The following is a 107,163-nucleotide window of genomic DNA, read 5'->3' as shown; positions in this document are numbered from 1 at the left end:
ATCTTGTAGTGAAATCTTAATTCGAGTCGAATCTCAAATTGATAGATTACTGAGTTAACCTATTGAGTTAAAAAAATAATAAAAAAGCATTGGTTTTATTAGAATGTTGTATTGCAAGGAATACTAGTGATCTCTTTCAAAAAAATAAATCTTGAATCATAATTGTAGACATGTAATTTTCTTAGAGAGAAAATTTCTTTATACAAAGAACTACATAAAAAGACAAGCCACACTCGGATTTTTGGCACTCTGATAAACCTGTTTATGATTTATTCAGATGTCTAGATGGTATTCTGAAATGGACTAACAATTAAAAATTAAGTAGCATTAGCGTAGTTCTTTGATAAATGTATAGGTTTTTTCTCTCATCTCCTTATTTTCTATACTGTTTTATCAGTTTCGTTTACTTAAAGGTTTATTGGATTCATCAATAAAGCTTTAACTATTATATATATATATATATATATATATATATATATATATATATATATATATATAGAATGTACCTATATAGGAAATATTATAGGCATACTCTTATGTTGTAATCTCCACCATTACTATTGTATATTTCCCTACACATATAAATAGAAAAGGTTGGTTAACCAATAGGTTAAGTCTCCTAATTATTTTCAACTTGGTATCAGAGCCTTTTGTTGTCAGAACTCTTCTCTCCCTCTCCCTCTTGCAGTCGACCTTCTCTCTGCTTTTCTTAAATGGATTCTATTGCTAATGTCGCCAACTTCTCCCTCACCACTGGTGGTGCAGCCCAGCTGGCCAATCATATACAAGCTACTGTCGGTGGTGTTTTTCCTCCACAACAGTTGTATCCACTTGCAAAGCACGTGTTTGACTCCTTCTCACAAGCTTCAGTCACTTCTCAGAATATTATAGAAACACAAACTCCAACTATTATTGCTCTATTAAACACCCACCAAGTTATGTCGTTAAAACATACGAACATTAATTATCTCTATTGGCTAATGCAAATGAAGCCTTATCTCCTTGGTCAAGGTTTTTTTCACTTTATTGACGGCACAATGTCGTGTCCTCCATCTCATGTTTCTAACATTCTACTGGTTCTTCCTCTACAATCAACACTTCTTTTCTTTGTTAGAAGCAACATGATTAATTCATTTTAAGTGCATTACTCTCCTCTCTCTTCGTGGTGTATGCTTTTATTGCATTAGAATTTTTTAACAACAAGCATGGCTTGATTTGCATAATTCCTCGAAAGATTAGGGAACATATTGTTAGAATTTATTATCAGCTGAGAGTTAATGAAATTTAGAGTTCATAAGAGTTATAATATTTTAAAAGGGCTTGTAAGACTATATAAAAACACCTTAAATATTCAAAAAATATATAAGAAAAATAATAAGAGGAGTTGTTGTGTTTAGCAAGACCTACTTGAATTTTGAGCTTCATCCAATTACTATCTTCAATAAACTTTTGAGCTTTATTATAGCAACAGTTAAATGGTGTGAAAAAATCATAGTAGATTAAGAAATGTTTTACTGTGGATTGTAATAATAATTTTACTTTTAATTTCTCATCTTTTCATGAGCGGATAAATATTTCTTTGACTTTCCTTTTCTTTCGCGACAAATAGGCAGTGCCAGCACCATTAAAGAGACATTTATGACACTTTTCGATGGCCAAATCTGGTCATCTGCTATCTAATTGGATGCGCAACCATGCTCTCTTTCACATGGTGTGGCACATGTACAATGATAATAATTAGATTGCCACTAGTGATCCATTGTTTATGTTTTTTCTTTATTTTCTCTCTCTTGACAGCTAAAATGCACAATTATCCTCTTTGTTTGTTGTTTGTTAAATCAAGCATGTTTGTCATACCCAAGCACCTTGGGTCTGGCATGGTTACCAGACTCAAACGGCTTGGGCCTGTCAACCCTATGCAAGTGTACTATGAATTAAGACACAATCCACTGTAGACTTGCACAATGAATTCTCCAAGCTCTAAAGGCTTGGGAAGAGGTTAATGTTGTCTTTTAGCAGAAAGTTAAATTATCATTTTGCTCTTTAGTTGAAAAAATTGAAGCCCTAGTTATAATAAGGTATTTTAGTATTTTTCATGGGCTCGTTGGTCATTAAACATTTGAGCGGGGGTATGGTAGTGTTTTCATGTTTATTTGCATGGTAAAAATATTATTTTATCTCCAAGGTTAATAAAATTAAGACTTGTTACCCATAGTTTTTTTTTACCTCTTACAAATGGTTAAATAGTTAAAATATGTTTTTAACCTCGAAAAATACAAAAAATAAGCTTTGCATATCGAGTATTTTTATTTTTCACACTGTTTTTTGTGTAATTTTCTATAATTACAGAGGCAATTTGGTATTTTGGTATTGTTTTATTATTTTTAAAGTCGAAAAGTTGTGTTTAACCCACATTTACTTGAGTTTGGCAAACATACCAAACCTAAGATGCATGGGTCTGACAACCTTGTGCAAGTATACTGTGGTAGACCAAGACACATTCCATTGTAGACTTGCGCCGTTAAATTTCCAAGCTCTAAAAGCATGAGATGGGGCTAATGTTGTCTTTTCACATAAAGTTAAATTATCATTTTGCTTTTTAGTTGAAAAACTTGAAGCCTTAGTTATGGGGTTGTTTCAGTATTTTTGTTCTTTTACCCTATTTTTTGTATAATTTTCTGTAATTATTGAGGATATTTTGGTATTGTTTTATTATTCAGATCCAAGGCGCTTGGATTTGCGCTTGGATCTGACATAGTTGTTAAACCCATGTTATTTAAGTATGACAAAAAATTGAGTGAATTTTTTAAAAATAATTTATTTTATAAAATTTAATAAAAGTATTAAAATATTTTTTATACGCTTAATTTTTTTTTTTTTATATTTGAAAAAAAGATTATATTAATCCGTCGCGGAACTCAGCACAATTAACTATTATCTCATTAGTGTCAATCGTTTTCAGTCTCATTGTATCCATATATGAAATGTACTTGTGCACAGAGTTGGAAAGACTATCTAAAGTCAAATGATTTTTTTCCCGGAAACCACCATCATAAAATGATATAATATAGCTGTAAGTAAAGTGCCCTCGCCATTATCTCATGCTGCATGATATTCAAAGCCTAGTTTGAACTCCATGATAAAACTTCAATTCCAAAGGAATTGAAATTGGATATATGCATTATATATTCACATTTTGTTAATTGTTTGATTGAGAAGGAATTTCTGCAGACCTTTTTTCAAATGTAATTAAAACCGATCTGAAAAGTGGAATAGTGTGGTTGAATCATTTGATCAATAACATGTAATAAATGTACCAAATTTGAAACCTTGTAAAATGTGTTTTTGTTTTTTGTTTTTTTATGTAATTTGATCAATGTCGAACTCAATTATCCAACCAATAATAAATTTTTAGATTTTAACGAATTTGCTAATTTTGATCGAGCATGATCTAAACTTATATTCATGCTCCATTACATCAAGCTAGATCAGTACTTAGATGACTAAATCATTAGATTTTTAATCCTACGAAGTTAATACAAACTAGGTTTAATAACATTAAGCATCCGCTACCACTACCCACAAGGATAGGTTTTTGGGATGTTTCTCATTTCACACCACGGGAAGATTGAGGATGTTTGAAAGTGTAATGGTAATTTTATTTCACTATTTTTTATTGTTTTGTTTGTTAATTTTTTTTTAAAAAAAAATCCATCTTTTCTATGTGTGTTCTATTGCACAAATGATTAGAAGTAAACGTGTTGGCTTAATATATTTTTTCCACTAATTAATCCTAGGTCCTCTTATCAAGTTTCACCAGATTTTACCCATATAATATCAAAATACATGCATAAGCGCCCTTTCCATGCCAGTATAAATTTCCTCCACCTTTTTATGCCCCCCTTTTCTAGCCCTTTTCCCGTAAACCAAGCACCATCCATACATAGTATTAACTTTAGGTAACATCATATAGTAGCTTAACCCAATCATATATATATATATATATATATATATATTCCTTTTGGCATTTAGATGGCTGCTGCGCAGTAAATGCCAAAATGAAGGGATTAATCCAATAATTCAAGTCTTAGATTTTAACCAAATTTTGACCTTAAAATAAATAGAAAATAGCACAAATATCTTTACAAACCCATAAAATGGCTTTAAAAAAAAAAAACCACCCAAAACACTAAAATCAGTCCGAAATCAAAATTCTTCTTGAACCTAGATTTGATTTTTAGACCTTTCAAAGTTAAAAAAAAAATAAATTAAACTCTCCTCACAAAATAAAATGTTTAGACACCAAAATCGATCATTTAGTGGTCGAAATCAATGAAATCATCAAGTTTCTTTTTTTATTGCCAGATTCTGACGACCTCTTTCTCTTCTCTCTCAAACAAAAATTAAAAATTAACAAAAATAAACTTTTTTGTTTTATCAAAGTTGAATTGAAACCAATATTGAAAAACCAAATATATATATATATATATATATGCTGTAAATTTTGAGGATCAAAATAAATATTTTTGTATGAATTTTGAAACCATCATTTATTTGTAAATCCTTTTCTATTTGGTTCCTTTTCTTTTAATTTTGTTTTTTTATCAGTAAATTTGATTTCAAAAAAGATATAAGTTATAGATCACATGGAATGACCTTGTTAGGCTCAAATTCTAGGGCCCAAAACCATGATCTTCATTTTAAATGAGAATCGTACGTTTAAAAACACCCAGGCCAGTTTTGAGGTGGGCTTCATGACCATCATAACTTGGAACCCAAAGTTTTTATAATATTAATTTCAAGCAGTGGGCATACGAAGAGCATCAACCCGGGCCGCCATGATGGATACACAAGAAGAAGTAAAACAAATTAACACACAATATATTTTCTAGAAAAGGGAAAGAAGAACAGAAGAAATTCCTCTAGGAGAACAAAACACAAGATATCCTATAGAAAAATGCTTCATTCTGACCACTTGAAGATCCCTCGTGCAGTTAGACACATGAAGATCCCTCGTGCAGTTATTCTTTATGCTTTCAAGCCCACACACTTGTATAGTCTGTAAGTTACACCACAACCTGCAATGATCAAACACAGAAGACAAACTATGAATTAATATTTTTCTAATTAACTGAACATCTACTCAAAATCAAGAAAAAACTATATATATATATATATATATATATATAGCAAAATCCTGAAGATTGACGAAGCTAGGCAGTACCTAATTGATTAGGTAGGACACTTGAACCCTTCCGGTGGGGTCTTGCCACAGTCAACAAGGAGCTCAAGAGCAATGGGTATAATAAGGTTGATGTTGAGAAGTTTAGCCTTGATAGCGGTGCAAAGGCATAAAGCAGCGTCCAAGTCTACAAGACCTTCCAGCAGCGGGCAGCATTCGTCCTTGGCACTACTGCCAATACCAATGTGGATTAGTCCACCTAGGACATCCACACATGCGCCTAACTTGAGAGTGTCAATGGGGCAAGTCTCTTGCTTCGGTGGTGTTGGTGGTGGCTTCACGATTGGTGGTGTTGGTTTTACTGGAGGAGGAGGGCATGGCGTTTCAGGCTTTGGTGGCTTCACGGCTGGTGGTTTTGGTGGAGGCTTGACTTTGGGAGGTTTTACTGGTGGCTTAGGTTTGGGTGGGGAAGGGCAAGAGGGACAGGCAAGTGAAGTAAGCAAAGCACCCAAGTTCAAAAGAAGGATCAAGAGATTAGCCAAAGCAAACTTAGCCATCGTTTCTCCTTACTTTACCGAGTTCTCAAGTGAATATGAAGCTTAAGTCATGCATCCTATCCTTCTTATAGACATGGTAGATCTAAGATTCATGCTCATATTATTTTCAGTCCAATATTTTATTGTGACTTTTGTCATTATTGATTGACTTAACAGACACCACTGCTTTGCGCTAGTAATCGTGATCGTTCATATAGTTTCATTATCAATAATCAAATTCGATTTTGGGGCGAATAAAATGGCATTTCAATTATTTCGTCGCCAATTATCAAATTGGATTTCGGGACAAGGAAATCAAAAAACACGGTTTTCGGATAGAGGACATTTTAACCTTTAGTGCCTTGCTGTGCTCGTTATTGGCCAAGGCTGCTAGAAACCACTCGTGGAAATGAAACGATTGATGGTAAGAATTAACGTATCAATTTTCAAGTATTGAGATTAAAAATATCTTTTATCTAGTTTGAAACAAAGTTATTAAAACAGTACCTGTCCATCACCCGGTTAAGATTTTAATTACGAGTTATACAGTTAACTCCAATCAATTCAAAATAATATTATTCTAATAAAAATAATAGTTGTTATTTTAAAAAAATTTACAAATTAAATCAAACTTTAATTGAATTAATAAAATTACAAGTCAATCTCTTCCAATTTAATTTGAAATATGATCCTTGCAAAGTTGTGATTCCACTGGTTATCAAATTGATTAGTTGGGTTTCGGTAAGTTTAATAACATTGTTTTAATTACATAGTTCATTAAGGTTAGAATGTTGTATTATAAGGAACACTTTACTATCTATCTCTTTCAAAACTTTAATCTTAAATCATTATTGTAAACTTCTGTTAAATGAAATATGTAATTTTCTTAGAGAGAATAAATCCTTATGTGAAGAACAACATATATAAGAGGACAAGCAACGCTCGGGTTTTTGGCACTCTATATCATAGACTTGTAAAATCTGTCTGTCTAGTGAATCCATTTGTGTCGGCCACATGCTCGCAAACAATTAAAATAGAGAAAAACACTGGTTTGATGCATGCTTTTCTTGCATTAGAATTTCCAAACAACTAACGTGGCTTGATTTGCATAATTGCTCGAGAGATTCTTAGAGTATGTGGTTGATATCATTTAGAGATTTCATCAATCTTATTATTTTTATTTATTTAATAAAAAGTTAAGTATATATAATATAAATTTTATATTAATTTTAAACCTAAAAGAGTTTTTACTTGAGAGAGTATATATGTTAAAGAATAATATAAATAATCATATCTTAAAATTTAATTTAACAACTTAAACTATTAAATTAAAATGGTTCTTTAATATTAAAATATGTATTCTTAGAATATATAATCGATAAGAATTAGAGTTTTCAAGAGTTGTAATATTGATAGAAATTTGCAATATCAAGATAATTTTATTTATGTTATAGGATAATTTAAGTTAAAAAAATAAATATATCTTTAATCATTATAATTTATTTAAAAAATTAAAAGAATGCTTTGATTTCAAAATTCATTCTAATAATATATTTATATTTTATTTTGTTTTATTTCAGGGGTTATATCGCGGTGGGATTGATTTTTTTTTATGGAGAAATCTCTTCAGTGAACTCTTTAGCAATGCTATTAAAATGATCAAACTATATATTGAATTACTATGTGATGGTTTAAGTAGTGGAATTACATTGGTCAAACAACTGGATCAAAAGCATTATAATGTAACTTCTTTTTTCCAAAATTAAAATTATAGAACAAGAAATGATAAAGTGGTATTTGCATAATTTGTGAAGGTGAGGTACCAAATTCGGAACCCTGAAGAAAGGAATCTTTTTTTTTTTTTAAAAGATAAAAAACCAGATCAATGTCAAATTCGACTATCCAACCAATCATAATTCTTCATATTTAGAATGTTTTGATCGAGATTTATCTCAACCTTACGTGCATGCTCCATTAATGCATCAACTGAGATACGTTGGATGGCTACATCATTGGATTTTCGATCCCACCAAACTTATTGACATTAATAGTTACAAAGTAAGCGAACTGGGCACAGCTACCAATTGAGCCGCCGACATGGCTACTTGCTGCCGAGGATAGGCGGCGATTGGGAAGCTTCTTTCTCACTTCACACCGTAGCTAGACTGGGTATATATATGTCCAAAAAAGACAACTTGCAATGCCAGCTCTTATCGATGGCACATCCTTGTGGATTCTTAATTCTTTTATCAAATTGATGTTCGTCTTTTTCGGCATCATTCTTCTTCTTTAGTCATCCAAAAAGGAAAGACCGATTGAATATATATATATATATATATATATATATATATATATATATATCTCATCTAAATGAACTCTCTATCACCACCAGTGAGATTGACTAGCGATGACAGTGTAGTTGCCCTCTGAATTCAGTCCAGTTAAGAAACTATACAATGCATGCATGTGACTTCAAGCTTCGAATGAATTACATTTCATGGAGAGAGAGTGAAATTTGTTCTTGCCTTCGACCGACATCACCCTGTGTCTCACTCATTTCATCGAGGGTTCAACAAGCCACGGTGTTGGCCTGCTGATCAGATTATGAATCTCTTACGCGTGTTTAAAAATATAATTGTGATTATTTTTAAAATATTTTTTATTTAAAAATATATTAAAATAATATTTTTTATAAATTTTAAAAATTATTTTTGACATCAACAAATCAAAATTGTTTTAAAATAAAAAAAATATAATAATTTAAAATAAAAAATATTTTTTAACCACAATATCGAACACTACCTCGCCATTACTTAAAAGTTTGCTAGGATCAAGGTAACACATTATAAAATATACCCATCGTGAATCAAGTTAATTTTTTTTTTAACATAAAAAACATATTCAAATGGTGTTAATATTTTTTTTCTAATAAAAAAAATTATATTGTGTAAGAATTTACTTGGTGTAACTCGATTGACTTTTATTGGTCCGAAAAATATATTAACATACACTCTGTTGCAAGGTGTAATTTTCCTTTTAAAAAAAAAAAAAAAACTTGGGTATGCACTATTTTGATATTTTTTTATATTAAAAAACTAAAAGTTTCAATCCAAAAAATTATCTAGATATTTAATTAAATAAATAAATAATCATTTATGTAAATAAAATAAAAAATGTTCTTAACAATAACTAAAAGAGAAACCAAAAAAAATTGAAAGATTGATGTAGATCAAAATATTTAATCTCACATAATAAGAAATTTATATGTTTATATCTACTAATTTGTTTTATTAAAATCAATAAAAGGTAATAGAAATATAAACATTTATGAAACTTAGTGAATAATAAAAAAAAATATATTATGCAAGGCCTGACAAATCAAAAAATATTATTTTAAAATAAATATTTTCTTACAAAATAAAGCTTATTTGTATAAAATAAAAAAAAATCTTCAAATATTAAATACAAAACATTTTTTTTAAAAAAAACCTCTATTCATAAAGGACTGCAAAACTCGTGGCTTAGGTCATGAGACTAGAATAATTTGATATATAAAAAAAATTTGAAGATAACCACAAAACCAATATTTAAAAAAATACAAAATGAGAAAATAAAATGAGAAAAAAAAAATCCCTAATTGTATATGTTGCTACCCAATTTTTGACCCATGTTTCGATTTTTTAAAAAAATATATATTAAAAAAAAAAAAAAAAGGTTTACATGTGGCGATAACCTAGAATATCATGGCTCATATTAAGGAAGCAATATATTAAGGAGATAATTACTGAATCATATATAATTATTGGAATATAAAATACCATAGATATATGATTTGATTCGTGCTGGTTATGAAAAATAATCAATGCAGTATAAAATACCATAGATATATGATTTGATTTGTGCTGGTTATAGAAGACAATATCTGCAATAATTATTTTAATATTTCCTTAAATAGCATGCGTAGAGATTTTTTTTTATATAAATGAACATCCAGCCATATACAAAGGGGAGGAGAAAAATTGACTTTGGGAGAAAATTGATTGACGGGGGAGATGAAAAGAAAACCCTAAAAAACTTAACCTTCTCCACGCCGCAGCCGCCACCCTTCTCCTCCAAAAACAAAACTGGCCACCATCTCCCTCTTCCGGTCATCAACACACAGCCCCCCCATTTCGATCTTCTTTGAAAACCAAAGTAGTCAGCCGCGCACTTCCCTGCTGCTAAAAAAAAAAAACAAGCCACCTCCCTTCCTCTCTCTTGGGACCAAAACTAGAGAGAAGGAACCAAAGTCGCCACTCAAAGGAGCCTCTCCCTCTAAACCACAGTCTCCCCCCATTTCCTCTCATCTTCACCAGACCTCCCCTTTGATCTTCATCTTCCCATTAGCCACTCCCAGCTGCCAGCCAAGACCCACCATCCCTCTTAGTTGCAGGAGCAATACACGACCGAAGCCTCCCTCCACAAACCCGCCGATTGTATTAACGACCCCTCCCTCTACCGTTTTCAGTCGTCTCCCCACTTCTCCCAAAGCCAATCCTCTCACTCTCCTTTCTTCTCCACTACTAACAGCTGCGCATCATAAAGAAGACGAAGAAATAAGGAGGGAGACCGAAGGACAGAAGAGCAGAAGACTGAGACTTGAAAGGCGCGCTGATCTCCCAACTGTGGCAACAGTGGACGACACCGCCGGTGTAGAAATGTGTGACAATTCAACAGGATTAAGAACAACTGAATTTTATTCCAAGTGAATACTGTCACTTTTACAGAAGATTTAGGTACTAAAAAGAGTAATACAAGGTATAGTTGGTGATCAACTAGTATCAATGACTAAAAATGAATTGAAAATTAGACTTGACTAGGATGGGAGCAAATTCACCTGAATTTCTCTCTTTTCACAAACACAAAGTGTATTGTTCTTCTTCTCTAGTTTTTCATTCAGTTACAGTGCATTATGTGCATGCAAGGTTGCTCGTCCGTAATAATAGGCTTTACAAGTTTCTTACACGTGTCTATTGACACATTACTAATTAGAAAATGAAACAAGGCGTTTGTGAATTCAACTATTTCCCCACTATGGCTCTATTCAAATCTATTCCTCTGTTTCTTCAAGATTCATCATTAAGAGAGTTAATGTTGGCAGCATGTAACAAATCTTCCCCCATCAAACCCACCTTGTCCTCAAGGTGGAATTCAGGAAAGCGTACAGTGATGTCCTCTACACTTTCTTATGTAGCATCTGCAGGTGAGAACCCCTTCCAATGAATTAATAATTGGGTGATTGCGTGATTTCTCTTACGGGCTATTCTTCGTTCCATTACAGCTTATGGTTGTAATTCTGGCGTGTGTGGCATTGGTGGTAGATTACTTTGTACTGACTGGCGTTCGATACTCTGATTGAGCTGGGAGACATGAAACACAAGGTGAATGGTAAATGACGGTGGCAACTCCAGCTTATAGGCGACCTCACCTATTCTGGCAAGCATCAGGTAAGGGCCGAAAAACTTGGATGCTAATTTATGTGATGTCCTGCGTACCACTGAATGTTGCTTGTAATGTTGTAGTTTGAGATACACATAATCCCCAATTGAAAATGTTCTATCACTCCTTTTTTTGTTGGCGAATTGAACCATTTGGTGTTGTGCTAGTCGAAGGTTATCTTTAACTTGCTTAATGATTTCTTCTCTACGAATCAGTAGGTCATCCACCGATGCAACAATAGAGTCTCTAGGGATATAAGGAATATGTATAGACGGAGTGAACCCATAGAGTACCTCGTAGGGGGTTAATTTTGTGGACGAATGGAAATTTGTATTGTACCACCATTTGGCTAATGACAGCCATCGTGCCCATTGGTTTGGGTTGTCCCCAGTCATACACCGAAGGTAATTTTCCACACACTTATTCACAATTTTAGTCTGGCCATCGGTTTGGGGATGGTATGCTGAAGAGTAGAGCAAATTGACACCTTGCATATTAAACATTTCTTTCCAGAATTTGCTCAAAAATATAGGATCCCTGTCGCTGACTATTGATGTTGGTAGGCCATGTAGCTTGTATATATTACCCATGAATACCTTAGCCACGACTAGAGCTGTGTATGGATGGTTGAGGCTCATGAAATAAGCATATTTACTGAAACAATCGACTACTACCATGATGACATCTTTCCCTTCCGATTTAGGTAACCCTTCGACAAAATCCATACTGATGTCGATGAATGGGGCATTGGGAATTGGCAGAGGTTGTAGAAGTCCTGGGGTGGCTATATTTTCATGTTTGTTGCGCTGACAGGTAAAGCATTCTCTGATAAAGTGGCGGATGTGCTTTTGCTACCCTTTCCAGTAGAACAGGCTTCCCACTCGCTTTGCAGTGGCAGTTACTCCTGAATGTCCTCCCAATGCTAAGTTGTGGTATAGGGAAATAATCCTGGACTATAGTTCCCAGTTGCGGCCTACCACAATCTTACCCTTCCTATTTAAGTGTCCATTGACCAAGCTGTAGTGAAGATGTGAGCCTGATGTAGTTTGTAAGTCGTGGATGATAGTTAGTAAATAGGGATCCCCTTGCCAAGAATTGGTAACTGCCTCCATGATGTTAGAAGAAACGGAAGAGACAATCATAGCATAAATAGCGTGACTGTCAGGGTTGGAAAGTGCATCTGCAGCCACATTCTCCTTCCCTCTTCTATATTCTATCTCATAATCATACCCCTATCAACTTGACTAGCCACTAATGCTGCATCAGAGTGATTATTTTTTGGTCCAGGAGGTATTTGAGACTTGCGTGGTCCGTGTGAATCTTGAAATGCTTGCCCCATAGGTAGTGCCTCCACTTGTGAACTGCATGCATGATAGCCAGCATTTCTTTTTCGTAGATCAACATGGCTTGCTGTTTAAATCCAAGAGCCTTGCTGATGTAGGTAATAAGGTGGCCTTCCTGCATCAGAATCGCCCCCACACCAACCATAAAAGCATCCGTTTCTACCACAAATATTTTATCCAAGTCTGGTAGGGATAGTACTGGAGGGGTTGTCATCAACACCTTAAGTAATGTAAACGCAGTGGTAGCCTCAGAATTTCATCCGAACGTGTCCTTTTTAAGAAGTTGTGTGAATGGTTTGCAAATGGTTTCGTATCCCTTTACGAACCTTTGATAGTAGCCTGTAAGCCCCAAAAACCCTCGTAGTTGCCTCAGGTTCCTAGGTAAAGGCCAATCGAGTATTGCTATGATTTTGTTAGGGTCAGTATCAACTCCTGATTTAGAAATAATATGGCCCAAGTACTCGACCTGCTCTTTGCTGAAACTGCATTTACTTGCTTTTGCAACCAAGTGGTGTATTCTCAACAATTTGAAAACAGTTCGTAGATGTTCATAGTGAGCTGTAGGAGACATACTGTATATGAGAATGTCATCAAAAAATACCAGAATGAATTTCCTGAGGTGTGCTCTAAAAACTTCATTTATCAAACTCTGAAAAGTAGCGGGTGCATTGGTTAGGCCAAAAGGCATAACTAAAAATTCATAGTGGCCATTATGAGTTCTGAAAGCCATCTTGAATTCCTCCCCCGAACCCATTCTGATATGGTGATACCCCGAACAAAGGTCAATTTTTGAAAAAATGGTTGCTCCTGCTAGTTCCTCTAGTAACTCTTCCACCACTGGAATGAGGTACTTATCCTTGATCGTAAGTCTGTTCAGAGCTCTATAATCCACACATAACCTCCAGGTGGAATCCTTTATCTTAACCAAGACAACTGATGACGCAAATGAATTGTTGCTAGGCCTTATAATACCTGTTCCCAGCATTTCCTCTACCATCTTTTCCAACACATCTCTCTGCAGTCCTGAGTACCTATAGCATCGCAGATTAATTGGTTGGCTTCCTTCCTTCAAAGGAACGGTGTGATCGTGGCTCCTAGGTGGTGGCAGTCCTTCAGGTTCCTTAAATAAGTCTTGGTAGTCTCCTAGTAGCTTTGTGATCCTATGATCCCTGTGGAGGTGAGGAGGTGGTGCATATGTCACTAAACTAAGTGTGAAATTGTCCTCGTCTAGAATGCGTAGACTGCACAAATGGACTTCTTCCAACTATTTCTGATTGCTCAATAATCCCTTAAGATACTCCAGTTTAATAGCTTGGAATTTGATAGGATTTTCCCTTTAAGCAACACCCTCTGCCCCTGCCAGTCGAAAGACATCCACAGGTGTTTATAGTTGCATAAAATGTCCCCTAACATGGATAGCCATTGAATGCCCAACACCATGTCGTAATTGTTTAAATCCATCATAAACACATCAGCTTCAAAACTCACTCCCTGTATCTTCCATTGGCAACCTTTGCAGACTAAGTCATATGACATTTTTTCCCCATTGGCTGCTTATACCGTGATAGGTGTGATGGTGGTTAATTCACTTTGCAGTTTTAATGCTACAGAGGAGTTGAGAAAGTTGTGGGTACTCCTAGAGTCCACTAAGATGTAAAGAGTTTGTTTCCCTGTTCTCCCTGTCACCTTCATAGTATGAAAGCCCTCGGTTCCTTCTAAGGCATTCAAGGAGATGTGGGGTATGACTTCCTCTTCCTGGACCTCCTCCCCGCTAGTTTCTTCCTCCTCCTCTAGAATGCTTAGGGAATATAACTGTTTATTCTTGCACCTATGGCCCGACACAAATTTATCATCACACCAAAAACATAGTCCTTTCAACCTTCGTTCTTCAAACTCCTGGTTCTTTATAGATTTGGTGGGTTTATTTGAGGTCCTGTTAAATGAGTTTTGGGAGCTGTTTGGCCAGGAAGGGGTTCTAACGGCAGGTATGTTGCTTGCTATGGAAAGAGGGATTGTAGTCAGATTTGGCTGGTGTATGGGCTTTGATGGAGGACTATGGGACACTGTGGACACTGAGTGTTTTGGTATATATCCCGGATGTTGTCTATGAAGTAGACTGTTTGCCTGTAATCTAGCAAGGTTGAAGGCTTGCCTAAGGTCTTTTGGCTCGAACATTTTTACAGTGTTCTTAATTTCCAGTTCCAACCCCCCTAAAAATATAACTAAGGCTTGCTTCTCCCCAATGCCAGCTTTATTCCATAGCACATCGAAATCATGAATATAAGTCTCTAGGGTTCCCACTTGTTTAAGATCTATCAAGTCTTTCATTGGATCTTTCTGCCCCCCGAACCTATAACAAAGAGCTTCTACATACTCTTCCCTGCTCACTCTATGATTGTTTAGGTTCCTCATAAAGTTCTGGTGCCAGTAAAGGGCTATGCAGTCTAGGTAATAGGAAGCTAATTTCAATTTATCTGATTCATCAATTTCTTCAATATCAAAGTACTGGTTGCATTTGTATAACCATCTATGCACATCTTCACCCTCAAACACTGGAAAGAGATGTTTAGGTCTTTGTACCTTGTAATTTGATGGCCTCCCATCAGTAGTGTAGTTAGGCCTGAATGTGGGTTCATTTTGATAAGCAACATGTTTATCCTTGCTTTGACTGGATTCACCTGAGGGGGAAAGAAACCTTTGCATAACCGATTCCAGTTGCTGTGTCAAACCGTGGAGCAGATCTTTAACTCCCTCTATTTGAGCTTCATAAGTATTGGTAGTGTGCTCCCATTGTTGACCTTGGTCCTTCATAATGTTAAATAGCTGATCATACTTGGTGTTAGCCTTCTTTTTTTTTTGCTGATTCGATAGAATCTTCTAGTCGTTTGATCTCTGCGGTTCTTGTGTCAGGTGCCATGTTCCCAATCCAAGGAAGGAGAGCTCTAATACCACTTGTGACGATTCAACAGGATTAAGAACAACTGAATTTTATTCTAAGTGAATACTGTCACTTTTACTGAAGATTTAGGTACTAAAAAGAGTAATACAAGGTATAGTTGGTGATAAACTAGTATCAATGATTGAAAATGAATTGAAAATTAGACTTGACTAGGATGGGAGCAAATTCACCCGAATTTCTATCTTTTCACACACATACACAGTGTATTGTTCTTCTTCTCTAGTTTTTCATTCGGTTACAGTGCATTATATGCATGCAAGGTTGCTTGTCCGTAATAATAGGCTTTACAGGTTTCTTACACGTGTTTATTGACATGTTACTAATTGGAAAATGAAATGGTGCGTTTATGAATTCAACTCTTTTCCCGCCATAGCTATGTTCAAATCTATTCCCCTGTTTCTTCAAGATTCATCGTGAGGAGAGTTAATGTTGGTAGTATGTAACAAAATAAAAGAGGAAGAGGGAATTTACCGATCTTGCCATCCACACGCCTGGCCTGTCGGCGACGCGTGTAATGCCTAGCTCCAGATTCGGTAGATTTGAAAAAAGAGAGGAGAAAAGCAAATCTGAAAACAAAGAAAAACAACTAAAATCAACTAGCTTTTGTGATTTGATTTTGCTTTGCAGGTCACCACCAGTGGAAAAGGGAGAAAAGGTCCAAGGTCCGGCTGTTTTGGGCATTGACAACGGCGGCACGTTAACCCACGCGCCGCTAGTGATGGCAGCGCGTGAACAGACGCGCCGCCACTATTCCTTCATTCCCAGAAGTTTTCCTCTGCAATTCCTGAATATTTAGGGGTTTATTTTAAAATTTTTGAATTGTATATTATGTGTTTAGATTTGTTTTTGAATTTATTTTATTTGTAATTACGTATGGGTGTATGAGAAAAATATAATAAAAAACGGGATGTGTGTGTTTTTGTTAGTTTTTTATATTATTGAATTATAAAATCAAAAAGATAAAAAAAAATGAATTTAATGTTTTAATTTGGTATATGGTCAAGTATCTGAAGGACAAATAAAATCATGTTGTATTTCTCGTGAAAATATAAGAACCTGTTTCTACATATATTATGGGATTTAATAGCTGATTTATTAAAGCCTTAAGAATTTGATTAATACGTGGTTTGTTGATTTTAATTTGATTAACTGTGATGTGTGTGTATTTTGCAAAGAAAATATAAAAAAATGTTTTTTTTTGTGTTGCATACGGTCAATACCCTAACATGTTTTGAATGTTCTTTTTATATAAAAAATATTGGAAGTTTTGAAAATGTGTTTTTGCATGGATTTCTTAAACACAAATTATTTTCTTGCATTTCTAGATTTTACAACATGTTTGTAAAACTCTAAAGGGTGTTGGCCAATATTTCAAAAAAAAAATACAAAAATCTTATTTTGGGGGAGGGATTCATCTATTATTCACCGTTAATGTTTGGATAAAGAAATCTCAAAGGGATTAATATCTAAAATATTATTGGAAATAACTTGTTATTATTCACCATTAATATTTGGATAAAGAAACCTTAAGTGGTAAGTATCCAAAATAATTTTCTAGGAATAACAAGTCATCACGCATCCTTGAAAGAAGCCTTGATTATAATTGAGGACACTTCAATTTTTGACTCCACGGTTTACGAGCTGTGAGAGTATGAAACACTAAGGTAAAAAAAAGCTTTTAAAGCACCCTGAATTTCCTTAGATTTCTAATTTGTGTCCCTTTTCCTTGTGATTTATAAGTCGCAAACTTTTGAAATACTAAGGGAAAAATGAGCTTTTAAAGCACATGAAGTCTCCTTGGATTTCTATCTTAATAAATTTAGTTTGAATCAAACCTAGAAAAACTAATGGGATTAGAAAACACCAACACCATAGCAATTATAAGGCAAACCAAACACCAAGCAGCTTACAATAGGTATGGCGTACTAGGGGTGCTAATACCTTCCCTTTACGCAACCAGTCATTTGCCTTAGAATCTCTAAAAGACCAGTTAGGGTTTTTAGTAACCAAAATACTAGGTGGCGACTCTAAAGAACCAAATCATCAAAACAAACAAAAAAATCACTATCGAACGGCCGCACGGGGGACGTGCAACAGTATATATAAACTTGTAACTCGTATTATTAGATTAGACCAATAGAAAAATCACGAAACCCCATTTCTAACAAATCAAACTTTGAAGAATAAAACTTGAGAAAAATCAATCACACAAAAAATTGTAATTAAAAGAATAAGGGTGAAAATAAAAATAAATTAGAGGGTTAAGTTGAAAAGAAAAAAACTTTAAAAAGGAATAAAAAAAATCAAAAGCATAAGGGTTAAATTAACAAAAAAAAATAAAACAACATAAACTTTGATTGAAAGATGAAATTGAAAACAACAAAACTTTAACAAAAAAGCATGGAAAAAATCAGAAATAAAAAAATAAAGACCAAATTGAAAAAAATAACATATGAGAAATTGTAATTTATGGACTAAATTAAAAACATTAAAATTGTTTCTGAAAAGGCCACGAATGAAAATAAGCAATAAAAATATAAAGGATAAAATTGAAAAATAAAAATAAAAAAGGACAAGCATGCAGTTTCTTTTGAAGAGAGACAAAAAAAGGAAAAATAAATAAATGATTAATTAAAATATTTAAAAATGCTTCAGCAAAAATTCTTCAGCAACTTTTTAATTAAAAAATAATTATTAAGAGTAAAGAGTTCAAAATACTTCATGATTTTGGAATCACCAAAAAGATTAATGTAAGAAGATGAGATCGTCCATGTAATTATATTTTTTTATTCTAAGGGCAAAAAAGTTATTTGTCTGTTCTAAATAAAAGAAAAGATAAAAATTCCCTCTGTAAATAGATCTTTTTTTGTTCTTTAGAAATAAATAAGTCATTATATTATTCTAAAAAAGTGAAGAAGATGACAAAATAGCCCCTGGCAAGCCATTAAAAAAAACCGAATTACTCTCCAAACAAAAGCATCTATTTTTCTCGAAGGACAAAAGCGTGATTTAACTTTCACAGCAAATAGACTTTTGTGTCTCCGTGTGCACAATGATTTCCATAGGCATCACCATTTATTATTTCTGTAAATGATAGTACTATATATAGGCTTATAGAAGAAAGAAAAAAACAAAGAAAAAAAGTACTACGTACAGTCTTATAGAAAGTGAAATGTTGAAAATTTAGGGTCCCGTTATCAAGTTTCACCACATTTAGGTCCTATCATATCAAAATACATGCAAAAGAGCACATTCCATGCCGGTATTAATTTCCTCCCCCCCCCCCCATCTTATGTATAGCATTAAATGTAGGTCACATCATCACATTTTAGCTCATCGTAGGTCGTTTCTTCTTAGTAGCCTATACATCCTCGGTCATGTTATGGGTCTACAATATTTTGAGCACAGAAAATATTTCCTTTTCTTTTTCTATCTCTAGCTTTTCAGGGGAACCCATTACTGCCCATTTATAGTACTTTAGGTCACATCACAAGAATCTTCTGGAGAAGGAGAGATGGTCTTGGTCACCAATCAAGTAAACTTTTCAATTCAAGCATGGATTCCAGGGGCCTAAAAACCATCACCTTTGTTTTAGAGGAGAAAATTAGGACCCTCAGGCCGAATGGAATACGAATTTATTTGGATACTGAGAGGGAGTGATTTTTTTAAAAAAACATTTATTGAAAATATATTAAAATTATATATTTTTTATTTATTTTTTTTTTTTGATATCAGTATATTAAAATTAAAAAAAATTAATTTAAAACCAAAACATAAAATATTTTTAAATTTTTTAAAATACTTTTTAAACAAAAAATAAAATAAACATACCCTAAATTATAAGCGGTAATGTATAAAGAGCGAGCATAAACCCCGGTCCCCGACAGAGCATAACACACAATAAGCAAAGCAAATTAAGACAGTATATTATATTGTAAAGGGAAAAAAGGAACATAAGAAAATCCAATAGGAGAACAAAACACAGGATATCGTATTGAAGTATGCTTCATTCTAGCCACTTGAAGATCTCTCGCGCAGTTAGACACATGAAGATCCCTCGTGCAGTTATTCTTTATGCTTTCAAGCCCACACACTTGTATAGCCCGTAAGTTACCACAACCTGAAACGATCAAACACAGAAGACAAACTATGAATTAATACTTTTCTAATTAACTGAACATCTACTCAAAATCAAGAAAAAACTATATATATAGCAAAATCCTGAATATTGACGAAGCTAGGCAGTACCTAGTTAATTAGGTAGGACACTTGAACCCTTCAGGTGGGGTCTTGCCACAGTCAACAAGGAGCTCAAGAGCAATGGGTAAAATGAGATTGATGTTGAGAAGTTTAGCCTTGATAGCGGTGCAAAGGCATAAAGCAGCGTCCAAGTCTACAAGACCTTCCAGCAGTGGGCAGCATTCGTCCTTGGCACTACTGCCAATACCAACGTGGACGAGTCCACCTAGGACATCCACACATGCGCCTAACTTGAGAGTGTCAATGGGGCAAGTCTCTTGCTTCGGTGGTGTTGGTGGTGGCTTCTCGATTGGTGGTGTTGGTATTACTGGAGGCTCTACCGGTGGAGGAAGAATTGGTGGTGTTGGTATTACTGGAGGAGTCACTGGAGGCTTTGGTGGAGGAAGAGTTGGTGGTATTGGTATTACTGGAGGAGTCACTGGAGGCTCTGGTGGCTTTATAGGAGGAGTCACAGGAGGCTTTGGTGGAGGAAGAGTTGGTGGTATTGGTATTACTGGAGGAGTCACTGGAGGCTTTGGTGGCTTTATTGGAGGAGTCACAGGAGGCTTTGGTGGCTTTATAGGAGGCTTTGGTGGCTTTATAGGAGGAGTCACAGGAGGCTTTGGCGGCTTTATAGGAGGCTTTGGTGGCTTTATTGGAGGGGTCACAGGAGGCTTTGGTGGCTTTATTGGAGGACGCTTTGGTGGTTTAGGGTGAGGTGTGTAAGGGCAAGTGGGACAGGCAAGTGAAGTAAGCAAAGCACCCAAGTTCAAAAGAAGGATCAAGAGATTAGCCACAGCAAACTTAGCCATCGTCTCTCCTTAGTTTCCTGAGTTCTCAAGTGAATATGAAGCTTAAGTCATGCATGCTAGCATTCTTATAGACGTTATTAATGAGAAGGGTAGTAGATTTACTGTAGCCATTTTCACTTATGCTCTAGACTCATTGTCAATAAAAAGATGATTTTGCCCTTGACAACAGCACACAAATAGTCTCTGCTGCAGGGTATAATAGTATTTTTTCTTTACTGAACAATAAAATTATTAATGTGCCCTCAGAAGGTAAAAAAATTACCAGCAAACAAGGTCAGTTTTAACTTTTTAATTTTATTTGTAAAAGTAAATTTATTTTTTTTTTTTTTTTTTCATCTAGTTATTTTTGTTATTATAAAGTTTAATCAAGGGTATTTGAGTATTTTATTATAAAAAATATTATTTAATTTTAAAAAAAAACAGGCTAAGCATGATATCATACGGGAACATGTATGAGTTCTTTCATGGTTTTTAAAAGACGCATACATTGTTGTTTGGTGGCTAAACTTTAGCTTTCCACGACAGTTTTTAATCCTCATAACGTTGCTTTTATTTTTATATGGCGGGTGTGATAAAAATATATTGGGTTTTTAGTCGATGACCATTTATTTATTTTCTTTTCTTCTTCTCATTCCTTTACTCAGTTTCAGAACTAACCCTTGCATATTTAAAAAAAAAAAAAACCTTCCATTTATTTTACTTTTAGATTTAATTCCTATTATTTTTATTTGTTTTATTTGAGATTTTCCATACAAACCAAATTTTCTTTCAATTGAATCCTCATTTAGTTTTTTACTGGTTTTAGGTTTGGTCTTCATTTTTTTATTTTGATTTTTAAATTATTCTCTTAATTGAATTATCTTCTCAATTGCATTCCTCAATATTTTATATTATTCTCTTAACTGGATAAATTTTTTTAAATTGCATCCTTCAATATTTTATATTATTTTTTTAATTGAATTATTTTTTCAATTACATCCCTCGGTATTGTAGTTCATTTTATTTTATGTTAGATTTGATTTTTATTTTTTTTATTACTATATGTTTTGTTTTTAATTCTTTTTTATTAGATTTTTTTTATTTTCATCCTTTAATATTTTATTGATCAAGATTTTGTTAATTTTTTGGGTCACAAGTTTAAAAGATTTAACCAGGTTAATTTATATCTTTTTTTTCCAAGTGTTTTTTTAATTGATTTTTTATGGTATCATTTTTCCATAGTGTTATCCCGATCTCATGTGCCGAATCATGAGTTTCAAGTGTTAACCCAACTTTATTTATAGCAATATTTTCTTTAAATTTATTTGTTGTTGTTATTGCTTCATTTTTTTTATTATATTATTAAATTAATAAATATTTAATCTAATTATCAAATTTCTTTCAATTCTTTAAGAATATAATAATCTTCTGAACTTTTTTTTTTGGTTAAATGTTTTTTTAGTTCTGCCTGCGACATCATGCGTCCACCAATCTAGTGGTAGATCTGAAATTCATGCACACATTATTTTCAGTCCAATATTTTATTGTATCTTTTGTCATCATTGATTGACTTATTCAATTAGTTTTATTGCCACATGTGAAATGGGATTTTGGGGCAAATATATTGGCATTGGTGTCTTGTACACTTCAACTTTTAAGGACTATATATGGAATCAAATATGTTGTGCTCGTTCTTGGCTATAGCTGCTGCAAACCATCATTCAATTAAATAAAAAGATATCGTTTTAAGTTTTTTAAAATTAAATAAAATTCTAATAAAATTGATGAAGTTATAAATTAATCAGATTAACTTTCTTCTAATTTAATTTAAAACATTATTTCTATCAAATCCCGAGTTAATGAATTACCGGATTAATCTATTAGTCCATATTATATTTAATAACATTGATTTAAAGAAATAAAATCTATTCGTATTAGAATATTATACTACAAGGGACAATTTACTATTGATATCTTTCAAGACTTAAATAATAAGTGTAGACACCTATCAAATGAAATATGCAATTTCCCTGGAGAGAGAAAAAATGTTCATACGAAGAAATACATAAGAGGCAGGAGAAGCCACTCTCTGGGATTTTTCTTGGCAGTACTCTACGATAGACTTGTAGATCATAGAGTACTGTCTAATGAATCCTATGGTGTCGGCCATATGCTTACAACAATTACAACAGTGAAAGTCGTCGGTTTGGTATGTGCTTCTCTTGCATTAGAATTTCCAAGCAACAAACATAGCTTCATTAGCATAATTGCTATAAAGATTAGGTTACGTATAATCCATTATAGTTATGCTTTGGCGTTCTTTTCTTACATCTTTTTATCCTTTTTTTCTTTTTTTATATTATTCATTTCCCTCCTATGGTCCCTTTAGGATATTTAACAAAAACACTAAAACTCATGGGAGTCTATAACAAAATTACTATATTGCCCTTGAATGGAAGAAAAAAACTAAGCCTTGAGAGTGAGAGTATTTTGGTCTTCTTCGTTGGCCCATTGATCATTAAAGATTTGTTTTTTAAAATTTTTCAGCAGAGTAAAAATACTTTTTTATCAAAAAAATCAATAAAAATTAGAATTATTAACCAAGAGCTTTCTTGACTTTTCACAAGTTTCTTAACAATAAAAATACTTATTTGCTCTAAGGGTCAAAAAATTGTTAGGTTGCTGGATGAGGGTTTTTTGGGGTTTTCAAATATCCATATACAATGAAAGTACATCTTTAACATTGAAAAATATAAAAAATAAGCTTTGTATTTAGAGATATTTTTGTACTTTCACACATGTATTTTGAGTAATTACCAGGATCACGGGGGAAATTTTTGGTATTTTTATATTATTTAAAAAAAAATTTAATTAAAAAAGCTGCTAGTGCATGTTCAAGACGCATCAGTGAGTGAATTGCTTCTACGCCATTTAAATAGCGTGTGTGAAGCCATACTATAGTTGAAATTAGCCTTTCGCCATCTTTCTAGTGCACCACCATGTCCTTTTCCATGTGAAGTGGCGTGTGGTAACTTACAATGGTTGGATTGTCAGTGATGATTGTTTGATTTCCCTACCTTTATTTTCTCTCTCATGATAGGTAATGTACAACATTGTTCTCTCTCTCTCTCTCTCTTTTCTTACTTTTTAATTTAAGTCATTATTCTCTTAATTTATTATTTCATTCTTTTTCAATTTATAGAATTTTTTTTCTTTTCAATTTAGTCCTTCAATTACAATTTCTCATATGGTTTTTTTTTTCAATTTCAGTCTCCATTCTTTTAATTTATTATTCAATTCTCATTCCATTTATAGAATTTTTAGTCTTTCAATTGCAATTTCTCATATTTTTTTTTATTACGATCCTTTTTTTATTTATTTTTCCTTGGCACTTTTGTAGAAGTTATTTTTGAATTTCAATTTCATCCTTCAATTAAAGTTTTTGTTTTTTTTTGTTTTTTTTTTTTCAGTTTGACCCTTATTCTTTTGATTTTTTTTTTCCTTTTATTAAAGCTATTTTTAAACTCAATTTAACCCTCTAATTGAAGAGAAGGAACTTTTGGTTGTATGCAAGATATACTCACAATTTATTTGGTTTTTTTTGGGCTGTATTTCATTTAAGTAATAATGAGATTGATTTTTTTTTATTTGATTGAGAAGGAACTTTTAAAAAAAATTTTAAAATTGATTTGAATAGTGTGATCCAATCAAACAATTAAATTATTGTGTTACTAGTTTAAGTAGTGGAACATTGATCGAACCATTTGATCAATAGCATTATTATATGAATATGTTTTCTAACATTAGAATTATAAAAAAAGAAACGGTAGGGTGGTGTTTGTATAATTTGTTTAGGTGAGAGTATCAAATTCAAAACCCTACCAATGATAACTTCTTCTTCTAAAAAAAATTCAAGTCAATGTCAAATTCTATTGTCCAACAAATAAAAAACATTTCAAATTTTATCAAGTTTAGTTAACTAGTTTTCACTAGATTATTAACATGCGCTATGTTACGGATCAAATCAAATTATTTTTTAACGTAAAAAAAGGTCTAGATGTTACTAATTTTTTTTATAGTAGAAATTTGCTTTAAATCATATGAGGATAAATATGACATGACTTGGTCTCTTTTGTGATTCCAAATGCAACCTAGATGACCAATGAAAACATAGTTTGACTCAACATAAATATTTAAGAATGATATTTATTTATATGAACATTGAGACGACAATATATTTGATTAATTGGGTCAACCCAAGGCATATTGAGTGATGAGAATATGATAATCCAATATAAATAAAATCAAATTAAATTATGAAGCTCAATTTTCAATAAACCTAATATTGAATGATGAAATTTTTAAAAATAAATTAAAAAAAAGGACCTACAAAAATAATTCGAGTCAACTTACTAAACCCATGACCTGGATCATGAGATCAAGATAATCCAATAGAAAGTAAATTAAAACAAATTATGAAGCCCAATTATCATTCAACCTAGTTTTGAATAATGAAATTGAAAAAAAAATAATAATTAAAAAAAAAACATAAAAAATGATTCAAGTTAGAAGAAAAAAAAACACTATTCTAATGAATAGTGTTTTGAGAAGAATGGCACGATAAATCCCCCCCCCCACTCTTTTAGTTTTTTTTTTATTAATATTAATGAAATTATAATTATTGGTTTGTAAATTAAAATTGTCTAGTACCCTTATTTGTAAAGATATTTTATTAGGTAAGCCTACTCACAATTATTTAGGATGACACAAGTGATTTAATGAGGTAAATAATTTTATACAGGATCCATTTAAAATTATTATTATTATTATTCTTTTTTATTTCATAAAGATTCTTTTGTTTTTTATTTTTAATTGTCTCAAAATAATTGTTTATTCAAAATATTAAGTTACTATATCATTAGCACACACTACGTTGCAGGTCAGATTAATTTTTTTAACATAAACAAATGTCTAGGTGTTGCTAATGTATTTTTAGTAGAAACAAATTTAATCTATGTAATGATTGGTATGACATGACTCAATCTCTTTAGCGGGTATAAAGGTAACTTGGATGATCGATGAAAACATAGTTACAAGTCAGATTAATTTTTTTTAATATAATAAAAATATCTAGATGTTGCTGATTTTTTTTTTAGTAGAAACAAATTTAAACCATGTGAGGATTGATATGACGTGACTCAATCTCTTTAGCAGGTCTAAAGGTAACTTGGATGACCGATGAAAACATAGTTTGACTCAAAATAAATATTTAAGATAATATTTTTATATAAAAAAAAATTAAAATGACAACATATTGGCTCCATTCAAGTCATCCCAAGTTAAATTTTCATTCAACATATCGAGTCATAAGACCATGATATCACCATAGAAAAAAAAATTTATGAAGCTCAATTTAAAAAAGAAACTCAATGTTGAATGATGAAATTAAAAAAAATAATAATTAAAAACAAGATCCATAAAAATAACTCAAGTCAATATGTCAAATTCATGACTTTAGTCATGAGACATGGATAATCCAATAAGAAGAAAATTAAAATAAAATATGAAACTCAATTATTAATCAATTTAGTGTTGGAAGATGAAATAGCAAAAAAAAAAAAAATCAATTTAAAAAAAATAGAAAAAAATAAATTGAGTCAACTAGGGTTAACCGACCAAACTCATAACCCAAGTCATGAAACGAGGATAAAAAAAAAAATCAAGAAAAATTATAAAGTTTAATTTCTAATTAATTTAATATTAAAAAATAAAATTTAAAAATTATTTTAAAAAAAATTTGAATCAATTTCAGTAAATAATGTTTTTCAACAATTACTTTCCTTCTCTCTCTCTGTTTCTATTGGTTAACGTAGCTTGATTTAAACCTTACGTACATGCTTCATTATATCAACCTAGATTAGATGAATGACTAAAATCATCGATCAGACCAGACTGATATAACCTAGGAGTCCTCAGATTAAACAGGGTAATCTCATATTAGTTATAAAGCAAGCTTAGCAAAACTACCTGTTAAGCCTAATTACTAATGGCCGACGAGGTTAAACGATTGGGAAATTTCTTGCTTCACACCTTGACAGGACATGGTATACATGTCAAGAAAGACACATTCTATGTGACTGCCCGAAAATAGTATGTATTATATTTTGAAATTTTATTCAATAACTTAATATTTTAGTTGATATAACTTTTTTTATATAATATAAAAGCTTTTATAATCAAATAATTAATAGTTCAATCTTATATTTTTCATTTTAATTAATAAAATTAAACATATGTTATTTTGATTTTTTTTTAAATTAAAATTAAAAAACTTCATTCAAGAATATATATAAAAACTTATTTATTATTTTAAATTTTGAAATTGAAATAATTATTGTAGGATGATTACTTTATCATATTGGTGTTCATATTCTTCTTTAGTCATTCCAAAAAATATATATTCAACCAGTCTTTCATGTAAATGAGAGCTCTATCACCAAAAGTGACACTGACTAGTGATGGTACAGTGATTGCTCTCTGAATTCAGTCTAATCAAAGACGTTAAGATCCATGTGAACGTTCTCTATATGTTCCTTTCATTTTCATTTTTCCCCACTAAATCCCAATACAAATTAATGTCACATTTCAAGTTTTACAATATCCTCCTGTACTCATATAGTAAGATTTTTCTTGTCTTCATTCATTTATCAACATATAGTAAGATTTTTCTTGTCTTCGTTCATTTGTCAATATATATATGATGGCCCCCCAGAGCTCTAGAAGACGAGAACCTAACAGCAAAGTAATACCCCACCATGACAGCTTGTGCATGGAATTCAAGCTAGACTCCATGCAACAACTAGCTGGCAAGACTTACGGATGTTATCTCATACACATCTAATTAAGTGGATATGGAGATTATCTCAAACTCCATGGCAGTGCTTTGTCTTGTTGGTTAAAGGCCATTCAGGAAGCCATGAAAGTCATGAGTTCCTTTTGCATTGCCATGTGGTGTTGCCAGATTGCTGTTTTGATTCTAAGATCAGTAAACAATTGTGGGCTCTAGTTTTTGTTGCCAAGGTGGTGATTTGAATGTTGTTAACTTAGTTAACCATGGCATTTTGCTACCCTACTGCATGCCGACAGTCATCACAATATTTAAACAATTAATAATTCATGCACCAAGGTCGCGCTCTCTCTTGCCAGAACTCTGGTTTGTCCATATATATGTGAGATGAAGTCGTCGACTGCAGAAATTAATTATCGTGTCCCTGCAATTCATCTTTTTTTTAATGATTTCAAAAGAATGTAAAAGGGGAAGGTAATTTTTTATTTTTTTATTCAATCACAGGATTAGCTAGTGAATACTGAGTAATGCTTAAAAGGGTACGGCTAGTTATTGGTATTTTTTATGGAATCACATCTCTAGTGTTTATATATAAAGCTCGATTAATATTAAGAAAAAATGAATCTGATAGTACACACATTTTGTCCTAATTCCTTACAATAGAACAAAAGCTTTTCAGAACAGTACAAGTGTAACATTTTCCCTCTGCACGGCATGCCATTCTCTTGCAACTTACTCTAATGTTTTATTGCAATTAATGTGGGTCATCATGTAATACATGTATATCTGTTACATGATGACCACAAAGATTGCCTTGACGATATGCCAAGCTTATATATCTTCTTTGTTTTGTTAATTGATATTTTGTAGGTGGATCTCAGCATTACTGTTTCACACCACAAGTTTCTCTAGCAATTATCAAGAGCATGTGGCATGACCTGATCAGGCACTGTGTGCACACTCTAGTGGTTCGAGGCTATCTAGCTAGACTTTGTGGAAAGAGGGGCTAGAGTGTCTGGTCGTGGTTTTGATGGACCACTATTTGTCATTTAGAAATTTAATTATATGATGGTTGTGGATACAAATTTAACTTTAGTGGGCTAGGGCCACCCTACTCACCACTACTCTTTTTCCAACCTTCTTTTTAAAATAGCAACAGTAAAAACTACATCAATATCAAGTTGTAATCTATAGGAAAAATACTATATTGATATTGTGTATATAAAGTTTTTATATTATGGATCATATTATAGATATTTAGAGGATCATGAACGTATTATTATTTTTTTATTTTAAAAATTACAGATATATATTAGGTTAAGGTATACTCGCCAAACTTAAAATACTTAAAATATTTTTTATATTTTTAATATTTTTTATATTAAAAAAATTATTATTTAGTGGAAAAATATGCCAGTACACGTTAAATCAAGATCCAATTTCTCAGTAGAAATCAGGGTGTTTTTGTCAATAATTGATACTATAGGACCAAGTGTTAAAAAAAATATCTTTAAGGGCTATGCCCTCTCTAGAAAGGAACTCTCAGTTAATATCAGATGTTGTCTTTGCCTTCCGACATCATTGCTGGCAATGCTTCTGCTGATAACAGGCCTCTGTTTTTGTTTTTGTTTTTGTTTTCCAAGTTTTGACTCGTTTAACTTGCTGTCACCATTGAACAATCTGAAAACAGCCTTATTCACACTGCAATAATACTGAGAGTTTCTGCTTGGGATTCTCAGGCTTTTGCAAACTCTTATTTGTCACCGATGCCTGGACGACTTGAGTTGGATGCAATTTGATATCAGGAAGTCATTTAGTGTAAGGATTCCAGTTAAGTTTACATAATTTGAGAAGCTATACATATGATCAGATGTTAGTAGCTTAAAATAGACATTTGGCTAACCAGACTGATGACAAATGTAATTGATCAAGATTGCACCATTGAAGGGAACACAATTTCAATCCAAGCCTGATTGAACCTGAAGCAAGCAAGGAAGAACACACCTTATCAGGACTACACTAGTTTCATAATTCCGGTCCATACTTATTATTTCAGGCGAGGAGCACGTCAGAGGTATCATAAAGGCTCTCATCTGAGCAAAAGAAAGGAAGGAGAAACAGGAAGTCAATATAAGCCCATGAATTGTAAACACTTGGTGAATTCTGCTTCACAGTGCTAGGAACTGTTAGGAAAAGCCGAATTCAAAAGATCAAAAACAAATATCACTATAAATGCTTGGTTGCCACAAGTTAGTTATCTCTCTAGTAACTTTTCTAACACCTCTAGCTTCGAATTTCAAATTGTTAAAATATAACCTTTTCTGTTCTCATCGGTCGATATAAGCCCATGAATTGTTAAGAAAATCAAGTCAATCTTCCCTGGTTAGCTGATAACATGCATAAACAGTCTCCAACAAATTCTAACTCAAAAATCAATTTTCCCTGAACAGCCGATGAATGTTGTAATTCTCTGAAAAAGGGACCAGCCATTGTCACCCTCTTCTTTTCAATTACTGGAAGAAGCAGTTTTCTACAGTTGATCAATAGAAATTCAGACAGCATTCACAATCATTGAAATAAATGTTGGTAAAAAATGTAGAGTAGGGGTGTCTCAAACATTTTGTGGTGAATATGAGCAGCAGCAGCAGCACTTGGTGACTCACAAGCAAGCATCCTTTCATACATGAAATGACAGAAATCCTAGTCACTCAAATAATCAGGACAGGTTATGATAATACGATGTAAAGATAGATTGTTTCAAATAATTGAGGTTACACAAAATCGGAGCCAAAAAAGAAGAGACTTTTCCGATTAAATAAAGCCTGATAGCAGCAAAATTCGAGGACATTCCTTATATAACTGACAAGTTGCTGATCATCAAGCTCAGGCTCAGGCAGCTTTAAGTAAAAAACAAAATGTAGCTCGATGTCATAGCTGAAATGGTAAGAATTCATGTGCTTTTATTAGATAAATTCTATGTTATTCAAAATGATCATGTATTATATAAATAAAAACAAAGAAACAAAATAAAATGTTCTTCCATCTTCCACCAAACACCAAGAGAACGAGATCCTCTTGTCTTTGAATGTTGCAAGGAAAGTAGCATGTGCCATTTGTTTTGGTCAAATACAAATGCAACAACTGCAAACAAATTCTTATGAAGCAAATGATGCGGAGAACAAAGTTTCACAACAATAGCCTCAGTCATCAACCTCAGCCTTAATCTAGTTTCGAAGCTCCTCTTTGTGCTCTTCTAATGTTCCAGGGAAAGTATCCAGAGTTCCATCTTCCACCACCCCAGTTTCACTCTTCTCTTCACCATGACAGACACGCGGTATCAACCTAGAGTCATGACTGACCAGGACAACTCCACCGGTGAATTCATCCAGTGCATCGGACAATGCGTCAATACTCTGCATATCCAGATGATTGGTCGGTTCATCCAGTAACAGAACGTGAAGCCTCGGTATGTATATTGATGTGAGAACAATCCTGGCTTTCTGCCGCCCTGATAAGTTTGCTCTAGGTGTAAGATGATTTTGCTCAAGTCCAAATTTACCAAGCTTCTCTCGAACAGCCTCCACTTTGCTGAGGCCTTCTTGGTCAGGATGGAGATGGAGAAGGCACTGAATTGGTGTTTCATGAGAAGATCCACAAAGTGTTGCGAGTACCTTTTACTGTTCCTCCTCTAATAATTTGGTACAAAGCATAAAAAGACATATAAATCAACATATAAAAAAAGTTTGTTAACAGAATATTAACTTTTAAATTTTAAATTGAAACAAGAATCATTCTTATGATCTTGAAATATTTTATTGTTCGAACCAACAAGACTCTTAGTTACTCTCCTTAGAAAGAAGAGTAAGATTTTGGCAAGAGAAAACGTAAGAACATGAGTTCTAGAAAGACGAGAATTGTTCTTGATCTATAAAACGTTGTCAGAATTGTCTTTATAGACAATCCTGATATTACTTCTTCAAAACAAACAAACACATCCTTTTAACGACACATCTTTATTTAAATTCATTCACTCTAACACCTTCCAATCGTCAACTTCTGACTCTGCCGCACTTTCAACCTCAGTTGGTAGCAAATCACCTTCAAGAAGATTGAGCCGAGTAGATTTTCCAGCCCCGTTGGGTCTAACAATACCCACACCAACGCTGGACAACTTGAAATCCGATCGGTCTGGATGACTAAAGCTTACTTCATTGAGCTGCCAAAGTGGTGGTGATAGCTTTGGATGTTCAGGAAAGTGTTTCTCAGCACTGTAATCTCTCCACCTCTTTGGATGTTCAGGAAAGTGATAGTTTGTAGTGAATATTCCTTTTATTTTGGTTATATTCAAATTATTACTGAGCACAAAGTGGTGGGTAGAGTTACGACTCCATTATAGCACCAAAAAAAAAAAAAAAATGTTATTGTGTGAATTGTATATGATCATTAGAGGGAACAGACTCATTAGCTACCTAACCAAACCTGTAGAGTTAAATTAGATTGATGAAGTGAGAATTATATTTACTCTTATGTGCCGTTTGGTCGATAAATGTAAGAAGTCAAAGGATGCTTGGATGATTTTAGGTATAATCTTAAAAATCATGGATGGTTTACTGTAGCCCCAAGTTATTAAGTCCAACGTTGTTTTTCCTGAGGCAAATGAAAATGCTGTCCATAAATCTGAATGCATAGATGCAAAAGATATATAAGTTTCATATACAAAATGTGAAACAAGAAGAAAATATCACAGCAATGCGTTTTAACTCATTGGCTAAAACCCTATAAATTCAACAAGAATATTAATTTTCTAACAAAAAGTATTGTCTTCAACTAAATTCCCGACACCACAGTGCACTGAGCTCAGTGAACTGGCTGGTCTATGAGAGTGTCTGTATCCTTGGTGCTCAATTATTGGTAAAGTTGCAGTCATCATAACCTGCAGCAATCATGAAGAGATTAATTAGTAATTATCAACATTGTTAGGTAAAAAGGGAAATTATTATTAGCATTTCTTCTCCTCCTTGAAATTGTAATCATACTTACTTGGATCAATTGTGACAAGCATGGCACTCCCACCAAAATCACAAGTGCCCCCGCGAACCTTTGTTTTCTGCCAGTAACTGTTGAAAGCATATGAAGCATGAGCAACCAGTGTATTGGGCTGAAAGCAATGCCCATTGGGCTGAATTTGTTTGCATTCGGCACCCGACCCGCAAGCATAGTCCAAGGCCTCTTGGATTATTGAATCTGGCACTGTTGGTTTTGCCACACACCAAACAGCATATTGTGGGTTCCTATGTGGCGGTGACGGCACGGCGGGTGGCGGGTAAACCATCGGTGGTTGATAGCCCGATGGGCTTGGAACACGTTTTGGTGGGCTAGGCTCATAATGAGGGGATTTCGGAGTCGGTGTGTGAGTGGGCGGGCAAGCGAAGTTATAAGATGGGCTTGGAGGTGGGTTTTGGAGAGGTAAGATTGGTGCAAAGGGCGGTGGAGAGGCTGCCGGTGTGTGGCCTATTGGAGATGGCAAAGTTGTAGAAGGTGATGGTGGACCAAATGGTGGGTTTATACAATAGGGAGGAGCACTATCAGGTAAAGAAAGTGGTGCAAATGATTCTAATGGTGGGAGGGACAACGGAGAACTAGCGCCATATTCTAAATCAGCTCCCGGCTCTGATAGCTGATCAATCTTCACTTGATTTGACACCTCAGGTTTCTCCAACATTTGCATTGGAAGTCTTGCATCTGCAACAAAACAGATTAGAGGCATGAAGGGGATGTGAAAATGCAGGTGCATAGACACAAACTAGACATGCCAAGTATATTCATAGCAGAGACTAAAAAGCTCTAAAAACAAGAATGAACAAGTTACCACTAAGAGTGAAGAAGATAGGCGCTATGACGAGAACGTAAAACACTAGAATCTCCATAAGGTCTGCTAATCTTGGCTTGAAATGTAGCTGTCTTCAAAGCTCCAGAAGTGAAACTTCTGATAGAAAATTATCTGACATCCCCCTTGCAAGCTCATGGGGATATATAAGTTATCCATAAAGAGAGGACTAACTACAAAGTGGAGGAAAGCGAGGAGGGTAGGAAAAAAGCAGGTGGACACAAGGTGGGCCTGTCGACATAGAGAAACTAAAGATTATTCCCTTGCATTGCCACAATTACGTTAGAAGCTATCTTAGTAACAACAACACAAAACTCAAAGATGTGTGATTGAAAGAGTAATCAGAAGGTTGTTTAACTAGGAATATATGCTTGCTTGGCAAGAGAGAAAAATTAAAGAAATGGAGTTTAACTCACTTTTATATTGCTTGCTTTCTACTCAAAGATAACAAATGTTTGTTTTCTTGCTTTTCGTCCTATGTAATATTCTTTCACTTGAGATTCCAGAATCATAGGCACTGTCCGTTCTTGGGAAATAGTAACCATTGATTCTATGCTTAATATTAACCCCTAACATAATACATTACAAAAGTTCGAGTAAAGTGTTTGGTATTGCGTTTATACTGTATTTGAATTAAAAATATATATTAAATTGTTATTTTTTGAATGATTTTGATATTATGATACTCAAAACATATATAAAAAAAAACATAAAAAGAAGAAGAGAAAAGATATGGAATTACCAAACACATACTAAGTTACTATTAACATATTTAATAAATGGCATTTTGTTGACACGACACTTCACATCTAATGCTATAGAAACCAATGGTGTTCAGATCAGCACTAAACTGGTAGCTCATTTCTTTACCGGGTTAAATTTTTTCTCAACATAAAATGGAAAAATCTCAGGCGACACTAGTGCTTTATAAAAGTAAGGTAATGCAAGTTTGGTTAATTTAATAATATAATTAAAAAATAATAATAACTAGGGGTGGAGCTAGAAGATTTAGTTAGGGGATAAATTAGGAAAAATAATCTTAGGGGCAATTTTTTTTTTTTAAAAAAGTTTTAGGACTAAAACTACAAATTGTTGGGGGCTAGAAAAAAATATTCCTTACAGGTTCGGAACCTATCAACCCTCTATTTTCGCCACTGATGATAGCAAATAAACCAAACTAAATATAAATTTTTTTGACAATGATTGAATGAAAAAAAATAAACACTTGTCAATATTTATGAAAAAATATTAAATTTTCAAATATTCTTAAAATTTCTTTATGATTTTATTTGATAACAAAGTAAAAATTAAATAAAAATATAATAAACTCATAAAAAACAAAATGAAAAGCAATTTTGAAGCTCAATTTCCAATAAATAAAATGTTGAGAATGAAATTAAAAAATAAATCAGTTTAAAAAGAAAGCAAAAAGATAATTGACTTGAGTTTACTTGAGTTAGCATATTAAATCTACAATTTGTGATACCATGATAACCCCATATGATACAAATTGAATAAAATTACAAAACTTAATTATCAAAATAATTAAATATTAATTGAAAGGTGAAATTGAAAAAAAAATCAATTTAAAAAAAAACAATGAAAATAAAACCCCGAGTAAACCTAGATTAACACGCCAAGCATACGACCTAAAACGTGAGATTGGGATAACATTATAGAAATAAAGTGAAAAACCACAAATTTCATTCCCTAACCAACCCAATATTATAGAATATAATTGGGAAAAAAATAATTTTAAAACATTTCCTGAAAAAGACCGAAGTCAGGTTAAACTAATTTTCCAAATCCGTAACCCGGTTCATAAAATTGGGATTACTCCATATAAGGCAAATATAAAAAAATTATAAAGTTAAATTCTTAATTAATTAAATGCTCTATGATGAAATAAAAAAAATCATTTTAAACAAAATAAATAGTAATTAATAAAATAAAAATTAAATTTGACATGAAAATATAATAAAATTAAATATTATATAATGAAATTAAAAATAAATTCAATCAAAATACTAAATTAATGTTTGAACGTGCACAACATGCATCATCTACCAATCTAGTCAGTCTTCCACACAAGTTGTCAATATATATAGCTGTCATAAATATACTTGAAGGGTGCATTAAAAAGATAACCTTAACTAAGAAAGTCCTCCCTGTTTTCTTTGATAATTATCACAAAGGACTTTTGACTTCGTGACCTAAATTCACGGTTGGGATACTTGTGGCAAACTTGTTTGGTAGGTGTATCTGCCCAAGAAAACAATTTGACCTTTCCTTTAGTTATATTGATTTGGTCTCATCTTTCCCAATAATATTGATATAAAACTATATATATTAACAATAAAATAATTACACAGTTAAATTTTTTAAAAAAAAAAACTCTCAACAGCAACGGAGATTAATTAATTTATTGTTAGTCTGTTTTAGTGATATTATTTTGGTGTAGGTAATTAGAAGATGAGGGGTACCATGGATGAATTTGGTGATTCATTTACTCAGTTGGATTGGATTTTATTTTAAATTAAATTGAAAATTAATCCAATCATATTTAATTGATAAAAATAATATCTTATAAATATAAATATACATTTAAAATATTGTTATTAAGTGTTTTTTTTTTATTTATTCTTGAAACATGACGGATTAGTTCGATGATTAATTTCTGTACTGAGAATTTAGTTTGAGTTGGACTTTGTGTTTAAATAAGTTAAAAATTGATCCAAACAAATTTAATTGACATCATCCTAAGAATATAAATATATATTTCAAATATTTATTCCTCATTAGGTAGAGTACTCCCAATTCTCCTGTAATCTTCAAAATTCCGATCAATTAAAAAAAGAAAGAAGGAGGAGACATCAAAGCTAATAATAACTGGTATGTATTAATTTGACATTTTAGCAATTCAAATTTTATAAAACCTCTATTACATGATAAATCATAAAATTTCAAAAAAGAAAATAAATAATCTATAAATGTAAAATGAAGATATATCAAATATTAAATAACAAAAAAATAACTCAAATATTTGTTGTGGCTAAACACGAGTCAATTCTTGGTGTTGGTAGTGTATTTGTTTCCACAACAAGGGCTTGGACCCTCCTTAATTCCTCCAAGTATCCTACTTTTAGTAAACTCATGTCCTACACCAGGATTTGGACCCTTTTTAATTCCTCCGAGTGTTCCACTGTTGGTGAACTCATGTCCTACACCAGGACTTGAACCCTCCTTGATTCCTCCTAGTGTGTAACTGTTGGTGAACCCATGTCCTACACCAGGGCTAGAACCCTCCTTAATTCCTCCAAGTGTTCCACTGTTGGTAAATCCATGTCCTGCACCAGGGCTTGGACCCTTCTTGATCCCTCCAAGTGTCGCACTGTTGGTGAACCCATGTCCTGCACCAGGACTAGGACCCTCCTTAATCCTTCCGAGGGTTCCACTGTTGGTGAACCCATATCCTGCACCAGGACTAGGACCCTCCTTGATCCCTCCGAGTGTTCCACTGTTGGTGAACCCATGTCCTGCACCAGGGCTTGGACCCTCCTTGATCCCTCCGAGTGTCGCACCGTTGGTGAACCCATGTCCTGCACCAGGGCTTGGACCCTCCTTGATCCCTCCGAGTGTAGCACTGTTGGTGAACCCATGTCCTGCACCAGGGCTTGGACCCTCCTTGATCCCTCCGAGTGTCGCACTGTTGGTGAACCCATGTCCTGCACCAGGGCTAGGACCATCCTTGATCCCTCCGAGTGTCGCACTGTTGGTGAACCCATGTCCTGCACCAGGGCTTGGACCCTCCTTGATCCCTCCTAGTGTGTCACTGTTGGTAAACCCATGTCCTGCACCAGGGCTTGAACCCTCCTTGATCCCTCCAAGTGTCGCACTGTTGGTGAACCCATGTCCTGCACCAGGGCTTGGACCCTCTTTAATTCCTTCAAGTGATAACCCATCAAAGAAACTCTCAGTACCTCTGCTAGCAGCAGAGTTTCCTGACTTCATGATGTTGAAGGGACGGGCTTCAGTAGTCCCAATGAAGAAGAGGGAGTTCACCATCAAAAGAATGACAAAGAAGCTGAGAGATTTGAGCGTGGTTGCCATGTTAATTAACGTCAAAAACAAATTAATAAATACTTTATATCTAGCTAGAGATCAAACTGGTGCTTTGTTGGTGCAAGGAAGTGAATGAGATCGATAATGGAGTCCATGTGGGTATTTATAGCGTTAATTGGCTTGTAAGACGAGGCTTCTTTGACTGGAAATTCGGGCATGCAAACCATTCAAACAAACGTGAGGCTAATGGCAGAGAATGAGACCAGTGCCTAGCCAGCTAGCTAGGAAGCAACGAGGGATGTTCATAATTTGATGAGCTAGCTTGATAGTCCAAGTTGGGAGGTGTAGAATAGAAGACGTTAATGGTAGAATGTTGAAGCTGATAATTTCTACATGGTTTCCTTCTTCCATGAGATCGGAGCCCGACTCATGGGAAATTTCTCTCAATCAAAGAGCAAGAATGGAGACCAAAGACCACGCAATCTTTGAATTCTATGGGTGGCACGGTCAGTCAACTGTCAAAGGTTACATGCTTCAACAGATCAAAAGAGGAATAGAGCGATTGATTTGGATTTGGTGCATTTATTCAAGTTCGTTTTCCCTTCGACAAGGTAACAAGAAAAGTCCAACACCAGTATTGACAATGGCACTCGTTATATTGAGACTCGTCTTTTTAGCTGACCATCTTGCACTCTACATATTATTATTATTATTATTTACAAAACTTGATTTAGTCTATGAGCTGATATAAAACTTAAATTATTGATTTGATTGATCACTCGGTTTAATCCAAAACAATATCGTTTGTTTTAAGATTTTATAAATTTTGAAAATTCAAAACATCTGGTCCTTCCTTTGTCACTGTGTTTGCATTTGTAAATCATACAAATTTAAATGCTTGGTAGGCATTAAAACAACTGGCTTCAAAGATATATCCACATTGTGATTCAAGTCCTCCGGTATTTGTTTTGGGCCTGGATCTGACCCATTCTAAAGCCCACCCATTTCCCATTTCAAATGGGCTTTACCCAAAAACAAAAAAACCACTGATTTTGGAGGTTGATTAGGAGCCGAATCAGGGGATAATCAAACCATGTATTAATTAATGGTACTAGCGATGAAGTCGTCAAAACCCACTGCTCTGTATTTTCCCTGTTTTCTCATTTATATTTTCTAATTTTGTGAAGAGTCAAAACCCACTGCTCTGTATTTTCCCTGTTCTCTTTTACATTTTCTAATATTGTGAAGAGTCAAACCCACTGCTCTGTATTTTTTCCTGTTTTTGATAGTTATAACTCCGAGTATCGTGATTTTTTTAAAACCAAATTGTCTGTTCACATCGCTCTGCTTTAACACCATCTTAAATAAAATTCTAATTGATTATTGCCTTATTTTTTATAAGTGTTTTTAGTATCAGTTTAGGATAACATTTTAACAGGAGTTTTTATAAATTTTGAAAAGAAATTTTGCTTTTTGATATCATAAATAAATTTTAAAAAATAAAATAAAAATATTTTAATATATTTTTAAACAAAAAACAACCATTACCACTTTCTCAAATACCATTCTTAACTTAAAAAAACATTAAATTAATGTTTTTTAGTGCTTTTAATAATTTTAATATGCTAATATCAAAAAAAAATATATATATATATCTTTTAAAAGCATTATCCATCATAATCTCAAACCTTACAATAACAGTAGAGGTAAAGCTCCAATAATCCCCAAGATAATGAGAAAACATATCAAAATATATATAGATATAGAAAAGTTTTACTTTGATCCCTACACTTCTTTATTTTCACAATGTCAACCTTAAGGCTTGCACGAAGGTGCAAAATTCACTTTTGGTTATCCTCCATTCTACTATTCTAGTTTGAAATGAAACACAGCTCGGGTTACCGTGGATCCAAGGGCAGGAAAGGACAAAAAGTGTCCTAAAATTTAATTAATGTACCTCTTTTCTTTTGCAACGGTCACTTTTTGTGTCTTGTTCAACATTTGTCACCTCTTTTGGTCCCTAAACAGTTGGGTCTTTATTTCAAAAACTGCAAAAAATAACGGTCACAAAACAAAGAAAAAGATCCAACTCCAAAAATGAAAAGGAAACAAGTAGAAGAGGAGGAGCAGGAGGAGGAGGAGGAGACAGCACGGCTTATTTCCTGTAAAGTGGTAGAATATTTAGAGCCAGTGATGTCTAAAGAGCTTCTCTTCAAGTTCCCAGATAACTCTGCCTTTGATTTCGACTACGCTCAGAGCTCAATATGGTCTCCTTTAGTGCCAAGAAATTACAGCCCCATGGATTTGGACTTGGTTACTCCAACAAAAATCGCATTTGGGTTTGGCTCAGAATTGGACAGCAAGAACAGCAGTAGAAGTGGTTCCAAGAAACTGAGCTCCAGCATCAAGAAGAAGAAGAAAATGATGAAGAAGAAGATGGCTATCAGTACAACTGCCTTCAATGTTCATCTTAGTAAGTTGAAGATAAGGAAGCATAAGGTTAAGGTCTCTGAGTTCTCTCCAACTTCAATTAAGACTTCTTGTGTTCCCTTTGCTACCAAGGTAAATTTTAAGTCCTTATAAGTATCCTTATAGTCTTTGACGATTTGAGTAAAATGTTTTGATTAAAAGAAAAAAATGTGAAGGAAATTTATACAAGATCCATAGAAGGGCAAGGATTTAGAGTTCTTTGTCCTTCATAATGTTTGTAAAATGGATACCCCTTTTAGATCCTTTAATGTGCATCCTTTTCTTCTTTATTGTTGTTAACTTTAGCCCTTTGATTATTTATTGTTTAGTGTTGTAATGACCATGTTAATTATCATAAATGGTTGCTACATATATTCAGGGATGGAATAAAGTGCTGAAAGCTGCCACAAAACATTTCAAGAAAAGGAAGAAGAGAGATCCCACAGCCCATGTGAAGCTTTCCAATTATTTGAGAGATGCATAGCAATTGAATTATTGAATTCATTGCTCAGCTGATTTCAATTCCTTTGCGTTCTAAACTAGAATAATTAATTGGATGGTATCTAGATTGAAAAAAGACTGAAATCTTGGGATTTCATCTTTACTGTATTTGTGAAATCTGCTGGAAATAATAGCAGAAAATATTGATTTCTTGTACTATATATTTATATTTATATTTATATATAGTACTGCTGTAATCTTGGAAAGAAATACGAAAAACAATCTTCATTCTATCATTTTGAATAAATAATGACCATTTTTTTTTCCATTCCTTGCTCCATTAATTTTACAAGCTAAGAGCTTATGTTCCAAACTAATCTAATCCTTCATGGTTACAACTTGCTGCTAGTATTAAACCTTTTCTTTTGCAGATCGTCCCATGGCAGACTCTGCAAGTTGATCAATCTTCAATGGCAAAAGAGCTACAAAACCATAACCATCATCAGAGAAGATTTTTTGAAAACACATTATCTAGTCAAGATCTTTCCTTAACAATCATTCTCTATCCCTGCAATTTTAGTTGAAAATACTGTATCTTTTTATAGTTGCAGGTGGCCTGATACTCCTGCAATTTTAGGTCATGAAACCAAAACCTATTAGTAAATGGGAGTGACGAAAGCAACAATTGGGGTAATAATGTTAACTCCAGCTAACTTGATTTATTTTTTTTAATTAATTTTTTTATTTTATTTTTAAAAATTAAATTAATTGAAAATATAATTTATTTTATTTATTTTTTATAAAATTATTATGACTTCATAACCCGAGTTCTGAGTTTTGTAGGTTAATTTATATTAATTTGAGTAGGTTTTTTTTCTAAGTTTTTTATTTAATATTGAATTAATTAAAAATTAATTTTTATAATTTTATTTTGATTATTTTTCTATAAAGTTATCATAATATTGTAATTGGATGGGTAAAATATATTGTGTTCTTAATTTTTGAAAAAAATATATGTTAATATCGCTTTACATTGTTTTTTTTAAAAAAAAAATTGATGGAACACCAGAAAATGATCTAGATATTTGCTATTACCACTTCTTTCTTTCTTTATACGCAGCACATTCACACCATCGTGCAACCATCAGCCATCATTTTTTTTTATGAGATTGCCACGTGGACACATAGCACAGACCTCAATGTGCTCTTTTTGGGTCGAGCTTCATTTAGTCACGAAGAGATCTTTTTCTTTCTTTCTACAATATTATTTATTTTATTAACAGATCAAATTTATTTCAATATCATGCGATGTAATGGACAGGTGAAGAGCTTTAAATATGATTAAATTAACCTTATTTGCTTTTTCATCTCCTAGCTAACAATGTTACCTAAATTGTTGCTACATCTTTGTCACTTCCATTGACTAATAGGTTTTGTTTGATTTCATAAAATTGTAGGAGTAAAAAGGAAAGTACCAACTGCAACCGTAAAAATAATCATAACCTTTAGGTACCTGAATTTAATTAGTTAAGTTTTAAATTTATTTTTTAAAAATTATTAGTTTGAATCTTATAAATTTTAAGGTTATTGAAGATTTATATGATTATTAATTTTAAAATCTTTAAAATTAATCAAAGTATATATAAGCTGCAGCCCGAATACTAATATTAATCTTAAAAAAAAAAAAAAAAGGAATCATATTTCCAAGTTTTTTACTGGCAATAAAAAGATAGAAGCAATTGCTGCGGCTTTGTATTTCAAGGCCTCAGATTTATTGCTTTCTTTTTCTTCCACTGCATCACATGTGCATTCTCCTAGGACAAGAGTAGGGAGAGTAGTACTGGAAGAAAGCAAAAGAAGGTTAGATAACATTTGTTGAAATTCTGCATCATGATTGGATCAAGACAAAATTTGTTAGCAAAGTGGAGGAAAAGGAAGTGAAGGAGAGGTAGGCACTAGGCAGGTTGTGTTGTCATATATAGATCTAGGAGTTCTCTCGAGGCAGATTCTGTTTGAAAATATTGTTACTGTACTTTGATTTTTAGGAGCCTCTTAAAGTCCCAAGACAATAAGACACGGCGGCGACAAGACACTCTTAACACTCAGAAGGTTAGGCAAATTTGGTTAATTTCTTTCACGTTCAATAATTATTTACCGTGTTTGGTAATGTGATAGCGGTTATTTTTTAAATAATTTTTTGTACTGAAATACATGTTAATGATATTTTTTTTATTTTTTAAAAATCATTTTTGACATTAGCACATCAAAACGATCTAAAAAGTACAAACCAAACTCAATTTTAACAAAAAAAAAAAAATCAAATTTAAACAAAACACATGTACAATCTCACTGCCAAACGGTGCCTAAGATATCCATCGCATTTAAGCATCGTTCTAGAAGGTTGGGCAAAACTGCAGTGCCTTCACATGCAAAAAGAAAAGAGAAATCAAGTGTTTCACTACTGCTCATAGGTAGTCTCGAGCCATTCTGATTTTATGAAACCTAATTCCTTGTCGGGCGTCATGAAATGGCTTGGGATTAGCTGGTGAATGGCTAAGACAGTGGACTAGGTTGTTTTGCAATGGAGTCAATGGTTAATCAATGGCAGGTTTCAAAGGAAAGCTTTAACCAATATGCTATCCTATGGAATCTTGTGGGGTATTCGGACTGGACAAAACAAGATGCTTTTTGAGGATAAGGTATGCTTTTTTAGGGCAAGTTGCTCAGTTGGAACACAGTGTTTGATCTTAGCATGTTATCTCTCAATTATGAAAAGAAATTTCATATGATTTATTGAAAAGATCTGAAGGTATCTTAGCATGGACAAACAAATGAAGTTCCAGTAGTCTAGTCTCAGACTCTTCTTTCTGCTGTTGTTTGTTGTATAGAACTCTATCTAATATCCTATTTAATGGTTTTCTGAATTCATCAAAGATTATTGTAAGAAACAACGAGGTGGGCACTTGGGCTGCAATATCCCTAATTTTATAGTCTTGTGGCGGCCTGAACCCAGCATCCTTGACTGCAGCCGGAGGACACAATGGATATGCACCTGGTTTGCCCATCGAATAAGTGATGCGGCGAAACACTGCATGTAGCAAAGCCAAAATAAGCCATAGAAGCTTAGCACAGAGAAAAGGATTACAGAAAAAAAGGATAAATGTTGCCAACCTAAAAATTTAAGCAGCGATGACTCTTTGAATGCATTTTCCATTGCTCTCCAAACAATAGTTCCTGCCCTTTTTAGCCTACAGTTATGGTCAGTAACATAGTCATCCTCTCAGCCATCTCATCACATTTGCAAATACAAAATTAATAATTAAGCAACCCATTACTTTAACTAAGAGGTTGAAACTTACTTGGTTTAACTCAAATTAAGGAACCTATCTTTAAATTGTTGGCCAGCTAGCTAACCTCTACCGGAGATACAGGTGTCGTCGTTGTTTGCCGTGACATGTTGATGAATTGCCATTGACCAGAACCGTGTTGTCATGGACAAAAACCATGCTGCCATGGACGAACATCAACACCTACAGCATGTTTCCTTTCATTAGCGATTGTGAGAACTTTCAATTTTCATCCATCAAAATAAGTGTGAAAATATCAAAGTTTAAACTATCGATCAACCAAGAAGGACATTCATACTCCACCAATATGCTGCCCTTTTCTCATAATTACAAAACTAAACCACAAACAAGAGCAAACGCTTTGAATAAATGGACTCGGATATCTTTCCCAGTAGAACTCAATTTTCGTGGATATAATTCTTGTTTATGCCTCACTGATAAAGCAATCGAAGCATTTTTCATGAGGGCAGTTTGGCTTGGTTAAAAGTACATAAAAAATTGTCTCAAACCACAAAACTAATGATAAGACATTGATAGATACCTTTGTAATTCATTTGCCGAACCCATCCATGCCAATAATGGAAGTGATGAGGCAAACACTGTGTGTAGCAAAACCAAGATAAGTTAGAGGAGCTCAACACATAGAGAGAATCAATATCAAACCTAATGAATAAAATTTAAGGTATTCTGTGAGTTTTTGCTCAAAACCAACATAATACACAGATCAAAACGTAAACCAAGGAACTGAAAATTTAGGAATATAGGATCAAATATAAGAGAATAACTTACAATACCTTACTAAGAAGTAATAATAATAAAAAAGGTACCTAGCTAACAATTTAAGCGACAATGACTCTGCAAATATAAGCTTGAATGCTTTTGCCATTGTTTCATAGAGGGATAAAAACCATAGAATCAGCAGTGACTGGTAAGGGAGAGAAGAGAAGATGTTGCAGGTAATATAAATCTTTGACGGGAGTTGCATATATACACGTGTGTGTGTTATTTTTTTGTGTTTTTTTAGATATTTTTGATGTATGAATATTAAAAATAAATTTTAAAAATAAAAAATCTATTTTTAATATATTTTTAAATAAAAATATATAATACATGCACTTCTAATCAAGTACATGTTAAGGTATCTTCAAGATCAAAGAGAAAAGGTGGAGAATCTTTGGGTGTGTTGCAATATCTTACTCTAGAGATACTTTTAAATCAAATCCCATCTTTAAATCTAAAGAAAATTAGTGCATAAACTTAAATACTCTGCAATTTAATCGAGTTTGATTTAGAGGTGTGTTAAGAGGTTAAAAATTCAAGGTATAAAGATTTTTTAAATCAAATGCTTTCATTTTTCTTAATTTTTTAATGAGTAAAATTTACCGAGTATAATATAGTGTCCAACCATCTTAATTCCTAAACCTTATCTTTATCAAGTATTAAATATTTTTTTAATTGAGTATAATTAATATTCTAACAATAAAATTATTATATCCAAATAATTAATACTCTTAACTACTTAAAGAAGTCAAATCTCAAGTTTAGAGACTTAAAGAAAAACATATTAAAAAAAATAAAAAACATAAAAAAATTAAGACACTTTCCATTATATTATAAGTACTTGAAAATCTCATAATTAAATAATTATATAAGATTCTATTAATTCGATAATTAAAGGATTCGTTGTTTTTAAACCATCAAGATTTAAATCTTAAATAAGATGGCGTAAATTCTATGATTTTTTTTCTAATTCTTATAACATGGATAGTTTGTCTTTGATTAGATTAGATTGGAACATTAGCACTAAATTAACAATAAAAAGTGTAAGTGTATTAGTAGTTTAACTAACAATAGTGAAGTTGTAATTAGTTAATTAGAGGGAGAGGACATCCCTAATTTGAATCATACAACTTGTACTTCACAACTTGCATTTAAATATGTGATTGTTAGAGACCTCAAGTTAGTGAGCTCTCTCTCATCATTTGGCTTTTAGAAAAAATCATTCACCTGTTGCCCGTGTTTAAAAATGTGTCTATAATATAAAAAAATAAAAAGTGGTGACTTTGATGATTTTAGAGCTTGAGAGCTAACTTATTTTAATCTATCAAAAATATTGGGGGTTGAATTAACAAAATACTAAAAGATATGGTTAAATCATTATAATCACATCTATAAAACACTATTCATTAGAATTGTGTTTTTATTTTTTTATTTCTTTTTAAGGTTTTTTATTAGTTGGAAGTGAGGGTTTATAATTTATTTTGATTTATTTTTTATGAATTTATTTCGATCTTATGATCTAGATCACATATTTAACAATTTGACCTGAGTAGACTAGGGCTGTTTTTTCTAATTGATTTTATTTTTAATTTTATCTTTCAATAATAGGTTAGTTGATAACTGAGTTTCATAAATTTTTCGATTTTGTTTTTTATGGTTTTTATCTTGGCTTCTTGATTCAAGTCGCGGGTTTGACAATTTGACCCGAATTGATTCTATTTATTTTGGGTCCTTTTTAATTGAATATTTTTCATTGGGCATCGCAATTTTTTTTTATTTTCTTTTCATCGGGCTATCTCCGATCAGGTTGACCTGAGTCACAAGTTTGACAAGTAGACTTGAGTTAACTCTGTTTAATTTTTTGTCCTTTTTAAAATTATATATATATATATATATATATATATATATATATATATATTCAATTTTACCCCCAACAACTCAATCTTTGTTTTTTTTTTAATCTAGTTTTTATCGTCAATTCTATCTTTTAATATTAGGTTATTTGAAAATTAAGCTTCTTAATATTTTTTCAATTTGTATTTTATGGAGTTATCCTGATTGTTTGGATTTTTTTTCTTGATTTTAATTTTGCAAGGATTAGACAATCAAATTTGAATTTAACATAATATGTTATAATATGTAGTTTTATCTAATAAACATAACTTTCAATTAAGGTGTTACGCGTGGCTGAAATTTTACCACAAGTTTCTAAAATATTGTCGCGGTATTAAAGTTAGGTTCCACGCTCTTGAATGTTTTGACTGCACACCTAACACACTTTGTCCATCCACTCCTCCTTAAGTGTATCACGTGTTCATCTGATTCGAGATCAATTTATGGTCCCCTTGATGACCTAAAACACATGCGTGCCTAATCGCACACAGCTTGCAAGAAGTGGAATGGTCGATGTTTGGAGTCAAGGGAGATGTATCAGGAAATATTAGCTTAATAAAACTTTTCAATATCTCTACTTTTATCTTTGTATTCACCTAAATTTTCAATATTTTTTTTTTTATAATTGATCAGATGTTTTCCCCCGCCTTGTGCTGAAATGATTGTTAGATTAAGATGTGATAGGATGGTATGTTGATCAAATATATACGAATTTTTTAATTTATATTCAATTAAGTGTTTGTATTTCTAGTTTTTTTTATTTAAGTGTTTAATTGAGGATGTCCTTTGGTGGAAACGTTAACTATTAATTAAATAATTAAAAAACATTTGATTAGTAAATTACTGGAAATTGAGATACTTAAATAAAAACAATAAAATATGCAGATACTTAAATAAGAAAATACAAGTACTCAATTAGAAATAAACCAAAAAAGTTGTGCACGTTTGACAAATATGCCATACGTTAACTTAACAATTATAGCAGAACAAAATAGGGACAAAACACCCGGTTATAAAATATTTGAAAGATAAGCATTCAAATAACAAAAATAAAATAGGCATATAACGAATATAAAAAATTGAAAAGTTGATGAATGGAGAATTTTTATTAAGTTTTTGATGATATTTGATTATGGGTTGATGAGATATAATAAGAGAGATCTGTAAAGTTGAATGAAAAAAAATTCAATTTATACAAAATTTTTTAAAAAAAACCTCTTTCAAATATTACAAATAAGTTTTCATTACATCAATGATTCTGTTGTGAAAATAATAAATAGTAAAAAAGTTATTAATTATCATTATATTAAGAGGAGAATAGTTCTAATAATCTCTAGAATACACCGGATATATTTTATTAGTATATCTTTATGTAATTAACACCGTAAATATTGTTTAGATAAAACGTGTAGGTTAGGTGGGGTTTCTCTATAATGGGTGATACAATTCATACTAAATCGATGGTGGAGAGTAATTGATTGAAGGTATCTATGTCAAGAGCATACAGTGCTGTGATTCAACCAAGCAAAATCAATGGAAGAGAGACCTATTTCTCAAATATATGAAAGTCGGTCTAAAGATAAAACCAAAAATTGTGATACGTAAGGAATTATGCCAATTTTCTTTGTTTCTGTGAAATTGTATATGTGAGCAAAGATGTCAACAAACTATTGAGCATAGCCGAACTGATCAGAAGAAGTTAGAGACGAAAGTGCAAAATCCTTTTTCAACAATGAATTTAAACTTTTAACCTTTTATGAAAAGTAGTTAATGAGATGTTTTTATTAAAAGGGAAATGTTTTTATGTATTTTTTATTTTAAAAATACAGAATTTAATTCAAAACTATTTTATAAATAAATTTATTTTATGTCTCTTTAATCAAATATGTTTTTTTTTCCTTGTGTATTTGCTTGACTTCTTTTATTCTAAAAAACTAATAACACATAACACAAATGATGATTAGAAGAAACTAAATAGGTGGTTTGTGATATGTCACATACCTAGTTCAATTCTTTTCCATTGTAAAAAAAAATGTTGAAGTGACACAAATATTTTTAAGAAAAAAAATTAAAGACTCAGATCATTGTCTTAACTAGGTTTAATAAACTCAACTAATTTAATAATATGATTAAATAAAAGGTGTTAATAGCAAATAAAGTGAACAAAAAAATTTGACAATAATTAATTATAAAAAATGAGTTGTCAATATCATATTTGAGGGAGAAGAAATAAAAGTTAGTTAAAAGCTTTCAATCACTTTGCTATGAACATCGCCTCACCACTAGAAAAACTCATCAAGATAAATTTTAACACCGCTATGAAAAGGCTGCACTACAACACCCAAAAAGGTTGCATGCAACATTAGAGCAACAACCTAGATAGCAAATATATATATATATAAAAGTAAAATTAATTAATTGAATTCAAAAACAAAATTTCTTAATAAAGAAAGAAAAAAACTAAATTTCATAAAGAATAACAAATAAAAAGACCAAAAACAATTTTAAAAGCTAATTTAATAATTAGTAAGAAATCCTATAAAAAAAAACATAATGGAACTCAATCTCGATTAAATAAATGTTGAAAAATAATATTAAAAAAAACATGAGATAAAGGAAAGAATTAAAAACAAGTGAGTTCCCAAGCTTTTCTAAACTTGGGGTAATCTCCCAAACCCACAACTCATCAAATTCTATACTAGGACTTAAATAAAAAAACTTATTTTTTTAACAAATTTAATGTTGAATGATGAAATTAAAAAGAAAATATCAATTTAAAAAATTTGTCAAAGTAAAAAAAATTACAGTCAAAAGAATAAAGATTAAAGCTAATAAAAAAAAAAACTAAAGGAGGATGAAATCGTAAAAACAAATTATCTCAAATAAAATAAATATTAATAAAAATAATAGGGACCAACTTGACAAATTAAAGAAAATTAAAGAATGATGAAATTAAAAAAATCTAATTTTAAAAAATTGTTTAAATAAAATAACAATGATAAAATTTGAAGTAAAAACAAATTAAATAGCTCTTTAAAAATTTAGAAGGTTAGAGGTGAAAATCATGGAAGAGAGCATATAAAGACAAACAAAAGGTTGTTGGCATCGGATTTCTGTTGGCTATACGCATTGTTCATGGATAAAGAGGCTGCCAAGATTATTCAACATCCCGTTCAGTTTTTCTTTTTAAGAAATTTTAATTAGAGGTCACGTGAAGGGACCTCTTGGGCATAATTTATGCGGGACATTGCGGGAACATCCTTGTGACCTAGAGCTGAGCTATATAAACTCTAACAGGGCCTGACCAGGCTTTGTTTTTCTTTTTTCTTTTTATGCTGGACTGGCCCAGCCCACCAATTCACTATTCCAGGCTCAGAAAAACCCAAACTAGGCTGCTTAAGCTTCCCATTCCATGATAAAATGGAATAATGGTTACTTTATAAATACACCCTTGATTTATTGGGAGGTTTTCAGTATTACTCTTTTTCAATCATGTTCTAGGTACTGTCAAAAAACAAATATTTTAAGTGAAATTGAGAAAATACATAAACATAAGGGGCAAATTGAAATTTACCCTGAAAGGAAAGAGCTTCAACTACCAACCAGAAAACTAACAACATCACAACCAGACACAAACAATCCATGGCCATGGCCTCTACTTCTTCATCATCACTTCCAATCCCTCTCTCCACACCTTCCCATGACCCTTCTAATAAAACCCAGAAAACTTCTCTCTTTAGAATCTCACCGCCACCAAGCCCTTCTCTTAAAACCCCATCAATTCGCTCTCGATTAAGCAAACTTTGCCAAGAAGGCCAGCCCCATACTGCACGCCAACTGTTTGACACATTTCCCCGCCCAACCACTGTCATTTGTAACACCATCATAATTGGCTTCATTTGCAATAGGTTGCCTCTTGAAGCCATTTTGTTCTATTCCAAGTTAAAAAGTTCAAGTCTTGGCACCAAATTTGATTCCTATACTTACTCTTCTACACTCAAAGCTTGCGCTGAAACACGCAGTTTAAAGATTGGTAAAGCCATTCATTGTCATCTTATTCGGTGTTTATCAAATCCGAGTAGAATTGTCTATAATTCCCTTTTGAATATGTACTCTAGTTGTTTGAGTTATTTAGATTGCTCCAAGTATGATTTAGTGCATAAAGTTTTTGATACAATGAGAAAGAGAGATGTTGTTGCTTGGAATACTATGGTTTCTTGGTATGTGAAGACAGAAAGATATGTAGAAGCAATTAGGCTATTTAGGGTGGTTATGAAAATGGGGATTAAACCGAGTCCGGTTAGTTTTGTCAACGTTTTTCCTGCTTTTTCGAGTGTTGGAGATTTTAAGAATGCTGATGTTCTTTATGGGATGCTTGTTAAAATGGGTAGTGAATATGTGAATGACTTGTTTGTTGTGAGCTCGGTGATATTCATGTTTGCAGAGCTTGGACATATTGATTTTGCTAGGAAGGTTTTTGACCATTGTTTGGAGAAGAATACGGAGATTTGGAACACTATGATTGGTGGATATGTACAGAATAATTTTTTGATTGAAGGCATTGATCTTTTCCTTAAAGCTGTGGAAACAGAACAGACGGTTCTTGATGATGTAACCTTTCTCTCGGTTTTAACGGCTGTTTCACAGCTGCAGTGTTTGGACTTGGCTCAACAACTGCATGCCTTTGTGATTAAGAATCTAGCAGTATTTCCCGTGATGATAACGAATGCAATCATTGTGATGTACTCAAGGTGCAATTCTGTCCACACTTCTTTTGAAGTTTTCGAGAAGATGGTGGAGAGAGATGTTGTATCTTGGAACACCATGATTTCTGCTTTTGTACAGAATGGAATGGATGATGAGGGGTTGATGCTTGTATATGAGATGCAGAAGCAAGGGTTTGCAATTGATTCTGTGACAGTGACTGCTCTACTTTCTGCAGCATCTAACCTTAGAAGCCAGGAAATTGGAAAGCAGACCTATGCTTATCTTCTTAGGCATGGGATACAATTTGAAGGAATGGATGGTTATCTTATAGACATGTATGCAAAATGTGGCCTGGTTAGGCTTTCACAACGGATTTTTGAGAGAAGCAATGTGAACAATAGAGATCAAGCCACGTGGAATGCTATGATCGCTGGGTACACACAGCATGGGCTAGTAGAAGAAGCTTTTATTACCTTTAGACAAATGCTTGAGAAAAATGTAATGCCTAATGCTGTAACTTTAGCAACCATTCTCCCAGCCTGTAATCCTGTGGGAAATATAGATTTGGGAAAGCAACTCCATGGAGTCTCCATTCGGCTATTGTTGGACAAAAATATATTTGTCAGCACTTCCCTTGTCGACATGTACTCAAAATCAGGCTCAATCAATTATGCTGAAAGTGTGTTTACCAAATTACCAGACAAAAACTCTGTCACCTATACAACAATGATATTGGCCTATGGTCAACATGGGATGGGCGAGAGAGCTCTCTCCTTGTTTCACTCAATGAAGAAATCCGGGATTGAACCCGATGCCATAACTTTTATTGCTGTCTTGTCAGCTTGCAGTCACTCGGGTTTGGTTGATGAAGGTCTTCAAATATTTGAGTCAATGGAGAAGGATTTTAAGATTCAACCCTCAACTCCGCACTATTGCTGTGTGACAGACATGTTAGGGAGAGTTGGTAGGTTGGTTGAAGCATACGAGTTTGTTAAACAATTGGGTGAAGCTGGCAATGTGTTGGAAATCTGGGGATCACTTCTCGGGGCTTGCAGAATCCATGAATACGTTGAATTGGGGGAAGTTGTTGCCAAGAAGTTGCTTGAAATGGAGAAAACAGGCAACATTACAGGCTATCATGTTTTGCTCTCCAATATATATGCCGAGGAAGGAAACTGGGTAAATGTTGATAAAGTAAGGAGAGAGATGAGGGAAAAGGGTTTGCAAAAGGAAGTTGGCTCCAGTTGGATTGATATCGGAGGTTCTGTGACCTGTTTTAGATCGAAAGATCAAGACCACCGTCACTCTGATAAAATATATGAAATGTTGGCAGGATTGGCTATTGAGATGAAAAAAAGTGATCGTAGTCCTCAAATCAATCCATGAATGAATTGGAATAAGTTCTAGACGTTTTTGGTGTTATATGGGGAATATTGTCTAACAAATTACATTTTGGCAAACTCGGTGTAGTTAGCTACTGGCAGCTGCTTGCTGCTTTTAATTGTGGCTGCATTTGTACTGTTCAGTATATGATATAATACTACTATGGTCGGTTATTTGTGGAATGTTTGTCCAGTACAACAATTTGGAAACTATGCTGGATTGCAGGCTTGGATTTCTGGAACCAGTCAATAAATCTGTTTGATAAAAACAGGTTCTTTCTGGCTGCTGCCCATGTCTACATGTCTATGGTGTCATAGTCAGCTCCTCGGAACCAGCCAAATGGGGTTAGATAAGCTCTCTGAAATTCTGAAGCAGCCTTTAAAAAGCCTCCTTACCTATCTATTCAGGTCAGTCTCTTATGCACACGGTCAATGGTGTCATATTCAGATTGTTACTGGAAGAAGTTTCTTGCAGTTATGGGTGTCTAAACTGAAGAGAAATGGAAACTGTATGCAATTTCCTGAATACTGGATCGTTCTGCTTATATAGAGTTCAAACCATTTATGTTTCCCTGGAATACTTGTTAACAAACCTTGTTGACCCTTTTACATGCAGATAACTTAGACCTGCTTTTTTTCTTTTTCTTCCCAAACAATCTGGGATGCATGATTAGAGCAAATATTTAAATCAGTTTGGCATATAAATGGAAGAACAAATGAAGATGGATGATGGGGAAAAATTGTTACAGTAAGAAAGGAGAATAATACATTATGCTTTCTGTTTCTGTTTTTTTATGAACAAGGAGGATGTTGATTAGCTTTTATATGTCATCTGGATTTGCAGAATATGAAGAAATCGTGTACAGCTCATGGCCTAGCACTTCCAGTCTAGCAACCAGTCCGCATTGTTCATCTGGATTTGGACATATGACAGAGAAGACTGTCATGGCCTACTTCCATTTTTTTCCACGACACGTCCACTTTGTTCGTCACTAAGAGCAGAAAAGGATACGGATCTTAATCCTGAATAGGTACTTACCATTCTTCTTATGCCTTCACACATCCCAATAGCCACGTTTTGCCTCTTTTTTACTTTGTCTATTTCAAGATGGGCCATAGTCCAGAAAAAAAAAAAAAGTGAGATGCATTTTACCCCGGAAGTCTTACCTCCATTTTCTTCATACCACAGCTCACACACTCTGATCATCCATAAACTCTTTTAGAGATGATACAAACTAAAATTACAGAATTGCTGTCTCCTGTTGCTGATGTGCGGAGGAGACATTATTGAAGAAATCAAAGCTTGTTTTTGTCTCTTTACCAGGTGTTGGCCTCCTTGTACCCGCAGTAGAGATTGCAAAACGAATGGTTGACCGTGATGACACACTCTCCATAACTGTTTTTGTCATGAAATGCCCACCATTAGACAGCAAGATAAAGGAGTATATTGAATCAGTCTCTGCCCATCTCTGCTCATCCAATTCGTTGACCTCCCTAGTGATTAGCAAACTAGTCCTGGCATCAACTTCCTTAGTTCATTCATTGAGAGCCGAAAACCCCATCTTAAAAATGTTTGTCTCCTAGCTTGTTAGTCTGAACCAAGCTCCGAGTCACCTCAACTTGCTGGATTTGTTGTTGACATGTTGTATACAACAATGATAGACATGGCTAACGAATTTGGTGTTCCTTCATATGTTTTCTAAGCATCAAGTGCAGCTGCTTTCAGTCTTATGCTCTTAGTGTATTTGTGATTGCGGTTTTGATTGTTTTTAAATTTTTTTTTTAAAAAAATATATATCAAAATAATATTTATTATTATTATTATATAAAATTTAATTTTGATAATAACATATTAAAATATTAAAATGATCCAAAAACATAAAAAAAAAAAATTTAAAAACAAAAAAATCAAAATTTTTTAAAAGTATAATTGAACGGCCAAAACAAACACTAATTTATATGCATCTCTTAATGACAAGAAGAGTGTGGACACTACCAAGTTGAAGGATTCAGATGCTGAGTTCAAGTTGCCAGGCATTATTAACACGATTCCTTCAAATGTTTTGCCTTCTGTTGTGTTTAACAAATACTGGCATCCTATTTACTTCGGCAATGCAAGAAGGTATAAAGAAGCAAGAGGTATTGTGGTAAAGACATTAATGGAGCTTGAAGCCTTTCCGGATGGTAAAACCCCTCCTTTGTATCATGGAATGGCTTGATGATCAACCTCCTTAGCCAGTGGTTTTCCTATGCTTTGTGAAACCCCGCCTTTCTCTCTGTTTCAACCATTTACATTTCAATGAACATGTCCGAATCTCAGCACTCAACGTCTTGCCCAAAAAGCATCATGATTCATGATGTTTGAGGGAAAGTTGGAAAATTAATGGCGCAGGTCACCATCTAAGCTAACTAACCATCTCAACGTGTTTGATTCTAAACCATACCTTCCTCTTGTACTATCTGTGGTCTGGGCGAGGGAAAGCCATGGGAGAGTTGGGTCAGGTATGCAGTTGTTGAGCCAAGTTTAATTTTAAAATTACAAAAATGTATTTAATTATAACTATAAACCACATACTTTTTTTATTTACACTTCTAATATAGATTTATAGATTTAAATTACAAAAAAAAAAAAAATGTTAACAAAGGAAAAAAGAGACAAAAAAATTATAAAACTTAATCATATCCTCCTCCACACCTCGAATAGGAGTTGGAAGGTTTATAAAAATCCTTCCTATTCTCTCAATTAGTGTTATCCTTTTAAAAATCCAATCCTTAAATTTGGTTGGTAGAATCCCCACGCGTATAAACAGGGATCCAACTCTAAACACCACAAATTCATTACCTTCTACGCGCATCACAAAAATCTCCTGTGGCCGAATTTTTAGCAAAATGAAGAAAGCGGAGCTGGTGCTTGTACCTTCCCCAGGTATTGGCCACCTTGCTTCAATGATGGAGCTAGCAAAACTCCTTGTTGATCGTGATGACAGAGTTTCCATCACTGTTATCATCATTAGGCTAGCTTTAGACTCCAAAATCAGCAGGTACACTGAGTCACTCACTGCTTCTTCCAAATCCACTCATATCCAATTCATTGACCTATCTAGTGATGAAACCAACACATCAAATGATCATCCATCCAAGTTTGTCACCTTTTTGATTGAAAGCCAGAAACCCCATGTCAAAGAATTTGTTTCCAAGCTCATAACTCAGTCAGAGTTAAACCCCAAGCCCCCTCGACTTGCATGCTTTGTTCTCGACATGTTTTGTACAGGAATGATTGATGTGGCCAATGAATTTGGTGTCCCATCTTACATTTACTTCACATCAAGTGCTGCTTTTCTTGGTTTCCAGTTTCATATGCAGGATCTTCATGATAGGCAGGAAGTGGACCTTACTGAGTTAAAGGACGTGGATGCTGAGTTTGAAATACCGACTTTGGTGAACCCACTTCCTGTTAAGGTTTTCCCTTCGGTCATGCTTAGCAAAGACACACTTCCTGTTGTTCTTTACCATGTAAGAAGGTTTAGAGAAGCTAAGGGTATTATTCTCAATACATTTGAAGAGGTGGAATCTCATGCTGTTAAGTGTCTTTCTAATGGTGAAAACCCTGCCGTTTATCCAGTAGGACCGATTTTGAATCTCAAGGGTGATGCCCATGATGTGGGTTCAGATGGAAGCAACAGCTATAGGGACATCATGCTATGGCTTGATGATCAGCCTCCGTCCTCGGTGGTGTTCCTCTGTTTCGGGAGCATGGGAAGTTTCAACGTGGATCAAGTGAAAGAGATCGCGTGGGCACTAGAGCATAGTGGACATCGATTCTTGTGGTCCTTGCGCAAACCTCCATCAGAGGGAAAGATCGATTTCTTAGTTGATCATGCATATCAACAAGAAGTCTTTCCAGATGGATTCTTGGATCGAACAGCGAGGATTGGAAAGGTTATTGCATGGGCACCACAAGTGGATGTCTTGGCCCATCCTTCCATCAAAGAATTTAGATCACATTGTGGATGGAATTCTATACTAGAGAGTGTATGGTTTGGGGTTCCCCTTGCTACATGGCCGATGTATGCAGAACAACAATTTAATGCTTTTGAAGTAGTGGTCGAGTTGGGATTGGCAGTGGAAATCAAAATGGATTATAGAAGAGAGTTTTTGATTGGCAATGAAATAATTTTGGGTGCTAAGGAAATTGAGAGAGGAATAAAAGGTGGTATGGAGCATGACGGCCATAAATTGAAAAGGCTGAAAGAATTGAGTGAAAAGAGTAGAAAAGCTATGATGGAAGGTGGATCTTCATTCTCCTCATTGAATCATTTGATTGAAGATATGATCATTGCGGGAGACGATGTAAATGTGCCATGAAACAATTAAAAACCAATACTTTATCATTTAGTGATTTCGTAGAGATTTTGTGATAGGGAGATTGTTGTGAGTGCTGATAAGAGCATTAACATTACCAGAAAATCTAAAACTTGTGATTATTTATTATAGCAATTCATTTTTATTCTTTTAAAAAATAATTAAAACTAATGATCTTAAAATAAGATTCAATTATTTTTAAATAAAAAAAATATTAAACTTAACATTTTTTTATTTTCAAAGCACAGTAACAATTATTTTTATAAAAATAACATTTTTTTAACTAGCATCCAAAATGTTTTCAGATTTTCATCATGATTTTTTTTGTTACAATCAAATTAATTGAGGGTCAATTTAATAATTTTATATATATAAATATTATTTAAAAAGGTAGTTGTCACGTGCATTAAACGCGTCATTACGTGGATTGTTTTATGTGCTATTCAGAACACGAGTAAAGAGGCGTTAGTTGCGACCAAACAATGTTTTTAGGATGGTATTTGAATCAAATCCTCGGCAACTCCTTTATCCCTAAATAACGTGTATGTATAGTGATCTCTAATTTGGTGTTGATGATTTTTTTTTTCTTCTTTCTTCTTTCTTTTCACTCTTTTCTCCTTAATTACTGCATGTAACCCTCTAAATTTTTAAAATAATTTTCAATTTATTTTTTCTTTATATTCGCTCACTATTTTTTTTTATTTAAAATCATTTATAAAATTATATTTTTTTCATTAATTTCATCCTAGTTCATTTTTTTATCTGTTAAATTTGATCTATATTTTTTGATTACAATTTATTTTATTTAAATAATTTTTAAAATTAATTTTTTTTATATAATTTCATCATTTTGAAGTTTTTTCCTAAGATTTTATCATTATTTTATTATTTTTATTTTTAGTTTATATTTTGGTAAATTTTTAAAATTAATATATATTTTTTTCTAGTTTTATTTTTTAATATTAAATTGATTTGAAATTAAAATGTTTTTTATTAAGCCTACATAGATTGCAAATTTAGTAAATTAATCAAAGCGTTAGAAGATTGGAGGAAACTTGTTTTTAAAGAAACCAATCTTAGATGCTAGAGTTCAGACTTAGAATATGTTTAAGTATTGTGTTATGGCTTTTGGGTTTGTAATTTGAAAATATATGTTTAAAAAACCTTATTTTTATAAATCAATGTGTTTTTTTTAAAAAAAAAACATTAGTGAGATCATATAATTAATTAAACATGTTTAAATATATAATTCTAGCAATATATAAACCGAACCTTCTCCTTTTAATATTGGAACACCTGTAATTGGAATCATTGACTTCTTCTTCTTTTTTCCCATGGAATATGACGATCCGATGAAAATTTATCTTTTGGAACTTCAATAATTATTAATTTATATTCCAGTCTTTTTCTATAAATTAATTTCTCAGCTAGGTAAGCAATGACATCACTCTAATTTATCTTTGGATCTATATATCTATCTATTTAGAGCGCACCCTGTCCCTCCCTCAAAATTTATATTTTTCAAGAAAAAAAATGAAGAAAGCAGAGGTGGTGTTAATCCCCGTACCTGCTATGGGTCATGTTGTGGCCCTGGTAGAGGTAGCTAAGCTTCTTGTTCAACGTGATGACAGGCTTTCCACCACTGTCATCATAATGCATCCAGCTCTTGATCCCAGCACCACCAAATACACCGAGTCACTTGCTGCATCAACTCTGCCTGATCGTATGCGAGTCGTTAACTTGCCGAATCTTGAGTCCAAAACAGAAGATACTAAAGACCTTAACTGGCTCACTTCCATGATTGAAAGCCAAAAACCCCATGTCGAAGAATATGTTTCGAAGATGAGAACTCAGTCCCAGTTGAGTCCGGACTCACCTCAACTTGCTGGGTTTATTTTTGATACGTTTGCTACTGGCATGAAAGATGTGGCTAATGGATTTGGGGTTCCATGGTATGCTTTCTCTACTTCAGGTGCAGCTTTTATGGGTTCCATGTTTTATCTTCAGGCTCTTCATGATGATGAGGGAGTGAACCTTATTGAGTTCGAGGACTCGGATGCTCTGTTAGAAATTCCGAGTTTGGCAAGCCCACTTCCTGCTAAACTCTTGCCTTCGATAGTGTTCAAGCAAGAATCCCTCACTATTTTTCTTGAACATGCAAGAATAATGAGGGAAGCAAGGAGTATCTTGGTGAATACATTTTTAGAGTTCGAATCTTATGCGCTTCACTCTCTTTCTAACGGCAAAAACCCTCCTGTGTATCCAGTCGGACCCATTGTGAAACATGTAGGAGATGCTCGTGATTTGCCGTCGGACGGGAGCAAGGACATTATGGAATGGCTTGATGATCAACCTCCATCATCAGTTATGTTCTTATGCTTCGGCAGTTGGGGAAGTTTTTGTGGAAAACAGGTGAAAGAGATTGCTTGTGCACTAGAACATTGTGGACATCGGTTTTTGTGGTCCTTGCGTAAACCTTCATCACAGAAAGGTAAAGCGGAATCACCAAGTGATTATCTAAATTTTCAAGAGATTTTGCCTGAAGGTTTTTTGGATCGTACAATCAAGATCGGAAAGGTGATTGGATGGGCTCCTCAAGTGGAAATTTTAGCTCATCCAGCCGTGGGAGGATTGGCATCGCATTGCGGATGGAATTCTACACTAGAGAGTGTAAGATTTGGTGTTCCGGTGGCTACCTGGCCGTTGTACGCAGAGCAACAATTTAATGCGTTCCAAATGGTGATTGATTTGGGATTAGCTGTGGAAATTAAAATGGATTACAGGAGGGATTTTCTTGGTGATAATGAGATAATTGTGAGCAGTGAAGATATAGTGAAAGCAATAAAACATGTCATGGAGGAGGATGGCGAGGTGAGGAAGAAGGTAAAAGAGATGAGCAGAATTAGTGAGAAAAGCTTGAAGGATGGTGGATCTTCATTCTCTTCGTTGGGTCGTCTAATCGAAGAAATGATAGACAACATCTCTTGAATCAATTGCTCCAAAATCTAAGCAATTTCTCATTAAAAAGAAAAAAAAAAAAAAGAATTGTTCGCCATATTTTAGTAAGAATAAGATCATATCGGTATGAGATTAATTTGTAACAATTTATTTATTAAGTTAATTTTCAGCATTGTCTTCTGCTTTTCAATTTTTATTTGTTTAAAAAGATATTAATTCTTTTTTCTTTTTTATAATTGTTAATAATTTTCTCAAAAAAACACGAATGAACAATTTTTTTCATAATTTTTTTCTTAGATCTTCTATCACTACCGTTCTTTCATTGATTCATTATAAGCTGTACGTTCGTGAGATACAACAACAATCTAATTTTTTAGACACTGTTGACAGATAAGTTGGTTCTGCTTCTTTCTTTCTTTTTTTTTCTTTTTTTTTTTTTTATCTTGTGAAAATATAAAAGTTTTTTATTATTTATTTTTATATTTAATCTTATTCCTGTTATTTTGATTCTTATTAATTTAATTTTTTAATCTTATTTATTAATTTTTTTCTTTAATTTTGTTCATTGTTATTTGATTTTCTTTAATTTTTATACCAAAGTTATTTTTTCCCTCCTCTTTCTATTTAATTTATTTTTTTTAACATTTTATTTTAACCATTTTAAGTAAATTTTAGTTTTCATTCTTTTTGTTGCTATTTTTTTTAATTTTTTTTAATGTATTTTTCTCAATTTTATATCATTTAATGTTTTGTTGATTGAGAGCTTTACTTTGTTATTTTTTAAAGTTTGTCTTTTATAGAATTGGTCTCAAGTTAATAAAGCATTACATGTTTAGAAAGTTAACATATATTTATTTTGATTTTTTTATCCTTTTTTAAATATAATTTTTTAAAAAATTCATCATTTAATATTTGATTTATTAAAATTTGATCTTTATGTATTTTTTTCACTTTTCTTTTTATGGATTATCTCAATCCTATGCTCATGGTTGCAAAATTAGTAAGTTAACCCGGATTGACTTGGATCTTTTTTTTTTTTTTTGATTTTTTTTTTTTTACAATTTTATTTTTTAATATTAAGTTGTTTGATAATTCAACTTTATAATTTTATTTAATTTTTTATTGACTAAGTTACCTCGTATCATGACTAGGTGATAGATTTGTTATGCTCTTCTAGGTGGGATGAGGTTAGGTTTTTTAACTTTTTTTTAATTTTATTTTTTCTTCAATTTCATCACTCAACATCTTATTTGCTAGAAATTGAGTTTTTTTTTTTTTTTTCATTTATCTTTCTATGAGATTATCACATTTTCATTAATTTTTTCTTCATTATCAAATAAGATCCTTCAATTGATTTTTTTTTTTATTTTCTTCTTTAGCATTTGATTGATTGAGAATTGATATATATATATATATATATATATATATATATATATATATATATATTACATTTCTTTTAATGAGTTATCCCAATCTTATGTTCATGATCGTAGGGTTAACGGGTTAACTTGATTTTACTAAGGTCTTCTTTTTTTTTCAAATAATTTTTTTTATTTTGCAGTTTCGCTTTTGAATATTGAGTTGTTTAATAATTAAGTTTGATTATCTTATTCAGTTTGATTTTGATAAGGTTATCTTGGTATTATGATCAGGTCATAGATTTAATATGCTTAACTTAGATGGGCTCGATTTAGTTTTTTTTTTTTACTTTTTTTTATTGTTGTTTTTTTACTTTATTTGTCACTGTATTTTTTATTTTTATTATTTAAATTAACCGAGCTTATTAAAATAAATTAAGTCAATAATCTAAGTTTTAGATTATTTTAAAAAAAAAAAAAAATACTTACATCGTTTGAACCTTTTTTTATTTTATATTGAAAACAATTTAAGCAAACTCACGATATAACACAAGCCACATATTTAATTTGTATTATTAATTGAACAATGCCAAACCATTTTCAATAAGCAATGACACCACTCTTAATTCTAGGTCTTCAAGATGTGCATGCGTGTGTTATATATTTCAGACAAGATAGATCGTGCAAGGTAACCACACAAAAGACATCCTAAGCTAAACCACACACAAGACATCCTACTGGTAACCAACCACACCCTCCCTGCTAAAAAAAAATATTTTTCAAGAAAAAAAATGAAGAAAGCAGAGGTGGTGTTAATCCCCATACCTGCTATGGGTCATATTGTAGCTCTGGTAGAGGTAGCTAAGCTTCTTGTTGAACGTGATGACAGGCTTTCCACCACTATCTTCATAATGCATCCAGTTCTTGATCCTAGCACCACCAAATACACAGAGTCACTTGCTGCATCAACTCTGCCTGATCGTATGCGAGTCGTTAACCTGCCAAATCTTGAGTCCAAAACAGAAGATACTAAAGACCGTAACTGGCTCACTTCTATGATTGAAAGCCAAAAACCCCATGTCGAAGAATATGTTTCGAAGATGAGAACTCAGTCCCAGTTGAGTCCCGACTCTCCTCAACTTGCTGGGTTTATTTTTGATACGTTTGTTACTGGCATGAAAGATGTGGCTAATGGATTCGGAGTTCCCTGGTATGTTTTCTCTGCTTCAGGTGCAGCTTTTATTTGTTCCATGTTTTATCTTCAGGCTCTTCAAGATGATGAGGGAGTGAACCTCACAGAGTTCAAGAACTCCGATGCTCTGTTAGAAGTTCCGGGTCTGGCGAACCCACTTCCTGCTAAACTTTTGCCTTCGATGGTGTTCAGGGAAGACATGCTCACTATTTTTCTTGAACATGCAAGAACATTGAAGGAAACTAGGAGTATCTTGGTAAATACATTTTTAGAGTTCGAATCTTATGCGGTTCACTCTCTTTCCAATGGTAAAAACGCTCCCGTGTATCCCGTTGGACCCATGGTGAAACATGTAGGAGATGCTCGTGATTTGAGGTCGGATGAGAGCAACAAATATAGGGACATTATGGAATGGCTTGATGATCAACCTCCATTGTCAGTTATGTTCTTATGCTTCGGAAGTTGGGGAAGTTTTTGTGGAAAACAGGTGAAAGAGATTGCTTGTGCACTAGAACATTGTGGACATCGGTTTTTGTGGTCCTTACGTAAACCTTCATCACAGAAAGGTAAAATAGAATCACCAAGTGATTATCTAAATTTTCAAGAAATTTTACCTGAAGGATTTTTAGATCGTACACTTGAGATCGGAAAGGTGATTGGATGGGCTCCCCAAGTGGATATTTTAGCTCATCCAGCTGTAGGAGGATTTGCATCGCATTGTGGATGGAATTCTATACTAGAAAGTGTAAGATTTGGTGTTCCAGTTGCTACATGGCCATTATACGCAGAGCAACAATTTAATGCTTTCCAAATGGTGATTGACTTGGGATTAGCTGTGGAAATTAAAATGGATTACAGGAGGGATTTTCTTGGTGATAATGAGATAATTGTGAGCAGTGATGATATAGTGAAAGCAATAAAACATGTCATGGAGGAGGATGGCGAGGTGAGAAAGAAGGTAAAAGAGATGAGCAGAATAAGTGAGAAAAGCTTGAAGGATGGTGGATCCTCATTCTCTTCGTTGGGTCGTCTAATTGAAGATATGATAGACAACATCTCTTAAATCAATTGTTCCAAAATCTAAGCAGTTTCTCATTAAAAAGAAAAAAAGAGGAATGGATCGCCATATTTTTAGGAAAGAATAAGATTATATCGGTTTTGAGATTAATTTGTAACAATTTATGTAGTAAGAATGATATTGATGGTGGATTACAGTTTTCTTTAATTGTGACTCTCGATATCTCGTCCTTTCTAAAAAAAAAAACACTAGCCGTCCCTAGTGATTTTCTCAACCAATCACTGAAGTACTGTTTGTTTGTTTTTTTTTTTTTTTTTTAGTATTTTTCTCTAATATATGTTTGCAAGCATGTGTTATTTTTGCCTGACACAATGTTTAAAATAGTTAATAACATGGTGATAACTGATATTTTTAGATTTAGTTATGCATTGAGTTTTGATATATGTAAGTTTAGCGAACTATCAGAATCAAAATTCTAGACTTGGTTGCTTAGACTCAATTACTTGTGGAGTCTAATTACACGTGAATTTGAGAAAATATCAGATCCAATGTTTTTAAGCTTACTTATAGGTTGAGCCCACGTACATGTGAGTCTAGTAAGCTTTCATATCCAACATCTTTTGGTTCAGTTACGCATTGAGCTTAAGAACATGTAGGTCTGACGGGCCACCAGACCTAATATATTTGAGTTTAGTTACACGCTAAGTCCAAAAATACATGGGTTTGGCAAGCTGTCAAACCTAATATCTCTATATTCGGTATCATTCCAAGCCTAAATGGATATAGAGCTAACAATCTTTCTAGTCTTTGGGCTTAGGTACTTCATTTGTTTTTTCTTGTAATTATTATATAAAATACTATGGTCAATGATACCTATATCTCAACACTCCTAGGTGTATAAAATTTTTCTAATGACCTACTGTTATTCCATCAATATTAATGATGTGTAAGATATATATATCCATCATTAATACCATTGCACGTGTATGGTGTTGCGACAATCATCCTTCTGGATCGGGATAGTCAAGAATGATGTGGGTGGTATGAATAAAGAATTCTTGTCCTTTATCAGTAGAAAAAAAAAAAAAAAGAGGAAATGAGAGTTGTCACCTAGTATTTTGGTTATTAGAAACCTCAATTGGTCTTAGAGTCTAGTAAATTGGACTGATTACGTAAAGGGAAGATATTAACACCTCTAATACGTCTTATCTGAAGTAAGTTGCATTGTTTATTTATCTCATATAAACGAAGAAAAAATTATGTTTTCTAACCATTAGTTTGTCTAAGATTTAAGAAAAATCCTCCTAAGTGAGGAGATCCTTATTTTATAAGATTAATAACTTAACCATTCTAATGCCAACAAAAAATATTATCTTTTTATTTAATATCAAAATATATCTTACATATAAGTTTATAATCCTGTTTATTAAAAAAAAATTAAAAAAATGATATTTTTGAAATGCAGGCCAAAGTTCTTGGTAAATTTACAAACTTCTTATAAAATCCATATAATATTTTTAAAGAAAAACATGTCAACGTGTTTTAGACTTTTCTAAAAAAAAAAATATGCTTAAATAACTTTAGGATTTTTAGCCACATGCAATAAAAGTTTTTTATTTTTTTTTTATTTTTGAGGCTTTGTTTGACAAAAATTTATTTTGTTTTTCATAATAAAATTACCAAAAAAATAGGCTTAAAGATGTTTGTCAAACACACTCTTAAACTAAAAAAATCCTTTAACAAAAATTATGGCAAGTCAAATAGGGGCATTAAACCCTTTGACCCATTTTTTTTATCGGGTAGACCTGAAATTTTTTATTCAATAATAAACCAAATCAAAATTCTGGTTTGACTTGAAAAACAACCCAAAAACAAAATGAAAGCAAAAAAATAGATGAAACACCTAAAAAACATAAAAATTCAAAAATTCTTGAACAAAACGGATCAAACACAAAAAAAATGAAGAATGCTAAGAATATCCAAAATGAACCCAGCAATGTGGGTTCCAAATCGAATCAGATTTAGTCACAATAAAGTCATGCAAGGATCAATAATCTAGTGTATATTCATTCAATTATTAATGAATCAAAATGAGTTTTGGTTCAAAACTAATTAAAAACCATTTAAACATGTTATTGATGCAAATAAACATTAGATTATTGGTTAATCGTGCATAAAAAAAGGTGTATGTGTAAATAAATGGACCAAAATTGATCATTGTTTAGAGGCTAAGAAAATGTTCTTTTCAAGAACATGAAGAACATTGCCAAAAAAAAAAATATAGCCATTGCCAAGCCTAGAAATGGGCTTTTCTTGCTTTTAAAACATGCTTTTTTTTATTGTAGCAAGTCACAATATCACACAAATATGTTTGAATAAAAAAAACTAACAAAAAATATTAAAACATCAAAATCAAGTAAGAGGTACCAAATCCAAAACAACATAAACTTAAAACATATTATATGTTCACACAATATGGATTCAAAATTGATTTTTTGAACCTATTTTATGCATGAACAAACCTAACAAACCCATAGTAAAACACTCTTGCTTTAACATGCATAGCTTAAGTAAAACAAAAGCTAAAACAACATTATATATAAAAAATAAACTTAAATAACAACTTTAATGTATCAAAAACATAAAAAAATGGGGGGGTCAAAACAAACATCATTAAATAAAAACACAGCAACAAAGAGGTAAATACAATATTACCTGTTGAGCATTCCAGCCTTTTTTTTTATAATTATAAACATAAATATAAAATAATAATAATAAAAAAAAAACATTAAAAGTAGGCCACAAATGATTTATTTTTAGATCAGAAAAGTATACTTAGAATAACTACTCTCTCTTGGTTTTTTTTTTAAAATTTTGCCTCTTATAAACTTGTAAAGTTAAGAAATCTTTTGTTTAGGATCTTGAACCTTTACACTTAATGTTTTTTTTATTGATATTTATCTTCTTCTTTTTTTAATCTTTTTTTTTCCTCCTTTCCTCTCATTGGCTTTCTTTCTTTCTTTTTCTAAACTTGGAGGTGTATTTATAGGGTTTTTCGTATTGATATTATTCATTTAATCATATATATAGTTCTAAGACCAACACGTAGAGTCTATATATATATATATATATAAACTTCAACATCAATAAAAATATTGTTACTCATTTGTTTTTTTTTTATTATTATTCCATTTTACTATTAATTAAATTTTATTTCCCAATTAAGTTTTTGTTGATTTCTAAATTCTATTTAGTGTTTATATCATAAGTCTGATATAACCTCATATAAATAAATAAATAAAAATGATTGGATTTAACATGGATTAACTTGCTAATTCCACAACTTTAGTTATAAGACTAAGATAACCTTTTATAGAGCAAATAAAAAAAAAATATGAAGTTCAATTCTCAATCAATCATGTTGGACTCAATGTTGAATTAACCTTTCAAACTTGCAACTCGAGTAATGAAACAGGGAAAAACTGATATAAAGCAAATCCAATATTAAAGGATATGAGATCGAGATAACTTTTTTTTTAAAAAAAAAAAACTTGATTTAACTGGAGTTAAAATACCAAAACTCATTGTTTACCTTTTAACTTATTGTTTCCTTCCTATTTTTATTATTAGGTTTTAATGATTAACTTATCATACTTACAACATTGATTGTTCTTTTATTTATTTATAAAGTAATCAGTGTGTATGATTAAATATGTTAAAGTATGTATTCTTGTTGTGACGAAAATTACTTTAAAGAGTTGGAACATGGATATTTATTGAACTGTTTTTTTTTAATTAAAAATATATTAAGTTAATTTTTATTTATTTATTTTTAATATCAATATATCAAAATCATCCAAAAAGACATATAAAAAATATTAATTTGATATTTTTTTCAAGCAAAAAAAATTTGAAAAGCACTTTAAATCCAAGTTGTAATAAAAAACAAACATTCACATATGTTAAAGTAAATCTTTATTTAACAATGTTGGCATTTGTTTCTAAGCAAAAACTAAGTAATTATTTTGGATATGAGACATTGATTGGTTTTTGTTTGTCAGTGTAAAGGGAAGATAATTATAGCAAGTAAAGCTTCAAAGTATTTGCTTTCTGCTTCTGCATAAAACAATGCGGGCTTCACTTTCATGGTCATTGATTGGCTTTGTAATAGATATAAGTGGGAGTGTTTGTGGATATAATAGGTCGGGTTTTGATTGACAATTATATCTAACCTAACTTATAATATTTTATAAAATATAAAATGATCTATTCAATTTTTTCTTGCATCCAAGCAAGTTGGATATATCGGGTTGGGCTAAAAGTTTTGTGAATATTATAAATATCTACAAGTTAATCATATTAATTCTCTTATTCTTCAACGATTTTTTTAGGTTGTAACTATTGGAACTAAATAAGACATCTAAAGTGAATATACTTAGGAACAACATAAAACTATCATATTTTTTAAATAAAAACAAAACAAAACAAAACAAAATTTACAATCAACAATTTATTAAATAGTAAGAGAGTAGTATCATATAAACACATACTAATAGGAAGAGGCTATAAAATATTTTGAGGGTTGTGATTTCACTAAGAAAATAAAAGTTTAATATGAATTCTTGAAATTTTCATTTGTTTTCTCATGATCTCTCAGTTACCAAACATAAAAAAAAAAATTTAATTATAAAATGCATTGTCACTTAATCATATCAAACCTTAAAAGTAACAACTATAATTTATATGAAAATGAGAAATAAGAGAAGTGAAAAAAAAATAAATGATGACTACGAGTGTGAAGGCAAGAAAAAAAGGATAATATTATTTATAATAATAATTCAAGTTACTCACATTAAGCAATATTAGTTAAATCAAGTTGAACGAGTTTTAAAAATTTTAACCCGCATACGACGTGTGATATTAATTTATGATGTTTTTGACCTGTTATCATATATATATATTTATATTATTTAATTTTAATGAATTAAAATCAGGTTATATAATTTAAATATTACAAATAAGTTGTTAAAATCCTGGATGCAAGATTACACCGTTCATGAGGTTACTAGGCATGCATGTATTAAAACTTCTAAGTCTTTTGCACATTTTGAATAGTAAAAATGAAAACATGCTATATATTTTTATGTTTTAATATTGATTTTTATTTTTTATTTTTTAATTATAACTTACAATTTTATTTTGCAAGGTAAATCTTTATTCTAATGTTCAAATATTCTATGGATCTCAAGATACACGAGAACATGCAAGTCAAAATCAATCTTAAAATATAAAATCACTCAACATAACTTATGAGAATTAAATTGAAAATAAATAAAGTTATTATTTAACTATTTATTTTAAATATTTTAAATATTATTTATTGATATATAATTATATTAATCTCTATTAAAAGAAACCTAACTTTACAATAAGTATTTTTTAACTAAGTTTTACTTTAGAAATAACAAAAAGAAATCTTTACTTTGATTTTTTTTAATGTATATAAATTACATCATTATACTACAAATCCTATAAAAATCAACAAAAGTTTCTAGAAATTCAACTTATAATTAAAAGCATATGATGATGATGAAAATTAGTTATTATTAATTAAGAATACATGAAGTTAGTATATTCGCATCCCTTAATGGCATATAATATTTCTACGTCAAATACTAAATAGCATATGATATTAGTTAGGTGGTTGATGTATTAGTTTTGAAGTGCATAGTATAAATAATTATAACAAATAACAAGCACGTAATTTAATATCACCTACATGATTTTTAAACATGAAATAGATTTTGAATGTTTTTACACACACACACACCTATCATTAACAATTTACTTACTAATACATATAAGTAATGATGTTTAGCCACGTAGTTCTATATTTAAAAATAAAATCTAGTATTAATATTTTAAATATAAACTAGAAAAATAAATTTATTGATAATGTGAGATTATTTGTATATTTCTTTTAGGATATGATTTTGAAAGGCTACAATAATAATTTACGAATATTTTTTTTTTATAATATGAAAAATGTGAGGTGAGGTGATGGTTACATGGGTGTCGGACCAATTGCGGGTGCATAGAAAACCCTCCATTACCTCTGCCCGTTACCATCCCTTATCGAAACTGATTCGTCCACCAGTTCCCTGCCATTCTATCGATGAGACATGTAAATATGCCCTTGATTTGCCTTTGAAACAGAAAATGTAGTAATAATTATTTTTTTAAAATATATTTTATTTAGAAATATATTAAAATATATATATTTTTTTATTTTTAAAAAATTATTTTTGATATTAACACATCAAAATCTGAAAATATTAAAAAAAATTAATTTAAAACAAATAAAAAAAATAAAAAAAATTCAATTTCTTTTTTAAAAAACTTTTTTTTGAAAACGTAAAAACTAGGATCTAAATATGATGCAAATTACTTAGGTAATGTTTGCTACAGTGAATATAAATAAATTGAATGAAATAATTTTTTTTGAAATTGTTTGGTAAATCTTTGGATAATATAAAAATTTTATAATATCCAAAGTTATTTTAGTGATGAAATTTAGCCCCACTAAGATAGTAGGATAAACTTGTCTAATTTTCTGCACAAGAGTTAACACGGGTTAATCTAAAAAAAAAAAAATTATTATAGTTTTAAAACCCGAGTTACCGAGTTGATCTAAATTTTAAAAAAAATCAAAGTAATCTTTTTTTAATAAAAAAAAAATCAATTGAATTTTTATTTATGTTTTATCTCGGATCAACCAAATTATAGATCAACCTGAATTTTTTATCTGGTTAAGTGGGATCAATTATTCTTTTGTTTTATTTTTTATTTTTATGTTCAGACTAATCCAAGTTTAAATTCGATCAAGTCACTCAAATATTCATCAAGTATAAAATAAAATATATGGTATAGCTAAAACACATAAAAAAAAAAAAAACAAGAGATAAAGATAATTATTCCTTCAAAATCCAATGATGTCAAGTCCAATCCATTCAATATTATCCTGTATAGCAGACAGTGGCTACGGTTGTAGATAGTAGATTGGCAGCCTCTTTGGATTCAAAGTGGACAAGGCCTGTTATTAGGCATCTAGAGGTTAAAATTAAAAAGAAAACATGCACATTTGCAATAGTAATGGACAGTCAACAACACTTTTTTATTTTTATATATATAAGGAAAAAAGGGCATATGATCTTCCATCGCCATGGACAGTTATCATGGAGAGACAAAACCCAAGAGAATTATCCAGATGAAATATAATTTCCAAAAGCTACATAAACTATCCCGTCTTGGAGCCAAATTATGGAATAAATAGCTGCTAGGCATGCCATGTGACAGCAGCGATGTTTAATCCAGTGAGAGCCAAATTATGGAATTATCCACAAGGGATGCTTGTTTCATGGGCTGGCAACTTCATCCAATGCCACCCCACATTCCTACGAAAGCCCACCTTTACATAACGTGGGCCTATGTTTATGAGCCCACCTTTTCAGCCCCCCATTATGAGCGGGCTCGGAGGTCCCTTTTTTGCCTCTTCGGTATCGCCGTCCACCAAGCATGAGTAAATACAACATTATTTCCCTAGTCTTAGATTAGACTAGATGCCATGCTGGTGTACTGATGCCGACTTGTGGCATGTTTGTATGTTGTTTTGGATTTATAAAAAAAATATAAAACAATTATATAAAAAAAGATTGTTATAATTTATAATATTTTCAAGAAAAAATTATAAAAATAATTTTAAAAAAATAATAATAAAAAAACTATGTAGAAAACACTATAGTAATATATAATTTTAAGAAAAAAAATATATTAAAAAGAAAAAGCATGTGGGGGTGGAGAAAAAAGAAAAAAAAAACATGTGGAGAAAAAAAAAACCAAAAAAAAAAAATGTATAAAAAAAAAACTATAGTATTTTCCCTATCATCATTTGATTTCTTCCTTTATTCATTATTTTCGTTGCTTTTGACTTATGCTTGATGGACATGAGTTGAAGGTTTCTAACTGGAGACAACTTGGCGCTTGACTATTGCTAAGTTGATATGTGACATTTTTGTCCTTTTGCAGCAAAATCAACATGCATCCATTTTCTTATGTAACGTGTGTGAAGGGGTTAGAGTGGATTCCCTAGACAAAGTTACAAACTTGTTCTTATTAGCTACTCTTTGGCAACCTTTTCATATATATATATATATATATATATATATATATATAGTGGTTACTATGGTCCATTTACTGAAAAACTATAGTTGTACAGCTCAGCACGATTCGAGAGGTTAATTCAGGATTAAACAGCTTGAGACATGAATTGATTTAGGTTAAAAAAAATTTAAGAATAAAAAAATTTGGCTAGCCCAGTAAAAACTCGGGTTGACTTATTAATGCAGTAGACTTGGTCAAAACTCAATCCTCAGCTCATTAAATTTTTTTTAATACAAAATTTATAAAAATAATATTATTTTAATTTTTTCTAAAATAAAATTTAGAATTAACCAATCCATGATCCACATAGTCCCAAATAAATTTTTAATACCATAGATAACTGACTATTCAGAATTGAAAATTTTTAAAATATTTTTAATATTAAAGTATTTAAATAAACAAAAAACATAAAAATAAACAGATTCTATATTAACATAAAAAAATACTTAAATTCCAAGTATAAGATTCTTGTAAAAGTTTTTTTTTATCAAACCATATATATCTTGGTAATATTTTTTTAAAAATATTTTTGATATCAGCATATATATCTAAATAAACTAAAAATATAAAAATAAACATACTGTATATCAATATAAAAAAAACTCAAATTCCAAGTATAAAGTATATATATCTTGGTGTTTTTTTTTTTCTTTCTTGTGTGGCTTTTTTTTATTTATTTTCAAATTAACATTAGCAATAAAAAAATATTTTAAAAATAATATAATTTACTAAAATCATAGTTTTTAAGTACGGTATTTTAAAATACTATGCTTGAAAACTGTGGTTTTTACTGAAATATACTATTTTAAAAAAAATCACCATTGCTAATTTTAAATTTTTTTTAATGTGGTGATTAATTTAAATTTTTTTTTAATCTGGTGATTTTAAAAAAAAAAAATCTCAATCTTCAGGCGTTAGGAATTAGGGCCATGTTTGTTTCCCGGAAAGTGGTTTCCAGGAAACCATTTTTCAAACTTTCCTGAAGTTAGTCAACAGAAAACACTTTCCAGTCAAAGGAAAATATTTTCTAGTCAATGGAAAACACTTTCCGGTCAATTTCAGTCAAAGAAAAATTTGACTTGGTTTTCAGTGTTTTCCTTTTAGTTGTGTTTGTTTTCTGGAAAGTAGTTTCCGGAAAATCACTTTCCAAACTTTCTTGTGTTTGTTTGCCAGTAGGAAAGTTGGTCAATGGAAAACACTTTCTAGTAAAAGAAAAATTTGGCTTGCTTTTCAGGAAAGTGTTATCTTGAAAAATTTGGGGAAAAACACTTTCTGAAAGTTGTGAAAAATTTAGAAATGTCATTATTTGCTAATTATATCAAATTTGATCCTTAAAATTTTGATTGCTATGTATATTTTGTTTTGAATATTTATTTTTCAATTTCATCTCTTAAAATTTTATTTTTATATTAACTTTGGTTCTTATTTTTATAATTGCTATTTGCTTTTTCCTTATCATTTTTTTATTGAAAATTTTTATTTATCAAATTTAGTCCTCATTCTTTTGATTGTTACTTATTTTATTTGAAATAATTTATGAAATGTTGATTATTATTATTTTAATTTCTTCATCTTTCATCTTTCATTTTCATTTTTATTTTTTAGATTTGATCTCCATTATTTTGATTATTATTTATTTTATTTGAGATAATTTATGAAATTATATATATATATATATATATATATATATATATATATATTCAATTTCATTCTTATTCAACTTTTTAATTTGTAAGATTTGTTCCTCATTATTTTTTAATAAACTTGAGAAAAATAAAATATTAATAAGATATTTTCTAGCTCATTTTCCATGACATAATCAAACACTGGAAAGTGTTTTCGAACTTATTTTCCATTACACTACCAAACATCTAAAAATACTTTTTCGAAATTCACTTTCTAAAAAAAATACTTTCCAGTAAATAAACGGGGCGGAGACCATTTTGTTTTGTTTTGTATACGCGCCTATAACTAGATCCTAGATCTAATCATTGTGTCTTGAAACAAAGAAAATTTTTAATTTTTTTTTTCGAAAATACAGTTGAATAAAACAGGAAAAGAAGACTAAGGTAAGACTTTCTCCAGTAAATTTATAGATATTTAAAGATAGTGTTGCCGTTGCTGTTATGAGATAGATTACGAACAGTGTTATTATTGGATTACTGGACCACCGTCAGCCTGTCTTTTCCTTTTCAACATTTAATCAAACGTGATCATGAAAGTTTTTGAGGCATCTTATTGAAAGATTTTTTTAACAATTTGATGCTTTTCAGATAGTGATTGAATTAGAGTTAATTGTGGAAATTAATTAAAATGTATTATTGGAAGGGTTTGTATGCATAGTCATTAAACTTAGTCTATCCCGATGAGTCGATGATCTATATGATTTAGAGCCTAATTCTGGTAGTTTAACCCGGCTAAACATCCACGATGAGGTCAATATTTTTTTTTAAAAAAAATAACGCAATTATTTTAATAAAAATAATTAATTTGTATTCACTCGGTGAATTTCTGTACTAAAATAATTGTGAGCGCTGATAATATATTAAAAGCTGAGAATATTATGGTAATCTTCCTCGTGGACCACCGTGATTGATGGATCGGAAGTTGACAAGGAAGCAAGACTAGAGAAAGTGAGAAACTGCAAAGAAAGATTACAAGCTCTTGACATAGTGTTTGGTTTTTAAATTTTTTTTATTTTTTAAAAATTATTTTTGATATTAGTAAATTAAAATAATTTAAAAATATATTAATTTAAAGTTAATAAAAAAATAAAAAATATTTTAAATTTTTTCAAAAATATTTTTAAAAAGTTAAAACAAAACCCAAAAGTTTGTATGGAGATTAAAAGTAAATTATCTTCGACTACTACTTCTCACTTGAATCTAAAAATGCTAGCCAATTTGATGGGCTTCTCTAGCATATATAACACAATGCCTGACTTCTGCTTTTGAAGAAAGCAACTAAGAAAATATCAGGGTTTGTTTTTCCCTTCTGTTCTGTCTGGACTCTGGATTATTTAGAAACTTTTATATCCATTGTTTTCTTTTTGGAGGTTAGAAGTTCAAAGTTTCTGTTTCTGATGTGATTGTGTATGATTTGAATTGTATGAAAAGTTGTAAATAATCAGAATTCATAATATGAAATTAGTTCTCAAGAAAATAATAATTTACATGCATAATATTTCAAAATTACAAGTCGTAATTTCATTTCCCAAAAGTTTTTAAATTCCCAATTTTTTTTAATGTTTCTGTTCTTTTTATATTTTTTTTTATGTTTTCCTTGTATAGTTTATAGGTCTCAGCCAATAGTGGCTCAATAAATCTAACAAAACTTGACACAAATATTTTAACAAAACCTATAGGATTAAAGCATGGTTACAAGACAAGGTTTGGGTTCCACAGTGTTGGAGAGTATTTATATTAAAAAAATGTGACCAAGTTGCAAGTACACTGCTGTTCCTTTGGACTAACGACAGGAGCTCTTTTTTTTTTTTTTTTTTTTATTTATATGAGTGTCCGGCCAACTTGCACGCACTACGACTAATCTCATAGTTCACTGAAACATCCTATAAATCTAGTGAATATGTAAAACATCATGAAGATGACAGGCGTGCATGGTGAATTTTGAACTTAAAATACAAAGAAAAAAAATAAGTACTTTCAATCAGTGGCCAAGACCTCAAGGACAACAATAGCTCTTTTCTATCAATAATGGATATGGTTCACTGCCAGCAAAGCCATGACATCACTCTAATTCTAGGCCACCAGTATCTATATTTCCGAAAAGATCAGGACCAGATCCTCACATACTGATCAGTTAACCATTAGCAAAAAACATCTAGCAAAGAAATGAAGAAAGCAGAGTTGGTGTTAATCCCAATACCTGCTGTGGGCCATATTGTTTCAGCAGTAGAGATAGCTAAGCTTCTTGTTCAGCGTGATGATCGCCTTTCCACAACTATCTTCATATATCCAGCTCGTAACCCCATCACTACCAAATACAACGAGTCACTCGCTGCATCAACACTCCCTGATCGTCTGCGAGTCATTATCTTGCCCAGTGCTGAGTCATCAGATACTAAACCCCATAACCAGTTTATAACTTCCGTGTATGATGGCCAAAAACCCCTTGTCAGAGAATATGTTTCCAAGATCAAAACTAAGTCCGAGTTGAGCCCCGACTCTCCTCAATTTGCCGGGTTTATTTTTGATGCGTTCGCTACAGGACTGAAAGATCTGGCGAATGAATTTGATGTTCCATGGTACGCTTTCTCTGCCTCGGACGCTGCTTATCTTGGTTGCCTGTTACATCTCAAGGCTCTTCATGATGAGCGGGGAGTGGACCTCAGTGAGCTCGGAAACTCGGATGCTGAGTTGGAAATTCCGAGCTTGGCGAACTCATTTCCTGTTAAATGCTTGCCTTTATCGTCACTCGAGAAAGAGACGCTCCCTGTTGTTCTCGAGATTGCAGGAGGATTGACGGAAGCCAAAGGTATTTTGATAAATACATTTTTAGAGCTTGAACCGCATGCTGTTAAAAGTCTTTCCAATGGCAAGACCCCACCAGTGTATCCAGTGGGACCAATTGTTAAACATGAAGGAAATGGTCGTGATGTGGGGTCAGATGGGAGCAAGAATTATAGGGACATCATGGAGTGGCTTGATGATCAGGCTCCATCATCGGTTCTGTTTTTGTGCTTTGGGAGTCGAGGAAGTTTTAGGTCAGAACAGGTGAAAGAGATCGCTTGTGCACTAGAACGTAGTGGACATCGATTCTTATGGTCCCTACTTAAACCTTCACCGAGTGGTCAATTGAAATCTCCGAGTGATTATGAGAATCTTCAAGAAGTTTTACCAGAAGGGTTTTTAGATCGAACAGCTAAGATCGGGAAGGTGATTGGATGGGCTCCACAAGTGGATATTTTGGCCCATCAAGCCGTCGGAGGATTTGCATCACATTGTGGATGGAATTCTATCCTAGAGAGCGTATGGTTTGGTGTTCCAATTGCCACTTGGCCATTGTATGCTGAGCAACAATTTAATGCCTTTTATATGGTGATTGAGTTGGGATTAGGGGTGGAAATTAAGATGGATTATACGATGAATTTTCAAGGAGATGATGAAATAATTGTAAATGCTGATGATATAATGAAAGCAATAAAACATATTATGGAGGAAGATAAAGAAATAAGAAAGAAGGTAAAGGAGATGAGCAGAATAAGTGAAAAAACGTTGATGCCTGGTGGATCTTCGCATTCTTCTTTGGGTCGTTTGATTGATGATATAATAGAAAACCTGTCATGAATCAATTGATCCAAATTCCGAACTATAGTCTAAGCAATTTCTTGGTAGAATATGTGATTGGGAGTAATCTTCTTGTTATTTATAATAACGGAGTGATTATTAACTATTATTTGAGGTAGAATTCAAATATAAAAATAGAATATATCTTTTGTAACAATACCGTAAGTTTAGCAATTGACTATTGTATATATATCTGCTACATTGATGAATAACATATCAGAAAATATTCTATTCCCCTTACTATTAACATGGTATCAGAGCCGCCTCCAAATTTCCTTCATCTATTTTAGGAATTGGAGGCTGTTTTTTTGTTCTTTTCTCATCATGAATCTTTCTACTCATCATGACTACGCCTATGAACGATGATGGTGTTGTTACCGGGAATGCAAAGGTCACTTTACCAGCACTACATATGCAAGATGTCTCTTCATTGCTTACGCAAGAGAAACTTGATGGCACCAATTATGTGGAATGGGCTTTGAATGCTCAAAATAAAATTTGAGGTCGGAAACGTTGGGGATTTATTTCAGGTTCAAAAACTGCTCCTAATGACACCAACTCTGAAGAATATAAAGTATGGGAAGATGAAAATTGCTTGATCAAATCCTGGTTACTTGATGCAATGAACAAAGACATCAGATCCATTTTTTTATGCTTGCCAACAGCAAAGGAAATTTGGGATATGGCTAAACAAACATACTTAGTCAGTCAAGATGCCTCAAAATCATATCAACTGTACTGTGAGGTAATCTCTGTTCGCCAAAATGGTGGTTCTATTATTTCCTATTGGGGAAAATTACAAAAACTATGGCAGGAGATTGACGCTATAGATGACTGTGCAATGAGTTGCAAAGCTGACATTGAGATTTATACCACTAAGGTTAATTCTCAACTGGTTTATATTTTCTTGGCTGGTTTGGACTCATCACTTGATGGAGTTCGTGGACGGGTACTTGCCACTATACCTCTTCCAAATCTTCAAGTTACTTATGTTATGGTTTGTGTTGAGGCAAACCGTCAAGATGCTATGATGGGTGGAATATCTACTGATGGTACTGCTATGGCTACCAGAAGAATCTCTACACGGCAAGACAACAAGAAAGGGACACGCAAATGTACTCACTGTAATGGTGATAATCATGTTGTTGATACATGCTTCAAACTTCACGGTTATCCCAAGTGGCATCCCAAAAGCAAGAAAACTTTTGCCAACACATCCTTACAACAACAACCAGTGTCATCTGCAGCAGGATTAATTGCACAAACTGGTATGATTAGTATTGCACTTAGCTCTCCTTCCTGTACTAAAAATAGTGAATGGATAATTGACACATGTGCTAATGATCATATGACTTGTGATTCTTCAAACTTTAGTTCTTTATCCCCTTCACATTCTATCTTAGCTATTACTAATGCCAATGGTGTGTCATCCCCTGTTACCGGTGTTGATAATGTTCATGTATCCTCCACTTTCTCTCTCTCTAATGTACTGTATGTTCCATCCCTTACATGTAATCTACTTTTCATTAGTCAAATAACCAAGGCCCTTAACTGTGTTGCTTTGTTTTATCCTACTTATTGTATTTTTCAGAACATACATACCAAGGAGAGGATTGGCAGTGGTAGGCAATGAGGAGGATTGTACTATCTAGAGGGTGGCACATCATCACAAGTTTACCATAGTCTAGCACATATGACGGGTAAAAATCAATCGGCAAATATTGCAGAAATATGGCTTTGGCATAAACGGCTCAGTCATCCATCGTTTGGATATATTAGACGATTGTTTCCTTCTTTATTTGCTAACTGAAAACTTTCATACTTCATTTGCGAGACATGTGCTATGGCTAAAAGTCATCGTGCTATATTTCTTTTATCTTCTAATAAAGTTGCTTCACCATTCTCATTAGTACATTCAGATGTATGGGGTCCCTCCCCAATTTTCATAGCTAATGGAATGAAATGGTTTGTTACCTTTGTGGATGATTGTACTCGAATGACCTGGGTATACTTACTAAAACATAAGAGTGATGTATGTATAGTTTTCCGTCTCAGTTTGACAGGACTATTAAGGTGGTACGTTTAGATAATGGAGGTGAATACTTCAAGAGAGAGTTAACTGATTTTTTCCATTCAAAAGGTATCATTCATCAAACATCATGTCCAGAGACTCCACAATAAAATGGAGTAGCTGAGCGAAAAAATCGACAATTACTTGAGGTCATTCGATCACTAATGATTGGAAGTAGTGTGCCTACTTTCTTATAGGGAGATGCTCTCAGTACAGCTGTTTATGTGATTAATCGTACACCTTCCAGTACCTTATTCTTTCAACGACCTCTTAATGTCCTTGCTAATCATTGCATGCTTCCGCCTTTGGTTAAATTGATGCCTCGTATCTTTAGATGTGTAACTTATGTACACCTTTCACATCGACATCGAACCAAACTTGAGTCAAGAGCATTGAAATGTGTCTTTGTTGGTTATGTGTCACGACCCGAATCCCGAATCCGTGACCGGCAACGTAGGAGCGGTGTCGAAAGGACACCTCACCTATGCTAAGCCTCAGAACGGACATATCAAAAGAACAATTTGTTTAAAAATACGCAGCAACTCAAAATATTCAGAAATATTATATTATTCAAATACTGATGAAACCGAAAGATAGTTATTAAAACAAAAATAATAATTCATAATACTCATTACATTGTCACGATCCAAATTTAATTAAACCAAGGTAACAGTGGAGCATCTAAGACATCAAATCAAAATTGAAAGGAAAACCTCGCGAACAAGCAAGGCATACTGACCAGAACTGAAGAAGCGGAAACACTCAACAAAGTCCCAGAAACTAAGAACCTGAAATAATAATAAAAATGAGAGGTGAGTTCAACCAACTCAGTGAGGGAAAAACATTTAATATACATTTCAGATATTTCAGATAACTATATTTATCTTGATATACATATACATATACATATTCATACTAAACATATTATCATAACGTAGTGGATTACATGTCAGAGATCAGATGACACCCGAAGGTGACCAGATGACACCCGTAGGTGACCAGATGACACCCGAAGGTGACGAGATGACACCCGTCGGTGACCACTGTGGGATGATCAGTCGCCACAGGCTGATGCCTCTCTCACCAGCTAGGTAACAAAATACTATGTGCACACAGGCTAACTATTCTCTGTTAGCATGGAGTTACTGACAAGTCCCATATCAAGGCATAATAGATATTCACAGAATCATCAAAGAAACGTATATCATATCAAATAGAATTTACTTTATCAGATTGCGAGTGCAAATTCAAGAATAAATGTGTACTCGGAAAATAAAGCAACATATATAAATATTCAAGAAATTTACTAGTTGTACTCATTGTATAATCAACATACATATTTATTTATATTATATGCATATTAAAGATTATTCCACTCACCCGGAAAATATAGAACTAAAAGGAATGTCAGACGAAAGACCCGAAAAATCGATTAAGGATCGTTAGGAGAACCTACAATAAATATATGAAATATACTAAAAAAAAATTCAAAAAAAAGATCCCAATGCGTAAAATAAAACTGGGCTTAATCTCCTAAGTTTATGGACTAAAACGACAATTTTTCCAAAACAGGGACCAAAATGTAATTTTACCAAAAATTGGAGGACCAAACTGTAACGACATAACCATACTGAAATTTATCCATAATTCGTCCTTATCTTTTTCCAGAATCTTGAATTATGCCCCAAGGTCTAAAATGTGATTTTATCAATATTTTAGGGGTCAAATCATAATTTGTCAAATTGGAGGACCAAATTGAAAGTGTTAAATTCTCTTATCTATACAGTAATTCTGCCCATAATCCATATGTTATTATGTTCAGAATCTCGGAATATGCTCCAGGGACCAATTTGTAATATTTCCAAAGTTTGGGGACTAAACTGCAATTTTTGCAAATTGAGGGACCAAACTGAATTTTTGTCATCTTCAACCTCAAACCCAGAATTTCAACAGATTACCTACTGTTATCCCCTGATTTCTAACACAAATCTACCATTCAAACAAAGCCATAACTCAAAATCATCACAATCTTCCATAATCAACTAAATCATCAATTAACCACAACAATCAACCCCTAATATTCAATTTAATTCATCAATTAAACTCAAAACACAAACTTCATAACCCTAACATTTATCAAAATTGAAATTAAAGCTTAATTAACACATATTTATACATAATCTTACCTTTAAACTTATTTCCTCCCAATCTCTTCCTTTTTCCCTTATTTTCCCCCTTCTTTTCTCTTCTTCTTCTTCTTCCTCCCTTCTCTCATACGGTTTGTTCTTCAAATTTTCAGATCCCTCTTTCTTTTTCTATTTATATTTATCAACTATTTATCCAATTACCATAACACCCCTTATTCAATTTTACTCACTCTTTAAGCCTCCAAGGGCTTTATTGTATTTTCCAATCTTTTTAATACAAAACATCACAATCTCCCCACCTTATAAAAGTTTCGTCCTCGAAACTTAATAGAAAAGATTGAATACTTACTGAGATTATTGAAAAGATGAGGATACTCCTCACGCATCCTATCCTCGAGCTCCCAGGTCGCTTCCTCACGTGAATGACCTTTCCATTTCACTTTCACTGAAGCTATATCCTTCGACCTAAGCTTCCTCACTTGTCGGTCAATTATAGCTTCCGGTTGCACCTCATAAACTATATCATCTCTCAATTCAATGGGATGAACCTCTAACACATGTGATGGATCTGGCATATACTTCCTTAGCATGGAAACATGAAATACCGGATGGATGGAGGATAGATTAGGTGGCAAGGCAAGCCGATATGCCACTACCCCTACTCTTTCCAAGATCTCAAAGGGCCTTATAAACCTAGGACTCAACTTTCCTTTCTTCCCAAATCTGAATATTCCTTTAGTTGGGGAGACTTTTAGGAACACATTGTCACCCACTGAAAATTCTAGATTACGCCTCCTCTTATCCGCATAATTCTTTTGCATGCTCTGAGTTGTTTGAAGCTTATCTCGAATCACTTTAATTTTATCCGAAGTAATCTCTATTAACTCGGGACCCATTAATCTCCTCTCTCCAACCTCATACCAACAGACAGGTGATCTACACTTCCGACCATACAAAGCCTCATATGGAGCCATATCAATGCTCGCTTGATAACTATTATTATATGCAAACTCTACCAAAGACAAGTATTTGCTCCATCCGACACCAAAGTCAATCACACAAGCTCTTAACATATCCTCCAAAATTTGTATAGTCCTCTTAGATTGTCCATCTGTTTGAGGATGAAAAGCAGTACTTAACTGAACGTTAATCCCCAAAGCTTCCTGAAACTTCACCCAAAACCAAGAAGTGAACTGTGGACCTCTCTGTCAGACACAATTGAGATGGGCACACCATGCAACCTTACGATCTCGTTAACATAGATTTCTGCGAGTTTTGCAAACCCATATGTCATCTTTACTGGCAAGAAATGAGCTGACTTGGTTAAACGATCAACTACCACCCAAACCGAATCATAACCCTCCTGACTCCGAGGCAAGCCTGACACAAAGTCCATAATGATCCTCTCTCATTTCCATTCAGGAATCAACAATGGCTACAAAAGCCCTGGTGGTTTCTGATGCTCACCTTTAACCCTCTAACAGGTCAAGCATCGAGATACAAACTCGGCAATGTCCCTCTTCATACCATTCCACCAATAACACTCTTTCAAGTCTCTATACATCTTGTTAGAACCAGGATGTATAGTATAGGCAGTTTGATGTGCTTCCGTCATCACATCTCTTTTCAAATCATCCACTTCAGGCACACACAATCTTGAACCAAATCTCAACACACCATCTTCGTGGATAACAAAACCCGAAGCTCTCTCTAACTCCAATTCATCTCGAATTTTGCAAAGTTGTTCATCCTTCATCTGAGCTACTTTAATCCAGTCTACCAAGTCTGACTTAGCCTGAAAGTGAGCCAACAATGCTCCCGATTCACAAATCTCAAAACTGACTCTCTCATCTAACAATCCGTGTAACTCTTTAATCAAGGGTCTCCTCACCTCTTGAATATGAGCCAAACTACCCATAGATTTTCGACTTAAAGCATCAGCAACAACATTTGCCTTGCCTGGGTGATATTGAATCGTGCAATCATAATCACTTAACAATTCTATCCACCTTCTCTGTCTCAAATTCAAATCCTTCTGCTGAAAAATATATTGAAGACTCTTATGATCTGAAAATATCTCACATGTCTCCCCATACAAGTAGTGTCTCCAAATTTTAAGGGCAAACACTACCGCAACCATCTCCAAATCATGTGTGGGGTAATTTTGCTCATGCTTCTTCAACTTTCTCGAGGCATAAGCAATCACATTACATTCTGCATCAAAACACAACCCAAACCAATCCTGGATGCATCACAGTACACGGTAAAACCACCAAACCTTGAAGGTACTGTCAAAATTGGAGCCGTAATTAACCTTTCCTTCAACTCTAGGAAGCTCTTCTCACATTCTTCTGACCATTGAAACTTGACACTTTTCTGTGTCAACTTAGTCAACGGAGCAGCAATTCGAGAAAAATTCTCCACGAATCTCCTGTAGTATCCTGCTAAACCCAGGAAACTTCTAATCTCAGATACCGTAACTGGTCTAGGCCACTGCTTAACTGCCACCACTTTTTTTGGATCAACCTCTATTCCATTCTTGGATACCACATGTCCCAAAAACCCAACACTCTCTAGCCAAAACTCGCTCTTCGAGAACTTTCCATACAACTGATGATCTCTTAGAGTTTGAAGCACCAATCTCAAATGCTCTTCGTGTTCCTCTTCACTTTTTGAATACACCAAGATGTCATCAATGAACACAATAAAAAACTTATCAATAAACGGTCTAAAAACCCTGTTCATCATGTCCATAAAAGCCGCAGGTGCATTTGTTAACCCAAAAGACAACACCAAGAACTCGTAATGCCCATAATGAGTCCTAAAGGCAGTTTTAGAAATATCCTCATTTCTAATCCTCAATTGGTGATACCCCGATCGTAAATCAATCTTTGAGAAACATTGAGCTCCTTGTAATTGATCAAAAAGGTCATCAATGCGAGGGAGTGGGTATCTATTCTTAACAATGACCCTGTTCAACTGCCTGTAGTCTATACACATCCTCATTGATCCATCCTTCTTCTTTACAAATAAAACAGGTGCCCCCCATGGAGACACACTCGGACGAATAAATCCCTTATCTAACAAATCTTGAATCTGCTCTTTCAACTCTTTTAATTCTGCTGGCGCCATAGAGATTGGTTTTGTTCCTGAATCTAGATCAATACAAAATTCGATTTCCCTATTGGGAGGTAGTCCAGGTAAGTCATCGGGAAAAACATCGATGAATTCCTTAACTATCGAAACTTGTTCTATCCCCGAGACCTCTATATTCACATCATGCACATAAGCCAAAAACCCTTGCATACCCTTTCGTACCATCTTTCTCGTGATGGCCGAGAGAATATTAGATGGAGATGATAACCCATCTCCATGAAAAGCAAACTCTGTCTCCTCATCAGGCTTGAAAACCACTGTCTTATTCCAACAGTCAACTGAGGCATGATGCCTTGACAACCAGTCCATACCTAGTATCACATCAAAACCTACTATTTCTAAAATTACCAAATCACCTAATAGGTTTCTACCTTGCACTTCAACTTCACAATCAACATAATCAAAGGAAATTCTAATCTGAATAGTAAATATATTTTGCCAACATAATCGTTCGACTGATTCATTTAATTCAATTGGTCGACTGGTTTTTAACTGATATACCAGTTCCTTTATTTTTCAAAAGAATCAAAATTTGGTTTATTTTTAACACCCTCTCTTAAACTTGTTATATATATATATATATATATATATATATATATATATATATATATACATATATACATATATATATATATATATATAACTCCCAACATGTCTTTCATCTTGGCAAAAACATCATGTTTGCCTGGCTTAATAATATTGTGTGAGACTTGATTTTGGGTTTTTATATACTCAACTTTAACTTTCTTGTTTGTCAATGTGATTACTTTCAAGAAACACTAGATTCTTTATTAATGCAATGACTGATGAGTTGTCCACATAAATTTTTGTAGGCTTCTCTTATGATATTCACAATTTCTTCAATAATCTTTTTAACCATATAGAATGATAAACACATATTGTAGTAGCTACATATTCAACTTCACAAGTTGATAATGTGACTATAGGTTGCTTCTTTGATCTCTCTATGAATGTTGTGTCTCTCATGTAGAAAACAAAACCTGTAATTTTTTTTTTTTTTTTTTTTATCATACATATCTTTAGCTTAATCATTATCATTATAAATCACAAGTTCAAAGCTATTAGAATATCCATAAAACAAGTAAAAAACAATAATATATTTGATATACCAAAGAATTCGCTTTAAAGTTTTGAAATGTGTCATGGTTGGTGTATCCATAAACTTGTTTACAAGTCTTACTCCAAAAAGAATATCTTGACAGGTGCATGTAAAGTATCTCAAACTAGGCTTTTAAATGTTGTAGAGTTTATCTTCTCTCTATCATTCTTTAACATATTTAATCCACACTCAACTAGAGTATTCACTTTTATACAATCCTTTATTTTAAACTTCTTAATAATCTTTTTTGCAAACTTCTTTTGATTTATAAAGATTTTATCTTCTCTTTGCTTTATTTTAATCCCTAAGTAATATGTCATCAAACCAATATCTATTATCTCAAACTCCTAGATCATTACTTATTTGAAGTCTCTTAATATTTTTGGATTATTTCTTGTAAATATCAAGTCATCTACATATAAACATACAATAAGAGTATCACCACTCTCTTTTATCTTTACATAAATAAAATATTTATGGAGGCATTTTACAAATCTATTCTTTAAGAAACAACCATCAATGTGACTATACCAAGCCCTTAAGGCATGCTTTAATCCATACAAGATTTTATTTAACTTTAAACCCTTATCTTCATGTTCCTTTACTTTATAACTCATTTATTGCTCAATGGAGACCTCCACTTGAAGAAAGACATTTAGAAAAGCTGATTTAACATACTTTTGATAGATTTTTCATCTATGTTTGGCAATTATAACAATGATTAATTGAATGATGTCCAATCTAGCAGGTAGAGCAAACACTTCATTATAGTTAATCTCATACTTTTGACTATAATCTTTTGCCTACCTCTCTACTTCTTCTTTGACATTTTCTTTTTCTTTTTTACATGACACCTATTGGCTTTTTTTATTATTATTATTATTTTGGTTTAGGAACCAATTTTTATGTTATTTTTCTCAATTGATACAATCTCCTCATCCATAATAATTCTTATTTTTTCATCCTTTATTGCTTCTTCAGAAACTACATGATCACATGTAGCAAGGTAATAATTTAGTGTCACATCATTATTAATATAATTATTTACTTCATACAAGTCATCAAGGCTTCTCATCTTTCTTGGTGGACTAGGTGGGCTGCCACTATTATAGTTAAACTCTTAAAAATATCTAAAAGTAAATACACTTTTAAAAATATCTAAAATAAAAACTATGGTATTCCAAAACGAGATCTTAGTCACTATCACTCTTAAAAGTAAAATCTTTAGAATTGTATTCCAAACAACATTTCTTGAAATGTTTAATTTTCTCTGTTTAAAATTAATTTTTTTATATTTTGAATTATTTTAATATACTAATATAAAAAATAAAAAAATATATTAATTTAATATATTTTTAAACAAAAAATACTTTAAACAAACCTTGGACTTTTCCAAACAAACCCTGTATCCGAGAATAACGCTCAGCAAGATACTCTCTTGCCGTCCAGAGAAAAACAAAATTTGACAATTGTCCAACTGTTGTTGGCAGTATATAGTAAGTGGCGGGCTTGACAGCAAAGCCATGACCTCACTTTAAGGCTACGATTGGTAATTAACGGGATTTCACCTTAGCATGACCAACAAATAAAATGCAATGCAAAGCTCAAACCCAGACGTCTCTCACAGTCACAAAAAAAGTAGTATTGTTTGCAAACTCATTGAAGCCTCCTGCAAAATGAAGAACGCTGAGCTAGTCTTCATTCCAGCACCAATTATAGGTCACTTTGCATCCGCGGTAGAGGTAGCCAAGCTCCTTTTAGAACGTGATAAGAGGCTTTCAATCACCTTCCTCGTCATGAAATCAAGTTTAAGCACCAAGATTGCTCGTAGCTATAATGATTCAGTGATTGCAGCCTGCGGTCGTATCCGGTTCATTCACTTGCCTGAAGTTGAGCTTGATCCAAACCTACCCAGCAGGTTTTTCATTTCTTTGATTGAAGCCCAAAAAGCTCATGTCAAAGAAGAAGTCTCTAAGCTTGTGATGGAGTCCGAGTCAAGCCCTGACTCGCCTCGACTTGCTGGGTTTGTTCTTGATATGTTTTCTGCATCAATCATAGATGTGGCCAATGAATTTGGTGTTCCCTCTTATATTTTCTTTACATCCGCAGCAGCTTTTCTTGGTACTACGCTCTATATTCAGGCTCTCCATGATGAGCAGAAAGTTGACCCTACTGAGTTCAAGAACTCGGATGTTGAATTGGTCATGCCGTGTTTGGCGAGTCCCTTTCCAGCAAAGGTTTTACCATCTTCGTTACTTGGCAAAGATTTGCTGCCTCTTTTTCTTCCCCTGATTAGAAGGTTCAGAGAAGCCAAGGGAATTATGGTAAATACATTTTACGAGCTGGAATCTCATGCGATCAACTCTTTCTCTGATGGTAATTATCCTCCTGTTTATCCAGTTGGTCCCCTTTTGAACCTCAATGGCCATGAACATGATGTGGTGTCAGATAGAAAAGATATTCACAGGGATATCATGCAATGGCTTGACCATCAGCCTTCATCTTCTGTAGTCTACCTGTGTTTTGGGAGTATGGGAAGTTTCGGTGTGGAGCAAGTGAAAGAGATCGCATGTGGATTGGAGCAAAGTGGACACCGATTCTTATGGTCTCTACGTCAACCTCCACCAAATGGCAAGATGGAAGCTCCGAGTGATTATGTGAATCCTGCAGAAGTCTTGCCTGAAGGGTTCTTGGATCGAACATCCGAGATCGGAAAAATAATAGGATGGGCCCCACAGGTGGACATCTTGGCTCACCCATCTATAGGAGGATTTGTATCGCATTGTGGGTGGAATTCTACGCTGGAAAGCATATGGTTTGATGTTCCAATGGCTACATGGCCAATGCATGCTGAGCAGCAATTGAATGCTTTCCTAATGATTGTTGAGTTCGGCTTAGCAATAGAAATTCAAGTGAACTATAGAAAAGAATTTAATATGGATGGTGGTGAAATTATTAGGGCTGAGGAAATAGAGAAAGGAGTAAGGTGTTTAATGGAGATTGATATTAAGAAAAAGGAGAAGTTGAAGGAAATAAGCGAGAAGAGTAGGAAGGCTTTGATGAAAGATGGATCCTCGTCCACTTGGTTAGATCGTGTGATTCAAGATATGATAGACAACATGCCATGAGTAAAATTGATGTATCCTGTCTTGACATAAAGTGTGATTCTAAGCAATCAATTATAAATTTATCATAGCTGCATGATAGTTTTTTTCTAATTAAAACTTTTATAGAAAATTACAGAGGTTGTTTGCTCTAAAATAGCCACTACGTCGCTATATATATTGCTATGCGGACTATTGAATTATTAGAACTTAAAAATCTTGCCTAGGCTATTGGTTTTATCAGTTTAGTTATTTTCTTTATTATTTTTAGATTTTATGTATTTTTTTTAGGTTTTATGGTTTTTTCCATGGTAATTTTATATATATTTTTTTAGATTTTTTTTTTTTTACCTTTTGCTTTATGTTTTATTTCTTTTAATGAATTTTCTTTTGTTCAATACTAGAGAGTGTATGGTTTGGGGTTCCCCTTGCTACATGGCCGATCGATGTATGCAGAGCAACAATTTAATGCTTTTGAAGTAGTGGTCGAGTTGGGATTGGCAGTGGAAATCAAAATGGATTATAGAAGAGAGTTTTTGATTGGCAATGAAATAATTTTGGGTGCTAAGGAAATTGAGAGAGGAATAAGAGGTGGTATGGAGCCTGACTGCCATAAATTGAGAAGGCTGAAAGAATTGAGTGAAAAGAGTAGAAAAGCAATGATGGAAGGTGGATCTTCATTCTCCTCATTGAGTCGTTTGATTGAAGATATGATCATTGCTGGAGACGATGTACATGTGCCTTGAAACAATTAAAAACCAATACTTTATCATTTAGTGATTTCGTAGAGATTTAGTGATAGGGAGATTGTTGTGAGTGCTGATAAGAGCATTAACATTACCTGAAAATCTAAAACTTTTGATTATTTATTATAGCAATTCATTTTTATTCTCTTAAAAAATAACTAAATAACTGTAACAATAATTCAATTACTGTTAAAAATAACATTTTTTTAACTAGCATCATGGATGTTTTCGTATTTTTATCATGATTTTTTTTGTAACAATTAAATTAATTGACGGTCAATTTAATAATTTTATAAATATAAATATTATTTAAAAAGATAATTGTCACGTGCATTACACGCGTCATTGCGTGGATTGTTTATACACCATTCAGAACGCAAGTGAAGAGGCGTTAGGTGACTAAACAATGGCTTTTGGGATGATATTTGAATCGTCTCGGCAGCTTCTTCATCCCTAAACGATGTGTATGGCTTAGAGATCTCTAATTTGGTGCCGATGATCTTTTCTCTCTTTCTTCTTCTTTTTTTTTCGCTCTTCTCCTTGATTACTGTATGTAACCCTTTAAATTTTTAATGTAGCCTTTCAATTTATTTTTCCTTTATATTTGCTCACTGTTTTTTATTTAAAATCATTTATAAAATTCAATTTTTTCCCATTAATTTCATCCTCGTTTATTTTTTTATCTGTTAGATTTGATCCATATTCTTTTGATTACTATTTATTTTATTTGAAATAATTTTTAAAATTAATTTTTTTATAATTTCATCATTCTTAAGTTTTTTTCTATCAGATTTTATCATTATTTTATTATTGCTATTTTTAGTTTATACTTTGGTAAATTTTTAAAATTAATATTTTTTTTCTAGTTTTATCTTTTAATATTAAATTGATTTAAAATTAAGTTTTTTTTTTTTATTAAGCCTGCATAGATTGTAAATTTAATAAATTAATCAAAGCTCAGAAGATTGTAGGAAACTTGTTTTAAAGAAACCAACCTTGGATACTAGAGTTCAGACTTAGAATATGTTTTAAGTATTGTGGTATGGCTTTTGGGTTTGTAATTTGAAAATATATGTTTAAAAAACCTTATAATTATATTATTTTTTTAATCAATGTGTTTTTTTTTAAAAAAACATTATTGAGATCATATAATTAATTAAACATATTTAAATATATAATTCTAGCAATATATAAACCGAACCTTCTCCTTTTAATATTGGAACACCTGTAATTGGAATCATTGACTTCTTCTTCTTTTTTCCCATGGAACATGACGATCCGACGAAAACTTATCTTCTGGAACTTCAATAATTATTAATTTATATTCCAGTCTTTTTCTATAAATTAATTTCTCAGCTAGGTAAGCAATGACATCACTCTAATTTATCTTTGGATCTATATATCTATTTATTTAGAGCGCACCCTGTCCCTCCCTCCTTAAAATTTATATTTTTCAAGAAAAAAAATGAAGAAAGCAGAGGTGGTTTTAATCCCCGTACCTGCTATGGGTCATGTTGTGGCCCTGGTAGAGGTAGCTAAGCTTCTTGTTCAACGTGATGACAGGCTTTCCACCACTGTCATCATAATGCATCCAGCTCTTGATCCCAGCACCACCAAATACACCAAGTCACTTGCTGCATCAACTCTGCCTGATCGTATGCGAGTCGTTAACTTGCCGAATCTTGAGTCCAAAACAGAAGATACTAACGACCTTAACTGGCTCACTTCCATCATTGAAAGCCAAAAACCCCATGTCGAAGAATATGTTTCGAAGATGAGAACTCAGTCCCAGTTGAGTCCGGACTCACCTCAACTTGCTGGGTTTATTTTTGATACGTTTGCTACTGGGATGAAAGATGTGGCTAATGGATTTGGGGTTCCATGGTATGCTTTCTCTACTTCTGGTGCAGCTTTTATTGGTTCCATGTTTTATCTTCAGGCTCTTCATGATGATGAGGGAGTGAACCTTACTGAGTTCAAGGACTCGGATGCTCTGTTAGAAATTCCGAGTTTGGCAAGCCCACTTCCTGCTAAACTCTTGCCTTCGATGGTGTTCAAGCAAGAATCCCTCACTATTTTTCTTGAACATGCAAGAATAATGAGGGAAGCAAGGAGTATCTTGGTGAATACATTTTTAGAGTTCGAATCTTATGCGCTTCACTCTCTTTCTAACGGCAAAAACCCTCCCGTGTATCCAGTCGGACCCATTGTGAAACATGTAGGAGATGCTCGTGATTTGCCGTCGGACGAGAGCAAGGACATTATGGAATGGCTTGATGATCAACCTCCATCATCAGTTATGTTCTTATGCTTCGGCAGTTGGGGAAGTTTTTGTGGAAAACAGGTGAAAGAGATTGCTTGTGCACTAGAACATTGTGGACATCGGTTTTTGTGGTCCTTACGTAAACCTTCATCACAGAAAGGCAAAGTGGAATCACCAAGTGATTATCTAAATTTTCAAGAGATTTTGCCTGAAGGTTTTTTGGATCGTACAATCAAGATCGGAAAGGTGATTGGATGGGCTCCTCAAGTGGAAATTTTAGCTCATCCAGCCGTGGGAGGATTTGCATCGCATTGCGGATGGAATTCTACACTAGAGAGTGTAAGATTTGGTGTTCCGGTGGCTACCTGGCCGTTGTACGCAGAGCAACAATTTAATGCGTTCCAAATGGTGATTGACTTGGGATTAGCTGTGGAAATTAAAATGGATTACAGGAGGGATTTTCTTGGTGATAATGAGATAATTGTGAGCAGTGAAGATATAGTGAAAGCAATAAAACATGTCATGGAGGAGGATGGCGAGGTGAGGAAGAAGGTAAAAGAGATGAGCAGAATAAGTGAGAAAAGCTTGAAGGATGGTGGATCCTCATTCTCTTCGTTGGGTCGTCTAATTGAAGATATGATAGACAACATCTCTTAAATCAATTGTTCCAAAATCTAAGCAGTTTCTCATTAAAAAGAAAAAAAGAGGAATGGATCGCCATATTTTAGTAAGAATAAGATTATATCGGTTTGAGATTAATTGTAACAATTTATGTAGTAAGAATGATATTGATGGTGGATTACAGGTTTCTTTTATTGTGATTCTCGATATCTCGTCCTTTCTATAAAAAAAAAAAAACACTAGCCGTCCCTGGTGATTTTCTCAACCAATCAATGAAGAACTGTTTGTTTTTATTTTTTTTTTATTTTTTTTATTTTTCTCTAATATATGTGTGCAGGCATGTGTTATTTTTGCCTGATTCAATGTTTAAAATAGCTAACGCTTGGACTCAATTACTTATGGAGCCTAATTACTTGTGGAGCCTAATTACACGTGGATTTGATAAAATGCCAGATTCAATGTTTTTAGGCTTACTTACGGGTCGAGTCCACGTACACTTGAGTCTAGTGAGCTATCATATTCAATATTTTTTGGCTCAGTTACGCATTGAGTCTAAATACATATAGGTTTGACGGGTCGCTAGACCTAACATATTTGGGTTTAGTTACATGCTAAGCTCAAAGACACATGGGTTTGGCAAGCTTTCAAACCTAATATCTCTATGCTCGATATCATTCCAAGCCTAAATGGATATAGAGCTAACAATCTTTATAGGCTTTGGGCTTAGGTACTTCATTTTTTTTTTCTTGTAATCATTATATAAAATGTTATGGTCAATGATACATATCTCTCAACACTTCTAGGTGTATAAAAGTTTTCTAAGGACCTACCGTTATTTCATCAATATTAATGATGTGTAAGAGATACATATCCATCATTGATACTATTGCACGTGTATGGTATCGCGACGATCATCCTTCTGGATCGGGATAGTCAAGAATGATGTTGGTGGCATGAATGAATAATTCTTGTCCTTTATCAGTAGAAAGAAAAAAAAAAGAAATGAGAGTTGCCACCTGGTATTTTGGTCATTACAAACCTCAATTGGTCTTAGAGTCTAGTAAATTGGACTAATTACGTAAAGGAAAGATATTAACACTCTTAATACATCTTATCTGAGATAAGCTGTATTGTTTATTTATCTTATATAAACGAAGAAAAAATTATGTTTTCTAACTATTAGTTTGTCTAAGATTTAAGAAAAGTCCTCCTGAATGAGGAAATCCTTATCTTATAAGATTAAAAACTTAACAATTCTAATGCCAACACAAAAAATTATCTTTTTATTTAATATTAAAAATATATCTTACATATAAGTTTATAATCCTGTTTATTAAAAAAAACAAATTAAAAAATGATATTCTTGAAATGCAAGCCAAAGTTCTTTGGAAATTTACAAACTTCTTATAAAATCCATACAATATTTTTTAAAGAAAAACATGTCAACGTATTTTAGATTTTTCTAAAAAAATATATGCTTAAATAACTTTAGGATTTTTAGCCACATGCAAAAAGAGTTTTTTATTTTTTTATTTTTGAGGCTTTGTTTGACAAAAACTCATTTTGTTTTTCATAATAAAATTACAAAAAATAGGCTTAAAGGATGCTTGTCAAACACACTCTTAAACTAAAAAATCCTTTAACAAAATTTATGTCAAGTCAAATAGGGTATCAAACCCTTTAGCCCATTTTTTTTTATCGGGTAGACCTGAAATTTTTGATTCAATCATAAACCAAATCAAAATTCTGGTTTGACTTGAAAAACAACCCAAAAACAAAACGAAAGCAAAAAAATAGATGAAACACCTAAAAAATTCAAAAATTCTTAAACAAAACGGATCAAATATAAAAAAATGAAGAACACTAAGAATATCCAAAATGAACCCAGCAATGTGGGTTCCAAATCGAACCAGATTTGGTCACAATGAAGTCATGCAAGGATCAATAATCTAGTGTCTATTCATTCAATTATTAATGAATCATAATGATTTAATCAAAATGACTTTTGGTTCAAAACTAATTAAAAACCATTTAAACATGTTATTGATGCAAATAAACATTAGATTATTAGTTAATCATGCATAAAGAAGGTGTATGTGCAAATAAATGGACCAAAATTGATCACTGTTTAGAGGCTAAGACAATGTTCTTTCCAAGAATATGAAGAACATTGCCAAAACAAAATAAAAATAAAAATTATAGCCATTGCGAAGCCTAGAAACATGCTGTTTTTGCTTCTAAAACATGCTTTTTTTATTGTAGCAAGTCACAATATCATACACAAACATGTTTGAATAAAAAAACACTAACAAAAAACATTAAAACATCAAAATCAAGTAAGAGGTACCAAATCCAAAACAACATAAACTTAAAACATATTATATGTTCACACAATATGGATTCAAAATTGATTTTCTGAACCTATTTTATGCATGAACAAACCTAACAAACCCATAATAAAACACTCTTGCTTTAACATGCATAGCTTAAGTAAAACAAAAGCTAAAAAAACATTATATAAAAAAATAAACTTAAATAACAACTTTAATGTATCAAAAACATAAAAAAAGGAGGGTCAAAACAAACATCATTAAATAAAAACACAGCAAGAAAGAGGTAAATACAATATTAATTATTGAGCATTCAAACCTTTTTTTTATAATTATAAACATAAATATAAAATAAAAAAAAATAAAAAAAAAAAAATTAAAAGTAGGCCACAAAGGATCTATTTTTAGATTAGAAAAGTATATTTAGAATAACTACTCTCTCTTGGTTTTCTTTTGAAAATTTTACCTCGTATAAACTTGTAAAGTTAAGAAATCTTTTGTTTAGGCTCTTGAACCTCTACACTTGTAATTTTTTTTATTGATATTTATATTTTTCTTTTCCCTCCTTTTCCTCCTGTTGCCTTTCTTTCTTTCTTTTTCTAAACTTGGAGGTGTATTTATAGGTTTTTTCGTATTGATATTATTCATTTAATCATATATATAGTTCTAAGACCAACACATAGAGTCTGTGTATATATATATATATAACCTCATATAAATAATAAAAAAAATAAATGGATTTAACTTGGATTAACTTGCTAATTCCACAACTTTAGTTATAAGACTAAGATAACATTTTATAGAGCAAATAAAAAAAAAATTATGAAGTTCAATTTTCAATCAATCATGTTGGACTCAATGTTGAATTAACGTTCCAAACTCGCAACTCGAGTAATGAGACAGGAAAAAAACTGATATAAAACAAATCCAATATTAAAGGATATGAGACTCAGATAATTTTTTTTTAGAAAAAAAAAAAACTTGATTTAACTAGAGTTAAAATACCAAAACTCATTGTTTACCTTTTAACTCATTGTTTCCTTCCTATTTTTTTTATTAGGTTTTAATGATTAACTTATCATACTTACAACCCTGATTGTTCTTTTATTTATTTATTTATAAAGTAATCAGTGTGTATGATTAAATATGTTAAAGTATGTATTCTTGTTGTGACGAAAATTACTTTAAAGAGTTGGAGCATGGATATTTATTGAACTGTTTTTTTTTTTTAATTAAAAATATATTAAGTTAATTTTTATTTATTTATTTTTTATATCAATATATCAAAATCATCTAAAAAGATATATAAAAAATATTAATTTGATATTTTTTTCAAGCAAAAATTTTTTGAAAAGCACTTTAAATCCAAGTTGTAATAAAAAACAAACATTCACATACGTTAAAGTAAATCTTTATTTAACAATGTTGGCATTTGTTTCTAAGCAAACACTAAGTAATTATTTTGGATATGAGACATTGATTGGTTTTTGTTTGTCAGTGTAAAGGGAAGATAATTATAGCAAGTAAAGCTTCAAAGTATTTGCTTTCTGCTTCTGCATAAAACAATGCGGGCTTCACTTTCATGGTCATTGATTGGCTTTGTAATAGATGCAAGTGGGAGTGTTTGTGGATATAATAGGTTGGGTTTTGATCGACAATTATATCTAACCTAATTTATAATATTTTATAAAATATAAAAATGGTTTATTCAATTTTTTCTTGCATCCGAGCAAGTTGGATATATCAGGTTGGGCTAAAAGTTTTATAAATATTATAGATATCTACAAGTTAATTATATTAATTCTCTTATTTTTTAATGATTTTTAAAAAAATATTAGGTTGTAACTATTGGAACTAAATAAGACATCTAAAGTGAATATACTAGAAACAACATAAAACTATCATATTTTTCAAATAAAAACAAAACAAAACAAAAATTACAATCAACAATTTATTAAATAGTAAGGGAGTAGTATCATATAAACACAGACTAATAGGAAGAGACTATAAAATGTTTTGAGGGTTGTGATTTCACTAAGAAAATAAAAGTTTAATATGAATTCTTGAAATTTGCATTTGTTTTCTCATGATCTCTTGATTACCAAACATAAAAAAAATTAATTATAAAATACATTGTCACTTAATCATATCAAATCTTAAAAGTAATAACTATAATTTATATGAAAATGAGGAATAGAGAGAAGTGAAAATGAATAAAAGATGATTATGAGTGTGAAGGATAATATTATTTATAATAATAATTCAAGTTAATCACATTGAGCAATATAGTTGAGTAAGGTTGAACGAGTTTTAAATATAATATAAATATTACAAATAAGTTGTTAAAATCCTAGATGCAAGATTACACCGTTCATGAGGTTACTAGGTATGCATGTATTAAAACTTAGTTTTTTGCACATTTTGAATAGTAAAAATGAAAACATGCTATATTTTTTATGTGTGTTAATATTGATTTTTATTTTTTTATTTTTTAATTATAACTTACAATTTTATTTTGAGAATTATGAGAATTAAATTGAAAATAAATAAAGTTATTATTTAACTATTTATTTTAAATATTTTAAATATTATTTATTGATATATAATTATATTAATATCTATTAAAAGAAACCTAACTTTACAATAATTAGTTTTTAACTAAGTTTTACTTTAGAAATAACAAAAAGAAATCTTTACTTAGATTTTTTTAATGTATATAAATTACATCATTATACTACAAATCCTATAAAAATCAACAAAAGTTTCTAGAAATTCAACTTATAATTAAAAGCATATGATGATGATGAAAATTAGTTATTATTAATTAAGAATACATGAAGTTAGTGTCCTCAAAGGGCGTAGTGTTGTGGCAAAGGACTTGAGATTTGCACAGCAGGTCTCGAGTTCGAGTCAGGGCGTGCACTTCTTTTAAGAGTCTGGGAAAGGAAAGGTTTTACACACTCACCTGGCCTGGGCTCACAAAGTGCGCTTTCCGGGAGGTGGTGTTTCCTCGAATCCAAAAAAAAAAATACATGAAGTTAGTATACTAGCATCCCTTAATGGCATATAATATTTCTGCGTCAAATACTAAATAGCATATGATATAAGTTAGGTGGTTGATGTATTAGTTTTGAAGTACATAGTCAAATAATTATAACAAATAACAAAGACGTAATTTAATATCACCTACATGATTTTTAAACATGAAATAGATTTTGAATGTTTTTTACACACCTATCATTAACAATTTACTAACCAATACATATAACTAATGATGTTTAGCCACGTAGTTCTATATTTAAAAATCAAATCTAGTATTAATATTTTAAATATAAACTAGAAAAATAATTTTATTGATAATGTGAGATTATTTGTATAATTCTCTTAGGATATGATTTTGAAAGGCTACAATAATAATTTACGAAGATTTTTTTTTTTTTAATATGAAAAAAGTCAGGTGAGGTGATGGTTACATGGGTGTCGGACCAATTACGGTTGCATAGAAAACCCTCCAATACCTCTGCCCGTTACCATCCCCTATCGAAATTGATTCGTCCACCAGTTCCCTGCCATTCTATCGATGAGACATGTAAATATACACTTGATTTGGCTAGAAAAATGTAGTAATAATTATTTTTTAAAATATATTTTATTTAGAAATATATTAAAATAATATATATATATATATATATATTTTATTTTTAAAAATTATTTTTGATATGTGACATTTTTATCCTTTTGCAGCAAAATCAACTTTCATTTTCTTATGTAACGTGTGTGAAGGGTTAGAGTGGATTCCCTAGACAAAGTTACAAACTTGTTCTTATTAGCTACTCTTTGGCAACCTTTTCTTGGTGTTGCCGCCGCCGCCGCCCCCCAAGTTATTAAAAAAATTTGGCTAACCTAATAAAAACTGAGGTTGACTCATTTATGTAGTAGACTCGGTCAAAACCCAATTCTCAACCATTAATTTTTTTATAAAAAATTTATAAAAATAATATTATTTTAATTTTTTTTAAAATAAAAATAAAAATTAACCAATCAATGATCTACATCTAGTCCCAAATAAAGTTTTAATATCATAGATAACTGACTATTCAGGATTGAAAATTTTAAAAATATTTTTAATATTAGAGTATTTAAATAAACTAAAAAACATAAAAATAAACATATTATATATTAATATAAAAAAATACTCAAATTTCAAGTATAAGATTCTTGTAAAAGTTCTTTTTTATCAAAGCATATATATCTTGATAATATTTTTTAAAAAAATATTTTTTAATTATCAACATATCTAAATAAACTAAAAATATAAAAAATAAACATATTGTATATCAACATAAAAAAAGCTCAAATTCCAAGTATAAAGTATATATATCTTGGTGTTTTTTTCTTTCTTGCGTGGCTTTATTTTTTTTATTTTCAAACTAGTATCAGCAATAAAAAAATATTTTAAAAATAATATAATTTACTAAAATCATAGTTTTTAAGTACGGTATTTTAAAATACCATGCTTGAAAACTGTGGTTTTTACTGAAATATACTATTTTCCAAAAAAAAAAAGTCACCATTGCTAATTTTTTTTTCTTTTTAATGTGGTGATTGTTTTAAAAACAATTCTCAATCTTCACGTGTTAGGAATTAAGATGGAGACCATTTTGTTTTGTTTTGTATACGCGCCTATAGCTAGGTCCTAGATCTAATCATCATGTCTTGAAACAAAGAAATTTTTTTATTTTTTTTCGAAAATACAGTTGATTAAAACAAGAAAAGAAGACTAAGGTAAGACTTTCTCCAGTAAATTTATAGATATTTAAAGATAGTGTTGCCGTTGCTGTTATGAGATAGATTAAGAACAGTGTTATTATTGGATTACTGGACCACCGTCAGCCTGTCTTTTCCTTTTCAACATTTAATCAAACGTTATCATGAAAGTTTTTGAGGCATCTTATTGAAAGATTTTTTTAACAATTTGATGCTTTTCAGATGGTGATTGAATTAGAGTTAATTGTGGAAATTAATTAAAATGTATTATTGGGAGGGTTTGTATGCATAGTCATTAAACTTAGTCTATCCCGATGAGTCGATGATCTATATGATTTAGAGCCTAATTCTGGTAGTTTAACCCGGCTAAACATCCACGATGAGGTCATTATTTTTTTTTTAAAAAAAAATAACGCAATTATTTTAATAAAAATAATTAATTTGTATTCACTCGGTGAATTTCTGTACTGGAATAATTGTGAGCGCTGATAATATATTAAAAGCTGAGAATATTATGGGAATCTTCCTCGTGGACCACCGTGATTGATGGATCAGAAGTTGACAAGGAAGCAAGACTAGAGAAAGTGAGAAACTGCAAAGAAAGATTACAAGCTCTTGACATAGTGTTTGGTTTTAAATATTTTTTTATATAAAAATATAAGTTAATAATATTTTTTTTATTTTTTAAAAATTATTTTAGATATTAGTAAATTAAAATAATTTAAAAATATATTAATTTAAAGTTAATAAAAAAATAAAAAATATTTTAAATTTTTTTCAAAAATATTTTTAAAAAGTTAAAACAAAACCCAAAAGTTTGTATAGAGATTAAAAGTAAATTATCTTCGACTACTACTTCTCACTTGAATCTAAAAAATGCTAGCCAATTTGATGGGCTTCTCTAGCATATATAACACAATGCCTGACTTCTGCTTTTGAAGAAAGCAACTAAGAAAATATCAGGGTTTTGTTTTTCCCTTCTGTTCTGTCTGGACTCTGGATTATTTAGAAACTTTTATATCCATTGTTTTCTTTTTGGAGGTTAGAAGTTCAAAGTTTCTGTTTCTGATGTGATTGTGCATGATTTGAATTGTATGAAAAGTTGTAAATAATCAGAATTCATAATATGAAATTAGTTCTCAAGAAAATAATAATTTACATGCATAATATTTCAAAATTACAAGTCGTAATTTCATTTCCCAAAAGTTTTTAAATTCCCAATTTTTTTTAATGTTTCTGTTCTTTTTATATTTTTTATGTTTCCTTGTATAGTTTACAAGTCCCAGCCAATAGAGGCTCAACAAATCTAACAAAACTTGACACAAATATTTTAACAAAACCTATAGGATTAAAGCATGATTACAAGACAAGGTTTGGGTTCCACAGTGTGGGAGAGTATTGGACTAACGACAAGAGCTCTTTTCTATCAATAATGGATATGGTTCACTGCCAGCAAAGCCATGACATCACTCAATAATGGATATGGATCCTCACATACTGATCAGGTAACCACACATTTGTTCACTGTAAGCAATCCTTGTAGCAAAAACATCTAGCAAAGAAATGAAGAAAGCAGAGTTGGTGTTAATCCCAATACCTGCTGTGGGCCATATTGTTTCAGCAGTAGAGATAGCTAAGCTTCTTGTTCAGCGTGATGATCGCCTTTCCACAACTATCTTCATATATCCAGCTCGTAACCCCGTCACTACCAAATACAACGAGTCACTTGCTGCATCAACAGTCCCTGATCGTCTGCGAGTCATTATCTTGCCCAGTGCTGAGTCATCAGATACTAAACCCCATAACCAGTTTATAACTTCCGTGTATGATGACCATAAACCCCTTGTCAGAGAATATGTTTCCAAGATCAAAACTCAGTCCGAGTTGAGCCCCGACTCTCCTCAATTTGCCGGGTTTATTTTTGATGCGTTTGCTACAGGACTGAAAGATCTGGCGAATGAATTTGATGTTCCACGGTACGCTTTCTCTGCCTCGGACGCTGCTTATCTTGGTTGCCTGTTACATCTCAAGGCTCTTCATGATGAGCGGGGAGTGGACCTCAGTGAGCTCGGAAACTCGGATGCTGAGTTGGAAATTCCGAGCTTGGAGAACTCATTTCCTGTTAAATGCTTGCCTTTATCGTCACTCGAGAAAGAGACGCTCCCTATTGTTCTCGAGATTGCAGGAGGATTGACGGAAGCCAAAGGTATTTTGATAAATACATTTTTAGAGCTTGAACCGCATGCTGTTAAAAGTCTTTCCAATGGCAAGACCCCACCAGTGTATCCAGTGGGACCAATTGTTAAACATGAAGGAAATGGTCGTGATGTGGGGTCAGATGGGAGCAAGAATTATAGGGACATCATGGAGTGGCTTGATGATCAGGCTCCATCATCGGTTCTGTTTTTGTGCTTTGGGAGTCGAGGAAGTTTTAGGTCAGAACAGGTGAAAGAGATCGCTAGTGCACTAGAACGTAGTGGACATCGATTCTTATGGTCCCTACTTAAACCTTCACCGAGTGGTCAATTGAAATCTCCGAGTGATTATGAGAATCTTCAAGAAGTTTTACCAGAAGGGTTCTTAGATCGAACAGCTAAGATCGGGAAGGTGATTGGATGGGCTCCACAAGTGGATATTTTGGCCCATCAAGCCGTGGGAGGATTTGCATCACATTGTGGATGGAATTCTATCCTCGAGAGCGTATGGTTTGGTGTTCCAATTGCCACTTGGCCATTGTATGCTGAGCAACAATTTAATGCCTTTTATATGGTGATTGACTTGGGGTTAGGGGTGGAAATTAAGATGGATTATACGATGAATTTTCAAGGAGATGATGAAATAATTGTAAATGCTGATGATATAATGAAAGCAATAAAACATATTATGGAGGAAGATAAAGAAATAAGAAAGAAGGTGAGAAGAATAAGTGAAAAAACGTTGATGCCTGGTGGATCTTCGCATTCTTCTTTGGGTCGTTTGATTGATGATATAATAGAAAACCTGTCATGAATCAATTGATCCAAATTCCGAACTATAGTCTAAGCAATTTCTTGTTAGAATATGGTGATTGGGAGTAATCTTCTCCTATGATAACGGAGTGATTATTGACTATTATTAGAGATAGAATTCAAATATAGAAATAGAATATATCTTTTATAACAGTACCGTAAGTTTAGCAACTGACTCTTGTATATATATCTGCTGTATTGATAAATAACATATCAGAAAATATTCTATTCCCCTTACTATTAACATTTCTTACAAGATGAAAGGATTTACTATTTTTCAGTACAAGACCCTTATCCTTAATTTAAGATTTATGTAAGACTTGGTGTAACAAGAATGTTTAGTCATGGCCAATAAATTTTTCCTTATATTAATAAAATTCCCATCATCTATTTGCATTGAAAACTAAATTTAGAAACAAGATTATGTAAATATGGGTCAAAAAAGCTCAATTGACTACTGCATTTAGCTTCAATCACTTGAACATCCTAGCAATGTGACACTGATCAGATGAGCTTTCACTTGGACACCGGTCAAGTGGAGTTTAAAATTGAAGAAGGTGAAGGGTGTCAAATGGATTCAATCTGGCTCACAATTAAGTCATTACGAATGAAATTGACCAAAATGGAACTATAAGGTTCACGTTAATTTTTTGAAACACTAATGTCTAAAAAAGTTGCGAGCTAGAGTGAGTACCAATCAAATCCTTGCTATATATTTTATATATTCAATATAAATAGACTAAGAAAAATTCTTCTCATTATTGGAAGCAACTCAAAGCATAGTAGAAAAAGGTATATTGAAAAGGCTTTCCCAAGCACACTCCCCTATAGTCACCTTAAATATAAATAGATTTAAGATGTTTAATTAATGTTTCTTTGGCTTAAATTTTTTAATATGAGGTCAGAAATTTTAGGTTTTTAAGGAATATACTAATTATTTTTAAGATCTATAGTTTGGAAGACAAGCAGATCGAGATTTTGTAATCCTGATAAACCAGTTAGTTGGTTGGACTGAATTGATCGAGTGATTAACTTGATGGTTCCGGTTGACTGGTTGGTCAATTTCGGTCGACTATTTCACCTGATAGTCTCGACTGACTGGTTAACCAAGTAGTAGGAGTTGATTAGTTCTTTTCAGTTTGAGATACATTCAAGATCAATTAGGTGGATCTATTTTAATTTTATAATTATGTTTTGGTCTCTAATATTAGAATTGAAATCTTTTATGTTATTTGCTTTGATTTTTATTTTATTTTTTGTATTCATTATAGGTTTTGCTAATGTTTCTCCTAACGATCTTCTATAATCTCCAATTCTATGTATGCTTATCTTTTGCTTTTGTTTTCCAAGTAAGTGGAATAATCTTTAATATGCATATAATATAAACATGAATATATTGATTATATGATAAATATAACTAGTTATTTCTTAAATATCTATATATCTTGCTTTATTTCTCAAATATTCATCAATTCTTGAATTTGCATTCATATTCTGTTGAATTAAATTCTATTTGATATGCTCATTTGCTTTGATAATTATGTCATTATCTATTATGATTTGATGTTGAGATGCTTGTTAGAACTTTATACTAACGAAGGGTAGTTAGTTTATATGCATATAATAGTCTATATATCTAGTTGATGAGAGAGACACCAACTTATGAGGACTGATCTTAAACATCATATGTTATCATAACCATATGCTAATATGCTTTGTATGTGTGTATATATATTTATTATTTTTACTATTATATCTATGATGTATATTAAATATTATTTATTCATTGAGTTGGTTGTGCTCACCCCTCTTTATTAATATTATTTTTAGATTTTTAGCTTCTGTTAATAGGTTAATTTTGTTGAGAGTTTTAATTGCTTCCTTTGTGGGTATAACTTTCTTGCTTCCGCGAGACTTTTCTTCTTATCCTTTTTTATTCGATGTCTTAGACACTTCATTATTATATTGTTTTATTTAAAGTTTGGATTTTATAATGTAATAAGTATTATGAAGTATTATTTGATTTTATTGGTTTGTGGAATATTTTGAAAGTTTATGAAATGCTAAAAATATTTATATAATTTGGTTCACAAGAAGTATATTTGAGGTTTAACATAAATGGGGTGTCCTGATAACACTAATTCTGCATTGTTGATCATGTACCCAGAATTCAAGTCACGAAAAAAGTTCTGAACTTCACAAAAACAAATTGATGTGGAAAGTGGTTTGTATCAACTTTAATTAGGATAGATGTTTTTACGTGAATGATATTGATTCTAGGGATTTGGCCCTAATACATTAAAATTGATTTAAAAATTACTATATACATCCAAACTAATTAATATATATATATATATATATATATATATATATATATATATATAAAAGTCATGAAAAAACTTAATGAATTGAGGAACATTAATTCCACTCAGTAAGTACAAGGTGCATAAAGATATCTTCAAAGAAAAATAAAAAGGTTTGGAGACATCAATAAAAAAGAAGAAGAAGAGTTATAGTAAACACACAAAGATAATAAATGTACCAGTTACCATATATTATTTTCGTTAGGGGTTGAAGTAATCTTTATGGATATTTTTAAGATAATAATGTACTTTTCTTTCTTGAATTGGAGTGAGGTTAACCCAATAGTCTATCAAGATGTGACTTGTTTAATGAGCCTAGCTGGTTATGGATCAATGTTGGATCGGGTTTTTGAATTCCATTCCAATTTGTATAGAGCTAAAAGCTTGGTTATTACCAATTATGATGCCACACTTTCATTTTGGTTTTTTTAATTAGCTTAATGTTGCAACATTTTCTAGGTTAGACCCAAATTGTAAGTAGATTTGATGGTAGACAATAATTTTTTTTCCCGTAGCATGTCATCTCAATAGAGAATTACAAGAATATTTTATTCTTATCATATCAGCTCGAAACATAGTATATACACATTGTGTACAACATACGCTAGCTTCATATGATCTCCTAACCACACTTCCTATCTCATTGTTCCTCATAAATATAAACTTTAATTTATTACATATACTATACTATACTATATAAAATATCCATTTATAAACATATTATTACAACATATCTGTGAACAAAATTTTATAGCAAATGAAGAAACCAAAGATAGTGTTTATCCCTTTACTTAGTACATGTTATATTGTATTGGTAGTGAATACTACTAAGCTTCTTGTTGAACGTGATAAATGAATTTCAACATCTATCCTTCTAATCAAGCCAATTCTTGACTCTATGACCATCAACTACCTTGATTCACTTGCTACTTCAACTTTGCCAAAATGTATACAACTCATTGATTTACCCATTAATGAGCCCCAATCATCTAATGATAATTGGGTTACTTACTGTTGAAAGAAAATATGTGTGGTAGGTGTTTATAGACCAAAACAATAAGCAAAACTAAAAAAAAAAAAAACTTTTTGAGAGGAAAATAATCTTATTAAGTGTTTTTGTCTTGTGCCTTCCTCTCCAAGCACCTTGAATTATAATTCTGATTAAAAGCCTATTTTAGGCTTGAAGTCCTATACAACCAATGAATTAAACTACTTAAAGGAAATTCTAATCTGAATAGTAAATATATTTTGCCAACATAATCGTTCGACTAATTCATTTAATTCAATTGGTCGACTGGTTTTTAACTGATATACCAGTTCCTTTATTTTTCAAAAGAATCAAAATTTGGTTTATTTTTAACACCCTCTCTTAAACTTGTTATATATATATATAACTCCCAACATGTCTTTCATTTTGGCAAAAACATCATGTTTGCCTGGCTTAATAATATTGTGTGAGACATGATTTTGGGTTTTTATATACTCAACTTTAACTTTCTTGTTTGTCATTGTGATTACTTTCAAGAAACACTAGATTCTTTATTAATGCAATGACTGATGAGTTGTCCACATAAATTTTTATAGGCTTCTTTTATGATATTCATAATTTCTTCAATAATCTTCTTAACCATATAGAATGATAAACACATATTGTAGTAGCTACATATTCAACTTCACAAGTTGATAATGTGACTATAGGTTGCTTCTTTGATCTCTCTATGAATGTTGTGTCTCTCATGTAGAAAACAAAACCTGTAATTTTTTTTTTTATCATACATATCTTTAGCTTAATCATTATCATTATAAATCACAAGTTCAAAGCTATTAGAATATCCATAAAACAAGTAAAAAACAACAATATATTTGATATACCAAAGAATTCGCTTTAAAGTTTTGAAATGTGTCATGGTTGGTGTATTCATAAACTTGTTCACAAGTCTTACTCCAAAAAGAATATCTGGACAGGTGCATGTAAAGTATCTCAAACTAGGCTTTTAAATGTTGTAGAGTTTATCTTCTCTCTATCATTCTTTAACATATTTAATCCACACTCAACTAGAGTATTCACTTTTATACAATCCTTTATTTTAAACTTCTTAATAACCTTTTTTGCAAACTTCTTTTGATTTATAAAGATTTTATCTTCTCTTTGCTTTATTTTAATCCCTAAGTAATATGTCATCAAACCAATATCTATTATCTCAAACTCCTAGATCATTGCTTATTTGAAGTATCTTACTATTTTTGGATTATTTCTTGTAAATATCAAGTCATCTACATATAAACATACAATAAGAGTATCACCACTCTCTTTTATCTTTACATAAATAAAATATTTATGGAGGCATTTTACAAATCTATTCTTTAAGAAACAACCATCAATGTGACTATACCAAGCCCTTGAGGCATGCTTTAATCCATACAAGATTTTATTTAACTTTAAACCCTTATCTTCATGTTCCTTTACTTTATAACTCATTTATTACTCAATGGAGACCTCCACTTCAAGAAAGACATTTAGAAAAGCTGATTTAACATACTTTTGATAGATTTTTCATCTATGTTTGGCAATTATAACAATGATTAATTGAATGATGTCCAATCTAGCAGCTAGAGCAAACACTTCATTATAGTTAATCTCATACTTTTGACTATAGTCTTTTGCCTACCTTTCTACTTCTTCTTTGACATTTTCTTTTTCTTTGTAGAT

The 107,163-nt window shown here is 32.1% G+C and overlaps 14 protein-coding genes and 1 long non-coding RNA gene across 17 annotated transcripts; 9 read left to right on the top strand and 6 right to left on the bottom strand.

Moving 5' to 3' along the window:
- Nucleotides 1–4,768: 4,768 nt before the first annotated feature.
- LOC118058459 (36.4 kDa proline-rich protein) lies at nt 4,769–5,797 on the bottom strand. The gene is made up of 2 exons (XM_035071162.2): nt 5,225–5,797; nt 4,769–5,078 (listed from the first exon to the last, which is right to left on the bottom strand). Exon 1 carries the CDS (start codon nt 5,737–5,739, stop codon nt 5,233–5,235), a length of 507 nt encoding a protein of 168 aa, XP_034927053.1. The 5' UTR covers nt 5,740–5,797; the 3' UTR covers nt 4,769–5,078; nt 5,225–5,232.
- A 13,604-nt stretch (nt 5,798–19,401) lies between these two features.
- LOC118058457 (uncharacterized) lies at nt 19,402–20,597 on the bottom strand. Its single transcript, XM_035071159.2, has 2 exons — nt 19,747–20,597; nt 19,402–19,618 (listed from the first exon to the last, which is right to left on the bottom strand). The coding sequence occupies exon 1, from the start codon at nt 20,547–20,549 to the stop codon at nt 19,755–19,757; it is 795 nt and encodes a 264-aa protein (XP_034927050.1). The 5' UTR covers nt 20,550–20,597; the 3' UTR covers nt 19,402–19,618; nt 19,747–19,754.
- Nucleotides 20,598–30,599: 10,002 nt separating this feature from the next.
- LOC118058489 (ABC transporter F family member 4-like) lies at nt 30,600–31,766 on the bottom strand. Its single transcript, XM_035071190.1, has 3 exons — nt 31,759–31,766; nt 31,415–31,658; nt 30,600–31,001 (listed from the first exon to the last, which is right to left on the bottom strand). The coding sequence occupies exons 1-3, from the start codon at nt 31,764–31,766 to the stop codon at nt 30,600–30,602; spliced, it is 654 nt and encodes a 217-aa protein (XP_034927081.1).
- Nucleotides 31,767–32,065: 299 nt separating this feature from the next.
- LOC118058460 (uncharacterized) lies at nt 32,066–33,392 on the bottom strand. Its single transcript, XM_035071163.2, has 3 exons — nt 33,245–33,392; nt 32,416–33,117; nt 32,066–32,308 (listed from the first exon to the last, which is right to left on the bottom strand). Exons 1-3 carry the CDS (start codon nt 33,300–33,302, stop codon nt 32,277–32,279), a joined length of 792 nt encoding a protein of 263 aa, XP_034927054.1. The 5' UTR covers nt 33,303–33,392; the 3' UTR covers nt 32,066–32,276.
- Nucleotides 33,393–36,135: 2,743 nt separating this feature from the next.
- Nucleotides 36,136–37,573, bottom strand: LOC118058461 (uncharacterized). The gene has a single exon (XM_035071164.2). It carries the CDS (start codon nt 37,370–37,372, stop codon nt 36,326–36,328), a length of 1,047 nt encoding a protein of 348 aa, XP_034927055.1. The 5' UTR covers nt 37,373–37,573; the 3' UTR covers nt 36,136–36,325.
- A 1,776-nt stretch (nt 37,574–39,349) lies between these two features.
- On the top strand, nt 39,350–40,527 carry LOC118058463 (uncharacterized). The gene is made up of 2 exons (XM_035071165.2): nt 39,350–39,886; nt 40,173–40,527. Exons 1-2 carry the CDS (start codon nt 39,422–39,424, stop codon nt 40,275–40,277), a joined length of 570 nt encoding a protein of 189 aa, XP_034927056.1. The 5' UTR covers nt 39,350–39,421; the 3' UTR covers nt 40,278–40,527.
- A 2,473-nt stretch (nt 40,528–43,000) lies between these two features.
- Nucleotides 43,001–44,566, bottom strand: LOC118058470 (uncharacterized). Of its 2 annotated transcripts, none has more exons than XR_004689181.2 (5): nt 44,409–44,566; nt 44,123–44,180; nt 43,594–43,764; nt 43,406–43,482; nt 43,001–43,322 (listed from the first exon to the last, which is right to left on the bottom strand). It is a non-coding gene; the product is annotated as an uncharacterized lncRNA (long non-coding RNA). The 2 variants fall into 2 exon arrangements; XR_004689182.2 differs by having other exon boundaries at nt 44,376–44,531.
- Nucleotides 44,567–49,723: 5,157 nt separating this feature from the next.
- LOC118058445 (pentatricopeptide repeat-containing protein At3g22150, chloroplastic) lies at nt 49,724–53,250 on the top strand. Of its 2 annotated transcripts, XM_073409728.1 has the most exons (3): nt 49,724–52,751; nt 52,960–53,091; nt 53,188–53,245. In XM_073409728.1, the coding sequence occupies exon 1, from the start codon at nt 49,897–49,899 to the stop codon at nt 52,345–52,347; it is 2,451 nt and encodes an 816-aa protein (XP_073265829.1). In that variant the 5' UTR covers nt 49,724–49,896; the 3' UTR covers nt 52,348–52,751; nt 52,960–53,091; nt 53,188–53,245. The 2 variants fall into 2 exon arrangements, with proteins under 2 accessions (XP_073265829.1, XP_034927036.1); XM_035071145.2 differs by lacking the exon at nt 52,960–53,091 and having other exon boundaries at nt 53,188–53,250.
- Nucleotides 53,251–55,111: 1,861 nt separating this feature from the next.
- LOC118058469 (anthocyanidin 3-O-glucosyltransferase 6-like) lies at nt 55,112–56,836 on the top strand. The gene has a single exon (XM_035071174.2). The coding sequence runs from the start codon at nt 55,233–55,235 to the stop codon at nt 56,706–56,708; it is 1,476 nt and encodes a 491-aa protein (XP_034927065.1). The 5' UTR covers nt 55,112–55,232; the 3' UTR covers nt 56,709–56,836.
- A 1,362-nt stretch (nt 56,837–58,198) lies between these two features.
- LOC118058473 (anthocyanidin 3-O-glucosyltransferase 6-like) lies at nt 58,199–59,853 on the top strand. The gene has a single exon (XM_035071176.2). It carries the CDS (start codon nt 58,239–58,241, stop codon nt 59,691–59,693), a length of 1,455 nt encoding a protein of 484 aa, XP_034927067.1. The 5' UTR covers nt 58,199–58,238; the 3' UTR covers nt 59,694–59,853.
- A 1,844-nt stretch (nt 59,854–61,697) lies between these two features.
- On the top strand, nt 61,698–63,509 carry LOC118058474 (anthocyanidin 3-O-glucosyltransferase 6-like). Its single transcript, XM_035071177.2, has one exon. It carries the CDS (start codon nt 61,813–61,815, stop codon nt 63,274–63,276), a length of 1,464 nt encoding a protein of 487 aa, XP_034927068.1. The 5' UTR covers nt 61,698–61,812; the 3' UTR covers nt 63,277–63,509.
- Nucleotides 63,510–75,136: 11,627 nt separating this feature from the next.
- On the top strand, nt 75,137–76,800 carry LOC118058476 (anthocyanidin 3-O-glucosyltransferase 6-like). The gene has a single exon (XM_035071180.2). The coding sequence runs from the start codon at nt 75,303–75,305 to the stop codon at nt 76,755–76,757; it is 1,455 nt and encodes a 484-aa protein (XP_034927071.1). The 5' UTR covers nt 75,137–75,302; the 3' UTR covers nt 76,758–76,800.
- Nucleotides 76,801–86,835: 10,035 nt separating this feature from the next.
- On the top strand, nt 86,836–89,131 carry LOC118058484 (anthocyanidin 3-O-glucosyltransferase 6-like). Its single transcript, XM_035071187.2, has 2 exons — nt 86,836–88,125; nt 88,833–89,131. Exons 1-2 carry the CDS (start codon nt 86,847–86,849, stop codon nt 89,099–89,101), a joined length of 1,548 nt encoding a protein of 515 aa, XP_034927078.1. The 5' UTR covers nt 86,836–86,846; the 3' UTR covers nt 89,102–89,131.
- Nucleotides 89,132–90,544: 1,413 nt separating this feature from the next.
- LOC118058475 (anthocyanidin 3-O-glucosyltransferase 6-like) lies at nt 90,545–92,177 on the top strand. Its single transcript, XM_035071178.2, has one exon. The coding sequence runs from the start codon at nt 90,567–90,569 to the stop codon at nt 92,019–92,021; it is 1,455 nt and encodes a 484-aa protein (XP_034927069.1). The 5' UTR covers nt 90,545–90,566; the 3' UTR covers nt 92,022–92,177.
- Nucleotides 92,178–100,504: 8,327 nt separating this feature from the next.
- Nucleotides 100,505–102,241, top strand: LOC118058478 (anthocyanidin 3-O-glucosyltransferase 2-like). Its single transcript, XM_035071182.2, has one exon. It carries the CDS (start codon nt 100,646–100,648, stop codon nt 102,089–102,091), a length of 1,446 nt encoding a protein of 481 aa, XP_034927073.1. The 5' UTR covers nt 100,505–100,645; the 3' UTR covers nt 102,092–102,241.
- Nucleotides 102,242–107,163: the final 4,922 nt, after the last annotated feature.

Source organism: Populus alba, chromosome 6 (genome assembly GCF_005239225.2).
Source record: "Populus alba chromosome 6, ASM523922v2, whole genome shotgun sequence".
NCBI lineage: Eukaryota > Viridiplantae > Streptophyta > Magnoliopsida > Malpighiales > Salicaceae > Populus > Populus alba.
The sequence above is the reverse complement of the archived record's forward strand: the minus strand, read 5'-3'. Positions and strand labels throughout refer to the sequence as shown.

Excerpts from the sequence above, each read along its gene's own strand:
- LOC118058461 (XM_035071164.2), bottom strand. The coding sequence starts at position 37,372 with ATGGCAACCACGCTCAAATCTCTCAGCTTCTTTGTCATTCTTTTGATG.
- LOC118058445 (XM_035071145.2), top strand. The coding sequence starts at position 49,897 with ATGGCCATGGCCTCTACTTCTTCATCATCACTTCCAATCCCTCTCTCC.
- LOC118058473 (XM_035071176.2), top strand. The coding sequence starts at position 58,239 with ATGAAGAAAGCAGAGGTGGTGTTAATCCCCGTACCTGCTATGGGTCAT.
- LOC118058457 (XM_035071159.2), bottom strand. The coding sequence starts at position 20,549 with ATGGCTAAGTTTGCTGTGGCTAATCTCTTGATCCTTCTTTTGAACTTG.
- LOC118058475 (XM_035071178.2), top strand. The coding sequence starts at position 90,567 with ATGAAGAAAGCAGAGGTGGTTTTAATCCCCGTACCTGCTATGGGTCAT.
- LOC118058489 (XM_035071190.1), bottom strand. Across the intron at positions 31,002-31,414 it reads CAGAAGTTGACGATTGGAAG|TGCCTTCTCCATCTCCATCC; the intron begins GTGTTAGAGTGA and ends ACACCAATTCAG.
- LOC118058469 (XM_035071174.2), top strand. The coding sequence starts at position 55,233 with ATGAAGAAAGCGGAGCTGGTGCTTGTACCTTCCCCAGGTATTGGCCAC.
- LOC118058476 (XM_035071180.2), top strand. The coding sequence starts at position 75,303 with ATGAAGAAAGCAGAGTTGGTGTTAATCCCAATACCTGCTGTGGGCCAT.
- LOC118058478 (XM_035071182.2), top strand. The coding sequence starts at position 100,646 with ATGAAGAAAGCAGAGTTGGTGTTAATCCCAATACCTGCTGTGGGCCAT.
- LOC118058474 (XM_035071177.2), top strand. The coding sequence starts at position 61,813 with ATGAAGAAAGCAGAGGTGGTGTTAATCCCCATACCTGCTATGGGTCAT.
- LOC118058484 (XM_035071187.2), top strand. The coding sequence starts at position 86,847 with ATGCAAAGCTCAAACCCAGACGTCTCTCACAGTCACAAAAAAAGTAGT. Across the intron at positions 88,126-88,832 it reads GCAGCAATTGAATGCTTTCC|AAGTAGTGGTCGAGTTGGGA; the intron begins TAATGATTGTTG and ends TTAATGCTTTTG.
- LOC118058460 (XM_035071163.2), bottom strand. The coding sequence starts at position 33,302 with ATGGAGATTCTAGTGTTTTACGTTCTCGTCATAGCGCCTATCTTCTTC. Across the intron at positions 33,118-33,244 it reads TATCTTCTTCACTCTTAGTG|ATGCAAGACTTCCAATGCAA; the intron begins GTAACTTGTTCA and ends GTTTTGTTGCAG. Across the intron at positions 32,309-32,415 it reads GCTTGTCACAATTGATCCAA|GTTATGATGACTGCAACTTT; the intron begins GTAAGTATGATT and ends TGATTGCTGCAG.
- LOC118058459 (XM_035071162.2), bottom strand. The coding sequence starts at position 5,739 with ATGGCTAAGTTTGCTTTGGCTAATCTCTTGATCCTTCTTTTGAACTTG.
- LOC118058463 (XM_035071165.2), top strand. The coding sequence starts at position 39,422 with ATGAAAAGGAAACAAGTAGAAGAGGAGGAGCAGGAGGAGGAGGAGGAG. Across the intron at positions 39,887-40,172 it reads GTGTTCCCTTTGCTACCAAG|GGATGGAATAAAGTGCTGAA; the intron begins GTAAATTTTAAG and ends ACATATATTCAG.